We start from the raw sequence: 134,683 nt of genomic DNA on the forward strand, positions 1-134,683 counted from the left end.
CTTGTATAAAAATTCCTTTTCTCGAGAACTACATAAACTGAAAACAAAAATCTCAAAAGAAAGCCAAAACCCATAAATAGAAAATGCAACTGAGCTCTGATACCAATAAAATTATCACGCCCCAGGGGAATAGTTTCCGATACCCCACTCGGTGATAGTATAATATCAGAAACCCTAAGAACCATCTTAACAAAATAATCAAGAAATTTATTAATTTATCTACATTCCTTGGCCTCCAGTTTCGCAGGCACAGGGATCTTTTTGATATCATAGTTGGTTTCGGCTTTACATAGAGGTGCTCAAAGATCTCGACGTATTGATTCCTAGTTTGTTTTACTTTTGTTTCATTGTATTTACATTTTGTAATTTTATTTCAGATGTCGTCTATCTGTATAGTCTTATGGTCTACGAAAACTATGATATATATAAATTGATAAATTTCTTGATTATTTTATTTAGATGGTTCTTAGGGTTTCTGATATTATACTGTCACCCATATTAATTCCAGTATGAACCCACATGTGAATAAGAAATAATATCAATTATTTACCCTCCATGATTTTATTATTATAAATCATTTCGTTACTTGTAATGTCATTTTAATTTCCATTTGAAAACAATTATACAAATATATATAATTTCATCATTTCTTTATTCATGCACAAGGATAATTATATGAGTCAAAAGAGATGTACCGACCTTATATACAGCAAAATCTTCGAGTGTCGATAGGTCACTGTGCTCCACTCGAGCTCGGGTCTACAAACATAATACCAAACATAACTCAAATAATCAAAATACTATCTAATAAGAATAATGACCCAAAATCTAAATATTGTCTATGATTCAAAATCAGTGAATAATTTTGACTTACTAGCTCGTACCACTTCGCATTCCTAAATGAAACCTTTGTTCTAATCTAGATAGTCCTCCTAACTACACATCAATTAACACGAAGTATAAAATATACCTTATATGGGTTACTGTGGTTGCTGGAAAAAGAGAGCAACAACTAGGGTTATTTTCCCTTCGTCGTTGGCCTTCTCAGCTAGCTCCGACGAGCTCTGGCGAACTTCGGCAATGCTGCCAAGAAAAGGACAGCAGCTAGGGCTGCTGTTGAAGAAACAAAAGGCAGCAAGATGCTGTTGTTGGTGGGGGAAAAGGAGAGGGCAACTAGGGGTGTTGCTCTTGACTGTTGGAGGAGAAGAAAGGCAACAATGTTAATTAGGGAAGGCGGAAAATAAAGAGGATGGCTACTGGAATAGTAAGGGGAGAGGAAACCTTTTTTCCTTTTCACCAGTTGTCTTTGCAAGCTCTGGCGAAGGCCATAGCTAGCTTCAACAGCTGCTGTGCCTGGTCAGAAAATAGGGTAGCAACTAGGGCTTTACTTTCCCCTCTTAACTAGTGGTCCAACGAGCTCCGACACCCTCAAATGAGCTCTGATGGTGCCGCCGAGAAGCAAGACGGCAAGGAAGGGGAAGCTTGTTGCTTGTTGCCATTGGAGAAGAGAATAGAAGAAGAAGAGAAGGGGTTGCAAGCTTCAGTGGGGAAGAGAAGAAAATAGGAAGAAAAAGGAGGTATTGCACGTAGGTAGGTATGGGTTGTATTTTTTTTCAAAACTAAACAGAAAGAGTCTCTGGCCTCCTTATAAAAGGTAATCCTTTCTAGTTTCCATGTACATATGCATACATACGTATATCAAAATCCTAATACTCATCTTCTTCATCCTCTAATTTGAGCGTCAGAATGGCTGCGTTAGGGAACCGGTGACTATCATTCTAATCTTATTCTTCTTGTTTACCTTCGTCCACTGTTGACTAAAGGTCTATGCCTAGGGCACCCCAAGTTGATTGGGCCCTATTTTTTATTTTTTAAAAAAATCTATTTTAATTTAAGATAATTTCAATTTTATTTGTTGATTGTTTTTAATTGTATATCTTATTAAATCTAGTTGACTCTTTCTTTTTTTTTATTTATCTCTCAAAAATATATATTCTAGTAGTCATCGGTGATCTCATTGTAAGATCGATGACGTGCTAGAGGGAGTGAATAGCATTCGTGGCTAATTCGTTCGTTTATTGAAAAACATAAAGTAAGAACGCAGCGAAATAAAGAAAGACACAAAAGCCATCGCTAACATGATTTCTTTTATTTGGTTCGGAGCATATGACGACTTCTACTCTAAGACCCATGATCGTTGATCGCTTTCGGTGGATAATTACCAATTGCTCAGAGACTCTTTACAAGTAAACAATTACAAGTACAAAATTAAACAAAGTATGCCGATAATATAAGGATGAGTAAAAGAGTCGTCGATTGTCGGAGCAACAGTTGAGTGTTGTTGAAGTGTTTTGGAGCAGCACATAGGAGCACAAGTAGTCTGATTTTTGGTGTCCCTGAAGTGCTGACTGAGACCCCTTTTTATAGCCTCTTCAAACCTGATCCAGATCCTCGGATCTCAGGATCAAGTTTTGAATCAACCGTATCGGTCAATCGATCCCCTGGTTTAGTCGACCGAACCTACTGAACCCGCCCGGCCTTCCGTCCAAATCCCCTCGTTCGGTCGACTGATCCCGCCGTTCGATCGACCGATCAGCTGATGATCTTCGCCTCATCCGATCCGATCAACTCGACTCGATTGAGTCTCTATCTATCCTCGGTTCTGTCGACCGATCCAGAGGTTCAGTCGACCGAACCTCTGGTCAACACTTCACCGAGAGTTGGAATTCTGATCCTTTTGTACTGAGGTTCGGCCGATCAGTCCAAACATTCGATCGACCGATCAAGACTAAGTTCAACCCTACAAAACTGTTAATTTCCTGCAAAATAAAGTTAAACAAAATATCAAATAATATATAAATCAATAACTTGACAGCCTTCGGACTGTCTGGTTCTGACTTCGGATTTCCTCCAAAAATCCTAGGTCAAATCGACGCATATTGTTCCCTCACTAGGGAGTGCGCCCTCACCTACTCCTCTCAGGAGAAGTTACTTGTTGTCAAACCGGTCCTCCAGACCGACTGGACTTTTGTTCAGCGCCCGAGACTTCAGGTCTTCATGCTGGACGTCCGCTCCATGACCCGTCCAGATTTCCACCTCGTCCGCGACCACCAGGGTTTTCACCTAAAGTCCCTGACTCTAGGATTTTGCCCAAAGCGCTCGACCCGCCAAAACTTTCCACCTAAGGTTACCACCCCCTACGACCTAGGGTTATCATCCCCTAGGTTTTTCCATCTGTCTAACCGCAGCTAGTACTTTCCATCATCAAGGCTTTCCGTTCCCTAGGACCTATGGTTACCATCCCCTAGAGTTTTCTACCTGTCTAGAATTTACTAGGACTTTTACCTAACATAACTTAAAACTTTTCTATAAATTTAATCAACTTTATTAGATCACAAAATAACTTAACTTTAAACTTTTTGACATAATCAAAATCCAGATTCAATCATTTAATACTCCTTACAGCAATACTTATGTCCTTTGTCTCTTATCAATGTTTATATTCTTTTTCTCTCTCGTTCTTCTCCCTTATTAGTTGACTAAAAAAAATGATATCTCTCACCCAGGGTCTGTCCAAGACTATCTCACGCCTATTAAAAAAAGGAGTTAAATCATGAAAAATATCTTAACGCAGAAGAACCATCCTTTTACATAAAATATATATATACACGATCATCTTTTTCTTTTGTTTTTCCTTTTTGTTTCCGATGAGAACAAAATGTCGAAAGTTTTCATTCATTATTAAGAGAGAGTGTTAATTTAAAATTCAAATTATTTTTTATTATATAAATTAAAAAATGATTATCTTTAATTTCTCTTGGTATATGTAGATGATTTTTTTTACAGTTAGCATGTTTGAACGTTGAACATTTTTTGCAAATACGAGATATTATTTAATAGTATTTGTTTAGATTTATCTTTAAAATACTTTTTTAAATAATAAATTCAGAATTAAATAATTTTATAAAAATAAATTCTAATTAAAATTAATAAAGTTTTTAATAATGTTTAAATATTAAATAATTTATATTTTATTAATTAAAAAATTATTATCAAACTTGAATATATATTTTGTTGGTAATTTTATTTAACTTTTTTTTAAAAAATAATATTTATTTTTAAAAAATAAATATATTTTTTTAAAAAAATTGCCTAGCACCATTTCTGAAATCATCTTTATTACTGCAACCCATGTCTGAAAAAATCATATTGCGAGCTTAATTTGACACTATCCACCAAGTTTCTAATGTTTCCTCAAACTTCAACGTGTAACAGTGCATCAAGGTTAATGTTCCTGTCCAAAAATTGAGTTGATGGACGCTAAAGATGTGGCGTTTCTGTTGACTGGTTGAAGACTGCAAGCGTAGATCTTCCACCGACGTGGACCTGCAAGCACAATGCCGAGCCGGGGAGGGGTTCCCCGACGATGACCCTCCGACGCTCAAGTAAGATCTCGGGTAGAAAAAAGTAGAGTAAAGGGGAAACAAGAACTGTAGCTACAGTAAAAAAGTGAGCATACCTCCACCGAAATCGGGGGGTCCTTATATAGGGCTCCCCAGAGGCGCGCGCACGACCCCCGAGGCGCGCACACTCCTCAAAGCATACGAATAGATATGTCAGAAAAGCGTGTCTAACGTCATACCTTAATAGCACGAGCATATCTCTGACGTGACAGTGGAAGTTTCCACCGTACGATTCTCTGTCTGATTATGTCGCCGACCAAGCCTCTTGTCGGCGGTACTGGTTCCTAGGAAGATATCGCCAACTGCTCCCTTTGTCCTTTACCGGGCCGAGCGGAGGAACCGCTCGGCTAGCGCCTTCCCTAGGCCGAGCGGAGGAGCCGATCGGCTAACGCCCTCCAAGCGACACCAAGGTCGGGCCGATTTGGCTGTCCGCTCGGCCGGTGATTTGATGTCCGACTCCACCCTGTCGAGCGAGGGAGCCTTAACTGCCGGGTTGATGTCGTGTCCCCTGTTAGCCGAACGGGATGGGCGCTCGGCCTTCGTCTCTTCCCGCTTTGCCTTATGAGCGTCAGAAACTCGGCATCAGGCCGAGCTGTCGAGATGTCGGGTCGGCTATTCTTCCTGCCGCTCGGGAAGGTATCTTGCCGGGTCGGACGCCTGCCCTGGATGTTGACCACTTTGACTTCCTACCGGGCGGGCCTCATCTTACCACCGGATCACGTGTCTCCCCTTTAAGTCTAGTCGAAGGAGGCTATAAGTCCGACTGACTGGACAAGTAGCCTGGTGAACGGTTGGTCGGTCGGCTACTAGATGAGTTGGATCCTGCTCGGTCTCCGTAGGACTGATCTTTCTCCCCCAGTCGGTGCTTCGTACCTTTGTACTTTGGATATTTTGGATACTTTTCCTCACCGCTTTCGAAGGGGCGTGAGCCGGTCAGCTAATGCTGACGCCATTCGAATCTCCTCGTGATACGCGCAAATCACCTCCATTAAGGCCGAGCATGCGCCCATTAAATGCTACCCTATGGGAGAACGCCACGTGTCGTTGGCACAGTCACCGCACGTCTGAGGTGACAGCTGCTGATGTGATGTTTGACAGTTCAAATTCAATGGTCGAATGTGCATTCCGATTCCTATGCCCTAGATCGGATGGCTCCGCTCAAACATACCCTATCTTTATAAAGCGGCCTCGTCGATTCCTGCTCCATCGTTGCTTCCTTCATGTTCGTGTGTTCCGGCGATTGTCCGCGTTCAGTGCTCCAGCGATCCCCGACTTTCTCCTCCGGCGCTCCATTTCCCTGTAAGCTTTGACTTCTGTTCCTTCGTCTTCCTTTCTGGCCTTTATCGTTTTCCGGTGTTCCGTCATTCTGTTTAGTGAACCCCTTGTCGATCCTGCTCTATTTTTCCGGCGGTCCCCTTAGCGAATCCTTCTGCTTCTTTGTTTTTCGATTATGGCCAGTTCCTCCCAGCTAGTCGACCTGGCCCCTGGTCTCTGGTATACCACCATGGAGACCAGGTTTGATGAGGGTGATGCGGCATACCTGATTAACGCTTTTGACATCCCACCCGACCACGAGATTGTCCTGGTCGGACCGTCCGATCGACCACACCACCCGTCGACCGGCAGTATTTGTTTCTTCCGAGACCAGTTCGTGGTCGGTCTCTAGTTTCCCATCCATCCGTTCATCACCGAGGTTTGAAACTATTTTCGAGTCCCACTTGCCCAGCTCATTCCCAACTCTTTCCGCTTGTTATGTGGTGTGGTTGTGTTATTCAAAGTGCACAACATCCCCCTTAAACCTCAGATTTTTCATTACTTCTACTACCCCAAATAATCCGAGTTGGGTACCTACTTGTTCCAATCCCGTATTGGTCTGGTCTTCTTCAACAAGATGCTCTCTTTCAACAAACACTGGAAGGAGTACTTCTTCTACTTGAGATTTCCCGAGCTACCCCACTTTCGAACCCAATGGCAGACCACCCTGCCACCACCGCCCGAGCTGAAGAGATATAAGACTCAACCAGATTACCTAAATGCGGCTAATATGTTAGCCAAGCTGAAGTTCGACATCCACAAGTTGTTGCCAGAGGGCGTGATGTACATGTTTGGGCTGAGTCCGAGCCGAGTGAAGCTCCCGAGCAACCTAGGTATGAAATTTCTTTAACCTTCTGCCTTTGAGTCTAACTGATTCTGTTCTTCTTTTGCAGCTGACGTCATGATGCGTGCTCGGGCAGCTGGTATAATGAAGGCCAAGCAGGCCGAAATCGAAGCAGTGGCTGCCAAGGAGATAGAGCAACTCGGCCTACCTCCTGTTGGCTCATAGGAAGACACGGCTGGGGAAACAGCAACTGCGGGCGACGAGACCGCCGAGCGGACGCCTGGCGTAGAAGGGGCGACTGACCCAGGATCGGTTCACGGCGTGCCCCCCGTCATTCCTGTTGAGGGTTTGGGGTCTTCAGGCGACGAAGTACCGCTCTCCCGCAAGAGACGTCGAACGGAGGCGCCATCCCGATCCGCTACTTTAGCTGTCCAAGCTTCTACGGGGAGAGGCGGCCCGTCCCCAGCTCCCGCAATAGTGGAGGCTACTTCCTCCAATCGGACTTCGTCCGTGGCTGAGCTACAAGAGCCGCTTCGCGTTCAGCCAATCACCTCTCTTCCTCGGGCTAGGCAGAAGATAACCCGATCAGCCATTCTTCCAATCCGCCCTGCCCAAGCCTCCGGCCTGTCTGCTTCTGCTCAATCGGCGTCGGGCGGGAAACGATCCATCACTGCTACCCTTCGCCTGCCCACTGAGGATCTTCTTGTGCCAAGCGACCAGCCCAGCTCTCCTCAGTACCAAGTCTACATCCGGGGTCGGCTCGCCCTCATCTTGGAGGAGGCGAGGGTGCAAACAGCCATGAAACCTCCGGGCGTGCTGGCTGACGCCCATTTGGAGATGTCCACTGGGGTTAGTATTTACACATCAGTTCATAAGTTACCTCTACTCGGCATTAATCTTTGCTTGCAGTTTTGGGTGGAGAATATCGCTATGTGCCAGCGGCTAACCCAAGTGAAGGATGAGCTGAAGAGGCTCAAAATTTTCGGGGAGGCCTCCTCGTCCCAAGGACCGCCAGTTGCCCGTCTGAAGGCCGAGTTGGAGAGGGCTCAATAACTCCTGGCGGCGGAGCAGCAAAAATCGACCGAGCAGGCCAATAGGCTAGGCCAGATCGAAGCACAACTGAAGACTTACGATCAGAAACTCGATCTAGCTTCCACAAGGAAACTACGGACCATCGCCGATCTGGAGGGAAAAAACAAGGAGGCCCGGCAACTAGCCGAGGATCTGAAGAAGGCGGAGGGATTCCTAGTGGTCGAACGGGAGAGTCGTTCGGCTAAGGAGGTTGAACTTCAAGGCCAAGTGAAGCACCTTGAAGAGGAGTTAGAGGCTTCGTGTGCTGCCTAGAAAACCTATCAGGAGACCGAGCCGGGTCGCTTTGCTGTCCTAAAGCAACAATACCTACGCTCGGACCAATTTTTGGAGAAGGTGACCGACTGGATTGTCCGCTCGTTTGAGCTGGCGATCAATGTTACTCTTCTCCAGCTCAGGCAGAGCGGCCATATTTCTAAAACTCTGTCCGACAAGGATGTCAACCAAGTCCAGCTACTCGAGTTCATCCCTAACGAGGCCTTCGAGTATATTGAGTGAGCGAGGGGTCGGTAAAGAGCATTTTTTGTAATCCTAGAATGTAATCCTGCCGTTCGGCAGTGTTTATTAATGAAGTCCTTTTTGTGCCCTCTTCGTATGGCATCCATTTGAAGTTTTTGGTTGTGTAGTTCCGATCAGCTGTGGCACCCGTACTATTGTTATTGAAATATTTAGGATCATACCTTCGGGATTTGTAGTCGTCACTCGACTTTGGTTTTAGCGTCCCTGCTAGACGATTTTCCAAGGTTGGAGCTTAATGTCGCCGCTCAACGGCCTTCAAGGCAGGATCTTCAAGTCGGTCTTCGAGACAGCTCGACCCCAAACGAGGGAAATAGAAGATCTGATAAGACTGGTCCGAGACCGGTAACGATCTCTCGACCCCGACCGGGGGAGATAAAATATCTGAAGCTGGTCCAAGACCAGTAATGATCGCTCGACCCCGAACGAGGAAGATAGATGTTCTAATAAGTTGGTCGGTGAAGATACGGGTTTAAGGTCGCCGCTCGACCGTCGGTGGAGACCTAGGTTTAACGTCGCCGCTCGACGGTCTTCAAGGCGGGGTTTTATAGTCGTCACTTCGACTCTGGGGTTTAACATAGTTGCTCGACAGTCTCCCGGATGGGGTTTTTATATTCGTCGCTTCGACTCTGGGGTTTAACGTGTTGGTGCAATTTTCAGTAGGTCAAGGTTGACCTTGACCAAGCGTAAACCTTGGTCATGGATTCGATGTTTGAAAATATAGAAAGACATGTAGACATGGACAATGCAGGTGCAGTTGTCCATGCGGAGAGATACTGATCAGGGTCTGATCAGGTTGAATGAAGAAGAGTCAAGTAGGTCAAGGTTGACCGGATACTTGACTGGGAAGTCCTAACTGGGATGTTAGGCAGTTCGGAAAGTCCTGGTAAGTGAAGCCAGGCAGTCAGAAAATCCTAGTGAGTGAAGCTAGGTGAAAGTGGAAGTCCTGGTGAGTGAAGCCAGGCAGAGGGAAAGTCCTGGTGAGTGAAGTCAGACAGTGGGAAAGTCCTGGTGAGTGAAGTCAGGCAGTTGGAAAAGTCGTGGTGAGTGAAGCCAGGCAGTTCGGAAAGTCCTAGTGAGTGAAGCTAGGCAGTTTGGAAGTCCTAGTGAGTGAAGCCGGGCAAGGGGAATCCAGATGGGTCAAGGTTGACCAGACATCTGGTGAAAAGTCCAAGTATGGAGACTTGGCACGGGTAAAGTCCAAGTATGGAGACTTGGCACGAGTAAAGTCCAAGTATGGAGACTTGGCACGAAAAAGTCCAAGCAGGGAGCTTGGCACGGGAAAAACCCAAGTATGGAGACTTGGCACGGGAAAAGTCCAAGTATGGAAGCTTGGCATGCGAAGTCGGAGAGGGCTCGGTAGCTCGTTCTCCGGACTAGGTCAGAGAGGGCTCGGTAGCTCATTCTCTGGACCGGATGGAGTCGGAGAGGGCTCGGTAGCTCGTTCTCCGGACTAGGTCAGAGAGGGCTCGGTAGCTCGTTCTCTGGACCAATCGTAGATCAAGAGGCGTTGGATCGGTCACCAGACCGATCCAGTGATCCTCTGGACGACTGACGGAGAGGGCTCGGTAGCTCGTTCTCAGGACCAAGTAGGGTTTAGGGCTGGGAGCTCTAAACCTGGATCAGTCTGGTGACCGATCCAGTAATACGCTGGGTTATCTGATCGGTCTGGTGACCGATCAGTAACCAAACAGAAGCATTCTGTTGCTTATCTGATCGGTCAAAAGACCGATCAGTGATCGATCAGAAGGAGATCACCTTCGGGAGGGAAAGGTCCTAATCGGTCATGGGACCGATCAGGGAAGGACCTGATCGGTCCACATGACCGATCAGGGAAGGACCTGATCGGTCCACATGACCGATCAGGGAAGGGCCTGATCGGTCCAGTGACCGATCAGGACCCTTGTGGACCGATCAGGATAAAGCCTGATCGGTCCACGTCCTAGCCGTTGCGTAGCAACGGCTAGTTTCTTCTGTGTCTTCTTCGCAGGTTATAAAAGGGGTTAAGGAGCTACTGTTCTAATGTTACTTCTTCCTTGTTGCTTCTGCTTCTTGCTGCACTTGAGCTTTGCTGAGCTCTCTGCTTCATGAAGCTTCGTGTGAGCTTCCCCGACTGGTCAGCTGCTGCAGTTCTTCCGTGAAGTTGCTGCTTCGTCAACAGAAATCAGTCGAAGGCAAGCAAGGTGTTTTACATTCATATTGTTTGTATTTCTTGCTGTATTTCTATCTTGTTGTTGCAAGTTATTGTGGCGAGGTTTCTCCACCCAGAAGGAGTTGTTATTAGCCGGTTTTCCGGGGTCTCATCCACCGACGGATTGATAGGCTTCGTCCACCTTACGGACACGCCGAGGAGTAGGAGTATCATCTCCGAACCTCGTTACATCGACGAGTTTGAGGTTTGCTATTCTCCGTTGTCGTTTCTTTTGTTTATTTCCGCTGCGTTAACCCTAATCGTAGGAAGAAATGCGAAGATTTGGGGTCGGCTATTCACACCCCCCCTCTCTAGCCACGATCATCGATCCTAACAAGTGGTATCAGAGAGAGGTCGCTCTTCGCCGGATTAAGACCCGAGGGAGCACAAGCTAGAGATGGATCAACTCGGAGAAGACATCACCATTCCACCCTTCTACGATCGCGATGACTTCGCGTATTGGAAGGTAAGAATGAGGTATTTTCTTATGACTAACCTTGAAAATTGGAGTTGTGTTCAATTAGGTTTCAAGCCTCCAATGGATAAGAAAGGAGAAACCCTAGAGAAGAAGAAGTGGACGAAAGAGCAAATCCACCAATCAACCATCAATGATGAGGTAACGAAAATCATTGAATTTTCTTTACCTAATGATGTTTTGTGTAGGATAGGTGGATATAACGATGCCAAGGAGTTGTGGAACAACTTGGCAAAGTTCCATGAGGGGAACTCCACTTCAAGCCATGAAGAGGAGTCAAATGAGCCAAGTAGCTCACATCATGGAGGAGAGGAATTAGAAGTTGAGGGCTACTCAACATCTAAGGAAGAAGAGGAGGAGAGTTCTTCTTCAAGAATGGAGCAAGAGGAAGAAGCTTCTACCTCCGGAAGGGATGAAGAAGAAAGTCTTCATCCATCCTCAACCCTAGGTAACTCAAGCATTTCAATTTCAAATAAATTACACATAATGTGCTTTGAGTGTAGGGAGTATGGACATTACAAGAGTAAGTGTCCAAAGAGGATTAGAAAGTCTCCACCGGCGCCAAAGGTCAAGAAAGTCGGAGTCCCGATACGCAAAGGCAAAGAGCACGTGGTGTGCTTTCAATGCAAGCGAAGGGGACATTATCGGAGCCAATGTCCGAGGGGGAGGCAACCTCACAAGGACAAGAAGACGAGCACATCGATAGGGGGAGCTAAGGCAAACCCTAAGGTAATCTCTAAGGCTCATTTTTGCAATTCAAATAGAACACATGCTAGTAGCATTATTGCTATTGTTAATAATGGTAAGCATGATAACATTAGAAATCAATACACATGCTTAGGTGCCAAACATGTGAGCCTAGATAAGGATAACACTAGGAAAGTCAACCCTAGGATCAACTCATCTAAGGTTAGGGAGAACCTAGGTAGAAATCCCAAATCAACTAGACACATGCCTAGGAATACCTCAAAGAAAAATGAAAAATTAAAAATTGAGGTATTAGAGAAGGAGAATCAAGTCTTGAGGTCAAGACTTGATACTTTGGAAAAGGCTCTTAAAAACTTGGAGAATTCATTTCTAGGGTTTAAGGGTCAAAAACCAATGTCCAAGGACAAGAAAGGTTTGGGTCACAAACCTAAGTCCCAAGTGGTCAAGCCCACTTATCATAATGTTTCATTCGATTATGGAACAAAATCTAGGGCAAGGAAGACCATCACCAAGGTCACAAGGGGAGTCACCCCTAGAGTTGATCTTGATGAGTCCCAAATGACCAAGGCTTCAAAGCCTAGGAGGGTCATTAGGAGGGTTGCTAGGGAAGTCATCCCTAGTGAATATTTAGTGAACCCAATGAGCTCAAATAGGTATTGGGTTCCTAGGAGCGTGATTTCATCACGCTAGATGAGTTAGGGTGTGTCAATCTTACTTGAATAGGTAGTTAACCTAATCATGGCAAAAGGTGGCACTTTAGGAATTTTCAAGGTGCAATCAAGCCTTGAAAATGAAATTGAAAATTATTCCTAAGGTGATTAGGATGTGCCAATCACATTTGAGGAGTTCTCTTAGGTCAATTTAATTGGCACATAGTGATCTAAACATCCTTGGTATGTGATTTTAGGTCTATTACACTTAGGAATTTAGAATTTATGGCAAAATGATCAAAATTATCAAAAATGGCAACTAAGACTAGAATTAGGTATTTTTTATACCTTGACATGTTATTTGTCATATATTGCTTGTCATATGCCATGTCATGACATCATATTTAATTCATGATCATTTAAAATGTCATGATAATGCTTAGGTTAGTTAAATGTCATGCTTTATTTAAGTTTCATACTTTATGTCATGACATCATGACATTGGCACATGTTTCCATTTATGATACAATTATATGCCATGTCATCACCTTGTGCATTAATGATCAATTAACTTGATTTAAGGATAAGAAACACAATTTGATATGGAGATCAAATTGTTGTTTAGAAAAATGCATGAGAACTTAGATTAAGCTAACCTAAACCCATATCTCACATCAAAATTGACTTGAATGTGTTTGATATACCTTAGATGAGTGTGAGATATTAGGATTATGAGTTAGGATCAAGGTGCATGGTTCTTGTACCTAGATGAGCCTAATTCAAAATTGGGGATCATAGGGAAAGCTTGTGTACAAGTCATGTGCATTTAGCCCTAAGATTGTGGTCCCAAATTAAAGGGTTTAAAATCATTTTAAAATTGATTTGAAAAAAAAACTTTATGAAGCTTTTCTAGTGATAGCATTCATCATTGAGCAAGTTGATACAAAGTTGAGTTAAACTTGAACTATCTCAAAGTTTTTCGAACTTTATATCAAGTTTTGAAAATGGAAGTTATTTTCATAGAAAACTATTTTTCCATGATAGTATATGTTATGAGGAATGTATCCTCAAAATTTCATAATTTTTGAAATTTTCTGTGATTTTCTAGAGGTTTTTGAATTTCGGGAGAAGAAGAATTCAGAAATCAGAATCAAGGTTGTGGACCGATCAGGAGGTTCCCTGATCGGTCCAGGTCTGTGTGGATCGGTCACTGTGACCGATCCAGGGAAGGTCTGATCGGTCAGGTGACCGATCAGCGCGTGCCAACCTGCTGAATTTCGACTGTTTGCCTGAAATTGCAGCTCGGGAGGTGGTGTTTTCGAGCTCTAAAGGTTTGAAACTCTCCAAGACATTGTTGGTGCAATGGTCAAGGGGGAGTTGACCTTTAGGGGGAGTTTTACCTATTAGTCAAGGAGGAGTTGACTTTTAGGGGGAGTTTTTACTCCTAAGAGTGATATGGGATTATCACTAATTGTTGAATTTAGTATCAAGGGGGAAATTAAGGTTTCAATGAAAGGTATGGGACTTTCATTAGGAAGAAACTCTTGACCTTGATTCTCTCCTTTTGATGTGTGTCAAAAAGGGGAAGAATGTTTAGAGAATGTTCAAGGAAGAACATTGGAGTTAGTGGGAGAGTTTGTTGATCACGACGAGTGAAGTTGTGAACAACGATAACTTACTCTTCAGGGGGAGAGTTTGTTGATGTGTGTCAATAGGGGGAGAATGAAGGGTTTAAGTTAGGCCTTCATTATCTAAGAAGGTGGTTGCCTTCTTAGAAGGAGAATGAAAGGTTGTAACTTATGTTTCATTACCTAGTGGCATGAAGAAAGTTGAGACTATTGGATTAGCCTAACTTAAAGGTATTGTCAAACATCAAAAAGGGGAAGATTGTTGGTGCAATTTCCAGTAGGTCAAGGTTGACCTTGACCAAGCGTAAACCTTGGTTATGGTTTCGATGTTTGAAAATACAGAAAGACATGTAGACATGGACAATGCAGGTGCAGTTGTCCATGCGGAGAGATACTGATCAGGGTCTGATCAGGTTGAATGAAGAAGAATCAAGTAGGTCAAGGTTGACCGGATACTTGACTGGGAAGTCCTAACTGGGATGTTAGGCAGTTCGGAAAGTCCTGGTAAGTAAAGCCAGGCAGTCAAAAAATCCTAGTGAGTGAAGCTAGGTGAAAGTGAAAGTCCTGGTGAGTGAAGCCAGGCAGAGGGAAAGTCCTGGTGAGTGAAGCCAGGCAGTGGGAAAGTCCTGGTGAGTGAAGCCAGGCAGTTGGACAAGTCCTGGTGAGTGAAGTCAGGCAGTTCGGAAAGTCCTAGTGAGTGAAGCTAGGCAGTTTGGAAGTCCTGGTGAGTGAAGCCGGGCAAGGGGAATCCAGATGGGTCAAGGTTGACCAGACATCTGGTGAAAAGTCCAAATATGGAGACTTGGCACGGGTAAAGTCCAAGTATGGAGACTTGGCACGGAAAAGTCCAAGCAGGGAGCTTGGCACGGGAAAAGCCCAAGTATGGAGACTTGGCACGAGAAAAGTCCAAGTATGGAAGCTTGGCATGCGAAGTCGGAGAGGGCTCGGTAGCTCGTTCTCCGGACTAGGTCAGAGAGGGCTCGGTAGCTCATTCTCTGGACCGGATGGAGTCGGAGAGGGCTCGGTAGCTCGTTCTCCGGACTAGGTCAGAGAGGGCTCGGTAGCTCGTTCTCTGGACCAGACGAAGTCGGAGAGGGCTCGGCAGCTCGTTCTCCGGACTAGGTCAGAGAGGGCTCGGTAGCTCGTTCTCTGGACCGGACGAAGTCGGAGAGGGCTCGGTAGCTCGTTCTCAGGACCAAGTAGGGTTTAGGGCTGGGAGCTCTAAACCTGGATCGGTCTGGTGACCGATCCAGTGATACGCTGAGTTATCTGATCGGTCTGGTGACCGATCAGTAACCAAACAGAAGCATTCTGTTGCTTATCTGATCGGTCAGAAGACCGATCAGTGATCGATCAGAAGGAGATCACCTTCGGGAGGGAAAGGTCCTGATCGGTCATGGGACCGATCAGGGAAGGACCTGATCGGTCCACATGACCGATCAGGGAAGGGCCTGATCGGTCTTGTGACCAATCAGGACCCTTGTGGACCGATCAGGATGAAGCCTGATCGGTCCACGTCCTAGCCGTTGCGTAGCAACGGCTAGTTTCTTCTGTGTCTTCTTCGCAGGTTATAAAAGGGGTTAAGGAGCTACTGTTCTAATGTTACTTCTTCCTTGTTGCTTCTTCTTCTTGCTGCACTTGAGCTTTGCTGAGCTCTCTGCTTCGTGAAGCTTCGTGTGAGCTTCCCCGACTGGTCAGCTGCTGCAGTTCTTCCGTGAAGTTGCTGCTTCGTCAACAGAAATCAGTCGAAGGCAAGCAAGGTGTTTTACATTCATATTGTTTGTATTTCTTGCTATATTTCTATCTTGTTGTTGCAAGTTATTGTGGCGAGGTTTCTCCACCCAGAAGGAGTTGTTATTAGCCGGTTTTCCGGGGTCTCATCCACCGACGGATTGATAGGCTTCGTCCACCTTACGGACACGCCAAGGAGTAGGAGTATCATCTCCGAACCTCGTTACATCGACGAGTTTGAGGTTTGCTATTCTCCGTTGTCGTTTCTTTTGTTTATTTCCGCTGCGCTAACCCTAATCGTAGGAAGAAACGCGAAGATTTGGGGTCGGCTATTCACACCCCCCCCTCTCTAGCCGCGATCATCGATCCTAACATAACGTCGTCGCTCGACGGTCTCTCGGATGGGGTTTTTATAGTCGCCACTTCGACTCTGGGGTTTAACGTCGCCGCTTGACGGTCTTCAAGGCATGGTTTTTATAGTCGCCGCTCCAACTCTGGGTTTAATACCGTCGCTCGACGATCTTTAAGGCGGGGTTTTTATAGTCGCAGCTCAGACTCTGAGGTTTAACGTCGCCGCTCGACGGTCTTCAAGGCGGACTGGCCGCTCGGCGATAACTTTGTAAACTCTTGCTTTAGATTTTAATCCTGCAGTCGAAGGACGCAAAAAAAATGAAGATTATATGGCATTAGTTATATCAGCGCACCTTTCACCTAGCTCTGTACGGCTGGAGGTGGTTTGCACTCCATGGATGCTCTAGTTTCCGCCCATCCTCATCCTCTAGGTAATAAGCACCCGACTAGAGCTTTTCCATGACCTTGAAGGGTCCGACCCAAGGAGCCTCCATCTTGGTGACATCCCCGACTGGCTTCACCTTCTTCCATACGAAGTCATCGACCTGAAAAGATCTGGGTATTACCCGCCTGTTGTAGTTCTGGCTCATCCTCTATCGGTAGGCCGTCAGCCGAACGGCTGCTTTGGCGCTTGCTTCGTCCACCAAGTCCAGTTCCAGGAGTCTCCGCTCGGCGTTGTCCTCGCTATACTGCTGCAGCTGATCGGATTCAACTCCGACTTCAACAGAGATGGCTGCTTCGCCTCCATAAACCAAGTGGAACGGTGTCACCCCTGTCCCCTCCTTAGGAGTCATGCGGATTGCCCATAGCACGCCCGAAAGCTCATCTACTTAGCTGCCTCCGACGTGGTCGAGCCGAACTCGAAGAATTCGCAGAATCCCTCGATTGGCGACTTCAGTCTGTCCATTGCTTTGGGGATACGCTAAAGAGGTGAAGGCCTGCTGAATCCCGTACCCTTCGCACCATTCTTTGAGATGTTGTCCGGCGAACTGTCTCCCGTTGTCGGAGATGAGCCGACGCGGAATTCCGAACCGACATATGATGTGCTGCCAGATGAATTTCTGAACCATTTGCTCAGTTATTCTTGCGAGCGGCTCGGCCTCGACCCATTTGGAGAAGTAGTCTACTGCGACGAGCAGGAACTTTCATTGATCGGTCGCCATGGGGAAGGGCCCCACTATATCCATGCCCTACTAATCGAACGGGTAGGATACTATGGACGTCGTCATCTCTTCAGTGGGTCGGTGCGAGAGGTTGTGATACTTCTGGCAGGACAGGCAGGTGGACACTGTCCGAGTGGCATCTGCTTGGAGGGTTGGCCAAAAATATCCGACCAGCAGTATCTTTCTAGCCAATGACCAACCGCCTGGGTGTCCTCCACAAGTTCCTTGATGCACCTCCTGTAGAATGTAATCGATGTCTTCGGGTCCGATGCCCTTGAGTAGGGGTCGGGAGAAAGCTTTCTTGTACAGTTGATCCCCAATTAGCGTGAATCTTCCTGCTCTCCTTCTCAACAGGTGAGCTTCCTCCCGATCGGACGGTGTAATTCCCGATCGTAGGAATTCTATTAGCATTGTCCTCCAATTATTTGGGAAGGTGAGTCCTTCCATCCGATCAATGTGTGCCACCAGAGATACCTGCTCGATTGGTTGCAATATAACAATCGACAATATGGAGCTGGCTATCTTAGCCAGGTCATCTGCCACTTGATTTTCCGCTCGGGGTATCTTCTGAATAATCACCTCTCGGAAGTTGGCTTTTAGCTTTTCGAAGGCCTCAGTGTAGAGCTTCAGTCGAGTGTTGCTTATCTCAAATGTCTCATTGAGTTGCTGAGAGGCTAACTGGGAATCCGAGTGAATCAAGACCTTGATCGCTCCAACATGCCGAGATGCCTGCAAGCCTACTATGAGCGTCTCGTATTCGGCCTCATTATTGGTTGCCTGATATTCTAGCCGAACGGATAGATACATCCGTTCTTCCCGAGGGGAGATCAGTAATATACCGACTCCACTTCCTTGCTGAGTGGACGATCCGTCCACATATATCCTCCAAGTGGCTTCTGGCTCGAGATTCTGTACTTCAGTGACAAAGTCCGCCAAGGATTGTGCCTTGATGGTCGTTCGGGGCTAATACTGTATGTCAAAATCACTAAGCTCCGTTGTCCATTTGATTAGCCGCTCGGATGCCTCTGGATTGAGGAGGACTCTACCCAGAGGGTTGTTGGTCATTACTATGATCATATGCGCGAGGAAGTATGATCGAAGCCTCCGAGCGGCGAGCACCAAAGCAAAGGCAAGTTTCTCGAGACCAGTGTAGCGGAATTCAATATTTTTTAAAATCTGGCTCAGGAAATACACTGGTTGTTTCTCGTCGTTCTGTCACACCAATGGCGAACCGACAGCGTGCTCAGTTGAGGACAAATAAATGCGGAGCGACTCGCCGGTGGTTGGCTTAGCTAATATAGGCAAGGAATTCAGATATGCTTTTAGTTCTTCAAACGCCCGGTCGCATTCTTCGTCCCATTGGAACTTGGTAGCTCGGCGTAGTATCTTGAAAAAAGGAAGGCTCCGATCGGCGGACTTGGAGATGAACCGAGATAAGGCAGTTATCCGATCGATGAGGCGCTGAGCTTCCCTCAAATTCCTTGGCGGCGGCATATCTTGCAGCGCCTTCACCTTACTGGGGTTTGCCTCGATGCCCCGCTCCGTGACTATATAACCGAGGAATTTTCCCTCCTTTGAGCCGAACAGACACTTGCTCGGGTTCAGCTTGATTCCGTATGCGCAGAACGTCTGACAAGTTTCTTCTATATCTGCATAGAGATCAGCAGCTCGAAGGAACTTAACGAGTATGTCGTCGACATATACCTCCATGTTTCGTCTGATCTGCTTTCGGAACACCTTATTCATGAGCCGCTGGTAGGTAGCCCCGACATTCTTTAGTCTAAACAGCATCACATTGTAACAGTAGGTGTCGTCCGCCGTGATGAAGCTCACCTTCTCTTGATCCTCTCGGGCGAGCGGCATTTGATGATACCCTTGATATGCGTACAGCATGTATATTAGCTCGCACCCTGCTGTGGAGTCCACCATCTGATCGATCCTTGGCAATGGATAAAAGTCCTTCAGGCAGGCCTTGTTGAGGTCTCGAAAGTCAATGCAGACCCTCCACTTGTTGCCCGACTTCGAGACCAACACCACATTTACGAGCCAGCTCAGGAACTGGACCTCTCGGATGTGGTCGGCGTCTAGCAACTTCTCTACTTCAGCTCGGATGATCTGATTCTGCTCGGCGCTAAAGTCCATTTTCCTTTGCTTCACTGGCTTGGCATCCGGCCGGACGTGGAGCTCATGCTGCGCTACGCTCGGGGAAATGCCGGGTAGTTCATGGGTGGACCAGGCGAAGACATCATGATTTCGCTGAAGGCATCTAATCAGCTTATCCTTCTACTCAGCTTTTAGGTCGGTCGCTATGAAAGTTGTTGCCTCCGCCCGGCCGGGGTATATCTGCGCCTCTTCTTTCTCTTCATAAACTAAAGTAGGAGGTTTTTCGGTTATGGCGTTTACCTCGAGTCGGGAAATTTTCCGAGCGGACTTAGCCTCCGCCTTCACCATCTCGACGTAGCAGCGCCGAGCAGCCAGTTGATCTCCTTTAACTTCTCCGACCCGATCATCCACGGGGAACTTGATCTTCTGGCAATAGGTGGAGACTACCGCTCGGAATTCATTGAGGGATGGTCAGCCCAGGATGACGTTACAGGTTGATGGGGCGTCCACGACGATAAAGGTGGTAGTCCTAGTCCTTTGGAGTGGCTCCTCTCTGAGTGATATGACCAACCTTGTCTGACCGATCGGCTGGATCTCATTATCGGTGAACTCATACAAAGGGGTCGTCATCGGTAGCAACTCGGCCCGATCGATCTGGAGTTAGTCGAAGGCCTTCTTAAAGATAATGTTGACCGAGCTCCCTGTGTCAATAAATATGTGATGAATAGTATAGTTGGCGATTACCGCACGGATGATGAGGGTGTCATCGTGCGGCACTTCAATTCCATCAAGATCCTTGGGACCAAAGCTGATTTCAGGCCCGCTCGCCCTCTCTTGGCTGCACCCTACAGCATGGATCTCTAATCGCCGAGTGATGTGCGTAGATTATATACTCTTTTATGCATGTTTTTACGCACATTTACATACTTTGAGCATGCTTGATCTATGCATTTTTATACTTCCAGCTTTCCTTTTAGCATATTTACTCTTTTGGTTCGGAGATCTACTTTTTGTGCATTTTCTGTACACAGGAGTCGAAATTGGTGAAGATTATGCGTCCTCGGACAAGCTTGTAAGGAATTGAAGGGAGAGAGCATCAGGCCATGTACCACACACGGCCGTGTAGTTTTAACAAGAAGGGAAGAGGACATGGTCGTGTGAATCTCACACGGCCGTGTCTTGATTTGAAGAAATTAGAGCAGATGCCTTACATGGCCATGTAGATCTACACGGCCGTGTGAGGTTTCCAGAGGCCAAGCAGGTGGTGGCCGTGTGCACCACACGGCCGTGTGAAGCCGTGCAGCTTTGGCAGAGAAGGAAGAGGACATGGCCGTGTGAATCTCACACGGCCGTGTCATGGGGTCGTGTGGCGCCCGATTTCCTCCTCTATTTAAACCCTCCTTTATGAATTGAAAGGGGATCTCTTCCCCTTTGGGAGAAGGCAAGGTTTGGTGGTATCCTCCCGTTCTTGGAAGGATTTCTGGGCGATTCGAGGGGAGTTCTTGACGATTTCGACTCCGGAGCGAGGATTGGATCCGAAGACGAGGCTTCTTCGTAGATAAGTTTTCTCTTTCCCCCTTTTCTTGGTTTCTTGGATTGGGGATTTAAGAAATGCTTGTAATCTTTATTTGTTCGGGTATTCTTCCTCGATTCATGGAGTAGATCTTGTATTCTAGGATTAAGGGAGTATTTGTATGATGGATTGATGTAATCTCTTATGGATTTGCCAATTTCTTGTTTCAATGACATTGTCTTGCTTGTATCAATTAGATCTTGAATGATTAATGGTGATTTGTGCTTAATTCTCATTCTTGATTGATTGTTTGGATTTCTTGTGGACTTAGTAAAGATAAACTCTCACTCGATCATCCGAGGGATCCACGTGACAGGTGCAAGCCCGTGTAAGGACGTTTGAGAGATAATCTTGAAGAGGAAATAGGAATATTCAAGAGAGTAGGATGGATCTTGTGATTAGTTTCTTGTATCTTGATAGATTAATAAGTTGTGGGCTTCTATGTTGATATCCGAGGAAGGCATAGTAATAGGTGCGCTTCTGTGTAAGGACAACGTAGGTTCACGTCTAATTGATCATATTTAGATACATTTCTCAGTCCTTAGCCGGTTATCTATTGCAAGAGAGAACCGGCAACTTTCTACAAGTGTTTGGCAATTGAGGGATAAGAATTGGTGAACCATTTACATTCAAGAAATCTTACAAAGAAACCGAAACTCCTAGAATCTCCCCTTATCATAACCCAAAACGCTAAACTCTTGTTTGTTGATCTTTAATATTAGATTTGTTTACCTTCACTTTGCATTTGAAACAATTGGATAGTTGTTTAGCTAATTCGCATTGAGGCATTTCTAGTGCTTATTCCAGTCCCTGTGGATACGATAATCTTTTATATTACTTGCGACATTTCCGTACACTTGCGGAGCGTAACAAGTTTTTGGCGCCGTTGCCGGGGACTGCGCTATAACATTAGGAATTATCAATTGAGTTAGACTAAACATAACATTTGTTTTCCTTTCATATTGCATAGTTGTAACTAATCATTAGATTTCTATTTTTACTTTCTTGTATAACTTTTACTTCTTGTTAATTCTTTTTGTACAAATTTAATTCTGTATTTTTGATTCTTTTATTTTTTTCTTTTTCTGTTGAATTGTCATTTGCTATCTTGTTCTTGTGTATGCGAAGATCTAACTTTGCAGGGGAATTCTTTCCTTTTGACCCTGAGATTGACAGACCTTTCCATAAAAGAAGAATTCTGCAAAGGCAAATAGAAGAACAAGAATATCTAAACATGGTGTGCAAGTCACTAGGAGATTATTGAGCTCCGAAGTCTGCAAAACAAATGGGAGCAATTGTTTACCCTAACATACAAGCAAGAAATTTTATACTCAAGCCATCTTTTGTTTCCATGGTTCAGAAAACTCAGTTTGGAGGATTGGAGATTGAGAACCCTTATTCCCATTTGATAGAGTTTTATAGATATTGTTATACTTTGAAATATGAAGAAGTTTCATCTGATATTGTTCAGTTGCTTGCTTTTCCTTTTAGTCTGAAGGATGCTGCAAAAAGATGGTATAATTCTCTAAAGTCTCAAAGTATCAAAACATGGGATGAGTTAGAGCAAAAATTCCTTGACCAATATTTCCCTCCAAGGAAAACTACTTATTTGAGAAGTCAAATTTTAAATTTTAAGCAATTGGATGGAGAAAAATTATACCAAGCCTGGGAAAGATATTCTTCTCTTCTGTAGTTATGTCCACATCATGGAATTGAGAAATGGTTAATTATGCATTTGTTCTATGTTGGGCTTTCTTTCTCAAATAAGAATCAACTGGATTTAGCATCTGGAGGATCATTTTTTGAAAAAAAAAGTCTAGAAGAAACTTTTGATATAGTTGGCAGAATTACGCAAAATTCCAATGATTGGGCAGAGCAAGATAGCTCATTCTTAACAATGGATATCATTAGAGAAAAGGATGATGTTGAAAAAGGGCTTATCTTGAATCAAAACGATTTCCAAACATTATTTTCTTGGTGCTGTGAATCATTATCAAAAATGTTTGGTGAAAAAACATTTTCAACAGAAAAGGGGGTATGTCTTGGTGATCATAAGGAGGATGATCTGTCTTTAGATAATGAAGAGTTTTTAGAAGAAAGCTTGGCTAAGGAGGAGACTATGTTGATAGAACAAGAGCCAGTTTTACCAGAAATAGTACCACCTCAACTTGAACTTAAACCATTACCACCAAATTTTAAATATGAATTTCTTGGGCCGAATTCTACTTATCCAGTTATAATTAATGCTCAGTTAAATGAGTTTGAAACAAAGAGACTGTTGGATGAGTTAAGGTTGCATAGAAAGGCCATTGGATATACAATTGATGATATAAAAGGGATTAGTCCATCTCTCTGTATGCATAGAATTTTACTTGAAGAGGGTACAAGAACTCAATTGAGCATCAAAGGAGACTAAATCCAAATTTAAAAGAGGTAGTAAAGAAGGAAGTGATTAAACTTCTTGATGCAGGGATTATTTACCCAATTTCGGATAGTGAATGGGTGAGTCCAGTCCACGTGGTTCCAAAGAAAGGAGGAATGACTGTTATCAAGAATGAAGAAGATAAGCTAATTTCAACACGAACAGTGACGGGGTGGCGAATGTGCATTGATTATCGGAAGTTGAATAAAGAAACAAGGAAGGATCATTTCCCTTTACCATTTATTGATGAAATGCTTGAAAGATTAGCTAAACATTCCTACTTTTGTTACTTGGACGGATATTCTGGATTTTTTCAAATTCCAATTCATCCTCAAGACCAGGAGAAGACTACTTTTACTTGCCCTTATGGTACCTTTGCTTATCGTCGAATGCCATTTGGGCTTTGTAATGCTCCAGCCACTTTTCAGAGATGTATGATGGCAATTTTTTCAGATTTAATAGAAAAAATTATGGAGGTTTTCATGGATGACTTCTCAGTTTATGGAAATGACTTTGATTCTTGTTTGTCAAATCTTTCTACTGTTCTAAAAAGGTGTGAAGATACAAACCTAGTGTTGAACTGGGAAAAATGTCATTTTATGGTTAAGGAAGGAATAGTTTTGGGGCATAAAATCTCAGAGCGTGGTATTGAGGTAGATCAAGCAAAAGCGGAAGTAATAGACAAATTACCCCCACCCATCAATGTAAAAGGAGTTAGGAGTTTTTTAGGACATGCTGGTTTCTATAGAAGTTTTATTAAGGACTTTTCAAAGATTTCCAAGCCATTAACTAATCTGTTGATTAAAGATGTTGAGTTTTGTTTTGATAGCGAATGTATTGAAGCCTTCAATAAAATCAAGAGTGCTCTTACAACAGCTCCAGTCATTCAAGCACCTGATTGGGATCTTCCTTTTGAAATAATGTGTGATGCTAGTGATTTTGCTGTAGGAGCAGTTTTGGGACAACGAAGAAATAAGATTTTACATGCGATCCATTATGCAAGTAAAACACTTGATGCAGCCCAAGTAAACTATTCTACTACAGAAAAAGAATTATTGGCAGTGGTATTTGCTATTGATAAATTTAGATCCTATCTAGTAGGATCAAGAGTAATAGCATATACTGATCATACAGCTATTCGGTATCTACTTGGAAAGAAAGACGCTAAACCTAGGTTAATCAGGTGGATTTTACTTTTGCAAGAGTTCAACCTTGAGATTAGGGATAAGAAAGGAGCTGAAAATGTAGTAGCGGATCATTTGTCTAGAATATCTCAAAAGTCAGAAAATGAGGTGGATTTTGATTTACCTATTGATGACATATTCTCGGATGAACACTTATTAGCTTTATCAAGTGTGAAAACTCCTTGGTACGTAGATTTTGTGAATTTCCTTGCTAGTGGAGTGTTACCTCCGGATTTTTCTCATCAACAAAGGAAAAAGCTTTTTTCAGAAGTTAAGAATTATGTTTGGGATGAACCTCTCCTGTATAAGAAGTGCAATGATGTGATTTATCGAAGATGTATACCTGAAGAAGAAGTTAGAGATATCTTGTTTCATTGTCATTCTTCGTCCTATGGAGGACATTTGGGTAGTTCAAAAACGATTACGAAAATTCTTCAAGCAGGATTTTATTGGCCAACCTTATTCAGGGATGCTAAGTTGTTTGTTCAGTCTTGTGATCAATGTCAGAGAACTGGGAATATAACTAAAAGAAATGAAACGATGTTAAATTACATTCTTGAGGTTGAGTTATTTGATGTTTGGGAATTGATTTCATGGGACCTTTCCCTCTTTCATATAGGAATAGGTATATTCTTGTGGCGGTAGATTATGTGTCCAAATGGGTAGAAGCAGTGGCATCTCCTACGTGCGATGCAAAACAGTTATCAAATTATTTAGGAGTATTATCTTTCCAAGATTTGGGGTGCCAAAGGCAATCATTAGTGATGGAGGATCACATTTTATAGAGAAACAGTTTGAAAACTTACTTAGAAGATATGGAGTGAAGCATAAAGTAGCAACACCTTATCATCCTCAAACTAATGGGCAAGCTGAGATATCTAACCGGGAAATTAAGTCCATATTGGAAAAGACTGTATCCACTTCAAGAAAGGATTGGGCATTGAAATTAGATGATGCTTTATGGGCATATCGAACTGCTTATAAAACTCCTATTGGGATGACCCCATTTCGATTAGTTTATGGTAAGCCTTGCCATCTTCCAGTTGAACTAGAACATAAGGCTTATTGGGCAATTGCAAATTTGAATATGGATTTAAAGGAAGCAGGGGAGAAAAGGAAGCTTCAGTTGAACGAACTTGATGAATTAAGGATGGATGCATATGAGCATGCTAAATCTTACAAAGAAAGGACGAAGAAATGGCACGATCAGCACATTCTTCATAAAGACTTTAATGTAGGAGATTTGGTTTTGTTGTTCAATTCAAAATTAAAACTTTTTCCTGGGAAACTTAAGTCAAGGTGGACGGGTCCATATGAGGTAAAGAAGGCTTATCCTTTTGGAGCTGTGGATATTTGGAACAAAGATTTTGGGATAATTAAGGTAAATGGTCAATGTTTGAAAAAATATATTCATGGTACGAAAATAGAAGAGGTACAAAGGTTGTATTTTTCTGAACCTCACCCTCTAGATTGAATTCTTTTAGCTAGTATAAATTCATTTTGTTGGTTTTTACTTGTTTTTAATTTTGTTTTCAGGTTAAGCCATGACATTCAAGGGAAGTGCTTGGGCCGTGTCATCCAGGTACGGCCGTGTAGGATCTCCCGAGGAGAAAAAGGTCTAGGCTGTGTCTCAAACACGGCCGTGTAAAGAATCCCGAGGAGAAAAAGGTCTAGGTCGTGTCCCAGACACGGCCCGTGTCTGGAATCCAGAGAAGAAAGAGAAGGGGGCCGTGTCACAGACACGGCCATGCGATGAGAAATGAATATGGCCGTGTGATATCACATGGCCTGATCCACATCTTTTTAGGGAATTAGGGCACGGGGTGTGGGCGGCACACGGCCGTGTACCGCCGCTCGTTCCTCTTTCCTATTTTCCCATTTCTAAAGATTTAAACTACTTCTTCTAATTTTTCTTTCTCATTCTTCTTAAGGAGATTTGATTTTCTTCCATGAAAAACGTGATTGAGGAGATTTCGGCCACAAGAAAAGGGAAGGAGAAGGTGGTTGCAAGAAAGGAGAGGAATGTTTGCTTTAAAGGTATTTCTAATGACTTTGGTATTGTTTTCTCTAGTGATGAGCAACGGTATAGATATTCTTCTTTATGTAAACGACCTCTTTTAAGCACTAGGTTTCTTGATGTTGAAACTTTATAAACTTTGGGGTTTAAGGATGATTTAGTTTGGTTATTTGAAAGGATAGGATGGAGTGGTTTAGTGAACATAAAATATCCTACTTATCCTAGAATTGTTTTTGAATTTTTAAGCTCAATAGAGGTTGATAATGTTCAAGGTGGGGGGAAGTTTAAATTTCGTTTGTTTAATGAAAGTTATGAATGGACGTTGGGAGATTTTAATACTTGTTATGAATTGCCAAATAATGATGTGTGTGTGATTTTGCCCCAATTTGAGAATTCACATTTTTGGCGACAAATTTCTGAACAACCGCTATTTGATCCTCATAATTCTAGAGTTTTCCAAATTATCAATCCTATTTTTAAATATGCTTACTTATTCATGAAAACACTATATTTGGAAGGGAGGACAAAGAGGGATCAGTAAGACTTATAGATTTGTATTGTTTGTGGGCAATGGTCGAAAATGTTCAAATTAATTCTGGTTATTTCTTTCTTAAACATTTGGCAAAATTAGGGAAATCGAATTCTACCACACCTATTATTTTAGGGGGATTATTTACTCAATTGGCCTTAGTATTAGGATGTGATTTGAGTGAATTAGAGGTGGTGGAGAGTTCTTGTACATTGGATTTGAATTCATGTTTAGCAATGAAAATGATTAAGCATGAAGAGCATGGATTTAGTTTATTCATTAAAAATGGTTTCCCTTTAAAATTGTCCAATCATGATTTTACTACAATTCATAATAAAGAGAATTGGTGTTTAAAGTTAGCTAGGCAACAATCTAGAGCTTTGTCATCTTTTACTCCAAGAAATGTTTCTAAGGGTAACCAAAAGATTCATAGTTTTATGTTTCAAGAACTTAATTCTGCTTTAAAGAATATTCATAGTAATTTAGATTCAACTAATGAATTTCTTGAGAATAAGAAGCTTATGAAGGAGGAATTATTTAAAAAGCTACAAGATTGTTTTAAGAGTGAGAGAAAATTGTGTGATAAGATTTCTAAAATGATGAATGCTTATAAGGCTAAAATGGAATTTCATGAAGATCTTAGAGGTTTTATGAGATTTGTGCAGGATGATATTGATAAATTGTTTGAGTATCATAATTTTTTCAGAAACGAAGTTAAATGGTTTGTTAAAGATTTTGCATTTTTCTTCCCTGATTTTCCTGACTTTCCACCTCCTCCACCATATTGATTTCATCAGGACGATGAAAAGTTTAAGTCTGGGGGGGTGTCATGTACTGTTTAGTTTGGTTTTCAGTTTTTAGTTTTTGTTAGTTTTTCATGTTGGTTCATATTTTCATTGCTTGTTGCTTTATTTTGCTTGTTTTTGAAATAATCATGGCAAAAAAAAAAAAAATTGAGAACATCAAATCTTCACTTATATGCTTTCTTGGATTCAAGTGAAATGTTAGCACGATTATTGTCTTGATTCATGATGTTCGAATGATGCTAGTAGTAAACTTTGTGTAGTTCTTTTTTCTATCTTGGGAAGCATTAATAAGCTAAGAATCTTATGGTGATGAGTTTTAGTTTTGGTTCAACCTTAAGGATTTTATCTTCACTACACTTGTGCTTGATGCTTGAATAGTTAATGTCATTGAAATAGTCATGATTCATCTTGTTTGCTTAGTACTTGGTTTCCATGGTGATTTCTCAACTTTCATTTTGGTTACTGGATGAGGCTCAAATCATTAAAGCTCATTTGGAAAAATCAAAATATCCCAACATGTGTGCTAAAAGTACATTTGTGAATAAGTTTTGCACAATGCAAACACTTATAAAAAAAAAAATAAGGGATATAAAAAACAGTTGTCATGAGTGGAATCTAGCAAGTCACCCCTTTGAGACCAAGTTAGGTTACTGGGGAAATGGATGCCTAGCTTCCCTTGAGATTGAGCACACCTTTGAGACCTTGGGTTAGTTGAGAAATATGAACCAAGTGAATGGTGAGTAAGTGCCTATCACTGGTTACTTGTCTTTCACTGGAAACATTAGGAATTCAAATTTGATGACGACTTGACTAGGACATGGATTGAGACTTGAAGGGTGTTGAGTTACTTTTACACTGTGCACAAGATTCTTATGCTTAAACCATACTTTACTTGTTTCCATGATCACGCTTGTTAATGAAACTTTTTGATAGAGTTAGGAAAGTGCACTAGGTTTTATGAATGTGTTATAGAACATATGAATTTAGACTGCAGCATTTTGCTTGAGGACAAGCAAAGGTTTAAGTCTGGGGGTGTGATGTGCGTAGATTATATACTCTTTTATGCATGTTTTTACGCACATTTACATACTTTGAGCATGCTTGATCTATGCATTTTTATACTTCCAGCTTTCCTTTTAGCATATTTACTCTTTTGGTTCGGAGATCTACTTTTTGTGCATTTTCTGTACACAGGAGTCGAAATTGGTGAAGATTATGCGTCCTCGGACAAGCTTGGAAGGAATTGAAGGGAGAGAGCATCAGGCCGTGTACCACACACGGCCGTGTAGTTTTAACAGGAAGGGAAGAGGACATGGCCGTGTGAATCTCACACGGCCGTGTCTTGATTTGAAGAAATTAGAGCAGATGCCTTACATGGCCGTGTAGATCAACACGGCCGTGTGAGGTTTCAGAGGCCAAGCGGTGGTGGTCGTGTGCACCAGTTTGGGGAACTTCAGTCAACTGCGATGCAAGCTGGCGGAGAAGGAAGAGGCCAGAGCGAGAGAGAGAGCGGTGAGGGAAATTTAGAATTTGTGTAGTGGAGTCTTGCTTGCAGAGGCTAAGTAGTGGCCTTTGGGAGAAGGCCAGATTTGGAGGAATGGCTGCAGTGGTTGTGCAGAATGGAAGTTCTTGACGATTTCGATTCCGGAGCGAGGATTGGATCCGAAGACGAGGTTTCTTCGTAGATAAGTTTTCTCTTTCCCCCTTTTCTTGGTTTCTTGGATTGGGGATTTAAGAAATGCTTGTAATCTTTATTTCTTCGGGTATTCTTCCTCGATTCATGGAGTAGATATTGTATTCTAGGATTAAGGGAGTATTTGTATGATGGATTGATGTAATCTCTTATGGATTTTCCAATTTCTTGTTTCAATGACATTGTCTTGCTTGTATCAATTAGATCTTGAATGATTAATGGTGATTTGTGCTTAATTCTCATTCTTGATTGATTGTTTGGATTTCTTGTGGACTTAGTAAAGATAAACTCTCACTCGATCATCCGAGGGATCCACGTGACAGGTGCAAGCCCGTGTAAGGACGTTTGAGAGATAATCTTGAAGAGGAAATAGGAATATTCAAGAGAGTAGGATGGATCTTGTGATTAGTTTCTTGTATCTTGATAGATTAATAAGTTGTGGGCTTCTATGTTGATATCCGAGGAAGGCATAGTAATAGGTGCGCTTCTGTGTAAGGACAACGTAGGTTCACATCTAATTGATCATATTTAGATACATTTCTCAGTCCTTACCCGGTTATCTATTGCAAGAGAGAACCGGCAACTTTCTACACCGAGCATACGACTTTCGGGCTCGGTTAGAGTCTCCGCTGGTTGGTACACCAGCTATGATGTTGATCTCACCCCGAGCGGCGTTGCTTCGGTTCTCCTCCTCCCGAGCAGAGTGCCTGACTCGCTCATGTGGGATTTGGGCGTGGTCGTCACTCCTTGCTTGATGATGATGATGCCGCTCAGGTGACCGCCTAGTCTACTCTCGCCGTGCGGCGCTCGGCCGCCTATATCGCAATTCGGGGGAAGGCGATCGGCGGTGATAACTCCTAGGAGTCGGTTGAGAGACTGCAAGGGCTCCGCGACAGTCGCGGATGTTATGGGTTGTCGATTGATGGAAGGTACAGAACATGGGAGTCCATACCTTTCCCTTGAGCCTTGGCCGCTCGGTAGCCACGTGTTGGACGACATGTGGCCTTGGCTCTTGATGTGGTCGTGCCACGTCAACTCGGGGTCCTCTTGGAGGCTGGTGGCTGGTCGACGGCCTTCGTTCGGCGTGCACCGATGGTTCTAATGGCGCTTCTTTCCTTCCGGCCGCCTGAGCTTCCTCCACATTGATATACTCACTGGCCTTCTTCAGCATATGGTCGTAATCGCGGGGCGGCTTCTTGATGAGCGAGCGAAAAAAATCCCCATCGATGAGTCCTTGGGTGAAGGCATGCATCATCGTTTCAGACAAGACCGTAGGGATGTCCATGGCCGCCTGGTTAAAACGTTGAATGTAAGCCCGTAGAGTCTCTCTCGACCCTTGCTTCATAGAGAACATACTGACACTGATATTCTGATAGCGCCTGCTGCTCGCGAAGTGGTGGAGGAAGGCCGTTCAGAAATCTCTGAAGCTCTGAATCGATCTGTCCGGTAATCTTCGAAACCAACGTTGTGTCGAGTCGGATAATGTGGTGAGGAAGACTTGACACTTAACTCCATCTGTGTATTGATGAAGGGTTGCGGCGTTATCGAACTTACCGAGGTGGTCGTCCGGATCAGTCGACCCATTGTATTCGCCGATCGCCAAGGGTGCGTAGTGCCTCAGGAGAGGATCCTGTAAAATTGCCTCGAAGAATTGGCGGTTGATCCGTTCGGGGGAGGAGTCAGCTCGGGCCGCCTTGCCCTTTCTCGCGTCCCGAGCGGGAGCTTCGTTAGAGGAAGACTGGTCTCGATTTGCTTGCGCGATCTCAGACGGCATCTGGAACAAGGCCCGATGGAATGGAATCGGGGCGGGCGGCGCCTCTGCTTGCGTGCCGGTCGGACCCTTGTTTTGGCCCCATATGGAGAGCTATTCCGGCCGATCTTCGTGCGCCGCTCGGCCTCCAGATGCTGAGGTTGCTTGTTGCGCCAGCCGATCGGCTAGCGCCTTCTGTTGCTGCTCTATTATCTTAGCCGCTAGCGCATGTATGAGCGCATCGAGCTCCTCTTGGGAGAGCGTCACAGTATGCTGGCGTCCAGCTTCTTCCATCTCCTTAGCTTAGATTCAGGTGCGTTCTCACAGACGACGCCAAATTTGCTCCTGTCCGAAAGCTGAGTCGATGGACGCTGGGGATGTGGCGCTCCCGTTGACTAGTTGCAGACTGCAAGCGTAGATCTTCCACCGACGTGGACCTGCAAGCACAATGCCGAGTCGGGGAGGGGTTCCCCAGTGATGTCCCTCCGACGCTCAAGTAAGATCTCCGGAAGAAAAAAGTAGAGCAAAGGGGAAGCAAGAATTGTAGCTATAGTAAAAAAGTTAGCATACTTCCGTCGAAGTTTGGGGGTCCTTATATAGAGCTTCCCAGATGCGCACCCCCCATGCACGCACCCCCCTCGATGCGCGCACACTCCTCAAAGCATACCTGGAATGAATGTGTTAGAAAAGCGTGTCTGACGTCATACCTTAATAGCACGAGCATATCTCTAACGTGACAGTGGAAGTTTCCACCGTACGATTCTTTGTCCGACCATGCCGTCGACCAAGCCTCTTGTCAACGGCACTGGTTCGTAGGAAGATATTGTCAACTGCTCCCTTTGTCCTTTACCGGGCCGAGCGGAGGAACCGCTCGACTAGCGCTTTCCCCGGGCCGAGCGGAGGAACCGCTCGGCTAGCGCCTTTCCCGGGCCGAGTGGAGGAGCCGATCGACTAACTCCCTCCAGGCGACACCAAGGTCGGGCCGATTTGGTTGTCCGTTCGGCCGGTGATTTGATGTTCGACTCCACCCTGTTGAGCGAGGGAGCCTTAACTGCCGGGTTGATGTCGTGTCCCTTGTTAGCCGAGTGGGATGACCGCTCGGCCTTCGTCTCTTCCCGTTTTGCCTTATGAGCGTCGGAAACTCGGTATCAGACCGAGCTGTCGAGATGACAGGTTGATTATTCTTCTTGCCGCTCGGGAAGGTATCTTGTCGGATCGGACGCCTACCCTAGATGTTGATCATTTTGACTTTCCACCGGACGGGTCTCGTCTTACCATCGGATTAGTTAAAAAGAGATGTTGTCTCCAGACCGTCGGTTTGATGTGGATGTTGTTGATGATGACAATCGATGCTCTGTTGTTGCTGATAATCAAAGTTTGGCATTGGCATTGGCATTGCTAGAAGTTGTTGAAAATAAACAATAATAATAGTAATTATAAATATTAGCCTGAAAGACGCAGATGTGCGCTTCCTCAGCTCCGCCCTTTCCGCATGTTCTTACCACAAATCCTAGTTTTTACACGCCTTCTCCTCTCTGCCAGCTTCGAATGCATTAAACAACCACCAAGTTGCTTTGAATTCACATGCGAAGTCGTCACAAATCTCCACCGATTCGTCGACGGACGCTAAATCCCAAGTCAACATCTCTTGCCACTTCATGTGAGTTCGTCATCATTCCCAATTCAGCCCCAATGGATTCGGAGACGCAGGACCTAGTGGAGAAGACGCCGGCGGCGACGAAGGCAGAAGGGTTGAAGTGCGGCGATGGTGGTGCCGGGGCTCTGTCCAGGATGGTGGTGGAGCCGGCGGAGTGGATCCGGATGCTGTGCCGGGAGCTGAACGGCAGCTTCGTGTTCGGGGTGGTGGTGGTGTACGGCCTCAGTCAGGGCTTCGCCAGCTCCTTCTTCCGCGTGGTGTCTGATTACTACTGGAAGGACGTGCAGAGGGTTCAGCCGTCGGCGGTGCAGTTCTTCATTGGCCTCTACTACCTCCCCTGGATCATGAAGCCCGTATGGGGCCTCCTCACCGACGTCGTTCCCGTCCGTGGTTACCGCCGCCGCCCCTACTTTATCGCCGCGGGTAATAAACCCTCCTCCTTTCCACCCTCCTCCTAAAAATCCTTCCTTTTCCCCTTTTTCCGCGCAAGAAAACAGAGCCGAACTCAAGGTTCAATATCGACAGGCGTTCTCGGAGTGGCGGCGACGTTCGTGGTGGCGACGTTCGAGCGGCTGGCGGTGGCGGCTGCGCTGCTGTGCCTGGTGGGGATGATGGCGGGGGTGGCGATTGCGGATGTGACCATCGACGCGTGCATCGCGAGGAACAGCATCGAGCGGCCGGGGCTGGCAGCGGACATGCAGAGTCTGTGCGGGTTCGTGTCCTCGGCGGGGGCGCTCGTCGGGTTCTCCACCAGCGGCGTCTTCGTCCACCTCCTCGGAGCTCAGGTGAGTCTCCGACGAGGGCATGCTCTGCTTGCTCGTCGATCGCTTCTCAAAGTTTCATTTTGATGCATCAATCCACGGGCGTGATGGGGGGTTTGATTGTTGTGAAATGGAGGGAGCGCTGGGGCTGATGGCGTTGCCGGCGACGCTGCTGATCATTCTCGGATTCGTCATCTACGAACACAAGAACGCCCACCTCTCAGCGAAGCCAAAGGTACTATCAATTCATCGAATAATAACATTTGGCGCAAAATTCATCGTCGATCTGATGATGACCAAATGGTAGAAGGTGTGGGAGACGGGGAAGGAAGCGATCGGAGGAATGGCGAGAACGATCCAATTTCCGACGGTTTGGAAGCCGTCGCTTTACATGTTCTTGAGTCTGGCGCTCAGCATCAGCACCCATGAAGGCCAATTCTATTGGTACACCGATCGCCGTGCAGGACCAGCCTTTTCCCAGGAGTTCGTGGGGATGATCTACGCGATCGGGGCGACGGCGTCGATGGTCGGCGTCCTCATCTACCACAAGCTGCTGAAGCACCTCCCCTTCCGGCGCCTCATCTTCTTCGCGCAGCTCCTCTACGGCGTCTCCGGCATGCTCGACCTCGCCTTCGTCCTCCGCTGGAACCTCAAACTCCGCCTCCCCGACGCCGCCTTCGTGGTCCTCGAGGAGTGCGTCTCCCGCGTCATCAGCCGCCTCCGGTGGATGCCGATGATGGTGCTCAGCACCCGCCTCTGCCCCCGCGGCATCGAGGGCACCTTCTTCGCCCTCCTCATGTGTATCGACAGCCTCGGCACCCTCACCTCCAAGACCGCCGGCGGCCTCCTCCTCCACTTCTTCTCCGTCACCCGCACCGACTTCCGCCGCCTCTGGCTCGTTCTCCTCCTCCGCAACCTCCTGCGGATCGCCACGCTGGGGCTCATCTTTCTCGTGCCCAGCGCCGACCCGAACGACGCGCTGCTGCCGCCGGAGCTCATGCTGCCTTCGGATGCCCCTCGTCACAATTCCGGCGGCGCAGAGGAGGAGGCCTTGCAGTTGGCGGAGCTCACGGATGACACTGATACCGGCGGCGAAAAAGTGTGATTGATCGAGTAGCGATCAAACAACACATTTAGTTTTTTTTTTTTCCAATCAATTATGAAATTTGTTAATTCATATCAAATGGAAATAAACGGCATTTTTTTCCTCTAACCAGAGAGCCTCCTCATACATCGGTTGCATACGAATCCTACCCTCACGTACGTAACTCCACGTATCCCTCCCGAGAAGGTTGATCCTCTATATATTTCTCCTCTCGCTGTGAAATTCCTCGTCCGCGACTGCCCTTCTCGCCTTTCGTTCTCCCCAAACGAAAGGTAGATCTTCTCCGCCATTAACGTCTGATCGTATTTACTTCGAACTGATATCGATTTGGTTGGCTTGCGTAGGCGACAGGCGACGGGCCTAGCTACAATCTAGACGTTGATGAGTAAGCAGTCGACCCGAGACGAGGAGGCGGCGCCGTAATGGGAGGGGGAGAGCAAGCGTCTGCCTCTGAAATGCCAGCGGTCGGGCTGGTACCCGGGCCGCCGGGGTTGATGCGACGAGCATCGACGAGGAATCCCACGACGGCGACTTTCTCAATGGAGGTGTTTGACAACGAGGTGGTGCCGGCGTCACTGGACAGCATTACGCCTGTCCTTCGAGTTGCCTCCAAGATTGAGGCAGAGCGCCCTCGCGTTGCTTATCTCTGTGCGGTTCTTTTTATCCTTTTGTTTTTTTAATAAATCCTTTAAATGAGGAGGAAACTAAATGAAAAGATTTTAATTATAAAAACCATAATGGATTGAAATCAAAAGTACACCCTACATATTTTTAAAAATATTTTATAATAATTTTTTTTGTTATTTCAATTTTAGGCCGATTTTATGCATTTGAGAAGGCACATAGACTTGATCCTAGTTCAACCGGACGTGGAGTTCGCCAATTCAAAACTGCCCTCCTTCAACGCCTTGAACGGGTAAAATTCATGATTATCCAATAAATTCCTTGAGTATTCTAAATTAATTATCTAAATATTTAAAAAATAATAATTTCATTTCACCATTTAAAATCTATCTTTGATTTAAAATGCTTTAAACATTTTAGAATTATAGGATTCATAGAGTTTTACAAAACAATAACATGATGATATAATATGATGATTGATGTGTAATCTTATTTTATCATAGTTTTCATGTCAGTTTTTTTATAATATTTTTAAAATTTATAATAAATTATTTATTTTATTAAATTTAGATAATTATTTTAAAAATTTTATTATCTTTATTTTTTATTATTTTTTTCATTTTTATTATTTTTTTCTCTCTCCCTGTGTTATCTACATTTTATTATCCAATTTATTTCTTTTATTCATGAAATCTAAATTTTAAAAAAAATGAATAAATACTGATACAAAAGTTTTTATATAAAATATAAAATTTAAAATAAATTTTGTATTTAAGGAGAAGATATGGATGCACTTAGGGTTAGAAATTATTATAGAAAATAATAAAGTTAGTAATGGTATGGAATTGCAAAATTTAGACGAGTTGATTTTAAGATTTTGAAATTACAAGGGTATGCTAAGAAATGGTGAAGTGTAGGGGCAAAAATGATATATTACCTTTGAGAATGAGATCTTCGATATTTTGAATCGTCTACGTAATCGGAGTCGAACGCATTCCAGGACAACGGAACGAGTCTCTCCCGAAGGGTGAAGAAGAGCGATGCCCGAGAGATCCAGAGTTTCTATCAGCAATACTACGAGCAATATGTTCGTGCTCTCGATAGGGGCGAACAAGCCGACAGGTAAAGCTGGATTCGCTTTTGTTGCAACATGTTGTGATTCTTGCGGCATCCTTTGTTTTGTGTTCCCAAATCCCAATTTGTTTCTGTCTGCAGAGCTCAACTCGGGAAAGCTTATCAAACCGCTAATATCCTTTTTGAGGTTCTCTGTGCCGTTAACAAGAGCGAGAAAGTTGAAGAAGTTGCCCCAGAGGTTCGCCCACGATGTTCAATTGATCCAATCAGATTTTTACCCTTTTGTCTCCTTTGAGATTATTGGAAGGAATGATTTAGCTTCTTATCCGTGTTTGGTGATCTATTCGCAGATCATTGCTGCTGCCAGAGATGTCCAAGAAAAAACCGAAATTTATGTACCCTACAACATCCTTCCCTTGGATGCTGCTGGTGCTTCACAATGCATCATGCAGCTCGAGGAGGTTCTATTCTTAACCCTTCAAATGACAGTATTGATTTTTGGGAGTAATTATAGATAGGGAGAAACAAGTACTCTGGTAGCTTTAAGCAAATCAGTAACTTGAATACATTCGAATTTGACAGATAAAAGCAGCCGTAGCAGCCCTGAAGAATACACGGGGTTTGAACTGGCCTTCTGTTGGTCAGCAAAAGGAGAAAACAGGAGAGTTGGATCTACTTGATTGGTTAAGAGTCACATTTGGGTTTCAGGTAGAACATTTGCAAATAACAAATATGTCTTTTGTTTCTTTAAAATTACTTTTAACATTATTAGTATTTTTCTGTTTACAGAGAGACAATGTAAGAAATCAAAGGGAACATTTGATCTTGCTCCTCGCCAACCTTCACATAAGGCTGTCTCCGAAGCCTGAACCTATTCATAAGGCATGTATATCGAGCTTCATTAAGTTAGATAAACAATATTGTTTGCCCATTCATTGATGAATATTGTGTTCCTCTGATTGTTATTTGAGTTATTTTGTTCTTTCAAGAATCTACTTTTGAAACCTGGTTGTATGATTAAATAACTATCAGGTATGATCACATCACATATATCTTTCTGTAATTTGGTTGCGGTGTACTGACAACCTTTTCATATGAACAAATTACTGATAGCTTAGAGGTCTTTTAATATTTTCTGAATATTGAATCTTTCTCATATCAGCATCTCAAGAATTTATTTGAAAGCCATTTTGACATAGTGTATGTTTCTTCAATCATTTTTGTGCCATGGGCCTTTCAATGTGTGCAGCTGCAGCCATGCAGTGCATGTGGTTTCCTTATTATTATCTTATATTGACAACCAAATAGAGGAATAGATTTCTATTATTAAGCACTATCCTACCTAAGATCTCCTTGTTTGTGTGTCTCTAAAAGGAAATAAATTTGCTCATGCTTAGGATCACCCATGTTTGTTTTTCCATGTGAATCATAATGTGTTACTGTATTCACTAGCAATCTTACCTTTCTCACTTCAAATGCAAATATGTTATTTTATTTATAAATTGTGGTTGTAACTGAATTAGTTCCCCATCACAGCTAGATAATCGTGCAGTCGATGCAGTTATGAACAAAATATTCAAGAACTATAAATCATGGTGCAAATTCTTGGGAAAGAAACATAGTTTACGGTATTTGAGACCTCTATTGGTTGATTTATAAGACTATTAAAATATTTCTTTTGGTCGTCTAATACTTTATATTTTAATTTTAGTCTTGCACAAAGCCTACAACCACAAGAGATTCAACAGAGAAAGATCCTATATATGGGTCTGTTTCTTCTTATCTGGGGTGAAGCTGCCAATCTTCGATTTATGCCAGAGTGCTTATCTTATATATTCCACAATGTGAACCTCCATCCAGAAATATGTTGTTTCCGGTTATATTGACATTACCTTGTTATTCTTAAAATAGTTTGGTCTTCCTTGCATAAATGAAATCCATGATGGTTTTAGATGGCATATGAGCTACATGGTCTGTTGGGTGGCAATGTCAGTGTTGTGACAGGGGAGAATGTTAGATCTTCATATGGTGGAGACGATGAAGCATTCTTGAAGAAAGTAATCAGCCCAATTTATCGTGTGATTGAAAAGGTATGCATCCCTCAAAGGCTAAAATTAAGGATTGTGCATCATAGGTGGAACAACAGAGTTATGATGATTTACATTTCTTCAGGAAGTTCAAAGAAGCAATAACGGAAAAGCCCCACATTCAGCTTGGTGTAACTATGATGACCTAAATGAGTACTTCTGGTTTGTGAACAGATTTAGATCACTAATAGATTAACAGTGTTTTTTTTTATTATTTTTTTGTTAATTTCCACGATTGAGGCAAACTGCATAACTACTAGGTCGGCTGATTGCTTTTCCTTGGGTTGGCCTATGAGAGATGATGGGGAGTTCTTCAAATCTATACGACAATCAAAGCCTACAGTTCAGGTCTGATACAGAACTTCTTGTTAATAATTCAAACTGTCTAATTGATTTCTTTAAATATAGTTGCCACTGATAAAAACTCATTTACAGGTTGGACGTTCATCCAAAAAATTGCCTAATAAAAGCACAGGGAAGGAAAATTTTGTTGAGACTAGAACATTTTGGAACATCTTTAGAAGTTTTTCTCGCATGTGGACTTTCTATGTAATAGCATTACAGGTAATATCATGTCATATATAACATTGATCATCATTCCAGAATATAATCCAATTTGTTGTTTATTCAGGCAATGATAATCATGGCCTGGAGTGGTTATTCACCAGCACAGATTTTTCAGAAAGATATGTTATACTCATTATCTAGCATTTTCATAACAGCAGCACTTCTGCATCTGCTAAAATGTATGATTTTTTCTTAATTCATAACTTATTGTTATCACTATAGTTCTCACTAACACAACTTTATGTGCAATTTACCTTACTATATGATGCATTATCCTTGCTTCCTTGGACCTGAACGAGTCATGAGTATGATTTATTGTGAGCATATTGCATGTGACTGATGATAATTGATTGATTGGTACTGTTTGAGAGAATTCACATCCATTTCTGTTTTCTAAATTCAACTTTTTCCTGGGATGGTGTTAATGAGAAAGAAAATAATAATGGACTGCTGCCATATAGAGTATTGCACCACAAAGCTTGTATGGACGGACATAAGCAGTCATTGACTATTCAAAATAGATTGATATATTCCCTTAGATGTATTTGATGTGTATGATAAAGGTCATATTATCCTTGAACCAAGATGAGAAAACAAGATCTTTTGAGGAGAAAATGAGTAAGGATAACTGAAACATAAGATCAATTGTGATGTTCTTGACAGTCTCTTATGGGTTTCACTGCAATAAGTAGTGATTCTATACTCATGCGAAGAATATTTCACTAACAATATAAGATCAATTGTGATGAAATATTTGACTGAAACATAATGTAATTGAAAACATTGGCACGTGAACTAATCTTGTGGAACTAGTTTGAGATGAGCCATGTATATTTGTTTGCACAATTTAATAGTAGATCTCCTCTTAGCTAGAGAATATATATCAAAATATTTTGGCCTACTCTCTATTTCACTTAATATTTTATTGTTCATTGACAAACTGTCTACTAAGAATATTACAATATTATATTATTCCAGCTAATATTACGCACCAAATTTGTCTATGGTTCTCTTAAATTGCAATTTTTTTTAGAAGGGATGCATGGTAAAAAAAATAGTATTAGCTTTCATTTGGTTCATTCTTCTATTCATCAAACTGCAGCCATCATGATTTTGTGTTCTCACTTAATCACCTTCTTTTTTTTCTCATTACAGGTATTCTTGATCTTATTCTTAATTTCCCTGGCTATCATAGACGAAAATTTACTGATATCTTGAGAAATGTCCTCAAGATATTAGTGAGTCTTGCATGGTCTATAGTTCTTCTTCTGTGTTATATTGATTCGTCACAGATAAATTTGCCTTTGGGTGGCATTTTGCAGTACCTTCATCAGATAAAAGGCATTCCGCCTTTATATACTATGGCTGTGGCATTATACGTGTTGCCTAATGTTTTAACAGGAATGCTATTTTTATTTCCTATGCTCCGTAGATGGATAGAGAATTCAGAATGGGGCATTGTCCGGATGCTCTTATGGTGGTCTCAGGTGTGTAGACCCTTTTTTTCCCATTTATTTACCGGGAGGTAATTATTTTCTTCATTCAAAGATTAAAAGTAATTGAATTTTATCTTGGTAGTTTTTTTTTCCTGAAAAACTTATCTAGGTAGCTTCCCTCAGTTTCTTCCCAAGACATACTGAGGAAGTAGTGGGAGAATTATTTCCCCAACCATACTAAAATTGGCTCCCACCTAGATCAGGTGGAATGCTGTTTCATTTAATATATTTTTCCATTTTTTTATTATCTTGATTTGAAAATAGTTTTGTTTAAAATGTTTTTAATCGACTAATATTTTATATTTAAATTTCCCTCCTTTCCTTATTGCCCTCCTTTTCTCTTAGGAAATTCTTATAAGGGAAACTACCCTTTTTCCCTTCCTCCCAAGGAAATACAAACTAGGTCAATATTTCTCTTCTTGTTTCTTTCCCTTGTAGGAAACACAACTTTAATTGTCACCATGGTACATCTCACCCTCACAAAGAACTGAATGGCTTTTATCGAATTATAGTATTCTTATATTAACATACCAGTCAAATGATCATTTGCTTTTAGTTATGGAATCAATAGGCATTATAAGTAGGAAGGTTGTGATGCACAACTTAATCTAATTGTATAAATTTCTTCTTGAGGAAGGGAACTATATTCATAGATAATCTCCTACTAATACTTTTTCTTTTAGTTATGAATCAACAGACACTTCAACTATGAAGGTTTAGGAACCTAACATATTTCTCAAATTCTTTTCAGCCAAGGATTTATGTTGGGCGCGGTATGCATGAGAGTCAGTTGGTACTATTCAAGTGAGTTTATAAATCTTTGTTTTTGTTTTGACTATGGAAATTTTGTAAAATTCTTACATGGATTGTTATCTTTTAAGGTACACATTGTTTTGGGTGTTGCTGTTATCTTCCAAGTTTGCATTTAGTTACTTCTTGCAGGTAACTTCTCCTTTTCTCTCTTTTGCACATATGTTCATATAGATTATAGCTTTAATTAAGAATATGGGAGGATTCTTTTCTCTCAACATGTTGTATGATGTGGCAGATACAACCTCTTATAAAGCCCACAAAAGATATAATGAATGTTCATAATGTACATTTCGCCTGGCATGATTTTTTCCCCCAAGGTATATTGCTCAACTTTTTACAAGTTACATCAGATATTATTTGATTAAAATAGTTCAAATCATCTTTGTTGTAGCTCCTGGTAATCTTGGTGCTATTATTGCGCTTTGGGTTCCTGTGATCTTGGTATGTCAATATTGCTCTTTGTGGTTCTTGATTTTAGACATTGTTCTTTATACTAGTAGTGGTCTTTGTACTTAACATCAACAGGAATCATGTATGACAAGTTAAACTTTTCACAGGTGTATTTTATGGATACTCAAATATGGTATGCAATTTTCTCCACTTTATATGGAGGTGTCTCTGGAGCATTTGGTCGACTTGGAGAGGTAAAAGATTATGCAAGTTCTGTGTATGCATTTATTTCTTCAAACAAATAGAAAATTAAGTAGACTTTCTGCTTGTTTTTTGGTCTTCACCACGAGGTTTCTCCCCACCTCATTGGATATGAGACTATGCCTCATTCAGAGTGGAAGAAACAAGATTAAACCCCTTCCAATAATGTGTTGAGATATTATCTTAATAGGATTATTAGTGTACCGGTCCAGTTCCACATTGCTATTTTAGGTTTAGGTTTCTATACTGAGTCCAATATGCATGCAATATGCCTTTATAACATATATATTAATTTTGTTGTCCAAACTTTGCATGATATTAGAACACCTCTTTTTGGGTTAGCATTTCCTAAAGAGGTATTCTGTCAAGGAGGAGCAACTGACCTTCTCTCATCCACCTCCTTATCTTCTTGTTCTGTGCACATTGAGTCCTTGAAACATTATATTGATGAAGCTCTTCATGACCCATTGCCTGCTCATCTCTTGGCCTTCTCATCTCTTGACCAAACTTGTGTCCAAATTTATCATCAACAACCAAATCTAACAACCTCTTCTACCTCAGATCAGTTGCATGCATCTACCTGTCTTCTCCTGAGCCTCTTATGCATGATAGCTGACCTTGCATCCATGCGTTCTGGCGAGTAACACAACCTCATTCCAAGCACCATGTGCCCTTGTGAGCCATTACCTCCTCATGCAAAACCACGTGTAGGGGTGGGCATGAGTTGGGTTTAATGAAAAACTCGAGCTGGCCCAAATTAAATCAGGGTATAGAAAACTTGAATTGGGAGGAGGTTGTCACTATTGGTGTTGATGACTGGAGGAAGGGAAGCAGGGTGGAGTCCGAGGCTGGAACAAAGCACTGGGAGTCATGAGTCAAGGGAGCAATATCATCATAAGTCAGAATGCAATGCCTAAATCTTCAAAGGAAGATAGGGTGTCAGACAGCCAGATGACGGTTGCTGATTTGGGTCTCTCAGTCTCTGCCTCTTGGGATGAACAAATACGACACATTGACAAATGAGCATAGGGAAGGGGAGAATTAACGAATTGGGCAGACAATGAGTGTTACTGCATAGGGGAGAGGGAGACAAGCTGATGATTGATTTGTTTGGTTTTTAGGTTTTACAGTCATGCTACTTGACAAATTTATTTGAAATTTATGTTCTTGCATATATTGATTAGTTCTTATTGATAGACTTATAATTGACAACCTGATTAACATAATAATGACTGATAATTTGTTGCATGTCAACTTAAAGTTATATTTCTTGATTTCTTGTTACTCAAATTTCTAATTCCTATTTTTATCATCTTGTAGATACGAACACTAGGCATGTTGAGATCACGGTTTCATTCTTTGCCTGGAGCTTTCAACACATGTCTTGTTCCATCTGAGAAAGTTCGTCACAAGGGATTCTCTCTATCGAGGCGCTTTGCTGAGGTTCTCTTGAAACTGATATTGTGTATTCTCACATTGTTATTTTGGTTCTTTTCATCTAATACCTAGCAAAATTAGGCCTCTCCAAGTAAGAGAACTGAAGCAGCAAAGTTTGCTCAGCTTTGGAATGAAGTGATATGCAGCTTCCGAGAGGAAGACCTTATAAGTGATAGGAAAGGCCTTGAGTTGACTTATCTGTCTACTTTCTTACATTCAATATTTGCTGGTTTTCTTCAAGGGAGACTCAAAATCTGTTCATGTAATTCAGGGAGATGGATCTTTTGCTAGTTCCTTACTCATCCGATCCTAGCTTGAAGGTGATACAATGGCCACCATTCCTACTATCTGGCAAGGTAAATTATTGACACTGTATCTTATTCTTATTGAGTGTTGTGATTCTTGATGTTTGTTTTCTGTAAATCCAAATATTTGCTGGTCAGATACCAGTAGCACTAGATACAGCTGCTCAATTTCAAGCAAAGGATTCTGATCTCTGGAAACGTATCTGTGTTGATGAGTACATGAAATGTGCTGTTATCGAATGCTATGAGTCCTTTAAGCTCATTCTTAATCTTCTTGTTGTCGGGGAGAATGAGAAAAGGTTTGTTGCAAATCCTTCATGACTGGATCTTTAGAAAGCAAACAGTTTCTAGTTTTGAGTCTAAACTTTTACTAATTTTGCTTTTGCATTTCAGAATGTTGAAAATTGAAATTTAAGTATTTTTTCTGTAAGTTTTTTTTTTTTATGTTACTTTCATGGCCAATGACCTAGTTGATTACTCACAATGACAATATAATAGGAGATACTACAGAAATTTGGTGACAACTGGTAAATTTAACGCACATAACTTGACGCGTAATAGTAACACTCATAACAAAAAAAATTGGATATCAAGGAGCATTTCAGCTGCCAAAAGAATCATGCAGGATGTTCTATTCCCAAGTACTACAATTAATCTATGGATGAGAATTTGGAGATGTCATCTATAAAAGAAATCCTATTACTTTTCCTTCTTATTTTATGAGGAAGAAATTCATTGTGAAGTTTTTGAATTCTGCAAGCTTTGTCTGAATTTCCACATTATTCAAATTTCCTTTTGGGCATCCTATGCATAAAGAAAGGTTCTTAGATAGAAAGTTAGTTCATGCAAGGTTCTTTTGCATGTATTTTGCTTTATCTTCCTATGATATCATCATCTTATGATTTTTTCTTTGCACGTTTGGTGACAGGATTATTGGTATCATTATTAAAGAGATTGAAGCTAACATTGAAAAAAATACCTTTCTAAGCAATTTTAGGATGAATGCCTTGCCAACACTATGTAAGAAGTTTGTGGAGCTTCTTGATATATTGGTAAGTCATACTTTGATTTGTTAGTTGATGCCTTCATCCTCCCTAGTTGTTAATAGCTGAAAAAGGAGGAAAACTGCTTTCTTGCAGAAAGAGGGTGATGCATCTAAACGTGATACAGTTGTATTATTGCTTCAAGACATGCTTGAAGTAGTCTCCCGTGATATGATGGTTAATGAGATACAGTCAGTGAAACACAAACTCCACCTGAATAATTAAATTAGTTATTTTTGGATAAACAAATTTCTGAGATCTGAGATCTGAGATTTTCTTATGATTTTTAATATTTTTTTTCAGTGAGTTAGTTGAACTTGGGCATGGTAATAAAGATTCAGTACCCCGAAGACAGCTCTTTGCTGGTACTGGTTCAAAACCTGCAATATTGTTTCCTCCTCTACTTAACCCACACTGGGAAGAACAGGTGATTCTCAATCCAACTCCTCTTTTGTTTTTTGTTGATTGCAAGTTACTGATGATCTACCTTACTGCAGATTAAACGACTTTACCTCCTATTGACAGTGAAGGAATATGCAATAGATGTTCCTACAAACCTTGAAGCTCGTAGAAGAATAGCATTTTTCACAAATTCTTTGTTTATGGATATGCCCCGTGCTCCTAGAGTCCGTAAAATGTTGTCATTCAGGTATGACACCCTATTATCTGAATGTATTAACACCAAAAGGATTGAGTAATGCATATGGTTTCAATCTAAACCATTTATTTGATATATATCCTGATCACTGCAACTTTGTTGTTCATATTAGAGATACAAACCAGAGAGATATAGACAATGCCACTCTCTTATCTCATCATTATCACCTGAAAGTTTTGACATGTATACTTATCAAGAAAGGCTATGGTGTAGATACCTTACTGTCAAATTTTCTGTATTGAAATAATCACAACCCTAGTGTGCAATTTTATGGCAATTATCTCTCAAACACTTTGATTTAATTTAAAGCGGTTTGCAGTGTGATGACTCCATACTACAGTGAGGAAATTGTATTTTCCAAAAGTGACCTTGATTTGGAAAATGAAGATGGCATCTCTATAATATTCTATTTGCAAAAGATCTATCCAGGTTTTATTCTTTTCTATTCTGGTCAATCTGAGATTTACTGTAGCAATTTACTTTATTTCATGATTTTGTCATTGTATTAATCTGTTTGATGATTTGCATTAGATGAATGGAACAACTTTATGGAGAGGATCAATTGCAAACGAGAAAGTGAGGTTTGGTCCAATGAAGAAAATGTTTTACAGCTTCGTCATTGGGCCTCTCTTAGGGGGCAAACACTTTGTAGAACTGGTAATCAATGGATTGCATACTACAAACTCTTATTATCAAATAGAAGTTTGGGCAACTACTTCATTTGATATAAACGTTGTGCAGTGAGAGGTATGATGTACTATCGTAGAGCATTGAAGCTTCAGGCTTTTCTAGACATGGCCCAAGAAAGTGGTTAGTCTTAGCTTCTTTGTTTTAAATACTTAGGTAAAGATCTTTGGCTTCTTGATTTCTGTTATTTAAATCATTCTTCTCCAGAGATATTAGAGGGATATAAAGCATTTACTGATCCAATGGAGGAAGAAAATAAGAGCCAAAGGTCATTATTTTCTCAACTTGATGCCATAGCAGACATGAAATTCACATATGTTGCTACATGCCAAATTTATGGCAACCAGAAAAGGTCTGGAGATCGTCGTGCAACAGACATTTTGAACCTGATGGTTAAGTATGTGTTTTTTTTTTCTTATTCAAATTAGCAATGTCATAGTTTTTCATATTTTCTTGCTTATTATTATAGCCCAATTTTTTCCTTCAATATCAACCTTAGTGTTGTTGCTATATACATAAATTTCAATCTCACAGCTAATATATAAAGCCGGAGAATTTTAGTGGAAACAATAATTTGGTAGTTGAGAACTGCATGTTCTTTGCAATTTGAATATATATCAGAAACTATGGGGTTCAATTCTGTATCTAATCCAGACATCAAGGATTGCAACTTTCATGCGCTCTGCGTGTCTACCTTGAGCAATGTTATGATACCCAATTAGTACAACAACAGTTAAGTTTCTTATTTATGCAAGCCTGAGTTTGATTGATTATTCATCCACAATCAAAGTAAAAGGTTGAATAAAAATTAGGAATGGCAAGAGAAGCTGACAAATGATGAGTATAACTTACATATGGAAAATCAATGCCATTTCTGAAGTTCATGAATGGTTGCTCTCTAGTATGCATAGTCTAAAATTAACTTCTATGCTCATTCAAGTTCTTAGCCGACCCCACCTAGTGAGATAATGCTTTGTTGTTGTTTCTGTTGTTGCTCATTCACATTCTTATATGTAGATCAAAGGTGTATGAATGAGTGGCTATCTTACTCTGTTCTGCGTGCTAATCTGAATATCAATTTTTGGGGGATAAGTTACTGGTTTCTTATGGATTGGGTTTTAAATTTTTAATCAAATAAGATGTGAAAAAGGAAATCTGTTGGACTAATTTTGAGATTGGATTGTTTTGTAATGCACTCACTAGTTTTGGTCTAACATTGCATCTTCAGTGGTTGCAAAGAAGAAAGAAGATAAATGATTCTTGATGATTTTACTTGTCTTCTATTAAATGTACAGTGCAATCTAACCATTAAGTATTCCATAAATGTAGCTACCCTTCCCTTCGTGTTGCATATATCGATGAAGTTGAAGAAAGATATAGTGACAAGGTTCAGAAGGTCTACTACTCTGTGCTCGTAAAAGCAGTGGACAACCGTGATCAAGTAACCCACATTTCATGATAAAGTCATCCAATATTAAGAACCACAGTCATGACATGCTGATATATTTTGTTTTTCTCCCTCTTCTAGGAAATATATCGAATAAAACTACCAGGGGCGGCAAAGATAGGCGAAGGGAAACCCGAGAATCAAAACCATGCCATAATCTTCACTCGTGGTGAAGCTCTTCAGGCTATCGATATGAATCAGGTAACAAAAAAGCTCTGAATTAATTATTGACTTATTTAGTTTTTAGTTTATCAGGGCTTATCCTTTTCGTGAAACATGTAGGATAATTATCTAGAAGAGGCATTTAAAATGCGTAATCTTCTGGAAGAATTCAATGAAGACCATGGACTGCGTCAGCCTACCATCCTTGGTGTACGTGAGCATATTTTCACAGGAAGGTAAAATACGTGATTACTTATGGAGATTTTATATCTTTTTACGATCCTTGGAGATATGATCTTATAGATTTGGGTTATTTTTTGTTTCAGTGTATCCTCTTTGGCATGGTTTATGTCAAATCAAGAAACCAGTTTTGTAACAATAGGGCAAAGGGTCCTTGCGAACCCATTAAAGTAAGTTTCTATTGTTTGCTTTTCAAAGTTCCTTTCCATTTATAATATATATATATTAAATCTGTTGACCTGTTAGGTTTATGGAAGATTCTATGATTCATCTTAATTGGCTTTTCATTTAATTTATCCAGAGTTCGGTTTCACTATGGTCACCCAGATGTGTTTGATAGAATCTTTCACATAACTAGAGGTGGCATTAGCAAGGCATCTCGTGGGATCAACTTAAGTGAAGATATATTTGCTGGTGATGTTGCTGACATATTTTGCTTTTTACATCTAGCTGATTTGTTGTTTATCCTAACTCATATTACTCGACTATCAGGCTTCAACTCCACCTTACGACGTGGAAATATCACCCATCATGAGTATATCCAGGTTGGAAAAGGTCGTGATGTTGGACTAAACCAAATATCTCTATTTGAAGCAAAGGTTGCTTGTGGCAATGGAGAACAAATACTCAGCAGAGATATCTATCGCCTGGGGCATCGCTTTGACTTCTTCAGGATGCTATCATGTTATTTTACTACTGTTGGATTCTACATCAGCTCGATGGTAACATCTATTCATTTGTCTCAAATTCAATAATTCTGTGTTCATATTTTACTTTAACCATTTAAAACCATTTACAACTTAGACGATGGAAAGATCAATGCCAACATCATTTACGAATCTTTGCTAGCAAAGAATAACACTTATTAATATTTCTTTGCTCTACATGTAGATGGTTGTGATCATAGTTTATGCTTTCTTGTACGGAAGACTTTACTTGTCGCTTAGTGGGCTGGAGGATGCTATTATGAAGCAGGCAAGGAAGATAGGCAACACTGCTCTAGAGTCGGCCATGGCATCTCAGTCAATCGTTCAATTAGGTTTGCTAATGGCTTTACCAATGATCATGGAGATTGGACTTGAAAGAGGATTCTGGACCGCCATTAGCGACTTCATCATAATGCAACTTCAGCTTTGTTCTGTGTTCTTCACATTCTCCCTGGGAACAAAATCACACTATTTTGGAAGAACAATGTTGCATGGTGGGGCTAAATACAGAGCCACTGGACGTGGATTTGTGGTCCGACATGTAAAGTTTGCTGAGAATTACAGGATGTATTCCCGGAGCCACTTTGTTAAAGGGTTGGAGTTGATGATAATGCTTATAGTTTATCAGATCTACGGTGCAGTGGCAACTGATTCGATCGCATACTTACTTCTGACTTCATCAATGTGGTTCCTTGTTGGCACATGGCTGTTTGCACCATTCGTTTTCAACCCTTCAGGTTTCGAATGGCAAAAGATAGTGGAGGACTGGGATGACTGGAGCAAATGGATGAACAGTTGGGGAGGAATCGGTGTTCCAGCAAACAAGAGTTGGGAATCCTGGTGGGATGAAGAACAGGAGCACCTGAAGTCAACTGGGTTCTTAGGAAGATTCTGGGAAATTGTCCTCTCTCTTCGCTTCTTTCTTTTCCAGTACGGGATTGTTTATCACCTCCATGTTTCCAATAACGACAAAAGCATCATCGTAAGTTGTTTCAGCCTTCCTGTTTCATGTGCATCATAATTACTATCCACGACTTAAAATGTATGTCATTGCCCTCTGATCTTTTTCACTCATCTAATGTTCCTGCATTGATCAGGTGTACGGACTGTCGTGGTTTGTGATAGTAGCGATACTTTTTATACTGAAGGTGAGCTATTTCAGCTTTGCATGGCAGATTATCTTGAGTTGCATCATTTCTTCTTTCCTCATTGACTGAACAAGAACTCTTCTGTGTAGCTGGTGTCAATGGGGAGGAAGACATTTAGTGGGGACTTCCAGCTCCTGTTCCGGCTGCTGAAGCTGCTCCTGTTCATCGGATTGGTTGGAACTCTGATCATTCTCTTCATCTTCCTCAATTTGACTGTCGGAGACATCTTCTGCAGCATCCTCGCTTTCATGCCTACCGGTTGGGCTCTGCTTCAGGTGCAGCATCGCTAATTCGCAGGCCTCAATCGTCTAATAGTATCAAATCAATCCTTAAAACAACAAACTCTTAAATTTGTTATCGTTATTGGAGCAGATTGCACAGGCACTGAGACCAATGGCGAAGGCTCTGGGTCTGTGGAGCTCGGTCAAGGCCTTGGCCAGGGGGTACGAGTACGTGATGGGCCTGCTGATCTTTTCGCCGGTTGCTGTCTTGGCGTGGTTCCCGTTCGTCTCCGAGTTCCAGACAAGGCTGCTCTTCAACCAGGCCTTCAGCCGAGGACTGCAAATTTCACGTATTCTGACCGGAGGAAAGAAGCACAACTGAGCGGATTGTTGCAAGTTTTGCTTCTAGGAGTTGCATTCAGTCATCCTTCTTGAAGAAATAGAAGAATTGTTTGTCTCCAATTGGTGAGATTTGGATAAGGGAGGAGAACATTACCTCGATAACAATTCAAGGTTTTGTACAAATGGAGTTATTAAAAAAGAGAAGAAAGAAAAAAAAAAAAAAAAGGGAAAAAACCCTTTAAATTATTAGATTTTGTTACCTTGCAAACCAACCATTATCCCCTTTGTCATCTTACAGCGGTCGACGAGACGATGGAGGTGAGTAGGAGAAAGGCGATGTTGGTCGCCTGAGCATGGCTTAGAGGAAGATTAGAGGAGATTAGGAGAAAGAAGAAGACAGCAATGTTAACTCTTCATAAAGGAACAACCATTGCCTCTTCATTGGTGTATTTGGTTGGAAGTTCACTGATTATCATCCTCTTCCTCAAAGTAAACATACAAAATATAATTATTGGAACAAAAAGTCATAACGTTCCTCCAGTTCAATATTGCTGGCCCCTCAGTTAAATATAAATTGATAAATGAAGGATTTTATAAATATATGCATTTAATTGATAATTTTTTTAAACTAAAATCACCCTCTTTTTTTTGTTATCACATATTATTTCATCAAGTAAAATTGTTGATAATTAAAATCTCCACTACTACTCCGCATTGTAGTTTACAGTTTACAGAGATGGTTTGTGGCGGTCGACTTCTCTACTACCTCCTTATCTCCCTCGCCGTCGCTCTCATCACCTACAACGCCATCATCTCCTCCACCGCCACCCTCCTCGCCCCCGGCTTCCCCGGCCGACGCGGCGGTCCTTTCTCCCGCTCCTCGTCATCCGATCGGGTTGAGAATCGCCGGCAGCTGTTCCACACCGCGGTGACCGCGTCCGACTCTGCCTACAATGCCTGGCAGTGCCGGGTCATGTACTACTGGTTCAAGAAGGCCCGAGAAGCCCGACCCGACACGGAGATGGGCGGATTCACCAGGATCTTGCACTCCGGCCGGGCTGATAATCTCGTGGACGAGATCCCCACCTTCGTCGCAGATCCCCTCCCTAATGGAATGGATCAGGTGATTCAGCTACACACCTCTTTAATCTCGTTAAGATTTTCCTTTTGGGGGGATCAGCATTGAGTCCTTTGAGCGACGAATGAGAATTTATTTACAAACTTGAAGTAGCGAATTCCCCAGGTTGCATTTATTGCCTTTTATCTTTAGTGTTTAGACTGATTGCTGCGAACAAGTATGATCGCTCCACCAGGTATTTGTCCTAAAAATCTGATTTTTTTTTTTCCTTTGAGATATAGTACCAACGGTTTAAAAATGATGGCTGCTACATAATACCATTCTATGAGTTGGAACTGGAAATGTTACAAAATCAGTTATCAACTTCAGATACTTTTGGCGCAAGCTTTATTAGGGTTATATATCTTCAACTTTGTTGGACTGAATTAGGGGTAGGAAACTTGGCCAGTGTCAATTTTATGCTACAAAGATTATCAACTTCAGATAGTCGGGGAGCGAGCTTTAATAGGGCGTATATTTTCAACTTTGCTTGGCTGAATTAGGGGTATGAAACTTGGCCAATGGTATCTTTAGTGAGAATTCTTAGCTTCACTTGAAGGTTTTGTAGAATGAAAATTGGAGTTTGGTGGACCAAAGTGGTAGATAATTCATGCCGTGTAAAGTGCAAAAATGCATGTTCCTCTTGTAACACTATTAGCATCTCTTGTTGCATTGGTAAATCAATTGATCTAGGTTGATGAATGATGATGTTCTCTTTGAAGATGTCAGAAAGCACATCTGAATCTAACAATCCTACTAACAACAATACTCAGGTCTTGTGACATATGTCTTTATTTGCTGAAACTGTCAATTTTATTAATTGATCATGATCAAGCTTCTTTATTTTGCTGTTATAGGTATTTTTTTGGCCATTGGTTATCGTTTCAATGAGCTTCTATTCAAATAAACACTATGGATTTGTGACACAATCTCTTTTCTATATTCTCATTCCCTTGTCTACAACATTATATTCATGTCATTACACAATGCATGCCTTTTAAATTAAAAATTAAAAGAGACAAGAGGCGAATGACTAAAATTACATGCTATTGCTAACAATAGTGGTTTTAGACGTGATTTCCTTTTGTATCTTGTTGCAGATCAGTTGCTGAGCATGTGCTGAATGTGAAAAAACCTTTTCGTCTACTTAACAATGGTGGTTGCTATTGAAGGATCGAGTAGAGATGATAGAGCCCCCGGGGGTAAAACAAATATCAAAGTAGCAGCGGAAGTTAAACTAGAAAAGATAGACAAGTTCGGTTACTTGGTTCGAAGGGGGGAGGAGGGGGGTAAAACAAATATCAAAGTAGCAGCGGAAGTTAAACTAGAAAAGATAGACAAGTTCGGTTACTTGGTTCGGAGCCTGTGATGACTCCTACTCCAAGACCCGTGATCCTTGATTGCACCGTTGGACAATTCACTAATAGTCTTCTTTCCGAAAATTTCAGAGAAGAAGTAACTCGTATAAATGATGTATAGGATAGTAACAAGCTACTATCTTAACAAAGTAATGCAAGCTTTAAAGTATACCGACAAAGATGAAAAGTTGAAGCGTAAATCGTCGGAGAAGAGTTGTAGCAGCTTGCACACGTAAATGAAGCATAGTAGTATCAGTAGCACGAATAGAGAGAATGAGAATGTTACTAAGAAAAAGTTGATTGTGGCACAGATCTCTAGACGTTCTTTTATAAGTTGCATTCGGTCGACTGAACATGCGTCCTTCCTTCTTCGTCGAGATCCAATCTTCGCTCCATTAATTGCATTTAATGTTCGTATCACCTTGATCGGTCGACCGATCAATCTGATTTCCTTCTTCGTTGAGATTTCAATCTGCCACTGTGTATACCAAAATAGGTTCGGTCGACCAATCCCTGGGTTCGGTCGATCAGTCTGACTTCCAAGTTTGCTCTACGCGATCTGAACTCTGCCACATCAGCTTGGTTCGGTTGACTGAAACTAATCCCATTGATTTCTGCAAAACATAGTTAGTTCCACAATATAAAAAATATCCTCGTACCACAAATTTAGCGCAGTAGTATAATGATGCATGAGTAAGAAAAGACAGTAAGACTTGCCTTGATCTCAACTTGGAAACCACCCGGTTTCTTCAGTTGGATCAGCGGCCTAGAGTTTATCCCTTCCCGGGACACGACCTCCCCGTCGCTCCACTCCAGTTGCTTAACTCAATCTACCTGCCAAATATCGAGTTCTCTAGATCTATCTGGACTTCGTCTTAGCATCGGATCGGCTCACTAGGACTTTCCCTCGATATCAGGTCCTCCAGACCTATCGAGTCCAACTGTCCGGTGTCAGGTCCTCGACCCACCTGGACTTCCCATGCCTGGCTTCCACAATCTGCTAAGACTTCCCTGCCTAGCCGCGGCTAGGGCTTGTTGAATAAACAACCTGCACACTTAGTCAATTCATCAGATCACAACAAGACTTAACTTGAACCTTTGACAACATCAAAACTCAGGTTCTATTCTGGTGCACCTTGCACCAACAACTATTGATCCTGTCCGAGTGCTAAGTCGACGGACGCTGGGGACGTGGCACGCTCCGCTGTCTCTGGCTGGCGATGAATATCTCCGATGGACCTGCAAAGAAGCCGAGTCGGGAGGGGTTTCCCGACGACGGCCCTCCGACGCTCAAGTCAGGCAACGAGAAATGAGAGAGGCAGCGTAACTGTGGCTACAGTGAGGATTGCGCATACCTTTGTCGACGTCTGGGGGTCCTTATATAGGACCCCGGGGAGGCGCGGGCACGCTTCTTGATGCGTGCACGCTTCCCCAAACATACCTTAACGAGCCCATGTCAGAAAAGTACCCCTGACGCCATTCTGCAATCGTCCGAGCATATCCCGGATGTGACGGTGGAAGCTTCCGCTGTATGATCTTGTGTACGGCTCGGCCGCCAACCCTGCTGCCTATCGGCGGCAGATGTCTCGAGGATGATGTTATCCCTTGTCTCCTTTGTCCTCTTGCGTCTCCTGTCTGTTCCATGGTTGAGCGGTTCGACCGCTCGGCAGGCATATCACTTCTGCCCCGGTCGTATGCTCGGATGAGATTGCTCCTACCTATCTTTGTTGCCTTGTGCCCCGGCCGAACGGACAGCCCGCTCGGCCCTGAAACCTTTTTACCTGAGCATCGGAAACCCTACCCCTAGTCGGGTTATCTTTCATTTGGCTCGGGGGATTCCCGGCCGGTCGGCCCTCTTCGTCCGGTCGGTCGGGTCTCAGCGTTGAATCTCTTGACCTTTGACCTCCACGTGTCGTTGACCTTCCGCTAACGAGGGTCCCCCATCCTTACCACCAGATCAACTATAATCTTGTAGCAAACAATACTTGTACCAGAAGAATTACTGCTTTGAAGTAAATTTGTTCTAGATAATCACGAATCTAATTTTTTTCGATGTAAAAAACACTTTGGATTAAACACTTTATGATATCATGATATACCTTGAATAACTTAAGGCATGACAAATTATGTTAAGTTACATAGTTATTAATGCAATGAAAATTTTGAATTATTTTATGGAGTAACTTTACTTACTCCCTTGGTGAGGTTGAAATTGACACTGATCTTGTTTGCTTCTAACTTAAAAGAGAGAGACAATAGAAAAAGAAGAGCAAGCCTTAGCTCCATGACAACCATCCTTAGGAACCTAACAATCTAGCCCTCAAAGATTCTATTGGTGAAATGGATGCTTTGCTTTCAAGGGTAAAAATAATGACATTGACCCTCTCAAACCCCTGCATTGAGCCTTTTGAGAGACACCTCTTTTGGAATTCAAACGCTTTGTGAAATGCTTAACTTTGAAAAATGAGTTCCATTTATACTTAGTCTTTTAATTAGTGTGACGAGGTTCTATTTTTATCACAGGGGTATATCGTTCTCAATAGGCCTTGGGCATTTGTTCAGTGGCTTCAGAAAGCTACTATCCAGGAAGAGTAAGAAAAACAGAATCAGAAAGAGCTTGATGTATTATTTGTTGATAATTATTTATATGACTTTGTTATTCTTAAAAATGTTTCCTGGGCAATTAATTGGATCTTGCCTTTTGTTTTGAGTTTTTATTTGGAACACACCCCGATTTTCAAAGTTTGGTGAATCATGACCTATTTAAGTTTTGTTCCCAATCTATTTATGTGCACAACAAGCTGATTCTGAATCATTTTGTTGATTCAGTTTGTCTTTTTTAGGATGTTTTGGAATTGAAAAGCCTGAAAACTCACATTCAGGTGTAAGCGAACTCACACGAAGATCTCAATCTAAATGAAATCAGTATGTTCAACATTTTGTGCATTTTTGCTCCTCACAAATGATTATAAAATTATCTTTCTAATTCTTTTTAGGTTGGATAGGACATTTGAGGAAGGAAAGACCTAAATCTCACATTTCCAGTGAAAATGAACTCACACAAGATTGTAACCCAAAATGAGTCAAAATGATAATTTTATTTCATCTATTTTGGCACCCAAAAATCTGTTAACTCTAAAATCAGTTCTGACTCATTTTGGATTTTTAAGACATTTTAGGATGGGATATGTGCCCCACATTTTGGATTATTTATAACTCCACACAGGATTTTAACCCAAAATGAGTCAACAAGTTACTATGAAATTTTGCTCGCTCAACATTCTGCCATTTCTGCACTCATCATATTGTCTATGAAATTAGTTTGTTAACTCAAAATGAGTTATCTAGGACATTTTAGGATGAATTAGATCCCAAAATCCATATTTTAGGTGGAAATGAACTCACACAATATTCTGATCCAAAATGAGTCGACAAATTGATTCCAGAGGTTAGATTGAGAAAAAAACTGACATGGGGTGCTATTTAATAAATCTTGGAAATGGGGTGTGATACAGTAAAAATTGAAAATAAATGGCGTGATTCGGTTATTTCCCATGTTTCTTTCTCCTTTTTGTGCAGGTATATCCTCATGGCAGAGCCGGACCACATCATTGTTAAACCCATACCAAATCTTGCTAAATTTGGTTCTGCTGCCGCATTCCCTTTCTTCTACATTGAACCCAAAAAGTATGAACCTGTTCTGCGTAATTTCTACCCAGAGGATAAGGGTCCAATCACAAATATTGATCCTATAGGAAATTCTCCTGTCATAGTTGACAAGGTATTTTCCATTCTCTCTTATTTTTTGCCCCATTCACATTTTTAATGAACATTCTGTGTTTGGCTTTAGGCATCTCTCAGGAAGATTGCTCCAACATGGATGAACATCTCTTTGGAGATGAAGAAAAATCCTGAGGCAGATAAAGCATTTGGTTGGGTGCTTGAAATGTAATTTCTTGATGTCTAAATTGTCATGACTCCCAGAGTCATCAAGCAAAAGTCATATTAAATTTCTTTTTCAGTAATTGTGTGATATTTGAATAAGAATGTTGAATATGTAATTGTAAGTTTCTAGTGATTCTGTATTGTCTTGGTTAAGTAGTAATTCATTTGCCGTTTCCTAGGTATGCCTATGCTGTGGCATCTGCTCTTCATGGAGTTGGAAACAGCTTACATAAGGATCTCATGATTCAGGTATGGCAACTTTATTATGCACAATATGCCACTTTGATTTTGTGGATTTGCTAAATACTTTTTTCAATCACTTAGCCTCCTTGGGACTTAGAAGTTGGTGATAAATACATTATCCATTATACGTATGGATGTGACTATAATATGAAGGTATATTTCACACTCCACTGTTGACACTTGCTGGAAAAATTATCTTCTTCTTCTTTTTTTCTAATTTTGATCACATTTCTCAGGGAGAATTAACTTATGGAAAAATTGGAGAATGGAGATTTGATAAAAGATTATACACCAATAAGTCTCCACCCAAGAACCTTCCTTTACCACCTGCTGGAGTTGCACGGAGTGTGGTACGTGATTTCTACTACTTCAATCTCTACTGATTAAACTTCAGCTGACAGATTTTGTTGTTTTGTTAGATCAGTTAATAGCTTAGATCAATTTGTTTAATTTTGAAGAGTCTTATTCGATATTTGTGCTAGTAAAGTATTTAAGTTGTTTGTCCAGGAGTTTTATACTTGCATTACTCTATAATAATACAAGACTACTATCCCTGTCTGTTCCGCACTAGGGTGTAATATCACAGTGGAAATCAGAAGATGAACTAACTCTAGGTGGATCAAGAGTAGACAGTTGACACTGGATAACATGATCTGACATCCATCAAAGTTGGAACAAAGCATAATCTATTATTCATGTGGGCAAAATACCAGCTAGTACAACTGGCTGTCAAATGGAAGACACGTGTATGAGGTAGAGAGAGGCATGAGTTAAACAGGTTAAATCCAAGGAATCATAGCAAAATCAATCCAGTGATGTGTCTTTAGGTGAGAAAGAGCTAAGAGCATCCTTCGGAGCTCCCACTGTGACGTGAATGCACCGAAGGAGCTCCCTCCCATAGTGGGAGGGAGCTCCATTAATTTTGAGGAACACGGTTCACGGAGTCACTTCGTTCTTTTTTTAAATAAATATTTTTTATTGCTATTTTAAAAAATAAAAATAATAAGATATATAGAAAAAGTTAAGGACCGTTAATTTTTAGCCGTCGAACGGTTACTTTTTATTTTTTTATTTAAAAAATTATCTATAAATATATTCTCAACATTTCATTCTTCTTATCATTTTCTTAATTCTCTACTTCTTTCAACTACAGAAATACCTTGATTTATTTCAAATGGTTGAAAATCCAAATCAATCTATACTCCATGAATTTTTGAAAAATGAATTGATGGAAGATGCAGAAGATATAGACGAACAAAGAATGCTTCGGCTATATGAGCAACAACAAATGGTATGTCAAAGAGCTCAAAGTTCTAGTAGAACACAGAGGAGAATGTATTTGAATCGGAATTGTGAAGTCGGGCATGCTCGTTTTTTCAATGATTACTTCTCTTATGAGCCAAAATATCCTGATGATATATTCCAATGTCGAATGCAAAGAGGGTTATGCCTTTGTATAGTCGATGCCTTAAAAAATCATTCAGAATATTTTCAATGGAAGGTAGATGCGACGGGAAAACAAAGTTTATCGCCACTTCAGAAATGTACGATGGCTATCCGTCAATTGACGTATGGAGTCCTTGTTGATCATTATGATGAGTATCTTTGAATTGTTGAAACAATTATTATCCAATGCTTATTTGACTTCTGTCGATGTGTAATTGAAGTGTTCGGGGTCCAATATTTGAGAAGACCTAATGCTACTGATGTCCAACACTTTTTTGAAATGCATGAGCAAAGACATGGCTTCCTTGGCATGTTGAGTAGTCTTGATTGTATGCATTGGCAATGGAAAAATTACCCATTCGTTTGGAAAGGCAAGTTTACTAAGGGAGATCATGGCGTCCCAACAATTGTATTTGAAGCAGTTGCATCTACTCATGGATATGGCACGCCTTTTTTGGGATTGCAAGGTCGCTTAATGATATCAACGTGCTTAATGAATCACCTTTATTCAACAACGTCTTACAAGGAAATACACCCGAGGTTAATTTTATGGTTAACAATACCTAATATATAAAAGAATACTATCTGACTGATAGGATCTATCCAAAATGGGCTACTTTCGTCAAGAGCTTTCCATGCCCAGGATCCCAAGAGAAAAATGTTTAAGAAACGACAAGAGGCCACAAAAAAGGATGTCGAGCAGACATTTAGGGTGCTCCATCGATAAGCAATATATATAATGAAAATTGTGGAACCCATGGAGGAGTTGTTGAGAGGTTTTTTTGATAGTGGAGAGATGTGTGAGGTTTTTTACTTTTGACGTGACACGGATGTGGCAACGAAAGAGCTCATGGAGAGGTTCTACGACTGTGGATGCCCTAATGGAACAATTTCATTGAATCACTAGTGGTTAACTAACCTGCTGTATGGTACTGGATTGTTGGATGTGCATTTACTTCCATGGTGGCAAAAGGCGAATACGCTCGCCCCCAGCGCTCCCGCCAACCTATCCCAGGGTCAACACGGAGGAGGTAAATCATGGGCGGCTACTAGCCTTTGGAATAGTGACTAGCACATAAGGGAGACATTTACCTCGATTTTACCGAGATTCGAACACCAGACTTGGCCTTATCTTTGACTGCATTAGGCAACAAATATTTGTCTAGCTCGAACACTCTTTGATATCACATTGGGCTATAAAGGACCTGAGCATGCAATCTTGAACTCGTCTTGCATGGATTTACCATTTCACCCAAACTCATTCCGTATATGTACATGTCCATGCCACATCATCAGCCCATGGTGCCACGTAGAAAGAACATCATTTATACATATTCTTGAAGAACCAAGAGAACATAACGCTTATATTGCAATGCATACAATAAGGAAGTTGGTTGTAACTTCCATTGATAACTACCAAGTATTTATATCTATATATAATACTTAGGACTAATAAGGAGATTATCTCTAAGAAATTACTATTTGTTTCCGTATTAGGAGGATTGCCCACTTCATTAGGACAAATGTATTGTAAGAATTCTACATGATACGAGTGAGATACATATTTATTTTCCTTAAAATAAATTGTATCTAACAGGATCCAAACTGATTAAATAGGTTAGGTAATCTTAGTTACCTGAAAAAACCACCCGATTGCAACTTCTAATTATAGACATGGATTCTGTCTCAAGTGTAGCAAGACGAGGTCTTGAGGATAAGCTGGTTTGATTAAGTTGTGGGTTACTTAAGTTGATTTCACTTTCTGAGCCGCAGACAAATAGAAATAGAGGTTTTTTTTCTTCTTTTATACGCTTTCAATACTTTCATAGGATTCTTGAAATGCTGGTGGCACTTCATTTTTGCCTGTTAGTGCGACAACCACTTGCAGTCATGCTAAATGCCAAAGCTTTTTAGGGAATCTCTTGTTTTGGATTATGAATTTGTGATAAACAAATTTATAATAAGTTCCTGAATTGTGACATACATAGGTCGGTTCTTCTATTTTTGCTTAGGTGACTCTTGTCAAGATGCTAAATGAGGCAACCGCAAACATTCCGAATTGGGATACCTTGTGAAATGTTAATAGCAGTCGAGACGAAGAATCAAATTTCTTGTTGGACCAAAGCAAGAACTTCATGAATGTTGCTGCAAAAGCTGTTTATATCTACAACACATGAGCACACAAGTATAATGGCGTAAGAACTCCGTAAATCATTTTTTGCTTTGATGAACGGTTAGCTTATTTGTGCATTTGGAGATTAATTTTTGTGCGTCAGCGTTTATTACATGAAAGTAAATAATCAAAAAAACAAGTAAAGCAACATCATATTGTAGGGTAGAAAACATTTAAAGTTTCTTCTATGCTATTTTGTTGGAATTTTATGGACACATTGTCAATTTCTTATACAGAAGGTTTGTGATTAGTTAGTTATTGTTCAGTAAATGGCTGAGAAAATACTTATTTGTTGGAATGTTTATTTACTTATTTTGTTAAATTTAATATATATGATCCTGTCCTGAAGCTGAGTAGATGGCAACCGGGAAGCAACGCTGAGGTGGCTTGTTTTTCGTCTTCGCTGGTGCTCCTCCGTTCCTGCAACCACAAGTCGTTAGCGCCAAGTCGGGAAGGGGTTCCCGGCGACGGCCCTCCGACGATCAAGTCACACACCGACGAGCGAGGAAAATAGAGTAAAGAAGAAGTAGCGAACAGTGACTCCCAAAGATGTATGTGTGTACCTCCGCGGGAGGCTGCTCCTCTCCTTATATAGGGCTTCAACGAGTAGACTGCACGCTTCCCGGATGGATGCGTATTCTCAAACTTTCCTCAAAAGCTAACATTGAGAAAGGATCCTTGACCTCTCACCATAACGGGGCAAGCGTATCTCTGCCACGGCGGCGGGATCTTCTTCCGTACGATCCTCTATCCTTCCTCACCGTCAGTCGGCGAAACCGATTCCCAAAAGGATATTCTATACATACGCACCATTAATCGGCGGCGTTGACTCTCAAAAGGATGTTGGCATGTATACCCCGTCTTATTTGTCGGCTGTCCATCTGGCTGGCTTCCCCTTGATCGGGCCGACCGGCCTCTTCTTTGGCCTCGTGCGCCTATGTCTTGGCCGATCAGCGTGAATGTCTTTTGCCTCGCTGGACTCCACCTTGATCGGTCCGACCGTCCTCTTCTTTGGCCTCATGCACCTATGTCTGTGTCGCTCGTCGTGCAGTCCCTTGCCTCGGTGTGTTGTAGGCTTGGCCAACCCCCTCCGAACTCTTCTGATCGGACGGGGACGAGGGGCCTTCTAACCGGCTAGTCTCTCGGTTGATCACCTCTTGACTTTGACGTCTACCAAAGCGCTGAACTTCCTTGGAGGTGGGCCCTTCTGGGGCATCACCGGATCACATGTCTCCCCTTTAAGTCTAGTCAAAGGAGACTATAAATCCGATTGACTGGACAAAATGGTGCGAGATGTTGGCATGTATCCCCCGTCTTATTTATCGACTGTCCGTCTGGCCGGCTTCCCCTTGATCGGGTCGACCGACCTTTTCTTTGACCTCATGCGCCTATGTCTTGGCCGATCGACGTGAATGTCTTTTGCCTCGCTGGACTCCACCTTGATCGGTCCAACCGTCCTCTTCTTTGGCCTCATGCGCCTATGTATGTACCACTCGGCGTGCAGTCCCTTGCCTCGGTGTGTTGTAGGCTTGGCCAACCCCCTCCTAACTCTTCTGATCGGACAGGGACGAGGGGCCTTCTGACCGGCTAATCTCTCGATTGACCATCCTTTGACTTTGACGTTTACCAAAATGCTGAACTTCCTTGGAGGTGGGCCCTTCTGGATCATCATCGGATAAAATATATATATATATATATTAAAAAAATTATATAGCAATAGTCAAGTCTGAAACTTTTATAAAGGGTCCATGTCATCAGAAAATCTAAAAGAGATGCCCCTCTTCTATTTCAACAAAAATAAATTCTTAAAAATATTTATCACTAATTCACATGTATATGTATATCTAATTTTTTTAAAATATCCAAAGATAAAGTAGGTGACTCAACTATTTTATAATTCTAATTTGTAAGGCTATAAATTTTCTCATTATCAGTCAGTAGGAAAGGACGACCATGCCCCAGGCAATTGTACGATAATAATATTTTTTTTAGGATTAGGATATTTCAAAAAAGTCCATACCAAATCCTTGCCTTCACCTAACCGCATCCACTAACCATATGTGGTTAACTTAACCCGAGTTTTCAAGTATGGCGAATCCAATTCCTCCCCCACTCCCAACCGCTGGCTAATTAACCCGGCTCGATCATTAGGTTCAACGAACCGGAGATTAAGAAAATGGCCACTTGATCCTCCTCCATCCTATTTCTACCCGGGAGCAGTCACCACAGCGTCTAGCACCGTCGCCTACTCCGGCCGCCGACGTTGCTACCGCCCTCTCGGCCTCGCCTTCCTACCCGACCCTCCGGCAATGAGCGGCGCCGCCTCGATAGTTTCGTCGTAGCCCGGCTGATCCTCCCTCTCCGCCGCTTCGATCTGCGTTTCGGTACTCTTCTCGGCGAATCTTTGAATTTTGAGCACCGATTTCTCACGGGGATTTCTCCCTTTTCAGTCCAAAACGCTGTTTTCGCGCTATTGATTTCTTCATCGGATTTTTATGGGCATCTCGCTAGTTTGATTTTTTTTCAGCTGAATTTTCCGTTCTTTTCCCCAAGTTTTTTCAGCCGAAGTTTGATCATCTTTTTTTGCTTGAAAAATAATAAATAGATTTTTTCCGAGTTCGAAGTTTATATTGATATAAACTATTTGTTTTTATCGGATAAAAACTCTGCAGGCGTCAATTTTTTTTTAAAAAAAAAAAAACAGGACCGCAAGAACTATTTTTTTTGTGTAAAAAAAAATGTTTTCTAACGGTTTATTATAAGATCCGACGGCTTTCTTTCCATCTCATCGCTCGCAGGCTGAAATCGCGGCCGTCGAAACTATGGAAGTTCTGCTACCGACGATGCCTCCCCTCCCTTCTCCGACCTTGCTACCGTGCTACGCCGAGGCCCTCGCCGCCGCTGGCCTCTCCTTCCTGGTAAGCTCCGGCCCCCATCTTCTGTTCCATTTCTTGCTCGTTAATCCTCCTCGAGTCGCTGTCGCCTCTCGTCATCTTTCCACCTCACGTTGAAAACCTCGGCTTTTACCGGCCGAGCGCTATCTTGCGCCGGTGCGGAACCGAGATCGAATTAAATCCAGCGTTTCGTGGCGGTCCCCACTCCAGTTGGGCAAAATCGTCATTTTACCTTCTTTTTTTTTTGTTTTGAAGGATTTAAGAAATGCTCGGCATATACCGTGGAACATTCCCTTGTAAACTTGCACGCTGTCTCCATTGCTTCGCTGCCACCTGTCCAAATTTCTTCGAGCCGAAGCGTAACACGTACAGACGTCGAGATATGACTACTATCTCGGCACGTGCTCACGTGTCCGGTCTATTTTTAACGAACGAATCATTTGGCTGTTCTACCTGTTTATATCTAGTAATTAGGTAATCATTAACAATAAATTAATTAAACGCGTTATTCTTATTCTATATCTTTTCGAGAAAAAATGATATTTCTTTTAATACGGTAGGTGAAATGCAAAATTTGATAAACTTTTGAAGGATTGAAATTTAGATTTCTTTTTGCTGTGTTTTGCAAAATACTCATCAAGATTAGCAAAAACAAGAAGAATATATGTTGAGTGCCTTTGTTTCTCATGTAAATTTATGATTGATATGTCAGGATTCAGTCTGTGGCATGGTTTACGTGCAAGTGTTTACGGAGAAATATAAAGGAAAGAATGAACAAAATGAGCCTGCCGATGCCGGCGACGAAGGTGACAGTGGCAGTGAGGATGAGGAAAATGTGTACGAGGATGGTGGTGCTGCAGGGGGCGAAGAGGATGAAGATGGAGAGGGATATGAGAACCGCAACAACAATAATAATAATAATAGCCAGAAAGATTCTGGCAATGGGGCTGGAGGTGAGAATGGAGAGGGCGACGATGACCAGGATGGAGAAGGAGATAATCCTGAGAATGAAGAAGAAGATGATGACGAAGATGATGATGACGACGACGATGAAGAAGACGAGGAGCATGGGAATGGTCATGTTGACAAGGAAGAGAGGATAGAGGATAGTGAGGAGCAGGACTATGAGGATGAAGAGGATGAGGAAGCAATTCAACCTCCGAAGAAGAGGAAGAAGTGATGGAAGAAGGTGGCGATTTCGGTTGGGTTCCTTGACTTTGGTTATGTAGCACCTTGATATTGTGGTGGTTCAGGTGCTAGAGGGAACTTGGTCACAAGTTAGAATTAATGTTGCTTTGAGTTATTTAAACAAATAAGAGCTTCATGCCCATGCTTAAAATAGTTGGGCTTTATAAATATAATTAAGAGAAACAGGGGTGAATGTGTCTATCTAACATTGATGAATGTGACTTCTTCGACCCGGACTCGCAGTTGGGGCAGTGGGCTACACCGTGGCCAGGTCGGTGTATGCACAGATACACCAACTTACATCACTGTCGAATAAATTCAAATGATGAATACAATCACACACACAACAATAACATACTTTGCTGCCACTAATGTAAAGTCGTCGTCATCTCTATAATCTCATCCATCCATGGCCTCTCCTCCCTTGTTGGCCACATCCGAGAAGACCAGCAGCCCCCTTCGGTAGCCTTCTGGTCTCGGTAGAGGGCAATACATCACCACCCGAACTCAACCCATCCTCAATCTGATCAGTGATCTAGGCAGGGCTCTGGCTAAATGAGAACTTCGCTAACTCCACCAGCAAGTAGGGATATCCCAGCTGCAAGTTCTTCGACCCCCTCAGGCTCACCGACATCGTCAAGGATAGGTCTATGTGCTTGACATGGAGAATCCGGAGCGGCTCAAGCCGGCGGAGATCAAGCACGCCAAGAGACTGACTGGACAGGGGAAGACGGCGCTAGGTGCTCTGGGATTGTGAATCGTAATTAATCATGAGATTTAGATAAATTAATCTTGTTTAATTGAGTGTGCTTTGTAAAGATAATAATAAATCACACCACCTTAATTGAGTTTAGAAAAGAATTATATCTCCTTCAAGATTCGTTAAGGCCTAAACACGGATTATTAAAAAAAAGAAAAGAATTATACTTGACTTACCTAATCCCTGAATCTAACAGTATACATCATAGTGAACCTTGTTCATTCTATACGTCTAAATTGTCATTAAATAAGCATGTGATTCTACTATCTAACATCCAGACATGGATAGCTTCGTTTTATCTCCCGAATTTGACCACGTCTCTTGATCATTTCTTCATCTCTTGATGACCTTTAAGTTGATCGTCACAAGATTCGATGAATAGTTGAGCGTTTCACAGGCTTTCAGGAAGAGACATCTCAAAACACACTTGAGATCAGTACTGATGAACAAGTTTAACATACAAATTCAGATATACAGTCTCATCATCTGTGGAAGGTTGTTTATCACCACTCGAGCTTTGGAGATTGATCAGTGCTTCTGAAAGGACGAACGAATGGACATTATTCATTTTGAGCTTTTGATAGAATGAAATGGCATATTCAAATACATTATACATGACATGATGCAAAGAAAGGAGAACAGGTATCAGCAGTTTTAGATTTTTTTTTTGCACAGTTGAATATCCAACTGCAAACTCTGACCTCGTTGATAAGACAATTAGAACAGTGAATTATACACGAACCAGTGTCATTTTGTAGGATGCAATCAGGAAGATTAAGAAATAACAGTTCATGATAATGAACAGATGCTATATAATAATATAGCCATCTGATGGTATCCAACTAAAAAAAAAATTGTTACGGTCAACAAAAAAGTAGCATGTTGGGAAACACACGGTTGCCATTATAAGAACGAACTATATGATGTTTTACCAAGTGAAATTCTAGGTCAGGGCAATCATGGTGCCGTAGCTTTTAAACATTCATCCAACACACCTAACAATCAGTAGTTTGTCATGAGTCATAAATTCCCAACAAAATCACCATGATGGAAGTAAGCAATCCATACATCACATCTGGACTAAAATTTCCTTCAATTCACAAAAAAGTGAAACATTTTTTTAGATAACATATTTTTGTTTATCTTAAAGAGGACTTATTTGAAAATGAAATAATCATCTTTAGTTCATGTGCTAGTCATCCATAGTCACTCCTTACAGCACAAAAATACAACACAGTAAGTATATATCATTTTAATGTATAATATGATACAATTAATTTCAATTATACTTGATGATACAGTGTCAAATATAAATAAATTTAAGTGTCTTATCACAATTCTATAAATGTCTTACTAATATTAAGTGTTCATAAGTAATCTTAATCTTGATAATCTTAGATGCAATTTGCAGCACCACTATCATTGCTCAGTGGCATAGTTCAGCTTCAAAGAAATGAATTTGAGCGTAGTGTGTCTAGTTAACATCTGCACAATCTTGAAAATAAATGAACCAACTTTAGGATGATTTTGGATACATAATTATGGGAAGGATATTGCTTTCGCTAATAGTTCACATAAGGAGGTTCTATATCGTTCGCATTTTAACTCTAGAGTTCTAGACTATTCTGAGATTTGTTTCCATTATATAATAATAATAATAATAATAATAATAATAATAATATAAAAAAAATACCACGATTTTAATATTTTGAACAATGCACAAGTGCTTAACCAAGTTATGTGCATTTGATCTAATAAGTTTTAGCAATGCACAATAATAAACATAGATCTGAATTCCAATTTTCACATCAGAATTTAAGTTATATCTAGCCATGCGTCTTTATCAACCAGCAAAGTGCTCTTTAGTAATCTTTTATTTGATTAACAATTTAGGATTGATGCACCAGAAATGAAGAGTAAAATACAATACTAGAACAGATAAGTTCATGATCACGAGTCCATACCTTTGTCGTTCCAAGAACAAAGCCAAGCTAGCATTCCCCTACAGCATCCTATACAAGGTTGCTATTGCAGCAAACTGAACCAACCTTGCTATCCTCACTATCATCACAAACTTTGCTATCATTCCATGATTCATTGTCAATAAATGAATGTTTCAGAAACAAAACTGAAAACTGATAATGTTAAGAAAGCTTGTTTTTCCTTATCCTCAATCAGCGGGCAATTCTTTGTTCAACCTTCTGCTCTCTGTATTCTGAATCTGGTAAGGCATAACTCTGCAACTTTTCATTGAACAAGACTTGTGGATCCTTCTCAATCAAAGTCCCATCCTTCCTATATGCATCCTTTAGAAACACAGCCCAATTCATCTCGGTGCCAGCAAGATAAAATGCTCGAGATTGCTTCAGTAACATATGGTAAATAAGCTTGGTGAGGTTGAACTCCTCCTTGAATTCAACAATATGATGGATCCAAGCCCTCTTCTCCAACGTCAGGCTCAAAAATTCATGAATCACACCAACTTGATACTTCTCGGCCTCCACTGTCCATGGCTGCAATGCTGAACCATCAGAATAAGGCGACACCAAAGGAAGAGTGGTAACAGAATCTAGCATCCACTTGTCCTCCTCCTCCAAAGGTAACGCCTTTCCATGGCGGATGGGGAATTTAAATGTCCTACGAACCCTGGCTTCGTCAGGAACGAAGTCCCTCTCGAGGGCACTGACGGCGAGAACCGGGTCCCATTCAACGAGCTCGAGAACATTGCGTCCATCGCTCGGATCAACGGCGACCCGGAAGTACTCTGGATACTTGCGGATGCGATCGCGAAAGTCATAGGGGAGGCCGAAGAGGAGGCGACAGAGATGGAGTTTATCCAGAGGAATGCGGCGGCCAGCCGATAGCATGAGGAGCTTGCGTACAGTGGTGACACGAGCGGCCTCCATATCATCCATGATTTTGCGCTCCTCGTCGAGGAGGGAATCCATGAGCGGCGTGAAGGCGAGGTAGGGTTTGGAGTCAGGCGGGAGGCGGGGCATGTGGAGGAGGAGAGGGTGTTTGGCAGCAAAGCGGGAGACTTTGCGACCTCGAGAAAACCCTAGCTCGCGATAGAGCTTATCGGCGTCGGCGAGGGGGATGCGATGGCATGGCAGCCGAGAAAGGTAGCACTTTGTGCGGGTTATGAAGCGGAGGAAGGAGTCGCGAAGGACGATCGATTCTAAGGCAGGGATGATGAGACCGGCATCCTTCTGTATGGGGGCGACACGGGGGCTCTTCATCTTCTTTCGAAGCTTCTTCCGGCGACGGCAATTGAGGAAGGGGAAAGCCGAGGCGGCGGTAGCTGTGGAAATTCTGCCGTCGGGGAGGGAGGAGAAGGATCCATTTGAGAGAGGAAGATTAACGAAAGGATTCCAACGCACTAGAACAGCATGAAGCCTTCTGGTACCGGAGAGAAGAAGCGCCGCCGCCATGGCCTCCGCGATCGCCGATTCGATCGCCGTTTAAATGAAGGGCTTCAACGGCGATCGGGATGGGCCGCTTCGAAGTCATGCTGTAGCCCAAGAGAATTCGATTAATTAAAATCGAATTTCTTTAATTTACAGCAATATTTAGGGAAATAATTTCAAATACCTCCCTATAATTTACTACTGTATTTCCAGAATGATCAATAAAGTTTTAAAATTAGTAAAGCACCCTTAAAAAATTTGCCCAAAAAATGATTAATGACGTCGAGGTGATTGGAAAAAAGAAAAAGAAAAGCAATTCGACAACAAAAATAAATTCCCAGCAACAGGTTTCAATTTTAATTATATTTAAATGGGAGTTTCATTGTACAACATAAATTAATTAAGTAGGAGTAGAATTGCATGGTTCATATTTTTTTTTTTCTTCATAGTTTCATTAAATAAGCATGCAATTATATTTTCTAACATCCAGACTTGGATGTCTTCGTTTATCTCCAAAAATTTGGCAAACAGACGAATTTCACCAGCACATCTCTTGATGAACGTCACTCAAGTCACTTTATGGTGATCATCTCATTTCTCACACAGGAGGCATTCATGAATATAAACCTGGAAACAAACTTGAGATCAGTATTGATGAATATGTTGAACATACAAAATCAGAAATACAGTGACTTGTCATCTCTCCAGATTGATCAGTGCATCTGAAAAAAAAGGCGAAAACACGTTTTTCATTTTGATCGTTTAGCAGACTGGAATGGCATATTCAAATAGATTATACATGGCATGGTGACAAGAAAGACAAATTTATGACAGTTTAAACAAGTTTTTCAAGAAATATGAGTGTTAGTGTCGATAATATGCATGACAAGGGAGATTCTAGGCCAAGATTTTTGCAGATACAATCTCATCCAACTCAGACTCTGACCGTGATCAGAATTCACTTTCTGAACAAAGAATAAACTCGACGAAACAGGAGAATGCGGGATGCGATCAGTGTCATTTTGAAGTACGCAGTCAGTAAGATTAATAAATTACAGTTTCATGATAACGAGCCAGTGTCATTTTGAAGGATGCAATCGACAACAATAAGAAATAACAGTTTGATGATAAAGAACCAGCGTCATTTCAAAAAATGCAATCAGGAAGATTAAGATATGACAGTTTCATGATAAAGAGAGAGTGTCATTTTGAAGGATGCAATCGGGATAATTAAGAATAAACAGTTTCATGATAAAAAAAAACAGTGTCATTGAGCAGTACTAGTTTATGATATTCAACCTGTGTCATTTTGAAGGATGCAATCAGGAATATTAAGCAGTACTAGTTTCATGATATTGAACCAGTGTCATTGTGCAGCAACACTATGCAGTTACAGTTTCATGATACTGAACCAGTGTCATTTTGAAGGATGCAATCAGACAAATTAAGAAATAAGTATCATGATAATGAACAGTCATGGAATATACGAATATGATATTATCCAAATAAAAAATATGTATGGACGACAAAGTAGTCACATATCGAGAAACTTAGGGTCGCCATTTTAGGAACTGTATGATGTATACCCAGTGAAATTATAGGTTGCGGCAATCACAGTACAGTTTTTAAATATTCATCCAAGAACATATGATCGATGCACCAGAAATGTGCTCTTTGGTCATCTTTTATTGGTCAAGAGCATATGATTGATGCCCCAGAAATGAAGAGTAAAACACAACACTAGCACGGATGTTCATGATCAATGATGAGTCCATACCTTTGTGTTTCAAGAACAAGACCAAATTAGCATTCCCCCACAGCATCCTATACAAGGTTGCTATTGCTGGAAACTGAACCAACCTTGCTATCCTCACTATCATCACAAACTTTGCTATCATTCCATGATTCATTGTCAATAAATGAATGCTTCAGAACCAAAACTGATAATGTTAAGAAAACTTCTCTTTCCTGCTCCTCAATCTGTGAGCAATTCTTCCTTCAACCTTCTAATCCTGGATTCTGAATCTGCCAAAGCATAACTCTGCAATTTTTCATTGAACAAGATTTGTGGATCCTTCTCAATCAAAGTTCCATCTTTCCTATAAGCATCCCTTAGGAACACGGCCCAATTCATCTCGGTGCCAGCGAGATAAAATGCTCGGGATTGCTTCAGCAGCATCTGGTAAGTATGCTTCGTGAGATTGAATTCCTCCTTGAACTCAACAATGTGATGGATCCAAGCTCTCTTCTCCAACGTCAGGCTCAAAAATTCATGAATAACACCGACTCGATACTTCTCGGCCTCCAATGTCCATGGCTGCAATGCTGAACCGTCAGAATAAGGCGACACCAAAGGAAGAGTAGTTAGAGAATCTAATCTCTTCTCGTCGTCCTCCTCCAAAGGCAACGCCTTTCCACGGCGTATGGGGAATTTAAATGACCTCCGAACCCGGGCTGCGTCAGGAACGAAGTCCTTCTCGAGGGCACTGACGGCGAGGGCCGGGTCCCATTCAACGAGCTCGAGAACATGGCGTCCATCGGTTGGATCGGCGACGACCCGGAAGTACTCCGGATACTTGGAGACGCGGTCGCGAAAGTCATCAGGGAGGCCGAAGAGGAGGCGACAATGATGGAGTTTGGCCAGAGGAATGCGGCGGCCAACCGATAGCATGAGGAGCTTGCGTACAGTGGTGACACGAGCCGCCTCCATGTCATCCATGAGTTTGAGCTCCTCGTCGAGGAGGGAGTCCATGAGCGGAGTGAAGGCGAGGTAGGGTTTGGAGTCAGGCGGGAGGCGGGTCAGATGGAGGAGCAGAGGGTGTTGGGCGGCGAAGAGGGAGACTTTGCGACCTCGAGGAAACCCTAGCTCTCGATGGAGCTTGCCGGCTTCGGCGAGGGCGATGCGATGGTCAGGCAGATGAGAAAGGTAGCACTTTGTGCGGGTTATGAAGCGGAGGAAGGAGTCGCGAAGGACGATCGCTTCGAACTCGGGGAGAGGACGACTGCCGTCTTTCTGGGTACGGGCGGCACGGGGGCTCTGCACCTTGTTTCGAATCCTCTTCCGGCGACGACAACTGAGGAAGGGGAAAAGCGAGGCGGCCGAAGCTGTAGAAACTCTGTCGTCGGGGACGGAGGAGAAGGATCCATTTGAGAGAGAAAGATTAGCGAGAGGATTCCAGGGCGCCATAACAGCGTGAATCCTTCTGGTGCCGGAGAGGAGAAGCGCCGCCGCCATATCCTCCGCGATCGCCGATTCGACCGCCAAAATGATCCGCTCATAAACGAAGGGCTTCAATATCTATCGGAACCGGAACGGGCCGCGTCCACTGGTCGCGTTATAGTCCAGTAACGAATTTTCAAAAGAGAACTCCTTTAATTTATATTAATTTAAATCGACGATGGAAATAAATGGTGATTTAGAAAATTCGAAGTAATAAAACGAAAATAAGAAAACAATTTCTACCGTTTATTTCATAATTTAATAAAAACATATTCAATATTCACAAGTTTCATTTATATTTATACTCACATTTTAGCTTTTTCTTACTGACTTAAACATTTATCTATTTTCTATAATCTATATTTTTCATGCCACACAAGACCAAAAAAAAACAAGACTACACCAAAGTAGAGCATGTGGACGACGACGGGTCAAACAAGGCCGGGACGAGGTATTTCCTCCCGCGGGCCCCATGCGCGTTGAAGCTTGCCCCCGTGGCCGGGTCCACCAGCAGGTTTCCTGGGTAGCCTGGGTACGCTCCCTTCGCGTAGACGCCGGTGCACGCCGTCGCCGCCTCCAGCGGCGCCTCCCTCGGCCCCTGGTAGAAGCCGTCGCCGAACGGGTTGGTGGCAGCGCCGGCCAACATGCTCGCCAGGTTGATTACCATCCCGTCGGTCCCGACGTCGCCGTTGGGCGCCACCAGCGGCGGCGTCTGCGGGCCATACAACGGCTGGTGAAACGGCCACGCGCACTGTCCGGGGCACTGCGCCGACGAGTCTCCCACCCATATGTACACGATCCGACCTCTCCCGGAGGCGGATGACGTGTGGGACCCGCACCGGCTCATGCAGAACCGCTCCACGGCGACATCCGCGGCCGTGAGCACCACGCTCAGTGCGGCGCCACCGCGGGCGGCCAGGGCGGCGAGGTCAGCGTCGCGGAGGGATTTTCCGAGAGAGTAGGCCTCGTCGACAATCTGCCGACCGAGGGCGAGTCGAGGCGGAGGCGTCTTGGAGGCGGCGGCGTAGTACATGCGGAGTGCGCTCCACCAGGTGCCCACCGACGGTTCGACGCTGTCCTTCTGACCGGGGAGCGGCGAGAGGGAGGCGACGAAGTCGGAGAGGACCGCTCTTTGGGAAGCGGTGAACTTGCCATAGAAGACGAGATTGACGGGGATTTGCCCAGTGAGCATAACTCCCCTGTGGTAGGTCATGGCGAGCGGCTGTCCATCACAGCCCAGAAACAGAGCAGGAAGCAACAGAAAGCAAAGAAGCAAAGCGGAGCACAGTGAAAGCGCTGTAGTAATAGAAGAAGCCATAGAACTCTGTTTTCTGAGTGGATGAGCACAAAGTACAAGCGTGGCGAGATTTATAGCGGTAGAAGGAAAGAGAGAGGAAGGCGAGAGGCAATAAAGACGAGTCCCCTGCCCATGCACCACAGCACTAGGTTGACCGAGCTACGCCGTGGATAGCGTCGGCAAAAGCGACCATGGTCAGGAACAGCCTTCTTCGATCGGGTGGATGCCAATAATTCTTGTGACATAAACGTTTGTGAAAGATACAGCTGAGGCTGCCCCTACCGCTTTCGCTGTCGCCATTAAGAATCCGTCGTCGTTTCTGCATGCTGGTAATGATCAAGAGCGGGGCAGGCGAAGGCGACGGGAGGTCAATTCCTGGGAGAAAATGAAGCAGGTGGAATCGGAGGCCATGGATTGGAGTGCGGGAGAAGGCGAGAAGAACAGAGCGTCTAACAGAGTCTCTAAGGAGAAGAATCATGCACCATCAACGAGTACGACTCCTCTCGTTCTTATCCACTTCACCATCTTTATTACTTTTGATAAAATATATAACTTCGTCGGTTCGAATGCCGAGATAAATGTCGCCTTCATACTAATACTCATTTATCTCTGTTCTGTATTCCTCCCCTGTATAGCAAAGGCATCCGAGATCATATCGAGTGAAGGGATGTGCACTCAAATTTTTGTCCCGTATCATGCGTTCAATGCCTCGCTGCATCCATCAAACGAAAATATTTTGGGGTTTGAGTTGGAGGGTAGTGAAGCTGCCACGCAGGTTCAGAAGTAGTTCATTGGAACGGGACACGCGAGGAAGACAGCGGCGTGTCTGGTGTAGGCGGCACCTGCATTGGTGTCGATAGACATGGGACGGTGGATTGTGCATTATAGCTGGCTACTTAATGTGAGTTTGATGCTACGGCTACCAGACTGTAGCATTGCTATATTAATATAATACAAGGAGCATTTTTATCCTGATTTTGAGAATCAAATTACATGACCCAATAATTGATACAGAGTGTGATCCGCGAGCTAATTTATGATATGATTTTCATGCAATATTAATTTGCTCGAGTTTGATTGACATCAACCGGTGCACGAACATGAATTGATAAACACAAAGTTGATACATATCTAATGCGCTTCACCGCTCAAGCTGGCACAGTGAAATCGCACATATATCAACAAAAGGTATGAAGAAAAATCAAACGACAGCTTCCACGATTGAATCAACTAACAATTTAACTAGTAAGGATGATAGTTAACGGAAGAGGAATTAAGAACTGTGGAACATATAAAAAAGTTGGTGATCCTAAATGCATATTCCCCACAGCTTATACAACCTTTCTCGATAGATTCTTATTTGGTTAAACTCTATGACTAATTGGTGGAAGTATTAATTAGGTAATTAATTAAGTTATCAGGTATATTGGATTCATGATGAGTTGATTTATTAGTAAGTGGATTAATAGTTGATATCTGATCGAATAAATTGATAAGAGAAACTGGAAGTATGGATTCATTATTTAGTTGACTTCATTAGTTGGATTGCTAGTTCATATCTTGTTAGATAATTGAAGCATATTAAAATGAATGGTTAATTAATTAGGTTGAATAACTTCATTAGGAAATATTCCTAGTTTGAAGGAAGTGATGAATCGTTAAATAGAATTAAAAGATGATTACCTAATTAGTTTAGTTATTTGACTTATATTCGAAGTTAGCTATAATAAGTACCCTGCTATGCAGGATATGGATACAAGACGAGCACTTTAACGAGAGCATAGTTTCAACATGGCCTCCAAATAGAAACGGGTACTTCCTGTCTTGTTCCTTTACTACTTTAACTTTAGTGTATAATCTATATTTAGATAGTTGCTATATTTACCTTGACTCTATTTGTTCTTACTTCTTGAGTTTAATCTTTTATTTCTTGATCTTATATGTTGATCTATTTTGATATCCATGTAGTCTCATTGTTATCTATGCTATTTATGACCATTTATACTCATATCATTATGCTAGCGATATTATACTATAGCATAACTGTAGAATATTGAACTAAGTTACCAGCTTGATATTTATTCATACTTGGGTATTAGTATGATCATACGGTATTGTAGGATATCGAGTATCCTAGTAAACTTTAATTGTTATTTAGGCTTATGCCTAAATGCTAGTGAGATTAGACCTACAATGTTATATCCTGTCGATCATCGTCTTTCATTCGTGGTTGAGAGAGTCGTCAGTAATCGTCGTTATAGCTTATCAATCATTGTCTCCCATTTGTGGTTAAGAGAGTCATCAGTGATCATGATACATATGACTACCCACGCGACATTCATGGTAGCGAGTTCGCGTGTAATCCGTAACTAGATAGCTACATATATACCTTGTCTGCCCACAAGACCATTCGTGGTAGCGAGTTCGGCCACAGATAGTGACTATTTACTTACCTGTCTGCCCACAAGATCATTCGTGATAACAAGTTCGCCTGTAGACAGTGACTATTTGTTTACCCTGACGGCATGGAATCATCAGTGGTAAAGTCAGTCAATGCTTGTTATATACTTGCTATATGTCGATCATGTATTTGTTCGTGCAGATTGCGATGTACCGTATGTACTCCCAATTTATTGGTCACATCTAGTTGAGCAGGTTAGTGGAAGATTATTATTATTGGTTATACTATAATAAGTAGACGATTATAGTGGCACACTTAACTTTTGATGTAAGTATTTTCTTGAGACTGTACATCTTTGCTCTCCTTATATTATTGTCATGTAATATCTTCTTGTATCTATCGAGTATGTTATACTCACTACCCCTTACTTTCCCTTTTGTTTCCATGTTAGTAGGTAGATGACATGTCGTGTCACTCACAGGTCTTGGATGTCAGTCTCACGTCGCATCAAGAGTTTTTGTTTTTGTTGTTTTTCTTACTCGTATTTTAGCTTTTCGAACTAGTTTATGTATTGTATAACTTGTGTGTGGATTTCTGAACTTGTGGTGTCCTTTTGTCTGTTATGTATTTGTTGAGGTAAGTCGTACCGGTACGCAGTCTAGTTTCTTATTTTACGTGATTGTGTTTGTTTTCAGCCGTGTGACCTGTAGATATTATCTTGTATTACCTTGTGGCCATATATCCAGGTTTCATATGTTGTCATAAGGGAAAAGATGTTGCTTATTTATCGGCCAAAGACTCCCTCGAGACGTGACATATACAGACTAAATCCTAACGACCCCGAAGTCGATTGAGCATATAGGATTCAGTTCTCCACTTCTACAATATTACTTTCAGCTTACAGATTTAGTCCTACAGTGCAATACAACCTTCAATATAAATCAGACCGTCACAAGGTCAGTCATACTTAAGAGTCTGAGCATCTTGTTATCTAATAATCAGTCTCTCGACATACGGTCGATCTGTCCTATAACTGACCGGACCTGCAAGACTTGGTTCCTCATTACTTATCAGATCTTCAGCATGAACCTACGAGCATATTGCCGACTGAATTTATGTTCGATCGGACTTATATAATTCAACTCCGAGCATAAGGAAATTTTCATTATAAATCTGATCCGACATAGAGACAATCGGAATACCCCATCTAAGTATCCGGCTAGACTATATTTCAAGAGGCAATATTGTTAGGGAATCACAACAAATTGTCAAAATAACAATTATTCGTCAGATAATATGCTTTGGTTACCACATATGCATTCAATAGAACCTTCTTACGAAGATAACTATACAACTTCTATCATTATTGCGGAGGTTACACGAGATTGTTCATATACGTGTAACAGAAGATTTCTCGAAAAATAATTGTACAAATTCTAGACTGTATACCTTTCATTATCTGACATCTTCTAACACTGAATATTCCTTGTTACCTCATTATTACAAAGTTATGGGAGGCGATATAAAAAGGAGAGTTCTCTCCACGGAGGAGGTATGTTTTGATAGACTACTGCACAACATTATTCTGTACTACGCTTACTCAATTTTATTGTAGCTCTTCTCCACTTTTCGTTTAGTCATCTACTCATTTAAACGTCAGAAGGTCTATGTCAGGGACCCCTTCCCTGATTTTTGCCTTAACATTTTGTTAGCTCTTTCAAGTGTGCGCAGAATGGAGCCGAAAGGAGCGTCAAGTGTCATGTCTCTCTCTAACGAAGTCTTCTCCAAGTCATCATCAGAACCACCTGCCCAGCGCGCCATCTCCACAGCTTTCAGACAGGATCAATATTCATTTCCTCATGTTTAGGATGGCTTATTGCAATATCTGGAGAATTTAAGAAGCCAGTAGTAGTTTCCACAACAAGTGATACACCATAAACTGGTGATCTGCAAGGTGGATTATGCAGCAGAATTAAACTACAAAACAATAGGCATCCGCATGAATATAGAAAAGACCAAAAAAAAAAAAAAAAGAGCCATCTAGATTGTTCATGGTTAAACATCCAAGCTCCAGCAAACTATTTGGAACAAGTTCCGTAAGATTCACTTGGGGTGACCAAGATTAAGGGGTCAGTTGAGGGCGTAAGCCAGACAACACCAACATGATTTAGTGAGCACAGAGTATCAATATTGGGTGCCATCAAGCCAATTGTTGTTGCAAGTGAGTCTAATTGATTTAACAGTGAATCTTGTGTCCCAACTACAAATAATCAAGCCAAACCTGGATATTATAACTAAGCAAATGGACATGGACTATAAATAATCTTCTTTTTAACTTGACAAATATTCTAGAATCACATGCATGATATCATATATTTAGGCAAATAAAGGGTTACTCAAGGTCCAAGGAAGAAAAAAAAGTATACCTCCCACCAGATGGACCTGATCTATAGTCAGTAAAAATATGAACATCCGGCATGAAGTGATTAAAAACTCCACGAGCTGCATATATCATTCGACTCCCAATTTGAGGGGATACTCGTGTGGAGAATGTCACTCCTCTAATGCTCTGGACCATTCCTTCATCAACCCAATGGGATGCCTGAATGTTTTAGTTTATTTAAATAAACAAGCAGACATGAATTTATAGATTATGTATTTGTAAACAGACAAGATTTACAGATACGTAGATTATGTATTTATCAAGACTCACTGTTAAGGTGTTTGGGGCAGTTGGAACGCCAAGAAAAATCTCACCACCAAGGGGAAGAGCTCCCCAATTCACAATTTTCAACTCCAAACCTTCTGATGGAATGCCGAACCGCTTGAGCATATGCAGTGTTGTTGTACGGAACGTATCAACGGAATGATCATTAGAATCATTTGTAATTCCTTTTTTTTTTGAGAAAAAAAAGATGATTATGACATGTTTTCACAAAATAAGTCACAAGCAATGTCAGTCATAACTAAAAACAATATAGGTAGTCATAGCAACTGATTTTTTTTTTTGGGGGGGTCATGGTTGACAATGGAACTAAGCAAATGAAATAATTAGAACCATTAATTATGAGTAAGCATTCAGAGACTTTAGTCTCTTTTTGTGGAAATATGAAGTATCAGTCATCAATATGTACATGTGTTTTCCGCATAATACACATGTCATAATTGACGCAGCAAAAAACTAGCGATTATATTGATTCGTGCACGAATACCGGAAGTGATTTTCTAAACAGTGTTATTCTACATAATGCAAAAAGATAAGCAATTAAACTTGACGTTTGAGAAGAAACAGCACCACTGCAAATTTTTATTGATCAAAAACTTTCTCACATCAACTCAAACAATTATTTATATAGACTCCAGACCCTAAGACACAAAAGAAGGAAATACTGACATAAAGGAAAATTTCTAAACATACTAAAAATCCAAAATATCCTAAACGGACTTAGAATCTAAAAATATAAAAGACAAAAATTATCAAAAATACCCTAAATATCAAACTCGATAAAAATAATAGAAAAATTAAAATTATTCTTTTTTTCTTGCATCATTCTCTCCATAGTGGAAAAAATTCGCCCTCGAATGGTTGGTCATATCATCAGAAGTGTTGTCAACGTGTTGCGGTTTTTTTAGGTGTGATGCAACGAAAAGCTATCAGTTTTGTTGATTCGCGCACAAATATCGGAAGCAATCTTCTAAATCCTGTTGATTTTCCCACGAATACCAAGAAATAAAAAAGTAAAACTCGTCATTCCTTACAAAGGAGATGACGAACAACACCACCGCAAATTCTTATTGATCAGAAAGTTTCTCACATCAACTCAAACAATTATTTATATAAACTTCAAACCCTAAGGCACAAAGGATGGAAAGAAACACTCGCTCAAAATCCAAAAATATAAAAGACAAAAATTATCAAAAATACCCTAAATAGCAAACTCGATAAAAATAATAAAATTATTCTTTTTTCCTGCATCAATAATCCTTTCCTAAATTTATTTTAAAGTAGAGAGACATAAACTTCCTCCCATATGACGTATAAATTCTCATGAAAATAGAAACATTTTTTATTTAAACTAGGCAGGTAAAAGAACTATCAACTATCTTACGTCCACTCTATGAAAGATTTAAAATAACCTAATAAGATAGTTTGATAGTTTAACTTTGGCTAAAAAAACTATCAACTAGTTTCCTGAACAGAAGATTCCAGTTGAACTTTGGCTAAAAAACTAGTGAACAATCTAATTGCGGAAACTCGGGTTCCAGTTAAAACTGTCAATAGTTCTTTTAATCCAACAGCAGCAAGTTGAAAGATGCTATTACTTGCAATTTCCCCTTAGATAATATCACCAAAAAGTGAGGAAACGAGCTAACCTTTGAGCGTAATAGACAGGGATTTTTTCCCAAACAAAGCAAGAAGGATAAACGGCTCAAGTAAGTACCCGATGGCCACAGTCATGCACCAAATACTTCCCCCTCCAACCAAAACTCCCGGCTCAGTCTCGTTCCTACACAAACCAAAACGCAAAAATTGTCAGCGAAATCGATCCGAACTTACAACAACAAAAATAGAAATCACTGGCATTGACGACGACCTAAAATTCAAAGTCAGTAATCGAACCGGGAAGAATTCCAGCGGACGAACATGTCTCGTTGATCTCGACTGTGCAGTCGTCGGATATCTTCTCGATGAGTCGGAGCAACGATACCTCATAGGGCCATAGCCCTGGAGAAGTCTCGTCGGCGCGGATATCCTCGATGAGGATTGCGTTGATTGACAGCGTCGCGAGGAGGAGCCGCTGCGGGAACTGGCGGATTCCCTTTCATGTACGACGTCTTCCCCACCTTCCCAGAGCGAAAGCGAGAGCACTTCTCCGTGCTCGACGACGGTGGGCGGCGGCGCGAGATGCAAGGGAAGAGAAAGGCCCTTGGCGAGTTTAGGGGTTTCCACTAAACCCCAAAATCTTAACTAAATCTGGTTCAACCTGAACCGTTCCGGTTCAGAATGGATCGACTGCGTCGACTACTCGGTTACCAAGTTGGGCTGAGCCGAGGCCGGTTCAGCCTTAAGATAAATGGGCTATTTCAGTTTCATTTTGGGCTGGGCCGGTGATGGCTTAATTACCGAGCTGGTGCCTGGGCTGAGCCTCCCCAGATAATCCATCGTCTTTCTTCCCTTCGTTCCTTATCCGTGTTCTCCACTGAATCATACTGCTCACTTTCTCACCAGTCGCGATGTCCTCTCTCCCTTGGAGACGTTGGTATTGCTGATCTGCCGTCCGGAGGCTGCCTCACCGCCGGCGGTCACCGATTGAGTGCCTGTAGGAGGTACTCTCTTCGTTGCTATTGTTGGGGACAATTGCATCATTTCAGCTTGTCAAAACAGGAACTTTTATGGAGTGCGGGACTTTCTTGGATTGCGGTTCACTAAGGAGAGTGAAGTTTGTCGAGAGATTTGTGTATCCACTTTGTAGTTGTCGTTTCTGTTCTAGCCGATGTTATATTTCTTGTGGTATTGGAGGATTTAGAAAACAGTCTCTTTTGTGGGCGAGCTGGTTGCCTGTTACCGATGCTAAATCTGCCTCTTCTTCTGAGCTCAACAAGCCGATTCCTTCCAGAAAGTCTTTCTATTTGGCTGGGGCATTAGGTCAAGAACAGCTAGGGAAGCCACATTTGGAAGAGCAACCAAGGGCAAAAAATGTTGACATGCGCATAGCTGATCCTGATGCTTTAAGTGGTGCACAAAAGGAAAAGGCATTCGATGCTGATTGTGAAAAAGAAGGAGAAGAAATACTAGGTTTTGAAGGAAATGGTAAGAAAAATAGGAGGGTTGAAAGGGTTGATGTGCATGCAATTTCATTGAGCTTAATGCATGCTAAAACCGCAGACGACGTCAAAAAAGAACTCAAGAACTTGGATACCTTGCCTCTGCCTGTTTACTCATCCGTGATCAGGGGTTTAGGGGCTAAGAAGAGTTTAGATTCAGCATTCGCTATTGTTGAGTGGTTGAAGTGGAAAAATAAGGAGACTGGTAGTTCTGTCTCTCCAAACTTGTTCATCTATAACAGCCTCTTAAGCGCAGTGAAGCTGACTCAGGATTTTGATAAAGTCGACGAAGTAATAGAGGATATGAAATCACAAGGCATCACTCCTAATGTTGTGACTTATAATACTCTGATGTCCATTTACCTTGAACAAGACAGGTATCAAGATGCTCTAAATGTGTTAAATGATATCAACAACAATGGACTATCTCCTTCGCCTGTCACTTATTCAACCATCTTACTGTCATACAAGAAGATGGGCGATGCGTTTGGTGCAGTTGCTTGCTTTGCCCAGTTTAGAGACAAGTATCAGAGAGGTGAAATTGGCAAAACTAACTGTGATGAATGGAAGAATGAGTTTGTTAAACTTGAAAAGTTCACAATCAGTGTATGTAATTTTGTGATGCGCAAGTGGCTGGTAAATGATGTGAATCCAGCTTCAAATATTCTTAAGCTCCTAGCTGTGATGGATGAGGCACTATTGAAACCTAACCGAGTAGATTTTGAACGCCTTTTGTGGGCATGCACACGAGATAGCCATTACACTGTGGCTAAGGAGTTCTATAGTAGAATAAGGGACATGAACAATGACATAAGCTTATCTGTATGTAATCATGTGATATGGCTGATGGGCAAGGCGAAAAAATGGTGGGCAGCTCTTGGGGTCTTCGAGGACTTGCTGGAGATTGGTCCTAACCCAAACAATCTATCATATGAACTGATCCTATCTCATTTCAACTTTCTGCTAACTGCTGCTAGAAAAAAGGGGATGTGGAAGTGGGGTGTTAGGCTTATCAATAAGATGCAAGAGAAAGGCTTAAGACCAGGAAGCAGAGAATGGAATGCAGTCCTTGTAGCATGCTCTAAAGCATCAGAAACATCAGTTGCTGTACAGATATTTGCTAGAATGGTGGAGCAGGGTGAGAAACCGACAGTCGTATCTTATGGAGCTCTGCTGAGTGCACTTGAAAAAGGGAGGCTTTACGATGAAGCGCTCAGCGTGTGGGAGCACATGGGTAAAGTGAATGTCAAGCCAAATTTGTACGCATACACAATATTGGTGTCAGTTTACATTGGAAAAGGTAGTCCTGAGATGGTTGAATTTGCTCTCAGTGAAATGAGATCAGTAGGTATTGAACCGAGTGTGATCACTTTTAATGCGATAATTTCTGCGTGTGCAAAGAACGGTATGGAAAATGCTATTTTGGAGTGGTTTCGCCGCATGAAAGATTACAAACTCAAGCCAAACGAAACAACTTATGAAATACTAGTGGAAGCCCTTGCAAGAAATGGCAAACCAAGATTAGCAAATGAGATGTACTTGAGGGCTTGCGATGAGGGATTTCAGCTTTCTCCAAAAGCCTATGATGCTGTCTCACAATCCTTGCGTCCGAGTTGAACGACTGAGGCTTTGGGCTACACACTCAGTTAAGGCAAAGGTGTACCAAGTTGACAGAAATTGTTCCTGATCTTGCAGATCTCCCTCTTAGAGAAGACCATTTGATGAGAATTGAGAAAGAGATAAAAAAAATGAGTGTCTAAATAAATAGAGATGATATCGTCGATGATTTCATGCAATTGGTTTCATACTTGTATATCCATTTATTTCTCTGTAACATTGACACCCTATTCTACTGTTCTGTTACAATATATCAATGAACGCTAACACACTGGATTCATTATCATTGTTCTCTTTCTACTTGGTATAAAAAAAATTCAATAGTCCTTGCTTAATGTTTTTCTCCTTTGGGATATATGTAAACTTGAAGCTCTTTTGGAGGAAGTTGATGTGTTTTTTGATAAATTTTGTAACTTTTTTCCCTCTCATCATCGCATCATATTAATATAGACTTTAGGAAAAGATGAAATCCATCACCTAATACTCTACAAATGCTCCACATCATTGTAAATGAATAAATTAGAAAATTAAAGTGAGTGATCACATAGAAGAGTAATTTTATTTTCATCGGGATTTGACCCTTGTTCATGTTATCGTATATTGATATAGTCCCAAAGTCGAGGTAAATACCTCCTTCATGTGTTAGTCACTATTTCAAAAGTTAGTAGTCGTTCGTGATTTACCTCGTCCGTGTTAACTTTGGAACGGACTGACGAGGATACTAGGGGCGAGCATATTCGTCTTTACCATAATGTATTGATATAAACTTGTTAATACATATAGGGATGTAATTATAATTTTAATTAAAGATACTTTGGATATGTAATTTTATCTAAATAATATTAAACTCAATTCAACTTAATAGTATTTACTTTTTAATATTAAATGTTGTGTGTAATGTTAAATTTTAGAATGATAAATATGCTATTTCAATACTTACAAGTAACAAAACAACTAAGAAATTAATATCTCAAGTAAAATCAATTAAAAATTATTTTCTAAGGTTTTTTTAAAAAAAACACTATTATAGAGTTTAGTTTCAAAGCAAATTAACAAACACTCGGATTTGAATGCCAGGAACACATCCTCCATAGCAAATTCTTTGGAGAATTTCTCTCTGAGATTTTAAGCTCCTCAGAGCTGCATCTTCCTGTTTGATAGCGTTTTCGTTGCCAATTGCAGAAGAGATGGTTTTGCAAATGGCAGATGAGGAAATATGGACAGATGATTTTCCAACATCCCATGAGCTCGAGCATTACGGGAAAAGGTAATAAACCAAAATCTTACAACGACAAAGCACATTGGCAAATATCCTCACAACAGGAGCTACCTTAGTTGTTAGATTCAAATATGCTTTCTATCCAGAACATCCAGTACAGATAATGAACCACAAGATTCATCTATTTGCACACTCTTGCATTCTAATCTCTTTATCACCGGGAAATCTTCGACCAAAAGTAGACGATGAAAAAGCAGAGCAATGCAAACAGAATTACATGGAAGACATGGTTTGAACCGTTCTGGATGATGCTCTTGTTCATCCTTCTCATGTTGTTCTTTACCCCAGCCTGGGCTTTAGTTAACGTCATTTGCTGTTCAACAATCACAGATCCATAAGAAGCATGCAAATTATGTCAACAATATATAGTAATAATAATAATGCTCATTATGTAAGCCTAATTACAAAATCATGTACAAAAGTAATATCATGCACCCAACATGTACACCCATGATTGATTCATTTTCAAAATCATTGCATGAGAAACCAGCATAAGGATTGACTCAGCAAGCCGCAAGTCAAATAACCATGCAATCTAAATATGCAAGCGGGCCAATTCACTTAAACCTCCTCACTTATTATCTGTTGCTAAATCTGTTTGAATCCTTGAAGATAGTTGTTTTTATTGTGAGTGTGGTCAAGGATGTTGCGGGTAACATAGACATTTTTACAGGTGGCAGTGTTCCTAATTTTGGCTATATATCTTGATGGTAATTTCCAACTATGAGATCAATTTTATTTGTAAGATTTGATCAAAGAAATGAGATATAACTCTTGCATTATGATGAAATGTAAGGTCCAAATATGACATGCTTTTTTATGGTACTTTCCAAGAAGTATTAGTTGATTGGAGGGATAGGATATTTTTTATTCATGTGGACTAGCTGATAGGATCCACTTTATGAAACTTTTCAAGTCACATAGAATCCTTCCAAATTTAGTTGATTTGCCAGTTGTCATCTAAGTGGCTATGGAGTGTTTCGATAAGAATCCTTCCAAATTAGTTGAATTTGCCTCTGGTCACATGACATTTCTGGTGAGGGGCAAACATAGAGAAGCCTTGATTCTATTCGCCCATCTAACAAGATTAGGGACTCTAGATGGGCTTTGCCTGATTCCAATGCCTAGGCATTACCAGATAGCCTTTTGCAATACACTTATCAGATTTATTAATTTCTTTGAAACTTAATAAAAGTGAAAGGGCAGGCAAAAAAAAGGATGGATTTTATAAAATTGCAGCACAAAGACAGCTTTTGAGCAACAGTCAAGATTAGATGAAGTTTCTACATTAACTTAACATATTCATGAAGCACATAAGAATGTAAAGTCAAAGATGGCAATGGATATTACCAATTGAGTTATGAAATCATTCTGAAACTTTGCTTCGGACTCTATCTCTTGAGCTACCTGTAACACGTTACAAAGAGAATAATTAGTGTAGCAACAAGAGAAAAAGATAACTGAACTAATACAAGAAACTGAGCAAAACGATAACAAGGTTTCTTAATGGTGATCACCTTTGAGTATCTCCATTTTCAGATTGTATGTATTGTTTGCTAGAGGAAACAAACTTCCATCAAGTGATTACATGATCATGCACATTAGGCCCAAGAACAACAGTTATCTTGTTTATGATATTGACAACAATTTAGTTACTATATGTTAATGTATGTATGTATGTATGTATGTATGTATGTAAAGGCCAAGCACAATCCTCAATTACTCTAAATGAGGTTTTTTGTAACCTCCAATGTGCCACATCAAAAATGAAAAAAACCTACTATTCTATCTACAATGAAAAAACCCCTTTACAACTTTTTTGTGGGCCCTACATTACAAATCATATATCTCCCTACATTACAAATCACAAACCACAATGTAACACTACTTTATCATTAACTACAAGCTCAATCTTCAAGAGAAAAAAAAAAGGTTTGAGTTTTCAATACTGCTCTTGAACTACGAACCTTAAACCTCACCTCTATAATGGATTCAAGCTTTTTTATTGAGGTTTTCTAATTTTACAAGCCTCTCACAAACCGTGCATTGGAATGCCCTCATACTAAGTGGCAGTTCTATAGATGCTAATAATTTGGAAGACAACTGTAACTGTTTAATTTTTGGAACTCATAGCATGAACAACCTCATAAATGAGTAGCTTGCAAGGCTAGGTTGTTAATTACTAGTGAAATAGATTTCCATATAGAAACTAGTTCAATGGCGGGATAAATTTCATGATCCCAAGGGATTGAGACTAACTACTAGTTGTCAACGTTGTCCTTGGAATTCCTAAGATGCTACCTGCCTTCATGCTTCAGCTAACATACCAAAGCACAATGCATCCATGTTGCAGAACAAAGAAAGCATTTCACATTGAATACCAATTGTGCAACTATTTTTTTTATTCAGTGGAAAAAAAGAAAGAATTGTTGATTATTGGAATGACTTCTGATGCAACATATTATGCATATCCGATTATTTCTTTGACAACTCAAATTACTTAATGGTACAAACAAATATCTGAACCAATCGGCACATTAGCATGTTAGGGACAACTTTGAAGTTTAAACTACAACCACCACAAATGTTTACCAGATTTTCCAACATCAATCATGAACAAGATGTCAAGAACTAGGCCAACCATAAAGAAAGGGTATTCTTTTGCTTCCAATATTGAAATTTCACTACATGAATACAAAGTCAAGAATCCACGGTTACACGCAATGAAGATAATGTCCTCCTAGAAAATAAGAATTCCATAATCTTGCCTGATAAAAGCACTTGGAGCTTCCTCTATATCTAAACATGCAAAGCTCCTCCTCAACAAATAATACTTCAATGAGCCTATTATACATGAAACAGTTCAACAGAGTAGTAATAATAGAAACTGGGCAGCATACAACTTGCATTTTCACAAAACTATACCAACAATTTGAAGAGAAAGCACACAAGGGCATGATAATGGCACTATATTGTTTTTTTTTTATTCTCTTATAAATAAAATTTTAATTCATAAGAAGATTATGCTAGTTTGCTAACTAAAATAAAATGGAGTATCAGACTTGCGTTCGCACTGAAACCTCATTTTGATCCTTTTCTCCTCGATACTTCTCTCCCTTATCCAACTATTGTACTCCGATACGAAACATTGCAGAAGAACCAAATAAAATGAAGTAAAGACAGAAGAAATATAGAAAAAGAAAAACGCACCCCTTTCAACTGTCGGACCTTCCGGTAAAGCCCACCGATCTCCTCATCCAGATCCCCATGCATCGGGTCGATCCGCAATTGAATCTCGTCCGAAGAAGAGGATGGACGAGTAATCAGTCCTTCCCTGAGATCCCAACACCAAAAAGCGAAATTTTCATGAGAAATACAGGAAAGAACACCAGAAACCTAGAAAGTAGCAAAATTCTCGAAAGAACAAAATAAATCACACAAATGAATCGATGAAGAAGGAGAGAAAGAAGCAAACAAGTACCTCGATCGCAGAGGGCCTGCAGCGCGATTGAGGGGATTCGCCATGGCGTCGCGTCGACGGAGAAGCCCCTGATGAGACCGCGTGAAAGATTTAACGGCTTCGTTTGCAAGTAAATAAGAATATTATTTCATCGTAACTTACCGAATTTCTATCTTACCCCTGACAGTTTAGAATATCATAGTTTACTACAAAAAAAAATGCCCTTTAATTTTAACATTATTTCTTTTCTTGTGTAAGCAGTGATTTCATCACGCGTAAATAAACTGAGAATATATCAAAATAATTAATTTAAATAGTCAAATTAACTGTATAACCATAAGATCCATAATCTAACTAATTATCAAAGCACTTGTTCTAAAATGGTGCGAGTATTTGCCAGTCTTGGTGAAGTTTCAGGGCATTCCTTTTAATTAAATGCGTAATGTTTGATACGATATAATGGAGTAATAGATGTGGCAGAAACAATATTTGAGACAATGAGAATGTCGATAGTTCCTTTATTATGAGTATATGATAACATTTCATGTCTTAACTATCACACCATCCCGTCCCGAGGGGACAACCAAAGAGCCTGTTTCAGGTTATTCCAGAACAATGCATACATTGCTTCTCTTCTGAAAATAAGATCATACAAAGTACTCTCGGTTGTCGACAGATCATTTCCAATAGATCGGTTCATACTAAAACTTTCTTCATAACTCAAATCAATTCAAGTCAAAAGTCATCTTGGTTTAAAAAAAAAAAAACGGGTCTACATAGTCCTTTGTCACATTGCTTAGCAAAAAGAAGAAAACTAAAGAAACGAGAGTGATGAATACCTTCACCAAGAATAAACAGGCAGAGTGAAAATTTCATTATAAAAGTAATTGATTCCTTGAACTTATCGAAGCACAAAATCTGGGTAATCAAACCTACTCTACTAAAAACAACGTTTTCCCAACGAAATCATGACTTCTCACAAGATTACCTTGCTTTGTTTGGGCCATGAACACTACCGTCTTTCTCCAACAAATTTCCTGATAGCCATAGTGCCCTTCAACTGCCCTTGGTTCCCCTCCTAATGACGCTCGACAACTAACAGCTAGTAGAATAATGAACCATTTTTAATCATTAAGCTTCAGCTTGCACGTTGTGCCTTACACAGACAAGATCATCCAGTTTGTTCCCATCCATCTTGTAAAGAGAAACACCGCCCATCTGTGCATTATGTTCCTGAGCTTCCTTTCGCAAGCTCTCAAGTGGCAGGAGCTCCCATTTCTTGTAATTTGAGTTTTGGCGCATGTCGCCCATGTCTGGCGACCCTGACACTGGACCATCTGATTTTGCAGAACCCCAAACCTTGCAGTTAGCAAAAGGTCCCAAATCCCCTTCTTGGCCAGTTTCTTTCTGTTTCAAGCGCAATGCAGCAGCGTGAGCGGTTCTTATGAGTTCTTTGCTTGGCACATCAGACCAATCCTGCTTCCTCTTAGCTCTCATGGGGGAATGGATCCTGATGACCTACAAGGACAAATATTTCATGAGTTAGAAAACCCAGAGACTTTGTTAGGTGCAAGCGATGTGCAATTAAATAGAGGTCTTACCCCGAGGCATTCTAGAAGTTGATAATACGCCCTTCCTTGTAGTGGGTTGTGCCCTTTCCTAGGGGTTGAGAAGTAACGTGTCCTACCACAAGAAAATATGAAACAGAAGTTCAACGTTAGCACTCTCTTTGCCTATTTTTTCCAGAAAGGTTGATTGGTTGCAGTTAAATTCTGCCAATTCTAGCATCAAATTATAATTCATAATATAATGATATTCCTTTATAGGAATAGCTATAATGTTTGAATTCTCATAGAATAATTATTTCTATTTCTAATTGCAAAAATAAATTTGAAATATCGGTTTGCATAAATTTAATGATTTCCTATTCGAGGAGTAATTATTTTACATATCAATTTGCATTACTTATTTCGTTTTTCAAAGGATACATATTATTACTTATTTGAGCTTCCAAAAAATATATTATGAACAAGTAAAACAAATTGGGTAAGCTAACTTATTATGAGGGGAAGAGCATCCAAATTTTTGTTGAAGTTTTATTGTGGGTTTCCTTCATTCCCCATAGAATGGAATAAATAAGGATAAATATAAATAACTATTTCTTAGTTTTACTTCATAAAATATAACCAACACAAAATAATTATTTATATGTTTAATTTGTATGGAAATTTTTAAGGAATAGGTAACAAATAATTTCACAAGATACAAGTCCAACCCAACATGATTCCTTTAACTTCAAACAGTTATAACTTTTGAATCGGGATTCGAAATCAGGCTCTGTCAGTGGTCACATTGGCAAAATTCAAATATCTGCGTTTGTTACATAACCATCAATTTTCGCACCCAAATTCCATCGTTTAGGCCCTCAACCGAGCCTCTGAAGATTTTATTACTATTTTCAGTCATTTCTGTTTTTATGGTATTTAGGGTATTTTTGGTATTCCTAATAATTATGGGTCATAATTAGTCTATAACAACGTTTTGTTTTATTAATTTTAATTTCTGTCAAGAGATTTCTTTTTCTGCAAAGATCTCTTTACTTTCTTTACAAGATTGGAATTGAGGTCTATATATTAGAATTTCTTTCCTTTCTTTGTTTTAGGGTCTAGAGTCTATATAAATACCTATTTATTTGTATGACGATTGATCCCTCTTTTAATTTAACAAAGTTTCTTTTTCTAGTAAATCTGACGAGTTTCGCTTGCTTTTGGCATTTTCTCTTCTTGAGTTTCTCCCCCAATCTACTCTCTCGTTAGCCCGCAGGATAATCACTATTCTACCCAGCGTCAGTTGGTATCAAAGCAGTGTCTGATTGAGGAAGTCGAGTGTCAGATTCAATGGAGGGTCGTCGTGATCGCAGTCACAGTCGCAACAATAGACAGGTTCTGATTGAGGAAGTCAAACACCATGGGCGCAACGTCCAAGACATAATGACAATTGAGGATTTACAGAGGTAAGTTGCAAGTTAACCCAGCAGATAATAGCAATGGCCTCGATGTGAAATCTTGAAGGTCCGGAGATTTCAGATTGAGGATCTAAATCTACATTCGAGAATCCTTACTACCATCATATTGTTAGCCAAGAAGGTCGTGTTTGTGAGGAACCTTATGAAAACCTTAGTTTTTGGTTGAACTAACCGAATTTTCTAGTACGTTACAAGCAGAGCTTTGTCGATTGGTTGAACGAAGTGGAGCGGATTATTGAATATAAGCAGGTTCTGAATCGGATGAAGGTGAAGCTGATTGTCATCAGACTCAAGAGGCGAGCATCGACATGGTGGGAACAGGTGCGGCGTTCACGGGACAGACAGGGCATGTCCAAAATAGACGACTAGGAAAAGATGAAGAAGCTGAGGGGTCACTTTCTACCTTTAAGCTACACCCAAACTATGTTTCAGCAACTTCACTCGTTGCGGCAGGGCGCGACATCAGTCAACAATTATACATAAGAGTTCCACCAGCTAATCGCCCGAAACAACATATCCGAGACGGAGAAGCAGACAGTCACATGATATTTAGGGGGGTTGTGTCAGCCCCTACAAGATACCCCCAGCTTTCATTCATTTTTAACGGTGTCTAAAGGCTACTAGCGCACACTAGTTGTTGAAAAACAACAAAATCCAAAGCCAGTGGTAAGGGGCGACCAAAACAATCGATCAATTCGCCCTCAAGGCTCACGTTCTATACCGTAGAAGTCTTTGCAATAGCCGTCATTGGTTAATCCTAATGCTCCTGTCACGTGTTATCGTTGTGGCAAACAAAGAAGCCAAATATTGGATATAGGAAAAAGGATCCTCGTCATCTGTCATATCCGTGAAAGGGTCCTTGGACCGGGGTACAGAGGCCCATGGGCTTGTAGTCCCTGCAAGGTCTTCCACTGGACTTGCCAGAGGGAGGAATTCTTCTTCACAAAGCATGGAGACTGTATGCTTTTCTAGTGGTAAGAAAATATCCCAGTTAGGCTTATGTCTGGTTGAGTGTGGTTCGGTGGTACTGGTGGATGCATCAATAGAACCAAAATTGTCTGACCCCCTTGTTGTTGCTAATAGTGTTGGGACGACATAAACATCAGGTAGAATAATTTTTTCAAAAATGATCTGCGCAATGGTCATTCCTTGGTTGATAAGAACTTGTTTATCTGAGTGATTAAAACCCACAATTTTAATTTCTCCCCGAAAATCGGAGTCAATAACACCAGCTCCGACATCAAGGCCCAAGTTCCAAGCGGCGCTTGATCTTGTTGCTAAACGGCCATAAGTTCCCCAAGGAATTTCCAGGCTAAGTCCTGTTTGAATCAAGGCTCGCCCTCATAAGTGGCGTCGGCCGCTAAATCAAATCCTGCAGCGCCAGAGGTTGTGCGTGCTAGCATAGTAGCGGTACTAGTGAAACGATGTACCAAGATAAAAGGGCAGTCCTCTTTGTCTACTGCTGTCGGAATTTCATAAAGGTCGTCCTCATAGTCCAGGCAAACATCAATACCTGGGTGTTTTTCAGTGAGGACGGCAATAATTTCGCCTTCTTCATTAGGGATTTCTTCGTCATTACTATGGAAATGAGGTGGTTGATAATCCCTTGCTACAGTATAGTTAGAGAAACTAATTGAAACTCTGTCATCCATAAGGTTGCAACTATTTACCTCCATGGGGTGTAGAGGGAGGCAAATCTGGGTTTGTCTAATTACCCAGTCAAGCCCTGAAGTGGTGTTGTAGAGTATCGCCTTCTTGGTAAAGCACAAACTCCATGACTCATCAGGTAGTCGACGACGCCTTGTACTTCATATGCGAAGCCAACGTTTGAGGTATTTGATAGTCGCCCCACCATTCCCCTTGTGATGAGTAGGTTTGCTTCGTCATTTCGCCATTGTTCATAGCCTCTTGTTAGGATGGAGATTTGTATGTTTCTGTAAAAGTCAATGATGGTCATCATAATGTCGGGTATTACATATACCATCTGACTTCCACAGGTTAAGTCAATTTCCATGGTGGCCAGAATCGCTTGGTCACCAACCCATCTGTTGTCTCGAAAGACAACAAGTGCCATCACGCCTTCTTCTTGGCGATAGAGAGTTTGTATTCTTACTTGGAGGATGCCGATGTGTATGTATTGCATTCTGCTTCGCTATAGTTGATTGAAGCTTTCCTCCTGAATAAAATTTCTATCCACTTGATTAGAGTTAGTAACTAGTAATGGTTCTTCTGACCTGTGTACATAAACTCTATGGTGGATGTCGTCTCTTCGAGAGTGATATAAGACTTCCGCAGGTACTATGGAAGCCCGTTCATGCATTGAAACTTGTAACTGGACCTGGGGGTCCAATTGTTGTTCTAAAGTGTATACTGGAGCAGCTCTCCCGGTCAGTCATCTGCCAAGTCTTTGTGCAACTCGTTGAGCATTATGAAGTCGCCGCTGATTTTGTCGGTACTCACAAATTTGATCCTCAAATAGGGGGGTTTACTAGCTACAGAAATACCGGAACCAATAAATCGACAGCAGATTTATTCAACAAACATGGTGGTATCACCTTATAGACCACCACAAGACACTATTATGCGCCTCCCTGGATACCCACTAGCAACAAGAGATCCAGGAACTTCTCAGCCCATTCAGCCCACCTTCAACAGAGAAAACCCTAATGTCAAACTACATGAGGGTTTTAATAATGAAATGTGGAACCTTCCCTCAGCCCAACAGCAAGGAGGGGCTATATTTGTAATCCCAGAACAATTGGACCTTTTCCATGACGTCTTCTCAATATGGGAATCTATTACTCTTAACCATGTAGCAGCCCAGGGTTTTATAGATTCAAATGACAAGGTTGAATACATGAAGAATCTTCTCGAGGAAATAGAAAAACTAGCTTAGATACAGTGGAGGATGACATACCCCACTGAATATGAGGCCCTTATTACAAGGGCAGAAGGCAGGAGGGGCACTCAAAATATTATTTCCCAAATGCGACGAGTCTTTTCTTCCGAAGACCCCACTCAAAGATCCACAATTATACAAGATGAAACTTATCGTAGCTTGGAAAAGCTATCATGCGACAACGTTAAAAATATCGTACAATACATGAATGACTACATGAGACTTGCATCCAAGACAGGCAGACTTTATACTGAACCTGAACTATATGAGAAGTTCTGGTTCAAAATGTCTGGGGATTTAGGCAACAGAATCAAAACCGCCTTTGAAGAAAAATATTCAGGGTTAACCGTTGGCGTTATTCCAAGAGTTCTATTTGCCTACAAATTCCTTGAATAAGAATGCAAGGATGCTGCCTTTAAGAGGTCCCTTAAAGATTTATCTTTTTGCAGTCAGATTCCTATACCCGGATACTACAAAGGGCAAGGGCAGAAGAAGTACGGTATTAGAAAAAGCAAGACCTACAACGGAAAACCTCATGATACCCATGCCAGGATAGAGAAAAGAAAGCACTTGATCAAGAATAAGAAGTGCAAATGCTATCTCTGCGGCCAAGAGGAGCACTTCGCCAAAGAATGCCCTAATGACAAGTGTAGCTCCAAGAGAGTAGCAATGTTTGAACAGCTGGATATTCCAGAGGACTGTGATATACTATCAGTCCAGGAGGGCGAGGCCCAAAGTGATACAATCTTCAGCATCTCGGAGGGAGAAGAAGATACTGGAGATTTTCAAAGGTCCATACAAACCCTTACTTTAACTGGCAGTATTTATATGTTAGGGCAAGTCGATGGAGGATACCGCCCTCAAATAAGGGTAACTGACGAACAATACCAGTGCCAGCATGAATGGCAATCCAATTGTGATACTTTTCCTCCCCAACCGACAAAATGCACAGGATACATAAGAGAAACAATAAAGAGGGCAAGGATATATTGCCCTAAGTGCCTTATCACTTCTTGTAATCTCTGCGGACCTTACTACTTCGATAAAGAGGTACCAGTTGCACCTTCAACTCCTGCACCCTTTTTCCCTAATAAACTTTTACAAGAATAGCAGAAATACATTTCCTGGTGCGATTCAGAGATAGAAAGGCTACAGAAGGAAGTCTCCTATTATAAAAATCTCTATGAACAACTTTTACTGAAAAAAGAGTTGGAAAAAGATTTTGTCGCACTTAATAACGGAGGAAATTCAGAAGAAGAAAAGCTTGAGACAGCTAATATGCTATATTCTGATACAATAGAAATAATAACTGCGGCACAAGAGGAACAAGGCCCTCGCCTTGTAAAAAACATGTTATACAATTTACAAGTGGAAATTAATATTCCAGGTATTCCAAAGTTCTCACTAAGAGCAATATTAGATACTGGTGCAACTGTGTCAACTAGAAATCAATCCCGAAGGAAGCCCTGGAAGAAAACACATTTATTGTTCATTTTAGCGGGATAAACTCTCAACAGACAGCTAGATTAAAGATGAGGCCAGGAAGAATGACTATTGGCGACAACAATTTCTGTATCCCCTATATACATATAGCTTTCCAATGGTGTTAGGGGACAAGATACAAATGATTATTGGATTTAACTTTATAAGAGTCATGCATGAAGGGGTAAGAATAGATGGTAATGTTGTTACTTTCTATAAAAATCTAACTGTGATCAATACTCTCCCCTCAGCAAACACAGTAGCAGTCATTGAGGAGCTCCATCTGGAGGAAGATGAGTATATACAGATTAAAGAAATAGTATCTTATTCTATTGGAAAAGCTTCCCAACAATTTTCAGAGCAATTTGGTCTCTTGTTAAAAGAGCTAACGGAGCAAGGTTTCATTGGCGAAAATCCTCTTCAGCACTGGTCCAAAAATAAGATTCTTTGCTATCTGGATATTAAAAACCTAGACTTTATCATTGAAGATAAACCTCTTAAGCACTTAACGCCAAATCAGAAGGTGTTTACTAGGCACGTCCAGGCTCTATTAAAACTAGGAGTCATCAGACCAAGCAAGAGCCGGCACAGAACTACTGCCATTATTGTTAACTCTGGCACAACTATAGATCCTGCCACTGGTAAAGAAGTAAAAGGGAAAGAAAGGATGGTATTCAACTATAAGCGTCTCAATGATTTAACCAACAAGGACCTACCTGGCATTAATACAATACTACAAAAGGTCAGCAAAACTTCAATTGATTCGAAATTTGACCTTAAAAGTGGTTTTCACCAAGTAGCAATGCATCTTGAGTCCATTGAATGAATTGCATTTTGGGTACCCGATGGATTATACGAGTGGCTAGTTATGTCATTTGGCCTCAAGAATGCACCCGCCATTTTTCAACGGAAGATGGACAACTGCTTCAAAAAGACGGAGGATTTCATTATCGTCTATATTGATGACATCCTCGTGTTCTCTCAAAACGAGGAAGAGCATGGGAAACACCTGAAGATTATGCTTGACTGGTACTCAGTCCTACAAAAATGAAGATAGCAGTTCCGGAGATAGAGTTTCTTGGTGTTGTACTGGGTAACCGAAAAATCAAGCTTCAACCCCACATCATCACCCAAAATAACTGAGTTTAAGGAAGAAGATCTCTTAACCAAGCAAGGCATGAGATCCTGGTTAAGAATATTAAACTATGCTCGAAATTACATTCCTAACTTAGGGCAACTGTTGAGCCCGTTATATGCCAAAACTAGTCCCACAAGAGATCGAAGGATAAACTTCCAAGACTCGGCATTAGTAAAGAAAATCAAAGAAACAGCCAAAAAGCTTCCTGACTTAGAAGTACCCCCGGAAGATTGCTTCATAGTCCTTGAAGTTGATGGGTGTCTCGAAAGATGGGGCGGCATCTGCAAATGGAAGAGATGCAAATTTGACCCCAAAACCTCTGAGAAAATATGTGTCTATGCTAGTGGCAAGTACTCTCCCATAAAATCAACAATTGACGCGGAGATACATGCCGTTATGAATACACTTGAAGCCCTCAAGATCTTCTATTTAGACAAGAAGGAGATAATTATCAGGACAGATTGCCAAGCAATTATTAGTTTCTTTGGGAAAACAACAACCAATAAGCCCTCCAGAGTGAGATGGCTCGCCTTCACTGACTATATCACGGGGGTTGGCATCCCAATACAATTTGAACATATTGAAGGCAAAGACAATCAATTAGCCGATGCATTATCCCGACTAATAACTTGTCCTGTTATTTCAGAATGGCCGGAACAAATTCTTGGAGGCCTGGAGCTAGTTCCCTCAGCACTGCAGGAGCTTCAAATGAAGCCCAGCACGGAAGCCCAAATGGAGATGACGATGGCCCTCAACAACCTCTCCAACTGGCTGAGCAGTACCAGAAACTATTACAAAGGCAGTACCCAATATCCCTTGAAGAAGATCAATGAATCAGAGAACAGCTACATCAACTGCAACAACACACGGCTATACAAGCCACCAATACTCTACAGCAACTACAAATACTCAATTCACTAAAACGCAAGGAATGCCAAAAGTTAAGCACATCGGACAACTGGTGGTCCGATTGGTATCCTGCTACAACGCAAGTGGACCAGCAATTAGAGCTAGCAGCTAGCCTACTCAGCGATGCTGTCAGAAGAATGAATAACTTTAAAGTCTAGCAGACGAGGTGGACCCACCCACTACATCTTCTCTAAACTACCACCACCGTTCGTCTAAAGTAGCTAAGCTGTAAAGTTTACTTTGTGTGTTGTAAAGATAAAGGTGCGTACGAAAAGTTTCTCCTCCAATCTCCTCTCTCGTTAATCTGCAGGATAATAGCTATCCTGCCCGGCATCACAATGATAAAATATCCTTATATGAAATATTTTGTCTGATTTATTTCAAATGCGACCAATCTATACCAACCAAGACAAATGGCCTATTGGTCTGTCCTCTCCAGTTTAAGTAGGCTCCCCCCTCCCCCCACATCCTGACCCAATCAACTAGATCAGTGCGCGCACTAGATCGAGTCAACCTGACCAGTGTCTACTTGCTCAATTCAATCCATCTACCATCTCAATCTAACTCATTCAACCTATTCTGCCTGACTATCCTATTTGGATCCACAATCAAACCAGCCCAACTGGCGTGCTCGACCACACTGGCCAACCAACCCAGTGAGTCCAGTCTACCAACCCCAATCAGCTAGAGGATTAGATAGAATAAGAATATGTATTATTTGAATAATTGAATAGATAAGTAATAGTTATTCCTAAAATAAAGAAAGAAATAGGGAATCACAACCATGGAATTTGATACAATCCAAATTCGTTTTTGAAATCAAATATAGGAATGTTTCTATGGGAAATATGAGAGAATAGAATGCCCATCCCTATGAACAAAATGAGAACTAATAGAGAATAGAATAACTATTCCTCTAAACCAAATCAACTATTAGAGCATTAGAGTACTAGAAAAAGATAATTAAACAAATACTGACCATTCTGTATAGCCAGGATCTACTGTGAACCCATATATATCAACAATATCACACATGGAGAGTGCCAATTCCACAGACTTCATTCCAGTTCCCTTGGCACCTCGTCTAAGGACAATACCTTGGAAAAGATAAACAGGATTTCGAAGTTCCTAAATATGAGATGAAACATGTGCAATTTAGTCTACAGAGTATGAATAACTTATTTAAAATTGTCAACCACAGTGCCACACGAATAGGAGCAATGACAATCAAGTATCACCTTTATCATTGCATTGAAATCTCTGTGCATTACACTCTTGATTATAAGCACCTCATCAGCTGCAATCATCATGCATCATATTGTATTAGTAATAATAAATGTGAGTGCAGAAGGAAGAGAGCTGCTACCCTCAAACAGAATAGTATTAATAAGCATTCATGTCTGGTTATATTCAACGCTATGGGGGACATTTGTAGACCTAGCAAAAAAAACATCAATAACATGCTCATTTTTTGCAAGAATCCGCCTAACAGATTGTTTATCAAAATTCCCTTCAATCTAAAAGAACAATCCATAAACTGAGTGATGTCCAAAGTAACTACAGAAATACTCTCATACTTCTCGAGTGGATGATCATAGGATATGATTTATGAAAGATGATCAAGGAAAAACAGATGATCGTAAGTTCTATGAATTATGGTATTTTTCACAAACAAGCTAGAATCTTACAAGATCCATTGAGAATAGCAGCCATGTTACGTGCAGCGCCTCTCACAACAAGGCGAAAATCCCTTTTTAGTCCAACATATTTGGCATATTTCTGCAGAAAGGGAACATAAAAATAATCAGCTAAGCAAACTTAGAAAAAAACAGAGTTTCTAAAAACTGCTTCAGGGATAAAAATTGGATATACTGAATCAGATAAAAAAAATCTCATAATGATGCTAAAACTCAATCAGTTCATAGTTTGAGCGATTATGTAGAACATAAAATTAAAAAATAGCAATTACGTAAAACATATAATAAACAATCACAATATTCAATATGGACCAAAGAAAACTCATCAACCATCTACCTCATTAACAGGAGCCTCATTATCCCGAAATACTGCATCATGTTCATCAATCTCCTGCCCAAATTCTGTCTTTAAGAGGTCCCCGGAGTTCCCAACAACAGCACAAGTCCTGAACTGGAGAGGACGAAAAGGAGGCTTTGCAGGCAATATTAAGTTAAGATGTTCCTCACAAAGTGAACGATTATAGCATTTATCTGCACCCCTAAATCAAAGAAAGTATAGAGAGATGCCTATTTAGTCATTTATGAAGTAGATCACAAGAAGAAGCTCACATATATAACAACTTACAACTGTGCAATTCTTTTTGCAGCATAATCTAACCATCCATCAGGTCGAACATCTAGATATTCCCGTGTCAAGACTGTAGTCATGTTACGATACTGGCAAAACTTGTGCGCTTAGTGCAAACTCTCACACTAAAACTTATAACAAAGGAAAGCTAACCTGTTCCCAGAGAAGGATAGCTTCACAGACATCATATTTGTACTCAAGTGGCTCAAAAATTTTAAACTGTGCATTATACTGCAAAGTAGAAAATACATGATCAGATTTTTCAAAAAAAATAAAATAAAATGATCTCATGGAAATGAGATAAAGTAAATCAGTAAAATAGACAAGTTGAAAGTTTTGACCCAGGTACTGTTTGTGCCTTGAGGAAATTTGAGAACTAATTTACAGTGGTCAATGATTTCTGCTGTAAGCCCGAGTCCCCGGCTTGCCTAAACAAAGTGGCATGGTTAGCACACAATTATAGTACTCTAAACTTTCATAATTTATTGTGGCATAGCAACAAATATTAATTCTGCAAATAGATGTACAAGAATATCATAGGTTTGTCAGCAAACATGTTCAAATCCTGCCAGTTCAGTACTTTTATGGAAAAAAAACAAGTACATTAAGACACATTGTTGAGCATAAGCTAATGAATTTGCTAGATAAAAAAGTTGAATTGGGATAAATTGTAGCAGAATCCATTCTTAGTAATATGCTTTTTCAAGTAAAAGAACCTTTTTAAACAAAAATTCCAAACTGTGTGTTGAATTGGATTTCTGCTTTGGTTCAGTTGATTGTTTCCACAAGAAGCAAAACCATTCAACTTCGTTACACAACCTTAAGAGATATCTTAGTAAGCAATCATCCTTACAAGGAAATTTAACATCATGGAATTTCTATACAAGCATGATATCCTGCCACATTCCACATACACCTTCTACAAACATCAGGTCATACAAGTAGAATATTTTATTTCATTACCGAGTTTCTTGCTAACACTAGCAAAAGCTAATCCCAGAGAAATCCTCCTTACCTGGGTTGATTGATCTTTTGCATGGAAATCAAGCACCTAGAGTGTCAAGAACTTGGGATTTACAACTAATCTATTTAATTAAAATATCATTGCAGAAAATGTTACGGATTACCTAGACAGAGATAGTCCCAAAACTTGCAAACAACATGCTTGAAATAAATCATGAGATCAATTGAATCAAAACAATAAAAATGGATCCAACCTTACAGGCATTATTGGCCACTTGTTATTTCACAACATATCCAATTTTCACCAAAGACTCTTCGATGCCAGTTGGGAATTTGTCAGGAAGTTACATCACCGAGAAAATTTAGATATCCAAATTAGTTTTGTTCAAGTTAGATATTTTTTGCTCGCCTTCTGTCTTTCACACATTCGATTCTCAATCCTTCACGCCTTCAATTAAAATTATTTTAACTCTGAACGTGCCAAGACCATTTTAACCAACAACATGAAGAGCCAATAAGAATTTAAAAAAAAAAAAAATGCTCCTTTTAACCATTTAACTGTGTTCAATTGCTCAACCGCTCGTAATCTTGCTTCACATTACATTCATATTTGACATCTTATTCAAAACCAACTGATGTTATTAGTTCAACGGAACCAAGTACAGATATCATTCTGAAGAAGAAAAATTGTTTCTCAAAAGTAAATGTGACGAACCACGCATTGTTGGACGGTGGATTGGAAATCCGACAGGATTCGGATCTCCTCGCTGTCGGCTACCGATGTCCGGGTTCCTTGTAAAAAAAGGCAAGATTGGAGAGACAAATAAAATGTATTCGAGGGATTAAGTTGCGATTACTCCCATCTCTGGCTCACCGGTGAAGAGAGAGGACTGGATTGAGACGACGAGAGCGGAGAAAACGAGAGCGGCGAGGAGGAGGATGGCAATGAAGGTGGGGTGCCGGCTTGCTGCGTTGTTCTTCGCCGTTCTCATTCCCCCGCAACGGCGAGATCTGATCTGACGGGATCGCGTTGGATCACTTCGCCCTCACCGCCACTGTATAAAGCAACACAGACACTGCGAAAGAAGCACAAAATAATAGGAACACTCTCGTTCACGAAAAAGGCAGGAAAATCTTATTTATGTGAAGCTGTCTTCTTTTGTTTTTTGTTCTCTAAGGAAAATTCTAATTTTTACTATATTTCTGTCTTTAAGAGAAAAAAGAGGTTGAAAATTAAGATTTTAGAATTTACAATTTAGCTGACAAAAATTGATCAAATTTATATTAAAAGTCTTTAAATCATGACATCAAAGATCTTCATAAAAAATTAAATAATTTATCATGAAAATTTTAACTTGTAAATAAAAAAAATAGAAAAATAGTGAATATTTTCTTAACCAGATATGCATAACAAAGAAACGAATTAGATGAATGAGATAATTATGTGAACCTCTATGATGTGACTTTGGAGTTTGTATAGTTTTATAATCTCAAAAATGTGAGTTAGTTATTCAATATTTTTTAGTTATGTAGAGTAAAAATTTTTAGAAATATATCATAACTGAGGATTAAATCGTATATATTTAGATGATAATTTAGATATTCTATCGTTACACTATAATTCGAGGGATAATTTACTTTAAAAAGGTGAGAAAGAGGTTTTTTAATTTTATTAAAAAGTAAAGAAAAGAAAATGTGTTAAAATGATAAAACTGATTTAATAATTTTCAGGAAAACTAAAATTAAATCAATATTTTAAATATATTTTTTTCAACTTACTGAATTAAATCCCCTCGTTTTTACGTTTTTTTTTTTTTACCCTTTCTTTTGAAGTAGACAACCCTCTCTTTTTTCTCTTTTTTTTCACTTGAAGTAAAGAAGCCTTTTTTTTCCCCCTTTTATTGAATAGAAGAGAACAGCTATGATTCGATTAAAATAAGTACTTTAGAGGTACGCACGGTTCTCAAAATTTAAATCAAATTTGAATTTGGCACGACAAAAATCTAGCAAACGTAAGATAGTAATAGATATTCAAAGTATTATGTCTAATAATTGAATTTAAATTTACTTTAACTTGCAAATACCTATAAACCCTTAGATATGCTTACTCAAGTTAAATAACCTCGAGTTCAAATACTTGTTCATCATCCAAAGTGAATGGGCATTAAACAAACTCCGATAACATATACTTTACCGGATATAAATCTCAACAGTATCCAAAGATATGCTCAAGCTGCTGCTACAAATGATTCAAGCTATAAACACCTCAAAGTTTTCGTGAGTTTGCCCAAGAATTAAAAGGGGAAAAAATAACAATATTTGATTACCTGGCGTAACAAAAAAAAAAACAATGTCAATCAAAGTAAAAAACATACAAGTGCGATGTTTCAACTAATTCAACCTTGCCACATAAAACATGCAGGCCATCCGGGAAAAACAGTAAAGGAATTAGGATACCTATCAAGTGATTTCATCATACAATTGGCATCGAGGTAGAAAGAACAACATATGACAAGTAGTGGAGAGCATCCTGAACCTTCTCAGCCGCACTTGTTTTGTCATCTCGAAGGTGATTTGTGATAGCCTTTGCCTTTTCCTGCATTGAAGATTGCACGAGGCCAGGTTTTTCAGAAGAAACACTTTGTATGGCAGCCAGATATGCTTCGAGTATGTCCGAGATTCCTGGAATAAATACAGACTGATGCTATTAGAAAAATCCAAATGCCAAACTAGAGCCGACTAAAACTTGTTAGAACAAATTTATTACATCAGTCTTTACTATCAGTTTCAGATATTGATCAGGATGGACGCCAATTAAAAGTATACTAAATAAACATCCAGTGACCCTAGTGTTCTCCGAGAAGGAAAAGTAATGGATTGGGTATATACACTCTATATATAAACCATATATCGTGATAACTTGAAGAAACAAACAAACAATCCCATTCAGCCCAATTTGTTTGTTTATCTTTCCCATATATGATTTGGGTTTTCAGATTTTTTACAATCCAAAATATCAGGTCACGTTTTTTAGCAAAAACATGAGTCAACCCAATGCAACTCTGCCCTTATACCCACCATGCTCGCGCGCGCACACACACACAAAAGAAAACTTTATGGTTGCCCTGTTCCAGATATGCAAGTATTTCAACAGCAAAAACTTAGAAACAAACTCAACGAAACCATACATAAAGACTCACCTGTAATAAAACTGTTAGAAACTGTGTCCATATCACCAGCCATTGACTGGACTTTGTGCCTTATGATCTTAGCTTTTGAGACAGAATCTTCAGGCCATTCAATCTTCAGAGTATCATCATCTACTTCTTCTGTCTTTACTTTGTTTGCATTAGAAATGAGTGATTTTCCAAGAACCAGCATATGAGATACTGCAGAACAACAGAGTTCTGATAGTCTCTGCCATGGAAAAGTAATGAATCAATGACTTGTCACAACATAAAATGAGTATTGGGTCAAAATAAACACTAAACACATCTGTATACATGAATACACTCTGAGTTGACGTTTTCAAGTCTATCAGTAGCACGTTGTATTATATCATTCGCAGCAAGTCCCCCAAGAGCAGATGCAAACCTATACAAGCAATTCTGCCCTAGTATCAGAGAAGAGGAAGTAGGATTCACAAACTAGAAGAATAAGCCATAATCTTAGATATTTAAGCCTCAACCAAACATATTGTATAAAGACAAAAAGTGATGTTTAGAAACTGGAATGAGAACAGATACAAATAGCAACACAGTTCTTGTTACGGAACAGCAGCTCAATAAAAACAAGAGAAATGCAAATATGAAGCAGGCTCCAAATACTCGAAGTATCAAGTGAGATAACAATTTAGATATAAGCACACTCCTAAAGTAATTGAACACAGAATACTAGAAAAATTACGATGCATGAGAACCATCCTATTCCCATTTTTTTATTGAACTTGAACATTCATCTTCTCCATAGCTGATGCCACCTTCAAATCAAGGATTAAAAGAAATCAGCTTAAATGTAGTTTTATTGCATATGACACATAGGTTGTCCTTTTTCAATCTATCACCACAATGGTCTCTGTCAGTAGTCTTCAATCCCAAAAGGAGACAACTTAAACCATGAAAGCAATTCAAGAAATCAATTAATCCCTTGTTCCAAAACAAATCAGGGCTAACAGGTAGTGCACCACCAGCATTGCAATTCACATCCTAGCCTAAGGTTTGACTGATGTGTGGATCCTTGGAAAACAATAACACAAGTACAAGAGAAAAGGAACATCAAACCATAATGGATAGTTTAGAATTATTTAGCACCCTAATTTTGTTCATGAGAATAATATTTTAAGAAACAGAATTTTGCAATAATATCAAGACATAGCAAACCTTATATGAAACAGGAAAATAATTCCTATACAAAAAAAATTAGTACTTAATCCAAACAGATCTACCAAGTTATATGCTCTCAAAAAATCTGCCTAGTTGTGTACAGTTTAATTGGCATCAAACATTGAAAGAAAAGGCATAACAATCGATCAGAAAGTAATCGACTGAAGCTATTAACAACTTTGTCATTTTGAAGAACTTAACATGCATGCAAGAAAAATGCACCAAGCAAATTTTCAGAATAATGCAACAACTCTACTAAATATTTGCCAACTTTTAGGGAGTCACTAATGACGACTATGGTTTTTCCATGGCTTTTGCCAGTTGAATCCAAATGAAATTTTAACTCAGCATGACAGAATATTGATAGGTCATATTGCAAGTTGCAATACTGCAAAATGGAGGGCAATAACATGTTATGTATTTACGATCAGAATTAGATAAGTACCTGAAAGTTCACTATTAGTATTCCTTACTACTGAATTTGAAAACCATCATTAATTTTTTAAATATTATTTATTGCATTAAGCATTTATTATGCATTTCTTTCCTGGTGTACAATATGCTATCCGGTAATGTGTATGAAAACGGATGCAAAGTAGAAACTTAATATCATGGATGTCACTAAAATTTAACTAGATTAAGGGAAAGCAATTATTTTTTCTATACTTGGCTAATTTTTCTTGCCGGTGCTGTTCCTTACATCATCCTTCTTTTGGATATATAAAAAGGCAGATACAGTATAATCAAATCCTTATGTAGCTTTTAGTAAGTCATAATTGATTAGTAAATGCAGCTGAAATAGACAACAAGTTTGAAGTTAAATTAACCAGAATGTCAATACTTAATAGTATTGTTCAATAGCAACATAACAGAAAATTTGCCCTTTTCATGTTTTTATCACCATACCCTGATGCAATTTCAGCAGCCCTCCTAATACTTGCTTCACACAACTTTTTCATCTCAACATCGCTATCACTAGCTGATGCTTCGATATACTTCCCTTTATTTGAATCTGTCTCATTTTCTTCAACAACAGTTCCCAGACTGAAAATTTGCTGGATCTGCACCAGTTTATCATCATAAAAGGATTTCTCTTCTGCTGAGAGTTTTATTCTTCTCCTGTTAAATAGCATTGCATGATGGCTTGACAAAGCTTCAAGTTCCTGCAACCAACCAAATATATTGGTAAGTAAACTGCAAGTATAAATTTATTGTTTGTCAAGCTTTAAGTTTCTGCAACCAGATATAAAGGAAAGAAATAACTGCAAGAATAAACTATTTGTAACAATACCATATAAATATACCTCAAGCAAATCAGGGCCTCCATATATGTAAAAACACCTATCAAATGTCACTTCCTCAAACTGTTCCTCATCATCATCTTTGTCCACCTTGTCAGCATTCTTGTCAACATCAAAACCAGTCTCTGTCATGAGCAGCTCTATGGTTTCCTTTCCAACACGCTCAAGCACCTGTATCCCCTTTGTGGTAAAAGTTTTCCCAGTCTATAATCCAAAGTCCAAGAAAAAGAGATTTGCCCATGAAGAAATATCATCAAGGATATACAATTAAATAATTTAACATTGCACATTAGTCAATCATGATAAAACAAACCTCTATAATTGAGGGAGCAAGGGAAGTTGCTTTGCTAGGGAAATCTCCCTGTTGAAAAGAATCAGCAAGACCTGCAGCTGAATGCTCCAACCTAAAAAAAGTAGTCCATGTCAAGTGCATAACCATTTTGAAAATCAACATACCAAATTCAGATTAGTTCCTGGATTTAGGAAATAAGATGGACGAAATGTGTCCAAATTGATTAATTACAATAGTAGAAACTTGAGTTAAGATCCCAAAAAAAAGCTTCTAGCAAAGTATGTACTTGAATTTCTAAAATTCACATCATAAACTTTTCAAGCAATTCTAGTGAACTTGAAAACAAAAAAAATGTTAATGTATGAAATGATATGCAAATGCAAATGGAAGTTTAATCACAAACAATCTAACACATGTACACATATGAAACACTAACAAATTTCATGATGTTCGTCATTAAGTGGTTGAAGCCAGCAGTGTGATTCTTCAAGTGACAGCTACAATTTGGGTCAAAGTGGGCTAATTTTGATGGTTCCAATTTAACTGAATAGGTTGATATAAATTTCAACACAAACAGAATCGTAGTCAGTCAAGCTTCTTAAATAACATCATGGTTTGCAAGATTTTATTTCTTCCAGCTTATTTATAATGTCCTACAGTATGAAATCAGAGTAGCACATCAAATATTTGTAACAAATGTCATGAATTCTTAGGATAGAGTGATAGACAGCAGCTAAAACGTATACACAACAGTGTGTGCTAATGATTGAACCATTTACATTCCTCAACTCCTCAATAAAATGTATTGGTTGGCTTCTAATTATACTCTTTTTTTTTTTAAATAATCTAGATGAACGGTGAAGATTATGAGTGCAAACAAACTACCTGCTGACCAGGCTTGAGCCCCCTCTCAAAGCATTACCTAGAGCACTCCATGCTCCTGAAGCAAAAGTTTCCATTGAACTGTCAAACACCTTCAGACCCTGGATAAATTGGAAAGAAGGATATGAAATTCGCAAGCCTTGTACAACATCATCCAACGCGAAATCCAATCAAATGCATTTAATTTAATTTCACTGTATCTCCTATGAGATTGACTCGCCTGACCGAACACAGAATCCTCACTAGCTTTCTCTAATTTTTCCAGAGCAGACTGACGAAGCCTAGCATTTTCGCTCTCTTCTTTTTCTTCTGTTGCTCCTGCGTTTTCACCTGCCCGCTCTTTCGCGACCTCTCCAGCTGTTTCCGAATCAGAATCTGGACCCTCAACCTCTCCGATGCCCTGGGTCGCACTCTTCATTGCTTCAACCGCCTGATCCAAAACAAAAAACAAAAAACAAAAAAAAAATTGAAATCGCAAAACCAAGACCTCTTCCCGATCTTTCTTCACTCAATCCAAATCAATCAGGCACACAACACTCGGCTGAAAAAATGAGAAAGAAACAGTAGAGGCGCGCTCACATTTCTGGAGATCTCTTGGGCAGCCTGCTGGAGATCCGAGAACATGGAGAAAGAGGAGATGCCCCAGCCGCCCCAACCGCCGCTGACGCCGCCTTGGGGCTTCTCTTCCTGGCTTTTGAGAGGGATCTCGCTGCCCCCGCCCTCCATCTGATAGGGTTTAGATCTCCGGCGACCAAGTCCTCCCGATCCCGGCTAGCCTCCGAAGTCTGGCTTCGCTGCGAAGACGATTCGACGATGTGCTCGACGCCTCGACCCAAAATATATGTGTGAAGCGAAGCGAGCATCATCCGATTCCACTCTGATCGACGAAAATGAAGACGCACGGACGCGCCAGATTGGATCCAAGGCGCAACGACTAGCCGCGTGGATAATTGCTGTGCCCATGTATTAAAAAGAAAATTATTTTTAAAATACATATAGAGCGATATTTGATATACTAAGCGACGTTTTATGTACGAACATAAATGAAATTTGATGGTCCCTTCAGATGGCTCTAGTGGTTAGCGCATGAGATGTTATCACAATGAGGTCTAAGGTTCGAATATATACCTCCCTTATGTGCTAGTCACTATTCCAAAGGCTAGTAGCCGCCCGTGATTTACCTCCTCCGTGTTAGCGCTGGAGGTGAGCGTATTCGTCTTTTGCCACAATAAATGAAATTCGATGTGTATTATCTAGTATGATTAAAATCTATTTTTTTTAATCTCTCTCTCATCTGCATGTAATAATTTTTCTCTTTCATCTGCATGCAACAACTATAAATTTGTCGTTTCTCTCTCATCTGATTACATGCAACAATCATTGTGTTGCTAATTTTTAAAGGTGATGTAGCTGCTACAACGTTGTAGTAGCTACTACATAATAGTTGCTACACGTTGTAGTAATTTCTGTATAGTAGTTGTTATAATGTGTATCAATATTATTGTGTAGCTATTATGTTGTAACAGCTAGTGCACCGTTGTAGCTGTTACTATACCGTTATAGCAATTTCTGTACCGTTATAGCAGCTACTACACTGTTGTAGTAGTTTTTGCACCATTATAGTAGCTTTTGCACCGTTATAACAACTACTACATCGTTGTAGCAGCTATTGCATACTAACTGCTACAAGTTATAGCAGCTACTGCACAGTAGCTGCTACAACATTGTATCATCACTACCACAATAATTTTTTTGCATGTAATAATAGGAGAGAGAAGATAAAATTTCATTTTAATTTAAAAAGAAAGAGAGAAAAGTTATTGTATGTAGATGAAAGAGAGATTAAAAAATGGATATTGGCCGCGTCAGATAGCCCACATCGAATTTCGTTCACGGTCGCGCACAAAGCATTGCTTATATATATATATATATATATATATATATATATATATATAAACACACACATGAGATACTAAAACTCTAAGAGCTTTCTTATGACTCCTCAATTATGCAAGACCTTATCTAAAAGATATAGGAAAAATTAACGACCCATTATACAATAAGACCTCCTTAATCTGACAAAAATATTTTAATCAACAAGATATAGCACTTGTACAACAGTTAGTGAAAACAATTCTCATGCTAACACTCCCACTTGATTCTGACTATTTAGTTATTGACATATATGGATGTGAAACAAGATGAGGAGGCATTTTAGAGTTGAGCTAAAAATCATTTGTCTATATGTGAGCATTATCTTGTTGGAAAAAAAACTAGGAAACAATTTTGTAAGGCTATTAGAGCTGAATCACCATTGCAATTAATTCATTCGAATATTTGTAGTCCAGTGAATGTGAATGCTAGACATGGAGCTTCCTATTTCATTACATTTATTGATTATTTCTCTCGTTTCAGTCATGTGTATTTGATTTCTAATAAATCTAAAGCATTAGATTGCTTCATTCATTATATGAATGAAGTTGAGAATCAAACAGAATATAAAATTAAGATTTTACGCACTGACTATGGAGGAGAATATTTATCTTATATATTTAAGATAATATATAATGATAGAGGAATTATTAGACAACTAACAATCCCTGAAACTCCAGAACAAAATAGGGTAACTGAAAGACAATATAAGTCTCTTTTTTAAATGGTTAGGTCTATGATGGTATGGGCTAATTTGCCAATCTTTTATTAAGGAGATACATTATTAACTACGGCCTATATACTTAATAAAGTGCTTTCAAAGTCAATTCCATTTACCTCATATGACGTTGGACAGGTAGAAAACTAGATTTAAGTAATTTGAGACCCTAGGGGTCAGCTGTTTATGTTTATGATAGTTCTCATAAGTATGAAAAACTGGGACCTAGGAGTAAGAAACGTATCTTTATTAGATATCATGAGACCTCCAAAGGTTATGTTTTCATAAGTGAGCGACAAGATAGAACCATCTCCGAAATAGATTCGAGAAATGCGACTTTTCTCAAAATAGAGTTCTCAACTATAGGTGATGTTGATAAAAATGTTCCTCTATTTTAGAAGAATGAGATATTATCAACAAGAGAAGTGTCAAATGGGATGTCTGAGTCTAGTCAATCGAGTGGGAGTGATATGTCAAGTCATAAGTTGACTTCTCAACATCCCAACTTACGAAGAAGTGTTCCTAAAATCAAACCTAAGAAGAGATTTAATATTAAGAATAAGGCATTGATAGCACTTCAGTTCGCGATGATGAACCTCAATCTATTGAGAAAGTATTGGGATATAGAGTTAGAGAAAAGTGAAAAACTGCAATGGTTGAAGAGATGGAGTCTATGAATCGGAATCATATTTAGGACTTAGTTGATCTTTCTCTATGCCAAAAGGCTATTAGGAATAAATGGATTCTCAAAATAAAAAGGAAAGCTAATGGATCGATTAATAGATACAAAGTTTGTTTATTTGTAAAATGATATACACAAATGGAGGGCATTGACTTTGAATAAATATTTTCTCCCGTAGTAAAATTTGTATCAATACGAGTTATTTTTGGATTTGTGGCACATTGTAACTTGAAATTACATCAAATAAATGTAAAAATTGCTTTCCTTAATGGTGAACTTAACGAGGAAATCTATATGATTTAACCATAAGGTTTCATTACTGAAGGGCAAGAGGAGAAAGTATGTAGACTTAAAAAGTCTATATATGAGTTAAAGTAAGTGTCAAGATAATAAAACATAAGATTTAACGAAGTTATTTTTGTTGGAACCCCAAGATTGTTTTGGTGTGATCAACAAGTTAAATTAGGTCTTGTCGATTTTTAACCTTGTGTCTAAATGTGAAGGAGCTTAGAAACACAGGGAGTCGAGCAGAAGATGCAGCTAGCATGAAGGATGGCACGTGGTACGTTCGAGGGACGAGGCGCTGCGGAAGACTACAGCGGCGGACAAGAAGGAAGCGTGTGGTGGTTTTAAGGGATGAGAAGTTGGAGCGGAAAACTGCTTGGGGAGCAAGAGACACAGCTAGCGAGAAGGTCGGCACGGGGTGCGATCGAGGGACGAAGACTGCGGATGAGTACGCTGGCGGACGAGAAGGAAGCACACAACTATTCCGAGGGGCGAGAAGCCAGAGCGGAAGCCTACTCGAGAAGACCGAAAGTTGGGTTCGGGTGAACCCTATTCCGGATGGTAGAGATCACCCAAGTGAGCGGAAGACTCGATCTGAGGCGAACGGAGTCGGAGCAGAAGACCCGGGCTGAAAAAGTCAACGAGGTTGACTTTACCAACCGGGGCGCCTGGAACTGTCGGGGCGCTCGTAACTATCCGAGGCGCCCGACCAATCCGGGGCGCTCGGAACCCTTCCGAGTGCCCGGACTGAAAGTTTATCAAGATCTCGGTCAAACAGAGATCTGTGCGTTGGGGATAAAGTTTTATCCCCCAAGGCGCCCGGAACACTTCAGGGCGCCCCGACCAAGGTTATAAATACAATCTTGGTCCAGAAGCTTCATATCAACTCAGAAATTATGTATTCCAACACTTGTGGGCTTCCAGTTGTAGTTTAACTTCAATCTCTCTGTGCGTTATTGCTGTAAGAGGTTTCTCCGCCTGAATGAGAACTAATGCGATATTTTCCTTGGATTAACAACCTCCCCGGTTGTAACCAAGTCAAATCTTTGTGAGCCTCTTCTTTTACTTTCTGCTTATTTATTTTAAGCAAGTGTACTAAGAAAGGTCGAGAAGGGTTTTCGTGTTTTTATTTTTGCAGGTTATTCAACCCCCCTTCCAACTAGCCACCGTGATCCAACAAGTGGTATCAGAGCCAAGGCGCTTCAGGAGGACTAACCGCCAAACGAAGCAACGAAATAATGGTCGGACCAGACATCTACCCGCCAAAGTTCGAAGGGGAATTCGCTAGCTGGAAAAAGCGAATGCAGGTATTTTTTTAAACCGATTTTGATTCAATGTTAATTATGGAATTCGGTTTTACAACACCGGAAGGTAAGGAGAAATATCACTGGACGAAAAAGGAGCAGGTCGACTACGTGGCAAATGGCATGTTGGATCGAAAGCGCTAAAGGGGGGGTTATAACGCTCATGACTTTTACTCTTTTCGAATTCGTAAATCGCGAGTAATAAAGCAGCGGAAATAGTAAAATGCACAAACACACAGAAGACACGAGAGGTTACTTCGTTCGGAGCCTATCTCGACTCCTACTAGAAGGCCTACGCTCGTTGAGCGTTTACGTTGGGCAACAACTATATCTCGTAAAGACTATTACAAACTAAGTACAATTCAAAACAGTAATAATAAAAATTATACCGACAACAAAAGACTAAATCTGAAGCTCCGGGTTGTCGGTGTCGAGTTGAGGCTTTGTCGGAACGTCTCGTTAGCAGCAGGTTGTAGAAAGATTGCTTGTGCGAAGTTGTCTCAAGCTACTGGTCGAAGTCCCCTTTTAAACAGTGCTCAAGGCGCCTTGAAACCCCTCCGAGGCGCCTCAAACTCAACGAGTCAGCCGCACGGATCAGCGCAGACTCCTTCTGCGCTTATCCTCCTCAAGGAGCCTTCAGGCCAGTCCAAGGCGTCTTCAAGCCCTTCTGAGGCGCCTCCAGCATCTCTGGACAGTTGTCTTCGGCTAGCACCCGAGGCGCCTCCAAGTCCCATGGAGGCGCCTCGGACACTGTTCATCCGAGGCTGTGTTCTGAATTTTGGCCCTGCAAAACATGTTAGTCCATAAATACAAAACACATTCTACAAAACCAAGTTAGCACAGAAATAATATGATAAATGAAATTGTCGACAGTCATCGGACTGTCCGGGTCTGACTTCGGATTTCTAACCGGAAACCCTAGGTTGACCCGACGCCTACTGTTCCCTCTACGGGGAACGCGTCCTCACCTACTCCACTCAGGAGATTTACCTGTTGCCAGTGTGATCCTCCAGATCGACTGGACTTTTGCTCAGCGTTTAGAGCTTCCAGACTTTCTGCTGGACTTTCGCTTCCCGGCTGGTCCAGTCTTTCACCTTGTTCGCGACACCAGGACTTTCCACCTAGGGTTACCCCCCCTAGGACTTTTGCCTGAAGCTCACGACCCGCCAAGACTTTCTGCATAGGGTTACTGTTGGTGCGGGTAGCACTAACGGTCTAACCTAGGTTTTGATGAATGACAAATAGGTTAAGTTAGTTTTGTTGTTGTCTGACACTTTGATCAAGTGTGCAGGAGAAGTCCAGACAGGTCGACGGGCTGACCGGATGTCTCACACGAAGTCCAGCTAGGTCGACGGGCTAACCGGATAGCCGGCGAGAAGTCCAAGCGGGTTGACGGGCTGACCGGACGCTTGGCGAGAAGTCCAGCTAGGTCGACGGGCTGACTAGATAGCTGGCGAGAAGTCCAGACGGATCGACGGGCTGACCGGACGTCTGGCAGGTAAGTGAGGTTAGTCACTGGAGGGGAGTGACTGCGAGGACGCGTTCCCAGGAAGGGAACATTAGGCGTCGATCCGGCTTAGATCCATTTCGGATATCTAAGTCGAGATTGTGACTAGATTCCGGTCTCGGAAAGACGGAATCTAAGTCATATTTTTACTGTTAATTCTATTTTCATAAACTGTGCTAACAATCTATGTTGCAGAATATATATTTGCCTCGGACTAACTCTGTTTTGCAGGAAAGGAAGTTTCTGGAAACAGGAGGTCCGGGCGCCCGGAAGGGATCCGGGCGCCCGGAGGTGAATTTTATCCAGGCCGAGTCGTCGCCACGTGGAGTTCGCTGATTAGACCTGCCACGTCGCTCCAAGGCGCCCGGAAGGGATCCAGGCGCCCGGAGCAGCATATAAAAGAAGCCCCAGAGATGGAGCTTCATCAATCATCAATCTGAGAACTCTTCTACTGCTGGTCCTGCTGCTCTACGTTCCTGCGACGTCAACAAAGCTCCGACAAAGTGCTCCTTCGATTTTTAGTTAATTTCTTTGTCGGTATTACTTTGCTTCACTAGCATTTCCTGTATTCATTTTATAATTATATTCGAATTGCTAGTAATTGCCCAACGAAAGTGGTCAAGGACCACGGGCCTTCGAGTAAGAGTCGTCACAGGCTCCGAACGAAGTAAAAACAACTGTGTTCATTTACTTTTCCGCTGCGTATTTTTACTCGACTTTTCGAATCGATATTCACCCCCCTTCTATCGAACGATCACAGTCCTACAAGTGGTATCAGAGCTGATTTGGTGCAACCACCAATCAGACTGGGGGTGAAATTTTTTCTTTTTTTGTTTTCAGTTCGACGCTTAATTCTAAAACTGGTGTATCATTACTTTAATATTTTTCTTAATTAATCTAAATTGGTGCAACACGAATCTAGATTTTTACTACTATTTTTTTCTCTCTTCCCGCACTACTAATCCAAGACCAAGTCTTGGGATTTTTTTGTTTCTTCTCTTTCGTCTGTGCGCAGGACTAAAATGTCTCAGACAGAAGGATTCAGCACAGTACGACCTCCACTCTTCAACGGGGACGATTTTCCGTACTGGAAAAAGCGGATGGAGGTTTACCTCAAAACAGACTTCGACCAGTGGATGAGCATTACGAGACCCTATAAAATTCTAGCAAACACTTCCGGGAATATACTGGATACTGAAGACTGGACAGCTGATTTGAAGAAAAAGGCGTCAACAGAGAATAAAGCAATCAACACTCTACAGTGCGAATTAACAAGAGAAGAACTAAACAGAGTCGGTCCACACAAAAACGCTAAAGAACTGTGGGACAAATTGATCGAGCTGCACGAGGGAACGAGCGACGCCAAGGTAACAAAACGAGACCTGCTTTTAAATAAAATTTTTAATATAAAAATGCAGGAGGGTGAAACGGCGAATCAGCTCCACGCGAGGATCAAGGACATCCTCAACGGGCTTCATGCGATAGGCCACCAGATGGAAAATAGAGACTTAATAAGGTACGCATTAAATGCTTTTCCACGTAATAGTTTGTGGGCATCAATAGTGGATGCCTACAAAATTTCTAAAAATCTTTCTAAGTTAAAGTTAGATGAGCTTTTCTGTGAATTAGAATTACATGAACAAAGTAATGCTGGAGCCGAGAAAGGTATAGCTTTATTTGCAGGTTCCACCAAAGAAAAGAAAAGCAAGCCTGAATTTGAAGAAGACTCCGACCAAGACTCCGAAGATGAAGAACACCTGGTGAACTTGGTAAGAAAAATGTTCACCAGGAGAAAAAGGAGCTTCAGCAAAAAGGACTTTCAAAAGATCAGTTCTCCCTTAGAACAAAAGAACGTGACTTGCTACGGCTGCAACAAAAAGGGACACTACAAGAACGAATGCCCAAAACTGAAGTTCGACAAATCTAAGCCAACCAAAAAGAAGGCCCTCAAAGCAACGTGGGACGACTCCTCGGACAAATCGGAGGAAGAAGAGCAGAAACATCAGAGTCACCTCGCACTGATGGCCCGCGAAGCTGAAACAGAAGACGAGTCGGAAGATGAAGACGGGTCTGAACCCGAAACAAGCCACGAGTCCGTACTCGTTTCCGAAGGCCCGAATGAGGTATATTTTAATTTAAACAAAAAAATTTTTAGAATTATTTCCTGTTTAAATAGTAAATTAATTAAAATAGAAAATGAAAACAAATCACTTCTTGAGGAAAATCAAAACCTCAAGGAACAAATCAAAAATTCAAATCTAACTCAAGATCTAACACTTGAGGAGGAGAATTTATCATTAAAAAAATGAGATTAACAATTTAAAAGAAATGTTAGAAAAATTCACAACAAGATCAAAAAATCTAGACTTAATCCTAAATAATCAAAAAGCATGCTATAATAAAACCGGACTAGGATATAAGTCGAATTCAAATAAAACCTTCAAATCATTAATAACTCAATACAAATTAACCAATCTAGCTTGGGTTCCGAAAGCGTGCTTAACCACGCAAATAGGACTTAATCAATATTATATACCTAAAGAAAAAATACATTATATAAAATCGAATAAACCAAACCAAAATCCAAAATACAAACCTAAATGAAAATCTAAACACTTTAAAAATCAACAAAATTATCACCAAGTTAACCATAAAAAGAATCGACACAAACCTAAAACCAAAATTTAAATAATAGCCAATAATTCAGGGGAAGGCTCCAGAATAGCTGACACCTCCAAAACTAACTTATCCGACAGGGTAATCCAAAACAAACTAACCCGGCAAGGTAATTAGGATTAGTTAAAAAGAGACTAAGTTTAACTTGAATCAATGATACTGGTGAAATTTTTTGATGATAGTGCGTTAGGAAAACTTAGGCATCGCATGTCTAGAAAGATATGGTTTCGATCTGGTGCATTTGGCCAAGTGGAACTGACCGAAGCTACCCTTAAATGGATCCTAATCAGTTAGACCAAGGTTTAGTACTAAGCTCCGTGGATAGGACTATTCGGAAAACCTCGAAAGGTTGGTTACTTCTAATGACGTCCATGTGACTCACCAAGCTTAGAAGTTTATCCGAAGAATGTCTGTTTGTAGAGACCAAAACTAAACCTGAATCTAACACAAGTTAAACCAAAACTCCATAATTAAAGATCCAATTTCATCTCGCAAAATCATAGGATTCCCTGATTGATAATATAGATCGGGTGAGATGAATAAGGCTTAAATTTTAAATTTAAACTTAAAAATTAATTTCAAAATTTTAATTTTAAACTTAAAATTAATTTCAAAACTTTAATTTTAAACTTAAAATTAATTTCAAAACCTTAATTTTAAACTTAAAATTAATTTCAAAACTTTAATTTTAAACTTAAAATTAATTTCAAAACCTTAATTTTAAACTTAAAATTAATTTCAAAATTTTAATTTTAAACTTAAAATTAATTTCAAAACTTTAATTTTAAACTTAAAATTAATTTCAAAATTTTAATTTTAAACTTAAAATTAATTTCAAAACTTTAATTTTAAACTTAAAATTAATTTCAAAACTTTAATTTTAAACTTAAAAATTATTTTCAAAATTTTAATTTTAAACTTAATTTCAAAATTTTAAATTTAAACTTAAAAATTAATTTCAAAATTTTAATTTTAAACTTAAAATTAATTTCAAAACTTTAATTTTAAACTTAAAAATTATTTTCAAAATTTTAATTTTAATCTTAAAATTAATTTCAAAACTTTAATTTTAAACTTAAAAATTATTTTCAAAATTTTAATCTTAAACTTAATTTCAAAATTTTAATTTTAAACTTAAAAATTAATTTTAAAATTTAATTTCAAAAAAAAAAAATTTAATTCAAAATTTTTAACTTAACTTCAAACCTAATCTCTAATATAAAAAAAAAAAAAGGTCAAAAACCAGGGGCGGGCGCCCCTGGTATTCCCCTCCGGGGCGCCCGGAAGGGGATCCGAGCGCCCCGCCCTAAATCAACCCCGGGCGCCCGGAGTCCCCTATAAATAAGGGGCAACAGGCGCCTCCAACCCTTGCCCCACAAACTTTACTTTTGCCAAAGGTTCACTCCAAACCTTAGCGCGAGAGTATTTTAAATCAAAATTTTCTTGCGGTGAAGACGCTGTTGCGATTCAACCGAGGTCGTCAGATCTATATTTGTCGATGGCTCCTCGGTAAAAATTCTTCCCCTCTCTAAAACTTTATTAGAATTTGTCCTCTCATTTTTTATTAGAATATTTTCTTATATATACAATAAGAAACGAACAAATACTGGTGCTGGACCCTCTAATGCTAGCTCTGACCCTAGGTTTCCCACAGATGAACTAAGGATTAAGTTTGAGTCAACCATTTATAAGGTCATTAGGACTACATGCATAGATAGATCGTTCTTTCTAGGGTCATGTCCCTCCGTTTTAGAGGTTATAGACCACTATAACTTAAGGAACCTTGTCGAATGTACCAGTCCAATAAACATAAGTCTGTGTGCCGAATTTTGCAATAACCTAGTGAAAGTAGACGATCTCACCTATACCACTAGGGCAGCAGGCACTGATATCACATTTTCCCCTACGACTATCCGAGAGTTTTTAGAGTTGCGTCCATCTACTTGTTCCTTTTTGTGCTATCCTCCCAGGGATCTACCATTCGGAGATCCCTACTCACATATTACTCTCGATACGATTTATTTGTATTTTTTTGGGGGAGAGCGAGATCCCACTGTGACACAGTTTAGGTCGGTAGAACTTCGGGTCCAGGACTACGCTCTTTATAGGGTTTTAGTCCTTTGCATTTTACCACTGACTACTCGGGACATCGCTGTGATGCGCCCATTCCATTCGTTCTTACTCTATGCCCTGAGTCATAGATTAGATATTGACATCAGCCTACATATCTTCTCCACCATTATCTACTCGGCTGGATTCGTGACTGATAGACGAGTCCACATGCCATTTTGTCACATTCTGACAGCCTATATGTCCTCGTTGCACATTGATGTCACTAGAGGAGACATTGCCCATATGACCGAGTTTGATGTTATAGCAGCTCGGAACTTCTCCCTAGCTGGTGTCCAGATAGATAGGGATGACGGGACTATGTCCTGGCGGAGGGGGGCACAGCACCAGCCCGATCCAGATGCACAGGTGGACGAGTTCATGCTCGCACTATTTCCAGAGGAAGCCGCACCGGCTCCACCACCGCCCCCAGCTCGAGCACCACGTCATGCTCCCCGCACTCTAGCCGACCGTATGACCAGACTAGAGAGAGCTATGGCGAGTCTCCAGCAGGAGAACTCTGATTTTCATCGGGACATACGGCGAGAGGTTGCCGAGTTACGAGCTGCCGGGGACACCCGACACACTGAGCTGATGGCACTTCTCCGATCCTTGGGATCTGGACCACCCCCTTCATCATCTCAGTAGCTCTAGTTATGACTCAGTTCTGTAGCTTCACTACCTGTAAAATATTTTGGATTTATCTAGTGATATTTCAGACCTGCATTGATTATGCTCTATCTTGGTAGCCTAGGAATTTTAAATTTCAAAATTGTTTTCAAAAATAATTCTTTCAAATTATAAGTTAAAATTGTGTGTTTTCAAAACTTTCCATTTTTAGATTTTCAAAAACAGTTTTGGCCTTAGACTAGTTTTAAATCCTTAGAAAGCATGTACCCATAGGACTAGTTTTTGAGCATCTCACCAACACCTTAGGTTTACCTTGCTTGTGTTTGACAAACATAGAAAGGGGTGAGATGCATAGGCCAACTGTCTGGACTTAAGATGCTTATTTCAGTGCATCAGCATAAGTCTTGACGTTAAATACAAATCAGACAGTAATCAGATTAAGATCATCAGTCAAGTCAAACACTGACTGTTTATAGTCACCTTAATCTGACTAACCAAGTGAAAGCTACTATCTTCTGATAGTTAGTTAGTACCTAATTGGTTAGACAGCTGTTTAAATTTAAGTATCAAGTTCAGGGGGAGAAATTAATTAAAATTCTGTGTGTTTGAAAAATACTTTTTAAAACTAACTTATGTTTGAACATTAGTTTACAAAAAATTAAATTTAACTAAGTGTTTGAAAAACTTGGAAGTTTAATCCCACCTAATTTTTAAACCTGATTTAAAAAGTTGACTATTGCAAATTTAAACTTATTCAATTTTGTAACATATGCTTGAAAATTAAACTTTCAAAATTTAGCTTTTATCAAATTAGCCTTAAAAATTTATTTTGCCAAATTTAATCTTACTTGTTTAATTTTTGCTTTGTTTTGAAAAATTGAAGTTGAAAATTTATCTTTTTGAAAAGTAAATGTTACTTAAACTTGAAAAGAAAATTTGAAAAACCTGATTTAAAAATTTTACACGCTTGAAAAGTTAAACTTGATTAACTTTAAAATTTTTCAAAAATTCAACTTGTCTCCCCCAAGTCAACTCGATTTTTTTACTTGGAGTTAAAAATTGTAATTTTATCTTTGAAGTTTGACCCAAACTCAGATACTTTTAGATTAGCTGAGATTACTTTTTACAGTAATTCTACACTATGAATATTTACCATTGCTCTTTTTAGGTGGTTAAGTTAGATAAACCAAATTGAAAACACTAAAACTAACTTTAAAACCGATGTACCTGTTCTTTGCGTTCTTTCACTAACTTAACCAGGTTGTCATTCCATCAAAAAGGGGGAGATTGTTGGTGCGGGTAGCACTAACGGTCTAACCTAGGTTTCGATGAATGACAAATAGGTTAAGTTAGTTTTGTTGTTGTCTGACACTTTGATCAAGTGTGCAGGAGAAGTCCAGACAGGTCGATGGGCTGACCGGATGTCTGGCACGAAGTCCAGCTAGGTCGACGGGCTGACCGGACGCTTGGCGAGAAGTCCAGCTAGGTCAACGGGCTGACTAGATAGCTGGCGAGAAGTCCAGACGGATCGACGGGCTGACCGGACGTCTGGCAGGTAAGTGAGGTAAGTCACTGGAGGGGAGTGACTGCGAGGACGCGTTCCCAGGAAGGGAACATTAGGCGTCGATCCGGCTTAGATCCATTTCGGATATCTAAGTCGAGATCGTGACTAGATTCCGGTCTCGGAAAGACGGAATCTAAGTCATATTTTTACTGTTAATTCTATTTTCATAAACTGTGCTAACAATCTATGTTGCAGAATATATATTTGCCTCGGACTAACTCTGTTTGCAGGAAAGGAAATTTCTGGAAACAGGAGGTCCGGGCGCCCGGAAGGGATCCGGGCGCCCGGAGGTCCAGGCGCCCGGAGGTCCAGGCGCCCGGAAGGGATCCGGGCGCCCGGAGGTGAATTTTATCCAGACCGAGTCGTCGCCACGTGGAGTTCGCTGATTAGACCTGCCACGTCGCACCAGGGCGCCCGGAAGGGATTCAGGCGCCCGGAGCAGCATATAAAAGAAGCCCCAGAGATGGAGCTTCATCAATCATCAATCTGAGAACTCTTCTACTGCTGGTCCTGCTGCTCTACGTTCCTGCGACGCCGACAAAGCTCCGACAAAGTGCTCCTTCGGTTTTTAGTTAATTTCTTTGTCGGTATTACTTTGCTTCACTAGCATTTCCTGTATTCATTTTGTAATTATATTCGAATTGCTAGTAATTGTCCAACGAAAGTGGTCAAGGACCACGGGCCTTCGAGTAGGAGTCGTCACAGGCTCCGAACGAAGTAAAAACAACTGTGTTCATTTACTTTTCTGCTGTGTATTTTTACTCGACTTTTCGAATCGATATTCACCCCCCTCTATCGAACGATCACGGTCCTACAGTTACCACCCTCTATGACCTAGGGTTACCACCCCCTAGGGTTTTCTCCTTGCCTAACTGCAGCTAGGACTTGTCTGAAACACTCAATTAAGTATGTTAGATTACAAAACAACTTAACTTTGAATTCATTTGCCATTATCAAAACAACGATCGATCGTCGGGTGCTTCCCGCACCAACAATCTCCCCCTTTTTGATTATAACAACTGAAATTCAAAGCTAAGTAAAATAAATGTATAAAATTTAAGCAAGTATGCTTACTAAATTTAGAATGTACGCATTGTCAGGCTCCCCCTTAATAATGGCATTTTAAATTTTCGTTTTTGAATTTCTTTTTTTTTACTCTCCCCCTTTGCCATTTATCAAAAAGAATGAACATTTTTGAAAGAAAATTTTAATTTTTCACAAGGAAAGACTAAGTAAAAAAAATATCAATTTGCTAAAAATAGATTGAGCTCAACATTAGTTTTGCAAAAAAAAATTCCTTTTGCAACTTTTAGCAAATTTTTAAAACTTTAGGCTTTAAAATAATATTTTGGTAATCAACATTCTTAGCTAAAGAGTTCTTTCAACTGAGTTTAAAAGGCTAAGTAAAAGGTTGATTTTGAAATATAGCTTTAAGCCAGTTTTGAAACTTAGTTGACCCTTTTTGAAAAACTTTTGTTTTTAGCTGAATTTTGTGAATCTGTTAGAAAACATAATTTTGAAATAAAGTTAAGGTTTTGAAAACTTAGCTAAAAGTTTTCTTTTAGAAAACATTAGTTAATTTAAGACTTTTGATGGAAAGGGGGGAGTTTAAATCCTTAATGTCCAAGCATGAGCTCAGTTATACTGATTGTAAGTTTGTTAATTTCTTTTTAAGTGAGGTATCAGAGCCTAATGTGCATGCCAAAAAAAATTTAAAAAAACTCAAGCACTTGGGTTCGTGCCCACATGTCTAACCAGTTAGCTACTAGCTGATTACTTAGAGGGCAACAGCTTTCACTTGATTAGTCAAGTTAAGTCTATAGATCTAGTTAGATTTGACTAGCGCTGATAGACTTGACTTGATTACTATTAACTAGGTATTTAACGCCCAGACTCATATTGATGCACAGATATAAGCATTCTTGAGTCTAGGTTGTACCCTATACATCCCACACCGTTCTATGTTTTTCAAACACAAGAAAGGTAAGCCTAGGTGTTTGTGAGATGCTCTGGCTGAATTCTAGGGGAGCATGATTTCTAAAGTAGAGTAGAGCTTAGGCTAAATCCATATTTTGAAAATCTAGTAAATTTGGAATTTTAAAACCAATATTTTCCTATAATTTAAAAGATAAGGAAAAAAAATTATAGGAAACTGATTAAAAAAACTATTCTACCCAACACATTCCTATTTCAGTAAACAACTAAAAACTAATAAACATGAGTAAGTAGAAGTCAAACAAATACTAATACAGTCTGAGAAGACAAATGGGTGTCTGTCCAAAATACATCAAGTGATAGTCTCAAAAGGCAGGATCATCAAGAGCGAGATCATCAGCTAGAGGGTCGTCAGCTAGAGGTGGTGCAAGAGGCTGCTCGGGTGTCGGCTGAGGCTATCCTTGGCGCTGTATCTCACCTCGGAGAGATGCGAACCCTGCAGCCATCTCGGATCGGAGAGATCGGAGGAAGCGATGGCTATCTAGCACAGCCCGTCGCGTCTGAATGGACTGGATCTCGAGCCGAATAAGTCTGTCCTCGACGGAAAGAGGAGCCGAAGTCGAAGGACCGGCTGATGTGGAGGGTCCGGCAGAGTTGGAAGGATCTGTGAAAAAGTCCTCTGCCAGGAAGTCGGGCCACTCCTCACCCTCACCTGGTACGTCCTCGACCTTTGGAGCACCAGGAGCAGCGACTGGCGGTGGTCGGCCCTTCCAGGCCAGAATCCCCTCGGCAGTGACCTCTGCACCCGCTGATCTAAGACTACGCTGACCTAACTCATCATATATAGTAAGTGGGATGAGTGTCCCTCTAGTAATGTCTATCCTAGAGTTGGAGAAAATCTGGGTAAGGATATGACAGTAGGGCATATGGATCACTCCAGTCGTGACTGTACTAGATGCATGAATAATGTTATGAAACATATGCAGTGCAATGTCTATATCTAGGTGCTGGCTAAGAGGTACAAAAAGAATGAGTGGGATGATCGCATCTTCGAGACGTCTCGAGATGTGATGGGTAGGATGCATGCTGTCAGGACTCTGTACATAACATAGTCATGTACTCGAAGAAGAGTAGACCTGAACTCAGTTAGGCCAAAGGGTCTCTCCTCCCCAAAAAAATGCATGTAGATGTCATCAAGGGTAATGTGGGAATAAGGATCACCAAAAGGTAGCTCCCTACTCGGGTAACACAAAAATGTACATTGAGACTCCCTAAGCTCTAAGCTAGTGCGAAGCAGCGAGGGAGTAAACTGAATGTCAGTGCCACAAACTCTGGTGGAATAGGTGCTATCATCAACCTTTTCAAGGTTCTGATAGAACTGGCATACAAGTCTTGATTCACTGTAGTGGTGCAGTCAACCAGTTTACTTAGATGATAATAGTCTATCATCTGGATAGCGGGTAGACAAAATTGGGATAAAAATTCCCTACCAATATATCTAGGTTTAATGGACTCAAAGGTAAACCTAGCAAAATCTATCCTATGTTACTCCGAGGGGAATCTAGGGTCCGTGGAAGGGGCCCTAGCCGGTGTAGGATCCACAATGCGACGCTTCCTATTTTTGACAATATATATAAAAAAATGCATAGTGACTCCAAATAAGGACAATAGGAAGGAGAAAATTATACCTAGGAGGCATTGTAGCGGGATGGAGGTGTTGGAAGGAATTGAAGGCGCCTTAAGGGAGAAAATTGCACGAAAATGGAGAGGTAAACGCTGCGAGACAAAACGAACAGAGAAGCTTCTGTTCGTTTATGATATCTCAGGTTGGAGGCGCCTTATTCGGTGCTTAAGGCGCCTCTAAGGGGAAGTTGGAGGCGTCTCGGAGACCATCTGAGGCGCCTTTGAGTAAGGCGGCGAGAAATTTCCCGTCGTGATTAAGGGCGCCTCCCACAAGAGGGAGGCACCTCCGCTGGGTGCCTACGTGTCCCCTGAAATATATATATTAGGTTAATTGATTTTTTGAAATGATCTTGACTTTGAAAATTCTAATTAGTTTTAAAAAATAACTTTAAGTTAATTAATTTTTGAAAAATAATTTTAAGTTAATTGATTTTTGAAAAATAATTTTAAGTTAATTTATTTTGAAAATAATTTAAGTTGATTTATTTTGAAGAATAATTTTAAGTTAATTAATTTTGAAAATAAAGTTAATTTGACTTTGAAAATAATTTAAGTTAATTAATTTTTGAAAAATAATTTTAAGTTAATTAATTTTGAAAATAATTTGAGTTAATTAATTTTTTAAAAATAATTTTAAGTTAATTAATTTTTTGAAAAATAATTTTAAGTTAATTAATTTTGAAAATAATTTGAGTTAATTAATTTTTGAAAAATAATTTTAAGTTAATTAATTTTTTGAAAAATAATTTTAAGTTAATTAATTTTGAAAATAATTTAAGTTAATTAATTTTTGAAACATAATTTTAAGTTAATTAATTTTGGAAATAATTTGAGTTAATTAATTTTTGAGAAATAATTTTAAGTTAATTAATTTTTGAAAAATAATTTTAAGTTAATTAATTTTGAAAATAATTTAAGTTAATTAATTTTTGAAACATAATTTTAAGTTAATTAATTTTGAAAATAATTTAAGTTAAGTAATTTTGAAAATAATTTAAGTTAATTAATTTTTGAAACATAATTTTAAGTTAATTAATTTTGAAAATAATTTAAGTTAATTATTTTTGAAAATAATTTTAGGTTAATTAAACTTTGAAAAATAATTTAAGTTAATTAATTTTTAAAATAATTTAAGTTAATTAATTTAGAAAATAATATAAGTTAATTAATTTTTAAAATATTTTTTTGAAAAATAATTTTAAGTTAATTAATTTTGAGAATAATTTTAGGTTAATTAAACTTTGAAAAATAATTTAAGTTAATTAATTTTGAAAATAATTTAAGTTAATTAATTTTCAAAAAATAATTTTAAGTTAATTAAATTTGAAAAATAATTTAAGTTATTATGAATTTTAACATGGAATTTCAAATTTTAATTCTGATTTTGAATTTAAGTTTAAATTAATTTTCGTTACAAATTTAATTTTGAATTAATTTTAATTACGAATTTAATTTTGAATTAATTTTAATTATTCTTACTCATCTCACCCGATCTAAATTTTCAATCAGATAATCCTATAATTGTTGTGAGATGGATTGAAATCAATTTTAGGGTTTAGTTTAACTTTGTGTTAGATTCAGATTTAGCTTTGGGTTCAACAAGTAGACGTTCTTTGGATAAATTTCTGGGCTATGGTGAGTCACAAGGACATCATTAAAGTAACCATGTCTTCGAGGTTTTCCAAATAGTCCTACCCATTGAACTTAATACAAAACCTTGGTCTAACTGGTTATGATTCATAAAGGGTAGCTTCGGTCAGTTCCACTTAGCCAAATGCACCAGGTCGAAGTCATATCTTCCTAGACATGCGATGACTAAGTTTCTCCAATGTACTATCATCTAATACTTCACTAGTACCGTGGGTCAAGTTAAACCTAGCCCATTTTAGTCTAACCTTAATTACCCAGGCGGGTAATCTATTTTTATTTACCCTTATCGGGTGGATTAATTTCGGAGGTGCCAGCTATTCTGGAGCCTTCCCTAATTTGAATTTAATTTGATTTAATTTAATTTAATTTGGATTTAAATTTTAATTTAATTTAATTTGAATTTAATTTGGATTTAATTTTATTTTGATTTTTTTTTCCTTTTAGCTCCCCCTGGATCATAGCATCGATACGGTTTATCGAGGTAATGTATTTGATCCTTAGGGATCCAATATTGTTTAAGTCCAACTTGATTGATCAGGTTGGACTTGGGAACCCATGCTTGGAACATTTTTCTATTTGTTCTTTGTATAAGTGATAAATATGATTTATATTTCTTTTCGGATTTGAATCCTAGTCCAGTTCTATTGTAAATTGACCTTTGTGTTCCAAGAAGTAGGTCAAGGTTCTTGGAACCCAAAGAGAATCGTTTTAATGTTTTCTCCAGATCCTTGACCTGAGTTTTCAGGCTGGAATTTTCTTCCTTAAGTTTTTGGACTTGAGTCGAGTTTCCAGTCTGAACTGGTTCAGTCAAATATTAGAAGTTAGTCACTTCTTTAAGGACAACTACTTCCTTTAGAAGTGACTTAATTCTAAGATTAGACTTAGCTAATTTTCGTAACAAATAATTAACTAGGTTGTTAAGTCTAGGGATACTTACAGAGGGATCAGGCCCTTTGGAAACAGATATAGATCCGTGGCTTCTCTCCGATTCTACTTCCGACTCGCTCTCGCTCTCAGACACATCGATCTGGTCTCGGGCCATCAGGGCAAGAAGGCTCGTCTGTTCGAGCTCATCGTCGGTGTCTTCTTCTGAGGATTCTTCCCAAGTCGCTTTTAGTACCTTCTTCTTTCTTTGCTTTTTAGCGTCCTTCTGATTGGGGCAGTTAGCCTTGATATGCCCCTTCTGGTTGCATCCATAGCAGGTCACCTCAAACTTGACCTTCGAGTTCGGTTGACCTTCCTTTGATTGCACTGCCTTCTTTAGGTCTTTCTTGTTGAAACCCTTCTTTTTCTTGTAGAGCCTCTTTACCAAGTTCATGAGTTTGACTGTTAGTTCGTCATCTTCATCGTCTGAGTCTGGTTCTGGTTCTGACTCTTGCTCGATTTTCCTTCGTGATCTTGGTTCGCGTGTTCTACTGGTACCTACAAGCAAAGCTACACCTTTCTCGGGTGGATGTGTATAGACGCTCATGAAGTTCAAATTCAGAAAATAACTCGTCTAATCTAATTGAAGATAAATCCTTGGAAACTTTGTAGACATCTACCATTGATGCCCACAATGTGCTCCTCGGAAAAACACTAAGTGCATACCTTATGATGTCCCTGTTGTCGACCTTTTGCCCGATCGCGTGGAGGGAGTTTAGGATGTCTTGTATACAAGCGTGGAGTTGGCTGGTCGTCTCGTCTTCCTACATTTTCAAATTATATAATTTATTGAACAAGAGATCTCTCTTGCTTACCTTAGTGTCGGAGGTGCCCTCATGGAGTCCGATCAGCTTCTCCCAAAGCTCTTTTGCGCTGGAGAATGGTCCAACTCTGTTGAGTTCCTCCTTGGTCAGTCTGCACTGGAGGGTGCAGGTCGCTCTGGCATCAGCTTCCACCTTCTTGATTAGGGAGGGTTCCCATTTTTCGCAGGGTGTTGGCTTGCCGTCTTCGTCGGATGACAGTTGTAGTCCGGTCTTGATGATCATCCATGTGTCGAACTGTGTCTTGAGAAAAGTTTCCATTCGCCCCTTCCAATATCCGAAGTCTTCTCCGGAGAAAAGTGGGGGGCGAACGGTGCTGAAACCTTCTTGTTTGGCCATTAGCGATATGCAACAACAAAAAAAATAGAGATATCCCAAGACTAGGTCTTGGATTAGTAGTGCGGGAAATAAAGATAAGAATTTACGAACTCGAGTGGTGTTGTACCAGTCTCGAGCAAAATCTGATTCGTAAAAAGAATTAGAATGTAGCTACAAAGCTAATTCTAATTGACTCCGAAAAGATAAAAATGACCACGTAAAATTGCTTTGAATGGTGGTTGCACCAATTCAAAATGACCCCGCTTTGATACCAATTGTTGGATCGAAAGCGCTAGAGGAGGGGGGGGTGAATAGCGCTCATGGCTTTTACTCTTTTCGAATTCGTAAATCGCGAGTAATAAAGCAACGGAAATAGTAAAATGCACAAACACACAGAAGACACGAGAGGTTACTTCGTTCGGAGCCTATCTCGACTCCTACTCAAAGGCCCACGCTCGTTGAGCGTTTACGTTGGGCAACAACTATATCTCGTAAAGACTATTACAAACTAAGTACAATTCAAAACAGTAATAATAAAAATTATACCATCAACAAAATACTAAATCTGAAGCTCTGGGTTGTCGGTGTCGAGTTGAGGCTTTGTCGGAATGTCTCGTTAGCAGCAGGTTGCAGAAAGATTGCTTGTGCATTGTCTCAAGCTGCTGGTCGAAGTCCCCTTTTCAACAGTGCTCAAGGCGCTTTGAAACCCCTCTGAGGCGCCTCAAACTCAGCGAGTCAGTCGCACGGATCAGCGCAGACTCCTTTTGCGCTTATCCTCCTCAAGGCGCCTTCAGGCCAGTCTAAGGCGCCTTGAACCCTAGCTCCAAGGCGCCTTCAAGCCCTTCTGAGGCGCCTCCAGCATCTCTGGACAGCTGTCTTCGGCTAGCACCCGAGGCGCCTCCAAGTCCCATGGAGGCGCCTCGGACACTGTTCATCTGAGGCTGAGTTATGAATTTTAGCCCTGCAAAATATGTTAGTCCACAAATACAAAACACATCCTGCAAAACCAAGTTAGCACAGAAAATAATATGATAAATGAAATTGTCGACAGTCATCGGACTGCCCGGGTCTGACTTCGGATTTCCAACTGGAAACCCTAGGTCGACCCGACGCCTACTGTTCCCTCTATGGGGAACGTGTCCTCACCTACTCCACTCAGGAGATTTACCTGTTGCCAGTGTGATCCTCCAGATCGACTGGACTTTTGCTCAGCGTTCAGAGCTTTCGAATTTTCTGCTGGACTTCCGCTTCCCGACTGGTCCAGTCTTTCACCTGGTTCGCGACACCAGGACTTTCCACCTAGGGTTACCCCCCCAGGACTTTTGCCTGAAGCTCACGACCCGCTAAGACTTTCCGCATAGGGTTACCACCCCCTATGACCAGGGTTACCACCCCCTAGGATTTTCTCCCTGCCTAACCGAAGCTAGAACTTGTCTGAAACACTCGATTAAGTATGTTAGATTATAAAACAACTTAACTTTGAATTCATTTGCCATTATCAAAACAACGGTCGATCGTCGGATGCTTCCCGCACCAACATAGCAAAGCAGAGTACCATCTGCTAAGCATTCTCCCACCACAAGAAGTCAACCGAATCGGCAACTACGACTTCATAAACGAACTTTGGGAGAAGTTTCTTGAGCTGCACGAAAGAACGCCCGAAGTCAAGCTCGCTAGACGGGATTTACTTCACAATCATCTCACCAGCCTGCGACTTAGGGAAGACAAGACAGTTGTGCATCTGCACTCGAGAATTAAAGAAATCATCACCGGAACTTCGAATCTCGGAGAAAAGGTAAGTAATCGATATTCGCTCAGGTACGCACTAAACTCTTTTCCTAGAAATACAAAATGGGCATCACTAGTAAATGTCTTCTACATTTTGAAAGATTTTAAAAAATTACATTGGAAGAATTATTCTCGACATTTGAAGTGCACGAATCAAGATGTGCAGGTACGAAGGAGCCCAAGAATAACATCGCCCTCAAAGCATCGAGAGACGAACTTGAGTCGGAGTCTTCTCTCGACGACAAGGAAATGGTAATGATGGTAAGACGATTCAAGAATCTTTGTAAGTCTAGAAAAACTAACCATCCACAGGGTAGAAAGAAAAAGACCATCCGCTGCTACCACTGCGACGAAAAATGGCACGTCAAGGACAACTGCCCCCAGCTAAAAAACAAGGACAAAGATAAAGATAAGAAGTCTGTCCAAAAACACAAGGCATTAAAAGCGATGTGGGACGATACGTCGTCCGAATCAGAAGTCGAAGCCTTCTCCAGACTTGCACTAATGGCAAGTCATCAAGACGACGACTGCGAGTCAAGCTCTTCCGAAATGAGCATTAAGAGCATCGATGAAGGGGGAGCCACGTCAGAAGAGAGCAGCAGTTCAGGGGGAGACATGAACAACGAGATCGACAAGGTAAGTCAGGTACGATCTCTTCCTCCCGATAAATTGTTTAAATTCGTTAAATTGTTAACTAAGGATTGCTGTAAATTAGGAAAAAAAATTAAGAACTTAAAAGTAATACTAGCTAAATCTTGCCCTTTAGGGGAGTTATAATCAACAACACACACTATAAGTAATATCATTTCCCAACTTATCGAACATATTGATTTATCGAGTTAAACCTCACCCTTTAATAAGTCAAAGAAATAAATATTAAATATATGTGCTTGTTATTATATTAGGATTAAGATCACACACTTCCATAATAACTAAAGTCTAGTTCTTTTACTAGGTCAGTACAAAAAGAACTTACCTAAATGGTCCTACTCAATACACTTAAAGTGTATCAGTGTAATTTATTAGTCAAGATAAACTAATACGTAATTACACTACGACTATTCTGATGGTTTGTTCCTTTCCATCTTAGTCGTGAGCAACTGTTTATAATTTATAAAGAACTGATAACATGATCTTCTGAGTGTGACAACACACTCCATGTTATCTACTATATAAATTAATTGAACAATTACATTTTCCAAATAAATATAGATATTGACCAAATATGATTCTTTTATTTCAAAATAAATGTTTACAAAAGCTAGACTTTTAATATACATTCTAACACTTAGGTGGTCGGCCAAGTTAGCTTGGAGCCCAAGCTAGGGCCGGCCAAGACCAAAAGGTTGAGTCAAGTAGGTGGTCGGTCAATGTTTGGAGTCCGAGCATGGTGTGGCCGACCCTAATCAAATTAAAAGGATTTTTATTTTAAAATCTTTTCTTATGTGGAAGCATGGTTTTAAAAGAGAGTTTAAAATTTAAAATTTTCCTTTTATAGCTTTCTACAAAAGATTAAGTGAAAGATTTGATATCTTTCATTATTTGTAGTTAAAAGGAAGATTTTAATTTTTGATAAAACTTTTCTTTTTTGTAACCATGTTCATGATTTAAAAAGAGAGTTTTAAAATTAAATATTTCCTTTTATAAGTTTATACAAAAGATTAAGAAAAGATTTGATATCTTTCCTTATTTGTAGATTGAAAGGATGATTTTAATTTTAGAGAAATTTTTTCTTTTTGAAAATCATCCACATGTTTTAATAGAGAGATTTTAATTTATAAAATTTCTTTTTATAACAAACCATGAAGGGAAAAATTATTAGAGAATTCTTTATTAAAATTTCGAAAGCAAATTAGGAAGTTTTAATTCTTGTGTTATTAAAACTTTCCTTGTTTGGAGCTAGGAGGTGGCCGACCATGGTGTTTAAGAAAAGGACATTATTTTTTAATTAATTAAATTTTCCTTTTTATGGCAAAGAAAATAAGGAAGTTTTTATTTAAATTTTCCTTATTTGTCAAGACCAAGGATTATAAAAGAGGGGGTAGGGTGCCTTCATGGGTAACATCTCTATTCTATTTTTCCTCCCTCTCTTCCTTGGTGGTGGCCGACCCTAGACCTTGCTCCTCTCCTCTTCTTTTCTTCTTTAGTGGCCCGTTTCATCCCTCTCTTGGAGCTCTTGTTGGTGGCCGGTTCTAGCTTGGAGAAGAAGGAGAGAAAGAAGACTTTGTTTCTAGCATCCCTTGGAGCTTGGTGGTGGTGGCCGAAACTCTTCATCTCATGGAGGAGTGCTTAGCCGAAACTTGCAAGGAGGAAGAAGAAGTGTTTAGGTGGTTCTCATCTCGGTAGATCGTTGCCCACACAACGTCCGAAATAAGAAGAGGAATACAGTAGAAGATCAAGAGGTTATTGCATACAAAGAAAGGTATAACTAGTAATTGTTTTCCGCATCATACTAGTTTTTCTTTGTATGAATTCGAAACACAAGAGACATATAATTCTAGGTTTCGAATTTGTGATTCGAGTTTGTGTTTTTTTTTTATTTTCAAATTTGTGATTCTATTGTTCCTTTTGGTTAAACCTAGGGTTATATAAAGAAATTAAATATTAGATTTCATTGAAAGACTTTGTCTAGGAAGTGGTAGTTACTCCCATATCCAATACGGCCTAGTGCCTCACCATGTTTAACCTGGAAGCCGATTCCTGAAATTAATATTTAATTGAATTTATAACATAGGTGGATTTGGATCAATAATGTTAAGCATCGTTTACGATTTAAGTCTAAACCATTAAGAACAGATAAGTTAAATTTGGAATCACTAATGTTAAGTTCCATTTGCGATTCCGAATTTAATTTCTAAAAAACACAATAGGTTATTAGGATAGGTTCAACACTTGTATAAAATTTTTGTACAGTGGAACCGATACGATCTTCCTATAACTAACTAACACAAATTGACCATTTCTTTTGGGGAAAAAGTCCCTTTTACCCATGGGATAATCCCCATTATAAAGGCTACACCCAAGGGTGATTCATGAGGGTGAAAAGGAGTTGTGAACGTGAGATTCATTTTCACGTAGAAGAAGAATATCCGAGGTCACGGGATTTGATTTGTGGAATTGCGGAGAGCTTTCTGATTTTGTGATCGCTCTTCCGATAGCAAGAGGCATCTTCCTCCATCCAACATTTTTTCCTTTCCGAATTTCACCGCAACGAGATATGATTTATTATTTCATACAATAAATTTCTATTATAATTCCGTCATGTATAAATTACGCCAACATGTGAGGACAATTTGTTCGCTATTACGATGACATAATAAAATATTGAATAGCAAATTTGGTCATGTAAATTTGTGATTAATTAAAATCTAATTTAAAATAACACTCTCAATCGGTTCTATGTGATTTTGAGAATGATAAGTATAGTATTTGTAGTTTCTTAGCAATCCAATCACGTAACTTTGTAGTCCCTTGGCATACCTTCACTTCTCACCAATAATATACTCCTTTGGCTAAGAGTATAAATAGTTTTTAGTATAAACCCAATGAGAGATCCAACCATGTTGTATTATAATTCATATAACAATAACATGATATATCGGTGACGATCTCATAATATAATATGTTGGTCACTCAATAGAAGGATCGCTAGCTCATAAGCTTTGAGTGGAAGGATGCCAACTGACTGTATATTCTATAAGGAGGAGAAATGTGGTTGTTTGAACGAAGATGACGCCTATTCTAACCTGTGCCTCATTTGGAGTTTGTTGCCCGAATTTGGAGTGTGGCTGGCCTGTTAATTAGGTGGACACCGAGAGCTGTGGTTAACGATGAGGAGATGTCACAGTTGACATAATTGTATGGATAGTGACAGAGTACATAGATGTGTGAAGTCGGTGTGAGAAATGTACAACTGTGATTGTATATGTGATTATGTAGGGTTTGTGATGTGTCAACAGTAATATAGGTTGGTGTATCTACATATACATTAGCTCATGTGATAAGTGCTATGTCTTGTGTATGATACTAACTCACTAGACGGTAACACGAGTACTCATACCGATCTGACAGCTGCTCAGACGTGACTTGATTGTGACTGATCTTACCATTGACATGTATGTGATTTTTCTGATAATATTCTATTTACCTCTTCATTAAAAAATATATATTAGGAGAAAGAGATTGATTGTAGGAACAAAAAATATTATGTCCACACTCTTGATAGCTCATTCATAAATCATGTGAAGAGAGGTCAATTTATAGTCAATCGTCAAGTAACCAAAGGGTGGAAGAAATTTTTTCTCTCAAGGATATATGTCTATTAGGAATTGACCTTTTGTCATGTTATAGCAAAGGGGTCAACTTCAACTATTTGTAATTAGCAACGGAAGTGAAAAAGTTTATTGATAAATAAGTGGTAAATGGAATGTGTGCAATGGTTACTTGCTTACTCACAAAGGGTGATGTTTCTAAATCCAATTATATATTTTAAAAAAAAGGCATTTATATAAATACAAAATATTTTTTTTTTGTGAGGGGAGGATTTAAATTATTTA

General features: G+C 40.2%; 11 protein-coding genes across 15 annotated transcripts; 4 read left to right on the forward strand and 7 right to left on the reverse strand.

Annotated features, from left to right (window-relative positions):
* The first annotated feature begins 32,643 nt into the window (after positions 1 to 32,643).
* On the forward strand, positions 32,644 to 34,771 carry LOC122006383 (probable folate-biopterin transporter 6). The gene is made up of 4 exons (XM_042561867.1): positions 32,644 to 33,220; positions 33,323 to 33,582; positions 33,695 to 33,793; positions 33,869 to 34,771. The coding sequence occupies exons 1-4, from the start codon at positions 32,725 to 32,727 to the stop codon at positions 34,661 to 34,663; spliced, it is 1,650 nt and encodes a 549-aa protein (XP_042417801.1). The 5' UTR covers positions 32,644 to 32,724; the 3' UTR covers positions 34,664 to 34,771.
* A 25-nt stretch (positions 34,772 to 34,796) lies between these two features.
* Positions 34,797 to 50,759, forward strand: LOC122006384 (callose synthase 5-like). The gene is made up of 43 exons (XM_042561868.1): positions 34,797 to 34,935; positions 35,008 to 35,311; positions 35,479 to 35,579; positions 36,288 to 36,409; positions 36,503 to 36,599; positions 36,712 to 36,822; positions 36,944 to 37,069; positions 37,151 to 37,243; positions 37,898 to 37,989; positions 38,073 to 38,205; positions 38,314 to 38,451; positions 38,534 to 38,610; positions 38,709 to 38,796; positions 38,884 to 39,012; positions 39,080 to 39,194; positions 40,171 to 40,502; positions 41,263 to 41,315; positions 41,393 to 41,453; positions 41,560 to 41,641; positions 41,716 to 41,765; positions 41,882 to 41,968; positions 43,296 to 43,418; positions 43,494 to 43,588; positions 43,684 to 43,768; positions 43,856 to 44,016; positions 44,646 to 44,769; positions 44,857 to 44,951; positions 45,064 to 45,187; positions 45,258 to 45,409; positions 45,738 to 45,847; positions 45,950 to 46,075; positions 46,160 to 46,228; positions 46,313 to 46,502; positions 47,435 to 47,546; positions 47,634 to 47,753; positions 47,835 to 47,950; positions 48,041 to 48,124; positions 48,256 to 48,368; positions 48,447 to 48,676; positions 48,846 to 49,643; positions 49,759 to 49,809; positions 49,899 to 50,084; positions 50,182 to 50,759. The coding sequence occupies exons 2-43, from the start codon at positions 35,086 to 35,088 to the stop codon at positions 50,410 to 50,412; spliced, it is 5,808 nt and encodes a 1,935-aa protein (XP_042417802.1). The 5' UTR covers positions 34,797 to 34,935; positions 35,008 to 35,085; the 3' UTR covers positions 50,413 to 50,759.
* A 325-nt stretch (positions 50,760 to 51,084) lies between these two features.
* On the forward strand, positions 51,085 to 64,316 carry LOC122006387 (hydroxyproline O-arabinosyltransferase 1-like). Of its 4 annotated transcripts, none has more exons than XM_042561874.1 (10): positions 51,085 to 51,495; positions 55,371 to 55,438; positions 56,427 to 56,628; positions 56,698 to 56,795; positions 56,972 to 57,041; positions 57,117 to 57,188; positions 57,272 to 57,385; positions 60,470 to 63,038; positions 63,453 to 63,572; positions 64,261 to 64,316. In XM_042561874.1, exons 1-8 carry the CDS (start codon positions 51,109 to 51,111, stop codon positions 60,491 to 60,493), a joined length of 1,035 nt encoding a protein of 344 aa, XP_042417808.1. In that variant the 5' UTR covers positions 51,085 to 51,108; the 3' UTR covers positions 60,494 to 63,038; positions 63,453 to 63,572; positions 64,261 to 64,316. The 4 variants fall into 4 exon arrangements, with proteins under 4 accessions (XP_042417808.1, XP_042417807.1, XP_042417806.1 ...); XM_042561873.1 differs by having other exon boundaries at positions 60,484 to 63,038; XM_042561872.1 differs by having other exon boundaries at positions 60,494 to 63,038; positions 63,804 to 64,316.
* Positions 64,317 to 65,585: 1,269 nt separating this feature from the next.
* LOC122006386 (protein WHAT'S THIS FACTOR 1 homolog, chloroplastic-like) lies at positions 65,586 to 70,793 on the reverse strand. Its single transcript, XM_042561870.1, has 3 exons — positions 70,681 to 70,793; positions 67,461 to 69,007; positions 65,586 to 66,033 (listed from the first exon to the last, which is right to left on the reverse strand). Exon 2 carries the CDS (start codon positions 68,925 to 68,927, stop codon positions 67,671 to 67,673), a length of 1,257 nt encoding a protein of 418 aa, XP_042417804.1. The 5' UTR covers positions 68,928 to 69,007; positions 70,681 to 70,793; the 3' UTR covers positions 65,586 to 66,033; positions 67,461 to 67,670.
* LOC122006385 (protein WHAT'S THIS FACTOR 1, chloroplastic-like) lies at positions 70,787 to 72,271 on the reverse strand. Its single transcript, XM_042561869.1, has one exon. It carries the CDS (start codon positions 72,136 to 72,138, stop codon positions 70,879 to 70,881), a length of 1,260 nt encoding a protein of 419 aa, XP_042417803.1. The 5' UTR covers positions 72,139 to 72,271; the 3' UTR covers positions 70,787 to 70,878.
* A 77-nt stretch (positions 72,272 to 72,348) lies between these two features.
* Positions 72,349 to 73,720, reverse strand: LOC122004568 (protein PHOSPHATE-INDUCED 1 homolog). The gene is made up of 2 exons (XM_042559433.1): positions 73,670 to 73,720; positions 72,349 to 73,579 (listed from the first exon to the last, which is right to left on the reverse strand). The coding sequence occupies exons 1-2, from the start codon at positions 73,718 to 73,720 to the stop codon at positions 72,521 to 72,523; spliced, it is 1,110 nt and encodes a 369-aa protein (XP_042415367.1). The 3' UTR covers positions 72,349 to 72,520.
* A 3,804-nt stretch (positions 73,721 to 77,524) lies between these two features.
* LOC122004569 (probable RNA 3'-terminal phosphate cyclase-like protein) lies at positions 77,525 to 81,031 on the reverse strand. Its single transcript, XM_042559434.1, has 6 exons — positions 80,947 to 81,031; positions 80,417 to 80,771; positions 80,196 to 80,329; positions 78,535 to 78,713; positions 78,248 to 78,423; positions 77,525 to 77,768 (listed from the first exon to the last, which is right to left on the reverse strand). The coding sequence occupies exons 1-6, from the start codon at positions 81,029 to 81,031 to the stop codon at positions 77,654 to 77,656; spliced, it is 1,044 nt and encodes a 347-aa protein (XP_042415368.1). The 3' UTR covers positions 77,525 to 77,653.
* On the forward strand, positions 81,004 to 83,550 carry LOC122006389 (protein LOW PHOTOSYNTHETIC EFFICIENCY 1, chloroplastic-like). The gene has a single exon (XM_042561875.1). It carries the CDS (start codon positions 81,216 to 81,218, stop codon positions 83,262 to 83,264), a length of 2,049 nt encoding a protein of 682 aa, XP_042417809.1. The 5' UTR covers positions 81,004 to 81,215; the 3' UTR covers positions 83,265 to 83,550.
* A 942-nt stretch (positions 83,551 to 84,492) lies between these two features.
* On the reverse strand, positions 84,493 to 88,157 carry LOC122006390 (bet1-like protein At4g14600). Of its 2 annotated transcripts, XM_042561877.1 has the most exons (4): positions 88,025 to 88,157; positions 87,754 to 87,877; positions 85,894 to 85,950; positions 84,493 to 84,856 (listed from the first exon to the last, which is right to left on the reverse strand). In XM_042561877.1, the coding sequence occupies exons 1-4, from the start codon at positions 88,066 to 88,068 to the stop codon at positions 84,698 to 84,700; spliced, it is 384 nt and encodes a 127-aa protein (XP_042417811.1). In that variant the 5' UTR covers positions 88,069 to 88,157; the 3' UTR covers positions 84,493 to 84,697. The 2 variants fall into 2 exon arrangements, with proteins under 2 accessions (XP_042417811.1, XP_042417810.1); XM_042561876.1 differs by lacking the exons at positions 87,754 to 87,877; positions 88,025 to 88,157 and adding an exon at positions 87,312 to 87,733.
* Positions 88,158 to 88,854: 697 nt separating this feature from the next.
* LOC122006392 (sialyltransferase-like protein 5) lies at positions 88,855 to 101,855 on the reverse strand. The gene is made up of 11 exons (XM_042561880.1): positions 101,619 to 101,855; positions 101,460 to 101,536; positions 100,123 to 100,209; positions 99,935 to 100,012; positions 99,779 to 99,870; positions 99,491 to 99,692; positions 99,145 to 99,235; positions 98,695 to 98,753; positions 98,436 to 98,584; positions 89,605 to 89,686; positions 88,855 to 89,521 (listed from the first exon to the last, which is right to left on the reverse strand). The coding sequence occupies exons 1-11, from the start codon at positions 101,734 to 101,736 to the stop codon at positions 89,135 to 89,137; spliced, it is 1,422 nt and encodes a 473-aa protein (XP_042417814.1). The 5' UTR covers positions 101,737 to 101,855; the 3' UTR covers positions 88,855 to 89,134.
* Positions 101,856 to 103,038: 1,183 nt separating this feature from the next.
* Positions 103,039 to 108,487, reverse strand: LOC122006391. Its single transcript, XM_042561879.1, has 9 exons — positions 108,181 to 108,487; positions 107,822 to 108,031; positions 107,605 to 107,702; positions 106,741 to 106,831; positions 106,431 to 106,631; positions 106,033 to 106,289; positions 104,248 to 104,338; positions 103,945 to 104,161; positions 103,039 to 103,426 (listed from the first exon to the last, which is right to left on the reverse strand). Exons 1-9 carry the CDS (start codon positions 108,325 to 108,327, stop codon positions 103,218 to 103,220), a joined length of 1,521 nt encoding a protein of 506 aa, XP_042417813.1. The 5' UTR covers positions 108,328 to 108,487; the 3' UTR covers positions 103,039 to 103,217.
* Between the last annotated feature and the right edge of the window lie 26,196 nt (positions 108,488 to 134,683).

Source organism: Zingiber officinale, chromosome 7B (assembly GCF_018446385.1).
Source record: "Zingiber officinale cultivar Zhangliang chromosome 7B, Zo_v1.1, whole genome shotgun sequence".
Taxonomy (NCBI): Eukaryota; Viridiplantae; Streptophyta; class Magnoliopsida; order Zingiberales; family Zingiberaceae; genus Zingiber; species Zingiber officinale.

Coding starts and splice junctions, on each gene's coding strand:
- LOC122006392 (XM_042561880.1), bottom strand. CDS start 101,736: ATGAGAACGGCGAAGAACAACGCAGCAAGCCGGCACCCCACCTTCATT. Junction 99,871..99,934: donor CTATCCTTCTCTGGGAACAG/GTTAGCTTTCCT, acceptor AAGTTTTGCCAG/TATCGTAACATGACTACAGT. Junction 89,522..89,604: donor AACTTCTAGAATGCCTCGGG/GTAAGACCTCTA, acceptor TTGTCCTTGTAG/GTCATCAGGATCCATTCCCC.
- LOC122006385 (XM_042561869.1), bottom strand. CDS start 72,138: ATGGCGGCGGCGCTTCTCCTCTCCGGCACCAGAAGGATTCACGCTGTT.
- LOC122004569 (XM_042559434.1), bottom strand. CDS start 81,031: ATGATTCAGTGGAGAACACGGATAAGGAACGAAGGGAAGAAAGACGAT. Junction 80,330..80,416: donor TTACTGACTTTGAATTTTAG/GTCGTCGTCAAT, acceptor TGGTTTGTGTAG/GAACGAGACTGAGCCGGGAG. Junction 77,769..78,247: donor TCAGGTCCATCTGGTGGGAG/GTATACTTTTTT, acceptor TCCACCTTGCAG/ATCACCAGTTTATGGTGTAT.
- LOC122006383 (XM_042561867.1), top strand. CDS start 32,725: ATGCGAAGTCGTCACAAATCTCCACCGATTCGTCGACGGACGCTAAAT. Junction 33,583..33,694: donor TCCACCTCCTCGGAGCTCAG/GTGAGTCTCCGA, acceptor TGTGAAATGGAG/GGAGCGCTGGGGCTGATGGC. Junction 33,794..33,868: donor ACCTCTCAGCGAAGCCAAAG/GTACTATCAATT, acceptor AAATGGTAGAAG/GTGTGGGAGACGGGGAAGGA.
- LOC122006390 (XM_042561876.1), bottom strand. CDS start 87,500: ATGCCCTTGTGTGCTTTCTCTTCAAATTGTTGGTATAGTTTTGTGAAA. Junction 85,951..87,311: donor GCTCCAAGTGCTTTTATCAG/GCAAGATTATGG, acceptor AACGTGTTACAG/GTAGCTCAAGAGATAGAGTC. Junction 84,857..85,893: donor ATGATTTCATAACTCAATTG/GTAATATCCATT, acceptor ATTGTTGAACAG/CAAATGACGTTAACTAAAGC.
- LOC122006384 (XM_042561868.1), top strand. CDS start 35,086: ATGGGAGGGGGAGAGCAAGCGTCTGCCTCTGAAATGCCAGCGGTCGGG. Junction 35,580..36,287: donor TCCTTCAACGCCTTGAACGG/GTAAAATTCATG, acceptor AACGCATTCCAG/GACAACGGAACGAGTCTCTC. Junction 44,017..44,645: donor GTCGGGGAGAATGAGAAAAG/GTTTGTTGCAAA, acceptor GTTTGGTGACAG/GATTATTGGTATCATTATTA.
- LOC122006386 (XM_042561870.1), bottom strand. CDS start 68,927: ATGGCGGCGGCGCTTCTTCTCTCCGGTACCAGAAGGCTTCATGCTGTT.
- LOC122006389 (XM_042561875.1), top strand. CDS start 81,216: ATGGAGTGCGGGACTTTCTTGGATTGCGGTTCACTAAGGAGAGTGAAG.
- LOC122004568 (XM_042559433.1), bottom strand. CDS start 73,720: ATGGCGACAGCGAAAGCGGTAGGGGCAGCCTCAGCTGTATCTTTCACA. Junction 73,580..73,669: donor CAGCTGTATCTTTCACAAAC/GTTTATGTCACA, acceptor TCCACGGCGTAG/CTCGGTCAACCTAGTGCTGT.
- LOC122006391 (XM_042561879.1), bottom strand. CDS start 108,327: ATGGAGGGCGGGGGCAGCGAGATCCCTCTCAAAAGCCAGGAAGAGAAG. Junction 106,832..107,604: donor GGCTCAAGCCTGGTCAGCAG/GTAGTTTGTTTG, acceptor TACTTTTTTTAG/GTTGGAGCATTCAGCTGCAG. Junction 106,290..106,430: donor GAGGCCCTGATTTGCTTGAG/GTATATTTATAT, acceptor GGTTGGTTGCAG/GAACTTGAAGCTTTGTCAAG.
- LOC122006387 (XM_042561872.1), top strand. CDS start 51,109: ATGGTTTGTGGCGGTCGACTTCTCTACTACCTCCTTATCTCCCTCGCC. Junction 55,439..56,426: donor AAAGCTACTATCCAGGAAGA/GTAAGAAAAACA, acceptor CTTTTTGTGCAG/GTATATCCTCATGGCAGAGC. Junction 57,189..57,271: donor GATGTGACTATAATATGAAG/GTATATTTCACA, acceptor CACATTTCTCAG/GGAGAATTAACTTATGGAAA.